Consider the following 136,401-nt stretch of genomic DNA (forward strand, 5'->3'; position numbering starts at 1 on the left):
ACTGAGGTTGAAGCTAATATGTTAAGCGTAATGATCCCAGCCCTCAATCAGTAAATTATGTTGACACGACATCACAGCGTTTTCTTTTTCTTTTTTTGTCCAACACGGTAAGAAAAACGAACGTGAATAGAGACAGATGCATGAGACAAAAAAATAAAAAAACTCAATAGACACCCCCCCATACCTCGCAGCAGGGTTTAGCAGCACCATCAGTGTACTGCAGGAGGATTATTGTGTTCTTTTCTTCCTGTCAAACAGAGCAACCTGCTGTCTGCCGTCCTGTTTTTGTGTTAAGTGGCTAAATCAGCACACTTGCATCCCCGTGGTGGTTCAAAGCAGCTCTCATAAATCAATTACATCTCAGCTGATAAGAGAAGAACCTGAAGCCCCACCAGCCAGCCATCAATCCAGACTGCTTGTATTCACGTCCTTTTCAAAGCCTAAGGACCTGGAACAATGTGAAGAGGCCCATCAATCCCCACCGGGCCAGAGTTTAAGGATACGTATTTAGATTCAGAGAGAATTGAGTTTTGTTTTTGTTTTTGTCTTTGTGCTTTGCTCTTTATTGATAGATTTTAATTATCACACACATAAACTGGATATTGCAGTGTAATGTGTGCTGTTATTATCCATTCAGGGTGTCCACCACGTTTCAGAATAGGCTTCAGCCTCCCATTATCCTTGTGGGCATAGAAAATGAATGTTTATGCAGGGGGGGCGGAATTAATGCAGATTAAGAGAGGTTAGACAAGGCCAGCCTTTGTCTCCTGAAGTGTGGCTACGATTGTGTTTTTCAAGTACTTATAATATTAAGTCTGGAACATGCAGGGAAAGACTGGATGTTGAATTGCAAAAGTTCACATTCTTGCTTATGTATGCTTAATGTATTTGTTGCATTATTAATATCATTGTGACATTTTATAGAAGCATTTATCTGGGATAATATGGTTTGTTTTGTATTTTATAGCTCTATCCACAGACATTAATATTTAATTCTAACAAAATCACAAAGTCTCCTTCATTGCATGTGGTGATGTTGAGGAATTCAGAGCTTAAAGAAATCAACAACGAAAAAACAACATTATAAACAACAAATATGACAGACTTGCATGTGCATTTTACACAATCTGCCAGTTCTGCAAGCAACAACAAAAACTGCAAAGCTTGTAAAAATCAAGCTGCTATTAGACTTAGAGTGGGAGGTCTTTTAGCAGGAAGCTGCAGCTGTGTTTTGACAAGGATATGAGAAAAATGACAGACAAGGACACTGCTTCTAGAGGAAGATGGAAAAGTTGCTTGACAGAATGACGATTTAGACAAACCTGTTGTCAGGTGACCAAAGAATGAATTCCTGAAGACACGACGCCCATTCTTTTTTTGGTGAGAGGTTTGATCGTGGAAACAATCTGCATTTTCTATCTCTGACTGGGTTTAATGCTTTTGGACAACAGAAACTAATGAGAACAAAACGCTAATTTTCAAATGCATCAGAATGGATTTCAATTTTGTTTGTGATATTTGAGAGAGGGGTTCAAAAACAAATGATTTAGAATAAAGATGTTCAACTCTTTATGTCTTTGTATGTTTCTTTTCTATGTCTTACTACATTAAAGAAGGAAATATATTTTAAAAAACACACACACATATATATATATATATATATAAAAGGGTGATTAATGGTCATGCAGCCGTCCACCACTTGTCGGGGCTACAGAGATGTCAGGTATCAGTCCCACTTCAGATCGTCAGGACTTTCATCTTGAAAATAAGAACAAGGTAGCATTTAGGCTTAGCCAGAAAACAATAATGATTTATTATCACTCCACTGCAGCGACACCCAACCACATTCAACTCAAACATTTGGCTCTTAACCTGCAAGAAGTGGTGCCAGCTCGCCAGTCTCACACCAGTTTGACATCATTTTAACTCCTTATCCAGCCATATGTTTGAAGATAATGTGGCTCATTATCACTATGAACCCTCAGAATATGCTCCCACTTAACGTTATTGAAGGTAATGGCTTCATTCAGTTAATAGAATGTGTTGAGCTGAGATGCAAATTGATAACCTCCAGAGTAACGCAGGTCGTAAAGTGTTCAGCAAAATTCAAGACATGGTTGTCCAAATTTATGATTAGAGATTCAAATAGCTCTTAAAGGGGACATATCATGCTAAATCCACTTTTTTAGCCCTTAAATGCATGTTGTTGTATATTTAGAGTGTTTAGAAGTACAGAAAAGTTCAAAGTAGTCTCTTCAGGTGCTCCGTTGATATCTTTATATTCTGTTTTGGTCATATTTTGCGATCCGTTTCGATTTTTCTATTCTCTATTACGTTTTTTGAACTATTACGTCACAGTATTCCCGGCGGAACTGCCAAATTAGGACATCGACACTTCGAGCAATCCACCATTTTTGTTTCTCACTGCGATTTTGTAGTCCAACCTAAGGGTGCCGAAGTTACGAGAGGATAAGTCGAAATGTTCGGTTGTTGGATGTAGTAACCCACAAGCTTCGTTACACCGTCTCCCAGCATCAGAACCTTTTCGAAGTGCCTGGTTGAGTTTTATTTTTCACAGAAATGTACCCACATCTGTGGGTAAGGTCATTTTTGTGTGCGCGAAGCACTTTAAGGATGACTGCTTCAGCAACCTCCGCCAGTATAAAGAAGGATTTGCCGAAAGACTTCGTCTGATTGAGCGGTCAGTTCCTTCTATTTATGGAGACGACGAACAGAGCACTTCGGTAAGCTGTATATAACGCTAAAAAGTGTGATGATAAGACGTCCCTGTCATTGTTTTGTTAGCATTAGCAGTTGCACCGTCTTCATATGTTAGCGCTGTGTGCTCGTTTTAGATTATAATGTAACTTCTGTGTTAAATAGTCGTTGTAATACAGGCAGTATTGTAGTAGTGGGCATGGATGGAGAAGTTAGTGTAAATATAGTAACACACCATTGCGTTACATCCATATGAAGACGTTGTTCTGAAGGTGCATCATCGTCATTTTCATCTCGCTCCGCCGGGTCCGACTCTGGCTCCAACATGTATGGCTGGATGGACAAATCTTCCGTTGTTGACATTTTGTAAATAATGTGTGAATATAAAGTTTCTGCGCCGCTAGATAAGTGTATCTGTTCTATCAAACTACAAAGATGGCCGAACAGGGTGGAGTTGAACCGAGTGTCACCTCTGCAACCTGGAGAGGAGGCAGGGTATGAAGTGTCTCATTTGCATTTGAAGAGACCGCCCCAAAACGAGTTGCTCTCAGAAGCGCATCAGAAAAGGGGTAGAAAAGGGGCCTGTGGAGCTATAATAATGAGGAATTCAGACCCAAGCATTGCAGTTCCGCTTTATATAGACCACAACTGTATGATTTATATGTAAAAAGGAAGGATTTAAAAGCATGATATGTCTCCTTTAATACACTATATTTTCCAGAATAAATAGCTTAATGATAAATGACAAAATTGTGATTGTTTTTGTTTTATTAGACTACTTCACTATCCAACAGAGAAATCCATTGCCAGAAACACCCATAATATCAATGATGATTATTGATAGTGCTGCAAGGATATTTACAAGCAAGTCAACCATTGTAACCTTGGGTCTTGTCATACTTCGTTGTGCCGCAAGATACCTGGAGTTTCCACTTGGTCAATAAAAGAATAACTGCCGAACAATTAATTGCAGGCCAATCAAGATTTGACAGCCATCTTTACATAGCGCACACATTAACCTCATGGAACTACGTATATTCTTCCACTGGGATATTCAGTTTTTCACAAACAAGACTGAAACTAATTGCAATTTATCTTACAGATGGGCAACCTCTGCTTTGGAGCAGCTCCGGGACAAGAGAGCGAGAGATGAGTGGCATCTTCAGTATATCCAATTAGCGACATTACAGCTTGCAAAGATGTTGATCAAGATTCATTAATTGAATCTTATTAGTTTTGCAACAATTAATTGGAAAAATGCTTCTTTATGAATAGATTATAGAACCGATTCTCAATAATGTCCCTATTACAGCACATAATATTACAATACCCCAATCACATCATGTTTTGACTGCCAATAGATATACTACAGGACATAACCTTGGAGGTCCCTAATCTACAGGATGCCGCCACCTTACCGGAATTGATATATAATCATCGCAAGCTAGTCATGAAGTTAGTTTCCATGTAAAATCAAATATGGCACAGCTGTGTTTATGTATTTTAAGATCATCTTTGTGTCTGACAGACAATGTATGACCATGTGTATTAGTGAAAAAAAGAGAACAGAGAATTAATTTCATGAAGCAGAGGTACTAAATAGCAACAGCAAATACTGGATGCCTGCAGAACCCTCTGGTTTCCACAGTAACTAAGACCAAAAATAGAAACCCACACCAGAGGCCATTCAACACTGAATTCCCAGTGATAATACACAATTCTATTTATACGCTCTAATGGTGAAACAGTCCCCTTGATAAATGCATCTGTCCAATTACTGTCAAAAGATGGATATCATGGTCCAATTATACGCTCTCACCTTTGAATCTTTTTCGGTGCTGCCGGCCTTCATAAAGGGAAACTTATGATACAGACCCGCTGAAGAAACCATGAGCCGTTCCTGATGAAAACTCAGACAAGATCAATAAAGCTGTGCTTGGACATTTGTGTATATTGGATGTGCAGAAGAAACCGTGTGTTTTTGCTGCATTGCTTATGTGGCTCATTTGATAATAGCATGAGGTCAAACGGTTTTGAGAATACGCTTTTTATGTAACAGTGTTATCTATTATAATCCGTCAAGTAATCTTCTATTCATGCAAGCTGGGGTCACAGAGAGCTGGAGCTGAGCGCTGCAAACAATGGAAGGGGGAGGAAAGGCATTTTTAGGGCCACCAGTTCACCTCATGTACCAGTATGTGGAGAAAAACTGTGGAGAAAAGCGGAGTGCCTGGAGAAAACCCATGCATGCACAGGGAGAACATGCAAAGGAGAAAGGCCTGGCGAGAGCGCTACAGCACATCAAATGTGCATTTTTCATAGCAGTAACTGGCAAACAGAGCAAGAAGTTGGAAGACCACAGTTTAGATCATTCACAATCTTTTCTAGAAACTGTTATAATGACTAATCAGTTAACCACGTTCACCATAAGTCACACAGAGAAGAATTTCCATTTGATGTGTTGTTGCTTCCACAACATTTGTGGGCATTAGCCAGCACAATCAAATACATTCATATATTCGATCATTTCAAATTGCATGTTTTCTGCACAGGCTTCGAGATGTGCATCCACGTCATAATAATCTGTCACATCAGAGTGTTTACACTCCTATCATTTAAATTTAAACAAAAGTAGTCCAAACTGATATTCAAATACTGTGATTAAACTACAGAATGTCCACACATAGACAAATATATTATTATTTGATAGTCACTTTTATTATTACTGTATATCCTATTCTGCTATCAGACACATATTAACATCACCTAGCAGTTAGATCAAGGATGCTTAAACCTATTTTCACCCAGAGGCCTCATACGGCAAACTTTATCTTGAGTGGCCGGACTGGTGATATAGTGCCAAAGTAACAGTTAAATCTAAACTTTGAAGTTTTCATTTGTTGTGGCGCAGAGTATACGTGAGGAAAATGTCTATATTTTTGCAAAACCAAACTATTACTATGGAAAATAGCTACAATCTAAACTTCAGGTGAACCTTAATGATACTTTCTGGTGCAAAACGCAGTGAAATGTCCAAAAAAATTCCTTCTTGTATAGCTGTTGTATTATAGATGTATAGAGTAATGAGGTAAACTGCCTTCATGCTGATATCTCAGCTTGGGTTTCAGTGTTGTGTTGTGTCCACTACTATTAAGAAATGTTTAAAAAAAAAAAAAAAATCTATGTTTTGTTTAAAATTTGTACAATTTGCTTGGTGGTGGCCCACCAAACCACCGCGCAAGAGGATTGGAGCCGACTGGCCTTATGTGCAACACCCCTGTGTTAGAACCTAATGAATGTGTGATTTTTGTAGAAGTATGATCAAGTATTTCATTGTCCTTTATCTCATTCTGTATCATTTTAATTTCATCGGTTGCATTTGTAGATGTAATTGCTCCCTTGCCTCTTCATGTGATGCATTGTGTGAGTTGATTGAGTTATCATGGTGTTACAGTTGTTTTAGTGTTGCATAACAGCAGAGTGAGGTGTTTTTCTTTCTGTACTTTAGATGAGCTGTCTGACTCAGCTGGTTTGCAGTTTTTGACACCATCGACACAACTCAGTAATCGTGCTGCGTTCTCGGTACGTAGGAAAAACCAATTCAGGCAGTATTAGAAAAACAGTAATAAAGTGCGAACTTTCATTGTTGTGATGATTGGCAAGATGATGCTTTTAATTAAGAAAAAAAATAACTGGAATTTTATCAAGGATTATGTGTTTGTTTGTTTGTTTGTTTTTAATCTCTGTGTTGGCAGCTTTCTGTGTAACTCGGTGTGAAACTGTTCGGTGTTCCGAGGGTGCCTGAAGGCAGCGGCAGTGCTGCACCGCGAGCCGAGCCGTTGCTGTCTGACGATGGTTCACCGTGAAGACGGATGGTCAGGGCCGTCCCCGTCCAACCTGAACATGCAAGTGTAACCAGACTCATCCTCCGGTTATAGTGCTGCTCCAGGTTACACGTCTCAGCGGGTCACAACCCCTCCCGTTTTCTCCCCCACCCCCCCTTTTTTTTTTCTTTTTTTTTTTTTTCTTTTTTAATAATGGAGGACGAATGTTTTTGTGATTACGACTCGACCTGGGACACCGAGAGTGATGGAGACGACCCGGCCGGAGAGAGCCAGACCCGGCGCTCCAGTCAGGACAAAAACAAATCCAGCTGGGGTCTAGTACGTACTTTCCTTATCGCTTACACACACTCACACTCACACCAAAACGCACTAGTTTACCCCCCATGTTTGCCGTGAAGTGAATTCCTCTGTCGCCGGTCAGTCGTCTGCTTCCACTGCAAAGCTAATGTTAGCTTTTCGTCGATGCAGTGCTGCTAACTAGCCTAGCCTGCCGCTCGCCTCAGATCCGCTTTTTTTTTTTTTTTTTTTTTTTCTTGTTAAAACTCGCTGGTTTTGCCTCTAAAAATCCACCCGCGACTGCTTAGTTAACACGCTGCTCGTTGATTGTGAGATCAAACGTGAATCTTGAGTTGTTACTGAATCGATCAGGCGGTAGTTGTGGGGGCGAGATTAGCCTGGCCTTACATGTTAACTTGTTCTAGCAGCTTTCCACAGTCACCACCGGCCCTGGCACCACTGCTAACACACCAACTACACCTGCATCTGTTTGTTTTTTTAAGCCAGGATGCTTTTATTGTCTTTATCTCCACTTGGAATCTTAACGCCAGGTGGTTATCTCTTGTGTTTGCAGTGGCATCACACGCCCAGAAACATGCGGGCAGCGAAGGACATGCAGAACTACAGGAGAGGATACCCAGTGAGTAAAAACCTCAACATCTACATCTTATTCTCCTCCTAGTGCTGTCGTTTAGTCTCATCCATTTTGGGTTTGACCTTAATGCTGTGTGTGTATATATACATACCTACATATACAGTCAAGGAACAGTCTCTTCAATAGAGGCGCTGGTATTCTTGAACAACAATGCAAATTGAATGAATTAGATAAATCAGAGTCACATGTGGCCTCAATTAAGCATCATTTCTTCCAGGTAAAGTTACAGAAGGGTTTTCTGAAACACATCAGGGGTGTCAAACATAAGGCCTGTGGGCCAAAATGGGCACACAAGAGGCTTGAATCCAGCCCACCAAACCAACAAGCAAATAAAACGTTTTGTTTTTTTTCTCTCAACACAACACTGAGACCTGTTTGTTCAAATACAAACATAGCATCAGCCTCAAATCCATGAATAGATGTGAATAAAGTAAATTTGCTACCAGAGGAATGTTTCGTTATTAGGTATGGTGTAATACAATAATAGCATCTCTATTAAACATTTGTACAGTCTTATCTTTGGAAACAATTTAAACGTCTTTTATTTTCTCAAACAGGCGAATGAGTTCTGATTTTGGAAATCATTTTTCAACAAACTTCATAGTCATAGAACATCGGTTTATGCGTCTTCCTTCCACCTGTGATCACGTTTCTTTCCCGTGTTCGTTTTCACAGAACCTCACAGATGACGAGTGCTCGGAGGACAAAATGAACAATTTGCAGTTTTATCTCAATAAATTTCCCTCGGCTCCTGATGGTGAGACCTTCACACATCGTCCTCAAATGTTACACCGGAGTTTGTTGTGCCGGTGTCTGATGTCGTCTCTCTTGTTCTGCACAGATGTCTACATTGAGTCATTTCTGAAAGAGTGGAAGAACGACTACAAAAGACTTGAGAGGGTTCACTCTTACATTCAGTGGTGCGTACCGTCTGACGTCTTCGGGTTTTTATCTCTCGGCCTCGTCTGATCTGAAACAACAGAAGTCGGTGGCCTCAGCGGGGACTGTGCTCGAGTTATCGCACAGCAGCGCTGAGTCATTCATCCATGATAAATATAAGACTGAATAAACAGAGGTGGAGGTGCAGACAAAGTGCTTTTTTTTTTATAAAAGTTTGTTCTTACTGTATGCCTTTTTCTTTTACTAGAATGCGCACAGTTGAAGGAGCCTCTCATTTCTATATATTAGAAAACTAATCATGACACCACCTAAAAAGACTAAACACAAGCTTTTAATATTTTATGTTTTTGTGAAGGATTGTCACGAATTTGAGCGATTTAGTGCAAAAAAGCATGTCATTTAATGTTAGTGTAGTATTTTAAAAGTATGTAAACATCTTGTATGTTAAGGTTATAAATACTGTATATAGTTGATATAAAGTGATGAAGTCTGTTGAGTATGTGCTTTCTATTAATGCGTCTCTTTGCCGTATAAAAGGTTTAAATTTGCTCCTTCCATGTGTGACGGTTATTTCTTAGGCTGTTTGATTTAAGTTAGATAAATGAAACATTTCTATTGAAGAAATATCTTTTTGATTTTTAAATTAACCTTTAAACATTAAAGCTGCCGGATTCTTCTAATCTAAGCCATCGGTTACAAGATTACCAAAAAGACTCGGAGCATCAACATTAACGCATATTTCCAGTGAGGTTTTTCTTTATGTGATGCTGAATTTAAAAAAAAAAGAAGAGAGATTTAGAATTCAAAGCTTCAGCACGCTGTGCTGTTTTGACTGAAAACGCCCGCAAAATGTTTAGTCATACACCTGACATCATCTCCATTGAATTGAAGAGTCGTGTCATTAGATGTTAATTAGTTTCCCTCTTTTCTTTTTTTCTCTCTCTCCCTCTCCTGAATCATCTTGTCACTGGAAGGCTTTTTCCTCTGCGAGAGCCCGGGGTTAATTACATGGCTTCGGAACTCACCAGGAAGGAAATTGAGGTACGTGTAGAATCAAAAAAAACGGCGTGTGATGCAACGCCGCCAGACGTTCATACCATGACATCGATTTCTGCCACAACGCAAACCAACACACACACCCGTTCACGGTGTTGTCACAAAGAGGAACTTTGTGTTACTGAGACTTTGGCTGGCGATTAGTCGTCTTTCAAACATGAATCAACCAGCAAGATTTCGGTCATTGATTGTTCGAGAACTTCCTTGTATATTTCTGTAAACAAGACACTGACCGTTTACTCTGGTCATAATTGTTAGGACACTTTAGCTGTTTGTTTCTCCTTTTCTCTATCTCTTATCCTCTTACCCTCCAGTATGAAGGTGAAGATGTGATTGGGTCGTGTCAGGGCAGCAGGGTGGTTTGGTTTCTCCAGATATTCAAACTTAAACAATCCAGACAAGCTTGTTGGGTGAAATGGTGACGCATCGCAACGCAGCTTGTAACGCTCGACAAAACACCCAGCATGCACCACGCCGGGTTTCACATAGACAATGAATGGAAAGCTGGAAAGTGACAGATCCTGTGGACACGTACCATAAGGCGCCCACTCAGCAAAGAGTGGTCCAAATCCCGTCTTTAAGACGTCATTTTCATCCCATTCATGAAATGTTTTTTTTATACGTCTTTCCTGGCTGTCCTGTCTGGACGTCATATAAACGTCCAAACAAGACCTCTCGATGACGTGACGCAATGGGGGGAAAAAAGTTATAATTGTGACCACACTTGGACTCAAACCCAAACCTCTTTCATGACAGGCAAGACTCCTATCCACTAGACCAACAGCACACTCCTGAGTTTATTAATTCTAACAATTGTGTAAGCATGTCACTTAGATATGACAAGCTTAAAGTATTGGACTAGACCAACAGTGTGCTCTAGATAACATTGATTCATACAATACCTTTTAAGTTTGTCATATACAAGTGACATGCTTTCAAAATTATTGTAAGAATCAATGTAATCTATAGTGTGTTGTCGGTCATAAAAGAGGTTTGGATTCACGTCCAGGTGTGGTCACAATTTTATTAAATTTTTTCCATTGCGTCACTTCATCCAGAGGTCTTGTTTGGACGGAACATCCATACAATGTCCAGGAAAGACGTACAAAAACTTTCATTCTCGCTTCCTTGAAGACGTCTTCTCTTCAGAACATGATTTACAATCTGTCTTACGTTTGTCATTCTCATTTATATTAAAGAGTCTCCGTACCGGACCCGATACCGATACACTCTCAGGCTGTCCTTGTAGCATAAACCTGCAGAATCCCACCACATCACAATATTTTCCCAATTGAAAATCTTTTGTCTGGAACTGAGGACCATTTGCAGATAGAACCATGATTTCTTGAATCCTTCCTATTGACAGATTCTTTCAGAACAGGAGGTCATTAAAGTCAGTCGTCTATAAAGCTCGAAGAGTCAAAAAGAGCACATCGGTTCTCACGCGTCACCTTCCCTTCACTTTGTAACTATCGATTGAGAAAGTCCCCACTTTTATAATGACATTTCTATCCATCTTTCCATTTTCTTTACCCGTTTCATCCAAGTTGGGGTCATGGGGCTGGAGCCGACCCTGGACAGGTTGCCAGCAGAGGCAGACACACGCACAGAGTCATCTATGGAAATTAGTCATTGATTAATTTAGAAGGCATGTCAGCACTGTGGGAGGGAGCCGGAGGAAACCCAAAAGATTAATAATAAGAGTGATTAACATTTTTCTTACCGATTTTTTTTTTTTGTTAATGTCTGTTTAGAGAAAAATTTTATTTAACGTTCATAAATACTTTTGCTCGAGTTGTGCCAAGACGTCTGTCTGTATTAAAGAGATTTTCTTTTAAATTGATTGTTTCTATCTGCGTCTCTTGTTTTTTATTCCTCTGCCTCTCCTCATTAGGCCTTCAAGAAGAATGAAGATGCCAAAAAGAGGCTTGTGGAGTCCTATGAGCTCATGTTGGGTTTCTATGGCATCCGTTTAGTCAACAAGGAGAAGGGCGAGGTGAAACGTGCGGAAAATTGGAAGGAGCGTTTCGGAAACCTCGAGCGGTAAATACTCTCAGCAGGTTTTCTTCCAGAGGTGTGTTATTATTATTATTTTTGCAAATGCAGCTCAAGACAATTGCAATTATCTCTTTCCTCACAGGAATATGCACAACAACCTGCGGATTACTCGCATCCTGAAGAGCCTGGGAGAGCTGGGCTTCGAGCACTATCAGGCCCCGCTCGTGCGCTTCTTTCTGGAGGAGACTCTGGTCAAGAAGAACCTGAGCAGCGTGAAGCGAAGCGTGCTCGACTACTTCCTGTTTGCCGTTCGGAACAAGCAGGAGCGGCAGGAGCTCGTGCGCTTCGCCTACCTTCACTTCGAGCCAAAGGATAAGTTCGTATGGTGTCCAAAAAAGATTCAGAAACAATTCAAAAAGGCGGAGAAGAAATCGGATGCTGTTGGGAATGGGGAGGGAAAGGATGAAATCAGTTCAAAGGGTAAAAGCAAAGACGGCGCACATCAGAAGGAGGATGGACTTGATAATGCTGCAAAGACTCAGAAAAGGACTGATAAGACGCCAACTAAGGACAAAAAACTGTCTGGGACGTCCCCTGAGCCGAAGCCAGACGCTGAGGCTGTCGAAAATGGGATCGTGGAGGTTGAGTCTAGCGATGAGATTCTAGAGAACGGAAACAACTCTACGGATGACGTTCATGAAATGGATCAGTCGGCAGATCTGGACAAAAGCGAGCCGTGCGCGGACGGCGAGCAGCAGAAGCCCAACGACAACTTGAAGGACTCGGCACGCGAAGCCGACAACAATATGCAAACAGATGGGGACGGGGAAATCGAAAAACCACCGAAGAAGAAGAGAGAGGATACCGAGGCGCTGCCTAGCAACGGCTCCGCCGGGGACTCGGCCAGCGGGCAGATGGAGGAAAAAGCTTTTGTTAATAAAGCCGCCGGTCAAACGAGCCCGTCGGCACACACTCCTCTTAAGACTTCCAAACACTCCCCCTCGCTGTCGTCAGAGAGGGAGGAGAAAATCCCAAGGACTGATTTCAATCAAGTGCCAGAGAAAAAGGAAGAGGAAGAAACGTCAGTGGAAAATCCTCCCGCGGTAAATGGGCCACTGGTGAAAAGTGAGAAGGGCGCAGAGGAACAGACAAACGGGAGCGGGTCGGCAGATATAGATATGGAATCGAACGGTTTGAGCTCAAACCAACCTGTGGAAGGTTCTTCAACGAACTGAATTCTTATAGGGGACAATACATTTGAACTTCAACTCAGTGTAATATAGGGAAAGAGTTAAAGACTTTCTAGGCCTTATTTCTACTATATTTGATGTTGAGATAATTATTTTTACGTTGGGGCACCGTACAGTTGAAACTGAACAATTCATTTTAATGGGGGGGCTGTATTACTTTTTGGCCATTGAACAAAATTAAGCAGTAAAACTTGTGCTATTCTAGATTTCTTTTGTTTTCTTTAAGAAATCCAGAAGTGTTTAGAAGAAGCAGTTTTATTAGTGCCGATCTTTTTTTTTTTTTTCAACGTTCCAGGTCCGCGGTTATGGGCTCTGAAGGTCTTCTCTAGCTACGGAGTTGATTGTAAAAAATGAACAAGCCACTTTGCAAACCTAGTTTATACAAGATTGGATCGATGTAGTTTGGAAAAGGGTGTTAAACTAGTACCCCCCCCCCCCAAAAAAAAAGGCAAAGGAAGGGAAATGTAGTGACACTGGATAACTTTTTCATTTGTTTTAACAACTTTTTAGGGCATTATGTCTTTAATACATGACAACAGAATAAACATTTAAATTTCCCATTTGAAAGGACTTTTTAAATCCACACTGTGGAGATAGTACCCCCCCCCCCCCCACACACACACACCCAACCGATACGGAAATACTGTAGGTTGCACTGATTACGTGTGATTGGTTGAATGCATGAATGAAGCATGCGCAACTGCTGTGTCCCACGTAAACTGGAGGGAAAACTGATACAACTTCTCCACTGACAATTTACTTTAAAGGTCAAAAAACGCATTCTGGTAGATAATATGTGACTTCTGTTCAATCAGCATAAAAGCCTTGATATGTTTTAAACGCATACTTTACATAAGCTATACAAACCCTTTGTATTCAAAGGGTTGTCTGTGGGAAGTCGTTCTCCTTCAGAAAATACCAAGAACTGTCCCCACACTAGACGCAGTGATTGGCTGAGCTCGTGATTGAAGTGACCGATCATATAAACAGCCCAGAAGCATAGGTACAGTATAGGCTTTTCTCGTTGGTACAGTGTGAAGAAAAACCAACGTCCAAACTGCACATGAACACAGCTGGAAAACTACAGCAGCTACAGACTAAACTCGAGGTTTTACTATATTAATTATATTCAGTGCCACTTAAATGTCTTGATATCGGAAAACCGTTCCCAACAAGTAAATCCCCTTGAAGTGTCAGATCATAAAGCTGCTTACTGGTGTGTTTACGTAAATTTCTGAACAACTAAACCTTGAGGTATTAATGCAGATTGTCAATCGGAGCTACTTAATAAAGTACATAGAAGGCGTCTGTCAATAAGATGAAGGATTTAGCATTTTTAACTCCTTAATACTTTGACATTTGAGTATTTTTGCACTGAAAGAATTGGAAGAGCCTTTTCTCCCTCCGAGCCACTCTTGCGAGTTCAAAAAAGCTGGTTATAGCGTTTTGTTTTTTTTGTTGGACCCTGCTGTTCAAAAGGAGTTAAGACTGAATGTCGTTGACTGTTTATCAGATGTTTTTATTCTACGCAGCGTTTGGCTGAGAGTTCATATTACACCGTTTTTAAGTTATTTTTCCTGATGTTGCACAGTCTGTGTGTGTTCTCATGCAGATTTGAAAAGAAGTCGACTTTTGAACAGCTTTGCCAAAAAAGAAAGAAAAAAAATAAGAAAAAAAAATGTGATAAGACTGGATGATTGTACAATGTGTTTGTCTTCTAGGGAGAATCGATGAAGCTTTGGCTGTATTTAAAAAAATTCTCTGTGTTAAATTGAAATGATTGCAGTCCATGAAAATCCACAAGCCAGGGTGATTATATCGATACATTGTTGTTATTTTTGCACTTGATTTTCACTATTACTTGTTAAAGTTACTGTATTTACCTAATGAAATGGTAATAACTTTCTATGACTTTTCTCCCCCCCCCCCCCCCCCCCCCCCCCCAACTGAATACCTGGCTGATAACAAAGCAGAATAAAGTTATACTATTTTCTGAACCCCGTCGAGTCCTGTGATAGCTGTTTAAATCGCATCTCTTTAAAATAACAACGTGATCGATGTCAGCTCTCGCTTCTCTTCCCTGGTTTTTGGCAGTGCGGCGCTACATTGTCAGAAATATCAGTCTATTTTCTATTTTTTTGGCCAGTGAGCAGACTCGAGTCTCGATGAAGTGTATGACTCAGAGCGCAGGAAAGAAAAAATAGAGATATTGATGCAACACTACTTGTTCTGGCCTCGAGATCAGTGGGGAGTTGAAGGCGTGAGGAAACTCGGTTTAAAAAAAAAAAAAAATACACACTGCTGAGAGGCTCAGCTTGGTGTGTGTTGTTGAACTGCTCATACGAGACTCTAAATCTTACCGTTCTCTTTTAAAAACTAATAAAGTCTGTGGGGTTTTATCAGATTGTCTTCAGTTTAGAGTCAATTTCAGTTTTTTTAGATGTGATTGCATGTTTTTGTCAATACAGTCCTCTCAGGGCGACCGAGGTAGAAAAACACTGAATCCACTGTGAGCGAGATTCAATAAGTCCACAATGGAACGGTTTGTTTTTAACAGGAAAAGACCCACAACAGCACCACACTCTGACAACACTATATCAAGGAGTGATTCACCATCAACCACTAATAAACTCGAGGTGAACGTGTACAAAGAGAAGCAGGGACTACAAAGTGTTTGCATCCTATAATAACATGTGCTTGGGCAGTGGGGGAGAGGTGGGGAAGAACAAACTTGTGTTCGGAGATTTACAGGCTCAAACCTTTTAAACACAAAACTTTTCTGAAATGAAAATGCAAAAACGATGCCCTTTCCCCTGAAATGTTGTCGGGTAAACAGAGGCATCGCGACTGCCTGAACAATGGCCTCGATCCCAGAGCCCCTGGAGCCCAGCATGTGCAGTCCAGGTCGACTATGAATAGGATGTGCTAAATGCAGAGAGGTCATTTCCTCAAGGGGATCAATAAAGTCTGGTTCTTCTCGTCAAACGACAAATCAAGCAGCAAACGTTTCAGTTAAATCCATTGAGCCTCGTTACCTGCTTCATTTAAGTCGGAGCGTCTCTCGGTGAGGGAGGGTGAAGCTTCGTCGCAGGACTGATGGAGACAAATCACCTGAGAAGATATTAACAATTCAGCGCCAGTTATCTTCTCAACAGGAAGTCTAAACATTAAATATGATCATATTTAAGTAACAGCTTTGAGGACTTGTTGACTTTCTTTTGTTCATCTAATGTTGGTTTTGGCTCCAAACTGTGATGTGGAGCAAACTTTTATCAATCCTGACAAAATAAATGGAAGTTTTATCACTGTTTTATATGTTTTTGCCTTTTTGGGAGCATAGACAGAATAAACAGAAACAATGAGTCACAGCTTTCCTCTGTCCTGCTCTACTCTGCTGCAGGCGGACAATTACGGTTCATTGTTCTCAAATTACACCAAATCACACAAAGTTGATCATGAAAGGTCTTTAGCTGATCAGGATGTTTGTCAAACCGCTCTGTTATGTCCCGTCTCCAAAAAATAACAGTTGAGCTCTGTGCTGTTGTTGTGCTTTGCCACATTTTTCCTTGTTCTCATACCAAATACAGAAAGACGATTTTAAGTGATTATCAGTAAACTCTTCACTCGACACTGTTTACAATTAAAACATTCCCACATATTTTTACATACTATCATTTGAGTTTAATGAGGAAAATCCAACTATTAGGGGGGGAAAAGGAAATATTGCAACTCCTGTCATGTTTTATTTGATGGAGATAATTGACACATTCTTGTTTAAAAATTTCATATACACGTTTTCATATGTATAAATCCATACTTTTCTCATGCTATATGTTTTTTAACTTTTAAAGGGCAATCTATAATGCTGAGTAGCTGCAAAACTGGAAGGTAAAATAATAGTCAACGACCCCATATTTGGATTAGTCACACTAAAATGGCAACACTACTGTAACGGACTCCACCTTCAAAGTGTTTCGATGCTCCGAGTCCTCTTCTCTCATTCCGGTCGAAATGACTTCCTCATCCTCTTCCAAACTGAAGATTGAGTCTGAAGAGCTTTCCGGACAGTCTCTTGCCACTCATCTCTCTCGTCCTCCCCTGGCAAAAGAAATGAGCTCAAAACGATGCCTTGAAAGAAAAAAATAAAATAACAATGAATGCAGTTTTAATAAATATGTCAAAAACAAAACTTAGATTGCGACATAATCAGGATTCTATCCTTAGTCTGGCAAAGTATCCAAAAAAGTGGTTTGATAACAACAACAATCATGGAATCATGACAGCATCCATCACAGGTTTTATAATGTTATATTAGCGTCAAAGTAAGAATAACAATGAGAAAAATGTTTATGTTCATAAAATAAACTAAATGATGCAACATTAACTCACATCAGACAAAACGTCTGATGAACTGAAACTTGATTGTAGAAAAACCTGTCATCACATCATTCCAGCATCTGCCTTCTTCACAGCCTCTATTAAAAAATAATGACGTGAAAAAGGAGGTCAGTAACCCCATATCAATTGCAAACATCCCATGCATATTGTAAAACTAAATCCATTTACCTGAAATGCCTCGTCAGTGAGTTGCATTATGGGAAATGTAGTCTCTTGTAATTGCTTTCTAACTGCATTATATCCTCTCTTAAAACCACTCCAGAAGTTATCAAACGACTAAAGTACTTTAATTTATTAAACTTTAACTTGACAATGTTGAGCTTTTTCTACAGAATAAGAACTTTTTTGTTTGTTTGTTTGTTTGTTTGTTTGTTTGTTTGTTTGTTTTGAATTGGCTGGCTGGTTATTTTTCAACACTTTTAGCTCAACCCCTTTTTGGGAGTCCGAAATTGATTCCCTTTTCCTCCACACTGCTCTCTTCAGCACTCCTCGCCCCCCTCACCCCCGTGCGCAGTGTGCCAGAGAGAGTTCAGCCCCTTCGGCTGGAGGCTCGGGTTTATCTGGAACCAAAGAGGAAGCCATTCAGGAGCTGCGCGCCGCGCCGTCAAGAAAGGCTCCGTCACGGACGCTGCTGGGGGGGAACGAGAGAGGACCGGGAGCCGGGGATTTGACCTTTTTTTTTTTCTCCGTATAAACTCGGGTGTGTGACGGCGAGTGGGGAGATATGGCGGTGTTCTCTGCTCTTTGGGTGCTCTTACTGTGCCAGCTATTGTCATCATCCTCAGCCCAGGTAAGACGCATCACAGGCTGCATCCCTGCAGCCGCCTGCATCACAACTAATGGAGATGAGATTTCAGCTGCGATGCCTGATTCATAGAGTTAATGCAAGACTTTTATATAATGGGATTCATCTATTTTTAAATTACATCTGCGGTGTTGCTCAACTTCAGGCCTGCCATGCGCTCTGCTTATAATAAATTCCGATGCGCTTATGAATATTTGGTCTCAGGTGTACGTTCGCACATTGACAGAGGAATCAAAGAAGACACACGTGGTATTTTTCTCATATATTTTCCTCAATCCTCACAGTGAGTGTTTTAATTGTGTGCAGGTGGCTGTGTCTTTGCGCACAAGTAGCCAGAATCCGGGTAATGTTTTCTTTTCTTTTTTTTTCGCCTGAACTTGTGGAATGTGCGGATTGGAGATCAGTGCCGCACAATGCCGACACTGTTCACTCGGCCCCTGACTGAGCTGAACTCTGTATAATATTTGGAAACGGTTTAAGGCGTTTATTTAGTCAGGAGAACAACAAGAGACTCTTTTTATCGCGTTTTTGTGAAAATGCAGCCAAGTTTGCGTGCGTAATCGGAGATGTAAAGCGTTTTTACGCACGTTGTGTTCCTGTTATCCGAGGGTTTGCAGGTGTATTATCTCTATTAAATTCCATCCACAGAAGCTATTATTTATTATTACTATAAACTGCTTTACAACTATTTAGATGACAAAGTGTCATTTATGTGACAAAAAATCCTTGACAGTTTACTTTTTTTTTTATTCAGAGCGCATCCTGCATATATTTGCTGCAACGCGTTAATCACCAGGGTTTCAAATAATTTAGGTAGAAATGGATGATTTGGTTTTTTGTTGCAGAGGCCAGGTCCCAGAGGATCTGCTGGGCCACCAGGAACCCCAGGAGCACTTGGAAAGGATGGCACAGATGTGAGTTGTCCACTCTGAGGTCGTGCACCTAACACTAATGTACTACTGCCATTAGATATTATCACTTGATCAACAGATTGGAGTACAATAAACAGGCTCAAGACTTTCTTTTTGTTACTATCCATATTTTGATTTCTTTAACGAACAACGAGAAACATTAAAAACATACCAGTTTTAAATTTGTGCCACCAAATCTGGAGTGGCTGATAATTTTTTTCTTTCTTGATGTTCCACTTAGTTAAACATGAATACAGTATTCACTTGCTTGTAAATGTGGCTGAATGTGTGTAAATGTTACATTTCATTGCACTGACTCCTCCCACAGCCCCCCCTACAACTGTGTAAATAATTATTGATTGATGTCAGGTAGGCAGGGTTTACATATGTCATTCATAAAGTGTTCATTCACTGAAGAACTACTGGAGAAACTGGCTTCCTTTCACCTTGATTATACTGTATTTACCTTGTGGAGAGCTCTTATATATGACCCAGTTATTTTGTTGGTCAGGAAAGGTTGCAATTGCCAGAAAAATCAGAAGATAAACTGATGATAATGTGTTGGATATGACATTGATTCAAAAACAAATAAAAATTATGAGATGAGACTTTATTTGTGCAGCATATAAGGGGAAATTGGATTACTGGGAAGCTAAGTCGAAAGAACAACCTTTCTAATGTGGCAACATGATTTGTTAACCTTTATTTTTACACGTCTGTGAGCTTCTCTCAAAATGTCTCTTTGACTACAACGCACAGAAAGCTTTTGGTATACGTCTCAGAAGACCTTCAAACTATTTTATTTGTAGCTATTTTTGGGAGTCCAGTGAAGTTTGGGCACACAGTGGGCCTATTCATACATTCCCCAACCCGGTGAGACCATCTAGAGTTTCACCTCGCACCTCCTCCCCGCACCTTCAGCCCCTCTCCTATCCAAACCACACTGACTCGCATCATGTGACCACTCAGCTCCATTTAGTGATGTTTGTTCTTCTCCACTCAACCCAGAGAGCTGAACATTAAAGCTCTCTTCAGTCCCTTAATGCACCAAGTATACAATGAAATACTGTAATCACTGGAAAATCTCTTATAAAGCCCAATTTGTGAGAACTTGGATGTTTGTAACAGTTCCCAAACAAAACATTATGAAAGGAGATGACAGGAAATCATTTTTAAATATATATATTTTTTCTCATCAACAGGGCAAACCTGGACCTGCAGGACTTCCAGGTAAACAAGTAAGTATTTCAGTGAAGTGAAGAAAGTCAGTTGTATTCACAGAAAACACTCGAAGGTTTTCGGTTTTGGCTGTGAACCTTTATATTGCAGTACAATGGTTACAATGGACACATTATGGCAACAAACAGACAAAACTCTTGTCTTGTGAAATGAGGACAAGCTGCATGTAAATGTTAATGTAACGATTACACATTTTGATATACAAGTTTAAAACAAAACTACAACTTTGTAAGATAAAAGACCCACCCTGACTTACCTTTAAAAAAAAAAAGTCAAGTTGTCATACAAAAGTCATCCATCTTCTGTAATCGGTTTCTCCGACTCGGGGTGACGGGTGCTGGTGCCGGTCTTAGCTGAATCTGAGTGAAGGCAGCCTGGACAGGCCGTACAGGGAAAACACAGAGAGACAATCACACACTGACGTCATTTTTTGAGTTGCAAGAACATGTAAACTGCACAGAAATGTCCCCAAACCAGGAATATTATGGCTGCAGGCCAGAACGCTAACCATTACACGACTATAGTATCGCCGTCATTTTCTTCATCTATCCATCATCTTCTACACTGGTTAATCTTGTGCAGGGTCGCCGGCCTCATTTTCTTTCACTCGTGAATTTATCTGAATGCCATCATATTTGACGACGGTATCAGTAGGATACACACCAGCTTGAATTTGTTCCGTCCTTGCAGGGTCCCAAAGGGAAAGCGGGAACACCAGGCACATCGGGACAGCCAGGCCTGCCAGGACTCCCAGGAGTGGATGTGAGTTGTCCATTAAACACAAATAGCCAATCCTCACACTCACGTCTACACACCACCTGTGTTTGTATCTGTTTTGGGACATTAGGTTTTAGTGCCTGAGCGGGGTTTAGGAGCTCTAAAACTGAAATGATGGGCAGAGGTAATGATGCGCGACACTTTCTCTTCAGGGTTTGACAGGTCCCGATGGTCCTGCTGGCAAGGACGGACCCCCGGGGGAAGCGGTAAGTGTGTCTTGGTCTTGTGAGCTTTATGGGATGCTGAGGATACATTTAAAGACACAGCGCTGAGTTTCCTGACCTCCGACCTACTTTCCACTGCCTTTCACTAGCGAACTGAAGTCAACCGCTCTAACAAGCAGCCCTATTGAACGTATATATGCGTAACTTTGCATGCTGATCAGGTCCTGTTGTCTACAGATCTTTTGTAGGGTCTAATAGGCAGAAGGTCTATGCTTTATCTGCCAGTCTGAATTTGTCAAACAGGCTCAGCCTCTTGGTGGGAATATTTTTAATGAGGGATCAGAATCGGATTTATTTCTGCTGCTTCCCTAATCCGACCTGGAATGCACCGTGTTTCTCACCAATCTGCGAGACTGTAAGAGATGATGATTTCTCGACACTGAGAATAAAAGGTATTATCCAGTGACAGACGCACGAGAGGAGTGAATTACAGCACGTGTGACATCAAACGACTGAGCGTGTTAAATTTGAACAGGGAAAGGAAACAAACACACACGGAATGAATATGATGTATGAAATAATAAAAATTGAACGTCTGCTGTGAGGCAGCAAACTGTCAAAGTAGATAAACCCCCCGCAGTAACTCAACTAATTAGCCAGCTTAATGAGGAAGTTAGTGTCAACCCATGTCCTTAATTACTCCAATAACTACTCTGTTAGGGATGGATCGCAGTGCGAAAGACAAACAGGATGAGACTGTCTGAGTCTGAGACTAAACATGAGATAATGTACAGCTCAGCAGATGTATGAAACACGACGATAAGTCTATCCACTTCACGTGTCTTTGTCTGTGCTGTGCACCAGTTTGCTCAGCTCTAGAGTTTACACACTTCTGTGTCAGGCCTGTTTGTTTGGAGTCTTTTCACCCTCTCACTTTGTAGACAACACAAACACAGCTGGGAGGTGGTAAACAGAGGCTGACAGGAGGAGGACAGAGGATCTGTATGGAAGCTGATTTTTCTCCTATAAAAAAAGGAAAACTAAATATCATTACAGTGTGCAAAGTGAAAGTTGATTGAATGGAATGGCCGTACAGATAATAGTTCCATGCATCCAAAATATAACCAGAATAATGTTTCCTGGATGCATTTTTAACCAGTTACATTAGCCATGCTCTACATTGTTATGACATATTACCACTGATCTGTTTTAATATTCTTAATAATAATAGCAGATTTCACAGTATGGTGCTCAATACCATGAAGGAAACAATTAGAAATCCTTATTTTCTTTGAAACAGTAGTCTCCATGGTGCCGATTCATTCATCAGGTTCACACAAACTCAAAAACAAAAAGGCTTCATCGATGAAGAAGGCCTTGCTATCCTGAACAGTGTGTGACACAAACATAAACTCAAACAGCTTAAAACAAACAAAATAAAAACAAGATTATCTTATAATTGTTAACTGCATCTTAGGAACAAGAATGAGTCAAAGAAATATCAATAATTATCTGAAAGTGGCAACTTCTTGCATTTGTTTATAAGTAGTGGCTCTCCTTCAAAAGAACCCAGAGCAAGTATCTATTGCTACTTCTTTTTTGTTTGTTTGTTTAGATTAAAATGACATGAAAGTTTTAATAGTGACTTTGCTCTTCTATCTACAGGGTGAAGCTGGACCTGCTGGCCCACCCGGATCTCCTGTAAGTAACCACACACACACACACACACACACACACACACACACACACACACACTACTTTACAAGCACAGACACACACCCGTTTGTCCTCCGGTCCTCTGATGCGGAGCCACTTCACAGTTACAGCGACTGAATATCCACATTAATCATCAAACTGGAGGCAGGTTCTCTTTTTTTTTTTTCCCAGACTGCACTAATGTCATGCTGGGAGACACAATTTCTACTATTCTGCTGAAGCGAGGCGATAATCAGCCCAAGTCAGACTTTAGTAACCGTCTATTAGCATGGAGATGAAGACGACAGTGTCTCCTTGCAAAGTGAAAAGTGAATTCCCACCTTATAGCAGCAACCTGTGACAAAACCTTTCAAGCACACTAGACACTTGACCACCTAGTTGATAATGTCGTGAGTAAATCTGTTCATTCATTTGGTGTTTGTGACTTAATTTGCCTTCCTGTGTCTTCCGTAGGGCAGAGGGAGACCAGGAGCTGCAGTGAGTGCACAGCTGCTTCTTTTCATATTATTGATGGATTGATGACTGTGGTGTATCTGTATCATTTCGAAAGGCCATTATTGCAAATTCCGATGCTGTGAGTATGTGTTTTTCAAACGTTATACCCAGATTTGATGTATTTTGTTTGCAGGGACTACCTGGAACCAACGGGTTGCCAGGCGGCAGCGGCCCTCAGGGTCCAGCGGTGAGTATGCCTGATCTCTCCAGTTATGATGCCCTGCCATCAATAAGGCTGTTAATCCATTGATGTTAAATAAAAGTGTTCATCTGTTCATAATATGCCGATTATTTATTAGTGTAAAAGAGAATACCAGCAGTTTCCAGTTACGATTAACATTACACTGTACTGTATATACTGTATTTTATTTATCTCACATAAAAATTCAGCAATTTTTGAAGGCCTTTTCTTTGATCTGAGTAAGAATCAGTGAACTCTATTTGATGTCCAACAAATTTTGAGTCATTATTGAAAATTGAAACTGGAATTACAAGTTTATAGGAGAAAAAGCTCTTTTGATAAAACAGGTACCTTGATTTCTAGTTGCCTCAAGTGAATTTAATATTTAAAGTTTGATCCTGGATTAGAATTGTTTCTTTTAGGACTTTTCAGTCTGCTCAAACACAACAAGTGATTACTATTGAGGACTTATGGTTTATGACCTTTAAGGTTTTAGATTAAATACCTAAACACACCCATTAATTATTATTATGTAAATTACTAAGAATGATATCTAAATATTAATGAGTCCAATAAAGGTTTTCCAACTACATTTGTCTAAATCTTGAAATAAACCCAGAGCGGATGATTATGTGAACTTTTGATCAATAAAAAATAAGTATGTTTCTCCAATTTTTGAGTGTTACATGTAGGCTATCTTCATCAACACAGTGGAGATCATTACTGATAAAGTTGTTTTTAAACTCAGAAGCGTTTTATAATCGTTTTCTCATCATATGTTTCTTAGGGTGCTGAGGGTCTTCCAGGACTTCCTGGACCTTCTGGCCCTGACGGACCCCCAGTGAGTGCGATTATTTTTTCTTAAATGTTGCTTATTGGTACAATAGAGTCAATGATTTCTTCAACTGCCAACCAATGGAGCTCTTGTTGATTGTTAAGAAAAACATTTCTCTTCCTCAGGGTCTTCCTGGTACTCTTCAAGATCTTAGCGGTGACCTTCTGGTAAGATTCCAGCCGTTAAATAAGCGTAATCACACCTATTTTTCTTTGAGGATAGAGGGGCCGTAGGCGCCTCAATGGTTTCATCTCCTACCTTTGCAGTGTCCTGCGATCTGCCCTCCTGGTCCTTCTGGTCCTCCCGGGATGCCAGGATTCAAGGTCGGGTTTCACTCACGTGCATGTCTTGATTTGCATGCTGCCAGTTGTACATGTAGAAAAACACATCTCTCTGCACTTGGAGACTGTATTGATTACTTTGTGGTTTTACTGTCACAGGGTCACACGGGCCACAAAGGAGACAAGGGGGAGCCTGGAAAAAATGGAGAGAAGGCGAGTTCATTGTGTGACAAGAAGTGGTTTTTATCACGTTATTGTTTGAGTTTGGGGTTAGGATACAGTGCCTCATCTTTCTGTGATCTAATAGTGTACTCGGTGTCCCGTCCTGTCTCTAGGGTGATGCTGGTCCACCGGGTCCAGCAGGTATTCCAGGCACCGTGGGCCTGCAGGTGAGAAACAGAAAGAGGATCAAGCAAAATCCTTCAGCGCTTCAGTCAATTTCCCTTTTATGTGCGACTAGATAGCAATGTATTGCAGTATATTCTGGGGGGATTAATGTTCTCATCTTGTGTTTCAGGGCCCACGTGGTCTCCGAGGTCTACCTGGTCCAATGGGAGGAGTAGGGGACAGAGTAAGAAACTTTCATCACTCAGACCCGTTTTATCTTCACATCACTTCGCAGTGCATTTGAACAAGTGCCTGTAAATCTATTTTGACCTCATCCTCTGTTTGTCTCCAGGGATTCCCAGGCTTCAGAGGCAAACCTGGCATCACTGGCATCATTGGAAAGACAGTGAGTCTCTCCTTGTTCGTGGCATAATTAGCTCTTTTTTTTTTTCATTTTTAAAGCAAGATTTGGAAACAGCTCACAGTTAGAATAGATGGCTGCTCCCATCAATGAATAGCTGTGTGTGTTTCATCTGATGCCTCCAGGGTGATGCTGGAGAAAAGGGGCCGCAGGGATTCAGAGGACCCAAAGGAGAAATTGTAAGTGGTAGACTAAAAGTTGTGACTGTGGGATTACGGAACATAAAATGCCAAATTTACACCTTCATGTGTCGTCTGCCAGGGTAAAATTGGTCCTAAAGGAGCTCTCGGGGGAGCAGGGCCCAAAGGAGAACCTGTAAGTGTGTACACATGCAAAAATTGACATATATAATGTACAATACATTTTCTCTCAGAGCAATGACGATGTTATTTGGTATCTTTGACAGGGTATTCCTGGCAGAGATGGAAAAGATGGAACTCCAGGGTTGGATGGCGAGAAGGTGGGTGACTCCTGCCGCTCCTGAATGATCGTTTACTTAAATTACTTGTGACTTCATTGCTTCAAGTGAAACAGTTTCACAGTCCCCGTTGTGTCTGACAATAGGGCGACGCTGGGCGCTACGGAGTAGTTGGAGAGAAAGGACCAAATGGCCTTCCTGTAAGTATTCTCCAATAGACTCCGCTTTTATGTCTAAGTGATCGTTTTTTGTTATTTTCTATGCTGATACTACGGTGTATCTCCAGTCTTAGCAGCAGTCCAGCCATTAAGTTGCTCACTGTGGTGAGATAAATGTGAAAATGCTTTTTTTCCCCTATTCGAGGGTCTGCAAGGAAAGGCTGGAGCAAATGGATCGAAAGGAGGAGTTGTGAGTATCATAACAAAATACGCATCGACTTAAACTCTAAATTGGTGAAAAACCACAGGGTACGAACCTCCGAGCTTTCTCTTTTACACTAGGGTGATCCAGGAAAAGCTGGGGAGACGGGACCCTCTGGAGAGCCAGGTATTCCTGTATGTATCTGATGGGATTTTGAGGGGCAGGATCACAACGCTTTGATATGCCAGTTAACTCACTGATCCGTAAACTTCACCCACCTCTCTTTAACGCCTTACCTTCAGGGTGAAATCGGCGTCCCGGGAGAGCGAGGCATCGCAGGACCCAGAGGAGTGGCAGTGAGTCCAGGATCACACTACAAATGAATAGACCACACATACATTTACAATCCAAGCCGTTGGATTTCTTGCATGTTACATTTCATTGATTTAGAAAATTTGAAATTGATTTTCGTCTCGTTATTTTGTAAACTGCTTTAGTAACTTGTGTGCACATTTGAATACGCAATGACTGAAGAACGAAAGGGGAAACCGCGTCAAAAGAGCAGAAAAATTCACCGCAGCGTACAGTGTGAATGTGAAATTAAGTCAGAGTTACAGAATAACAAGCGACTGGCCTTCAAAGTTAATGATATTCTACAAACGTGCAGGAGACTGTTGCTTCCGCTTCAGTGGTTTAGTGAGGTGGAGGTGGTTAGTAATGGAGGAATACCTGCAGGGATGAGAGCAGGTACGGATGGAGGAGGAATTCATAAACGGAGGAATCTTTGTTGTGTTTTTTTTTTTTTTTTTACAGCAAGCCCTGCGGCAAGGAGGAAAAAAAAAAAAGATAAAACAGCTTAGGAATTAACACACTAGGATCAGACACTGCAGTGCATAACAAATTGTACCTCACAACAAGCATCACATACATTTGTTCCGTTGTTTTTCCACTCAGATCAAACTGAAGTGAAAGTCATTGATATTCAGTGTCTCACTCTTTTTAGCCCGATTGTTTGACTGTATGCGTCTTTTCTCATCAGGGAGGCATTGGACCAGTGGGGAACGCAGGGCCTCTGGGAGTGAAAGGCTTCCAGGTCAGACAAAACCACTGGTGATTACAAGTATTATAGTGTTTTGGTTGGAGTTAATTTACATACTCTCTTCATCATATGCTACAGGGAGTCAGAGGATCCTTGGGGGATCCAGGTCTTCCAGGACCAACGGGAATCCGTGGAGAGTTTGGTGAAAGGGTGAGTTTTCCTCAGTACATGAAACACTGAGTCAACTGATTTACTTGAAATGTTGATTAAAGTACCAGCTAATATATCAACGACTTAGTTCACAGAGTATCTCTGTAATATCTGAAAATGTGTTTTGTCCGATATTTCCAAATACTGTATTTATCCTCACCAGCTCATCACTACAGATTAGAGATTTGCAGCCACACAGCTGTTTTCATGGGAGGCCACCGAGTGTCAATACCCAGGCCATCCCTCCTCTTATTGGTATGAAGTCAAACTGCCGCCGGGAGACACAAAGTGGCCTCCTGTTCAGAAGCGCAGGACAGAACAAAGCCGGCATTTATAGCAGCGCTGGTTCCCCCCAAACAGCCCACCATACTTCCCTTCACCCCCCCCCCCCCCCTTCTTTCTCCCACTAGTCAACCTTCCATAAATGTTTCTACATGGCTCTTATTTATCCCCGCTCTCCCCCCCGCCCCCCCCCCCACCCCAATCCTGTAGGGCCCAGTCGGAGCTTCTGGAGCTAAAGGAGACATGGTGAGTGAAACTTTCAATGTGAACATGCGTGCTGTTGAATGTCAGTTTTGACACCGTAAATGTGAAACGGGTTCGGCCAGTCACAAGCTGTGTGAGAAAGAATGGAATAATTCAGATCTTACTTGGCTCCTTTAGGGTGTCGCAGGAAGTGATGGTTTACCTGGAGAGAATGGAGAACCTGTAAGTAACGCACACTTTCTTAGTAAGATTCCTGTATTTGTGTTATTTGCAATAATCACCACCCGTGTTGTTAACTTTTAAAATTGTCCATCTGTTTGAAAATCACTTTGTTGTCTTCTGGGAGCTCAGGATCTCGCATGAGTTATTGGTGCAGGGATTTTCATGCTCTGAGATATGTTTGCCTTTTTAAATGATGTGTACTTGAATGAAATCTGCTTTAACTGATAATACATGTCCGGCCACATAGATAGAATACTCATCTTGAAAAATATCCTCCTTTCAGGGTCCCTTTGGGCCGGTTGGACAAAAAGGACAGGTAAGCTACGATTGCAGCATTTCATATCTCCCTGTGAATCCACAACCCAGATCAAGTTGTCTAAATGCAGTCCATCTACGAGCACCAAACATAGATCAGATGCTGTGTGTGGGTGTAATCGGCAGCACAAGTTTTTGTTCCAAACTCCTTCGCTGTCTGCTCTCTCCCTGAACGTTGAAAACAAGCGCCCAGCTCCGAGCCGGTGCCCACTCGTCAGAGTCACTGCACATGATTCAGCCTCGCATTCCAGGTTTAATAGGATTAATTAGAGATAGGTATTGCTGCTAAAGTTTTATTGGCCTGTTTGCCGCTTTCGCCACAAGGGAGAGAGAGACGAGGCACATTATGCTCCGGCAAAATTTATGCAATTAGAGATACAGCAGTGATGAGCTTCGCGCGCTCAGACTCATTTACTGTTTGCCGTGTTCGCTGAAGTAATTATCAAGCACAAAGACACCACATGAAACCGCCCACGCACTGTCTCAACTGACTCAGTTTGCTCCTCGGTTGGCATTTAGTCAGCGATCAAATCTTTTTTTGGGGGATGATTTCAGCTTCGGTTTCTAAAGAAATTGATTTGTTTTTGCAAAGCGGCAAGAGTTTCTTAACTGACGATTGTTGCCGATTGCAGTCTGGGAAGCGGGGTGAACTGGGGCCAAAGGGGGTGCTAGGTCCACAGGGAGAGTTCGGGCCAAGAGGGCCTCCAGGAAAGGAAGGACTGATGGGTTTTCAAGGTGAACAAGGTCAACCTGGAATCGCAGGAAAAACGGGTGTACCTGTAAGTGCTTGTTAAATTTCTTGAAAGCTATAAATATCTCTGATTGGTTGATGCATTTCAATGCTCACACACACTCGTGGTTTTCAGGGTAAACTTGCAAGTGAACAGCACATCAGAGAGCTGTGTGGCTCGATGATTGATGGTGAGAGGACTCAAATTATTCCTTATGCGCCACTCTTTGGTTGAATTTGAGAAAGGTTGTGATTTAACTCCCTGACTGTTTCTCATGGTGCAGATCAGATCGCACAGCTGGCTGCCAACCTGAGGAGACCCCTGGCACCTGGAATGGTGGGGCGCCCCGGCCCCGCTGGAACTCCAGGAAAACCGGGAGTCTCGGGCTCCATTGGGCATCCGGGCACTCGCGGACCACCAGGGTACAGAGGCCTGCCAGGAGAACTCGGGGATCCAGGTCCCAGAGGTACGATGGATGGAGTCAACGGAGACTTTTGATCAATTGACAAATGCACAGAGGCGCAATTACTAATTCGGTATAACTTTGCTTCAGGAATTAAAAGAAAAACACTAATTCAAGATATGAAGATTGGGCAGATATAGATAACACAAGCTTTAGAAATCTTATATATGATGATTTAAAGATTCTTGGCCTCAGAAAGGGCTACAAGGTTGAAAGATAAGTAAGAAATCATCTTCTACACATACTGGTGTTGCATTTCTCTTCATTACTATACTTCTTGAAAAAAAATTACACTAAATACAGGACTTGGGTGCAATGACGTATTCTATCCATCATTGGTGAATGTTTTGTGTTTTGACTTCAGGTAATGTTGGGGAGGCAGGTGATAAGGGCTCCACTGGTAAAGCTATTGATGGACCAACTGGAGACCAGGGTTACCAAGGTATGTGTCCTCAGTGTTCATTGTCACTGTACTTACGCCGAGCGCGTGACGATTATGGATGCATTCTTCAACTTCTGATCAAACCACCTTCCCGCAGGTCTTCCAGGGGTGCCTGGTGTTGTTAAAGATGGCCGTGATGGGTCTCCTGGAGATCCGGGTGAGCCTGGAGAGCCCGGCAGGGCAGGTAGGACTGGGCACCAGGGACCGCCTGGGATCTGCGACACGTCAGCCTGCCAGGGAGCGTCAGTCGCTGGGAAGTCCTCCAACCCCAAAAACCATTAAACAAGACTTCCTTCGATCTGATGACATCCACTTTGAAGGAGGAAAGAGTGAGCACAACTACAGTCCTCTTTATTTAAATCCATCACAAGACGGGAAGAATAACATCAACAGCTGTGATATATTTGGAGAAGAACAGAGGAACATCCCAGGAGTGACATGAACGCCAGCAAAACAGACATAAAGTGGACAGAGGCACGGAGAAACGCAAGAGAACAGCTGCATTGATCCGAGTACTAGAACAAGACTTGACTTACAAACAACTGGAAAACCAATGACGAGTCCTTTGTGTATAAAAACTTTGTACATGCTCCCCTTACTTTGCTTAACATCCTTCTGGCAGAAAACAACCGTGACCGTCTCTGAATCGAATGTGCATTTATCATGCTCCGTTATGTAAATCACAGGTGTTACCTCAACAATCAAGTTTGCAGTGTAAATTATGGAAATAAGTGCCCGAGGCTAAAAGAAGCCTCTGTCGAGGAGCTGTGTATTTTATAAAAAGGAATTAAAAAAACCAAAAAACAATTATCCAGGTGCCCAACCATTGTGTAGACGAATGCAAAAAAAACAAAAAAACTTTTGATAGTCTTTTTTTTTTTTACAGCCTGTTTTTGTTTTTAACTACATGTGAAATTGACTCTAGATTTTGAGAATCAATAATAAAGTGCGTGGATGCATAAATGAGACCATGTAAAACACCCAGAGTGTGAGAACGAGAGCAATGTTTATAAAAAAAAAAAAATTTAATGGATTTCTTTTTTTTTCTCCCCTTCTCAAATTTGCAATACATCCACTTTGTACTACCGGTGCTGTAACTATTAAATATACATGACTTTAAATACTATTTATTATTTGTGGGTGACTGTTGTATGTACAGTAAAATGCTACAGCGACATGTTGTAAGAAAGAATAAATAAAGCCACTTTTCAGTAAAAACATTACTCTCCTTTACATATCAAAATGAACAGTCTGCAAAATAAAAACCACTCTGAACACACGTGAGCACAACAGCTACGAAAATACCTATTCAAGAGATTAAATCCATCAAGAGAGAATGAGTGTTGCTACATAGAAAGCTGGAAATAAAAGTACATCAAATATGTGAATGAAATGAAATGACAAGCAGGAATCTGTATTCCAAAGGTGAATGGCGCCATCTATGGGTGGAAAACGTTTTGCTATCCTATTTAAAAAGTGCTGGGAGAGCCGACCCACTGTTTCACTTGCCACCTCGCCGCAAACCTTCAAAACGAGACATTTGTGACTTGAAGAAAATAACAGCTTTACCCCAGGGTCAGACCTCGGCGGACAACTCAAGCTCATCTAAAGGTGAAATGTCCTGATGCGTTTGGCCTTCGACCGACGAGCTCACTGCTCAACTCCGAGAGGAACGCTGTGCGTGTCGTCCACCTCCCTGAGGATCGGGCTCAGACCGGACGAAGAGCTCGACTTCAGAAAGAGTCCCTTCTTGTGGGAAAACGTCACAAACTCCTGCAAGGAAACAAAACGGAACGTTATTGCAGTTTAAGACACAAAAACTGTCAGTACTACATTAAGATTCTTTGTTTGATCAAAACTGAGCTGATGGTTATCTGCTGCTGGAATTTGATTGTTACAATCTGCACCAACATAAAATTCGGTTTTTGAAAACAGCAGGTCGCATGTGGAGTAAATGACAGTAAATGTCAGCACTTGGACGGGTGTCGGATATTGAAGTGTCAGATATGTGTCACTGCTCGGTTTAAAGTGATAAATACAGAGGCAGAAGTAGAAACCCTGACAACTTCCTTATCAGCCATCTCATTTTGACGGAATTCAGCCATCTTATTTTTGTATCGTCAACTTTTAGTCACAACGCGCAAAAATTCACAGTGAAATGACCTGAATTCAGGACAGTCGCATATCGTTTCCTGACATCAATGATGCAATTAGAAACATATGATTTGCTTCTCTAACAAGGCAGGCAGCAAGAGTTTAGTCCTCTGATCATAATCTCAAATATTACATTTGATGCAGTAAAAAGTCTGATGCACCTCTTTCAAGCTGTCCCCATACGCTTCACTGACGTATCTCAGGAAGGCCACGGCCCGCTGCAGGGTGGTCAGTTTGTCTGTGCTTGATTTGCAGAACGGCACCAACGTGTTCAGCTCATTGCAGCAAAGACGGATTTTTCTCCTGTGTGACAGACGGGAACAGTTTTCTTTCATAAGTAACAAACCATTTGGAGAAACTTGTTTCATTACTGAAAAAAAAAATAATTTAATCTGTGAATTAGGGCTGGGCGAATACATATATATGATTTTTTAAAGAAAAATTTGAGTTTTGATTTTTTTCTCTCTCAATGCACTTAAAAATGACTACAGACATCAGATATAATGTTAAAAGTGCAACGTTATTGCTGGGATTGTCCTCAGTTATTATCCTCAAAGTTAAAATGCATATAAACTAAATAGTAAATGAGGCTCTGTCGTTCAATAAATTCAAGCTTTTACCCAGGTATAAGCAAAAGCGCAACAGCAACTAGGGAAAACCACAAGGATTGGTGGAACGAAACGCGGACAAATGACAAACAAATGTGTGTGTGTGTGTGTGTGTGTGTGTGTGTGGGGGGGGGGGGGGGGGGGGGGGGCTCAAATTTGTTAAATAAAAATCGTTTTCAGCTACATATTTGATAAATTGATTAAATCGACATTTGAATGAATCACTTGAATTCCAGAATACCAGTTTTATATTAAAACTGAATCATTTTGCCACCTTCAAACAAACAGAAATCAATTTATTTGAGCACAATAGCAACAGCGTCACTAATCTAAGTCACGGAGCAACAAGATCAGAGCAGGGAAACAGATTTCAAAAAGAAAGTGTTTTTTGTTGTTGTTGACAGATGCGCAGTACTACACCTGCAGCCTGTAGTAATGTGTGGTGTTCTCACCAGGCTTAAAAATGGTCATCTCAGGATAATATACAAGAGTGTCATTAAATAAAACTAAGAGGAATAAATATGCAAATTAGTTTCTATTTCTCTATATATCATGGAGGATGGGAAACACATCCTGCCGCTCACCTGCGTTCCCTCTCCAGGCTGTTGTGCCTTTCCTTGCGCTGGCCGATTGACAGTCTATGCGTTTCCTTCGCGACGCGGCTCTGGGCCCACCTGGCTGAACTGGGGCCGACTTTTGCAGCTTTAGCGGTTTCAGAGCAGTCGGGGACGAAATAACACCTGGAGGCGGCAAGTGTGGCCGCGTCCTCTGAGGGAAAGTACGGCCAAGGTAGGAACAATTCTCCCCGCATTTCCTCCAACGACGACTTTCAATACTTACCTTGTGCTGCATCGACGCTGCTTGGCGTTTTTGCAACCACCCTCTCTGGTTGGAAATTAAATGTGAAATTCTTGGGGAGGATGAATTTCTGGTGCTGGCCCTGTTCAACCAGGGCAACAACCTGGAGGCACAAGACAAGATAAATAAATAAACAAGAATAAAAAGATATGAATGTTTATGAAATAAAGGTGGGTTTTGTTTTTTTTTTGCCTACCTGACTACAAATATTTTGGTCTGGGTCATAAACACTCATCACATGCGAGTTAGAAACAGAGAAGGCCTCGACCATGTCAGTCTTCTGATTTTCAGGATGTAAAACTGCATTCTGGGGCTCTGCTATTTGCTGAAGTCTTGATAAAAAGCTAAAAGATGACATTTTAAGAAAAATCAGCACGTCTCACGACAAAATCTTGTAACAGTCCAGTTGATGACTGAGGCCCACCTGCTGAGAACTGCTGACTGGACGTCTTGTGTTGTGGTGTCGAATCTCTTCTCCAGGCAGACTCGAGCAGATGAGGTGGATTTTTTCCGGTTGGATGCACTACCGGGCGGCATGCAGGAGTTTTCTTCATTTGTGACTTTGGCCATCACAAAGTCTGGGACCAAGCCATGGGACAGCGGGGTGTCCCCAGGCCGCACCGGACAGTGGTCCTCACCTGAGGTGGACAGATCAATGGCCTGAGCTGATGTGAGAGGAGACGCACCGTGCGGTCCACCCGCACACCCAGCATGGGCCTCTGGCTGTACTTGGATTATATGCTGGAGGTGTGAATAATCCCCCTCGGTTATCTCCAGCAGAGCCAGCGGGATGCTCGTCATCTGCTCCGGGGGAAGCTCACTGGAAGGCGGCTTTCGTGAAGACATGGCTCCCTCTGGACAAAGCAGACACACCGGGACATATATTCACGTTCCAGCCAACAGTGGAGCTCGCCAATAGTTTTCAGACTGACACAATTTGGGTTTATAGAGACTTTACATATGAAATGTCAACAACGCGTCTTGGGTTTTAAGCTCGAGCAGCGAGCGCGCTAACGGCTGGCGCCATCTTGAAAATCATGAAAAACGAAACATTTTAGATTCTACATTTTCAACTACAGATTCGTCCATATAATGGAAAAACATTGTTATTGAGTTGGCATTGGGTGATTTTGAGTCGTCGACCTTGAATGGTGACGTCTTTCTGGAGCAGTAGGTGGCGTGTCACGGGTTCCGCCCACACAGAAGCGGCGGCTCGAGTCCTCTGCACGCGGCGGGGTGAAATGGCGGATCGCGGACCCCTGGCGTAGCGCGAGGGGATCGCGCCACGGTCCAAGTCTTCCATCAGGCGAAACTTTTCAGAAATTATTTAAATGTCTATACTTTGCAATTCTTAAAAATTTGTTGCCAATGTTTATTTAAAAAAAAAAATGTAATTACAATTTGTTTACATGTTTGCTTTTTACTGAATAGACATGCAAAATCACTTAAGGGTTGAGATGTCCCTGAATGTTTTCATAAGTCACAGTGGCAGATACACACACAAAACAAATCTGTACAAGTGTAAGATGTAACTTATGTTTAAAATAAACAGATATAATATAATACATTTTCTCTTGCTAAATGTGAAACCCAAATACAGCAGTGTGGCCCACAGTCAGATCAGACTGAGAGTCAGTCAGTCGACTTTAGGCATTACGACTGTAACACCTGAGCCTCCACACAAAGATGCTGTCTAATCTAGCAGATTCTCACCTGTTGGACTGTGCAGCACTAACTGAGACTAAGATGATTTAAATCTTACTTGCAAGTTCGCAACTATTCAATGTCATCAGCTAATTAGAAATTTGAGCAAATGAAAATCACTTGTGGGGTTCCTCAAGGCTCCGTCCTTGGGCCCTTCTATTTAACATCTACATGCTCCCACTGGCTCAGATCATGGAACATTGCAACATCTCTTATCGTAATTACGCAGGCGTCACACAGCTCTATAGATCAGTGTCAGTGAATGATCACACCCCTTTATACCGGCTGAGTAAGTAACTCAACCCAGAGAAAACTGCAGGTCTTTGTTTTTCACCCCAAAGAAGAAAGGTTAGTGCTCATCTGGACTCCATGTAACTCAGGACATCAAATCAGGCCAGAAATCTGGGTGTAGTTCTGGACTCAGTCCTGAAATTCAACAGCCACATTAAGACAATAACAAAATCAGCTAACTACCATCTGAAAAATATTGAAAGAATGAAGGGATTTCTGACCCAATAAGACTTGTTCATGTATTTATTTTCAGTTGGTTGGATCATTGTAACAGTGTGTTTACAGGCCTCAGTAAAAAAAACATCTGTCAGACAACTGCAGCTCATCCAGAATGCTGCAGCCAGAGTCCTCACCAACACAAAGAGCTCCCCTGCTCCAATCCCTGCACTGGCTGCCTGTGTGTCAAAGGATTGACTTCAAAATCTTACTTCTGGTCTAAAAAGCTCTGAATGGTCTCGGGCCAAAATACATCTCAGATTTACTTGTAGTATATAAAACATCCAGACCACTGAGGTCCTCAGGAAGAGGTTTGCTCAGTGTTCCTAGAGTCAGAAACAAACAAGGTGAAGCAGCTTTTAGTTCCTACACCCCTCACCTGTGGAACGAACGTCCTGAGCACCTGAAAACTGCTGACAGCCTCACTTCTTTTAAATCAGAACATTTTTATTTGCACTGGCTTTCAAATAAACAATAGATTTTGCTTAATTTATTAAATCTATCTTAATAACGCTCTTACCTTATTTATTCTGCTTTTATGCTGTTTTTAAATCACCACAACCACTGACTGGCTATGGCAAGAGAGTTTATCCCAAATTTGACAAAATAAACTAAATTCCAAGTATTAATTACAGGGTTTTATTTTCCTTGTGCCCCTAAGAAGGAATGGGAGCAAAGACGACGATATGTGCTACTGGTAAAGCTTCATTATTTGTTTTAATGTATTTCTTTCATTTCTTTTAAAGCTTGAATGTATCTTTAATGTAGTGTGTTTCTTCAATTTCTTTTATTTACTTATATTCTATTCGTTACAAGCTCGCCTCTCCAGCCCACCACTGCCCCAAAACAGTTCATGTGGCTGCCATGTAAGTTGCTCAATCCACCCGATGGGAGCAGTGTGGGGCATCTTCACTTCGGTTCATCAGATCAGGAATTGAACCACGCTTTCAGTTCATGTGTGATCAGTCTAATTTGTATGGACATTTCATAGTTTGAATTAACTGCTCCATAATATTCGGATATGTTTAGATGCTCCATTGATATGAAAAGGAAAGTACAGCCGCATCAAACAAAGTGGCTGAGTCGATTACATGCATACCCCTAAAAACAGTACCAAATAATCATTTAAAAGTAATTTGAGTAAACCTTTACCGACAAAACTAATTGCAGTGATAGGTTTTGTCAGGACATTAAATATATACAATAGCCCAGAGTTAGTGGGATATGTATACCATGAAAATTCAGGAAAAATATCTTAAAACAAAGGCGCAGACATTGGTACTAAATAACAATAATGGTAGTTGGAAGTTACTTTTATTCACTACGTTTAGCAAAGCCTCTGTCGCCCTCCTTTGGTATAACAAGAGATCTGCAGGTAAATGAATTTTATCATCATCATCATCATCATCATCATCTTTATTGCAGACATAGGAGTCCATAAAATAACATTTGCAAATACATAAAACATCTGAATGGTCTATTAAGCTATCCAGATGAGTTTCAGAAATCATAAGTATTTCCATTTTGTTTAATTGCAACAATAGAGCAAGGTCGTGAATTTTATTCCTCAGACTACATATATTAATATGTGCAAGGATTAAACCTTTAGGTAGTTTATTTATACTGGTCATCTTAGTTGATGGTTAATAAGTCAGATATTACAATAAAATGTCAAATCTATTTGAATATCTTGTACCATAAGTTGTTTTGTCATCATCAAGTAGGCTACATCAGACTTGTTTGTCCAGCACACAGACACACATGTATATCCATAAATACTACACTCACAAAAAGATTAAAAAAAAAAAAAAAACAGAACAGTGACTGATTTTTTTCATTTTTTGTAGATTTTTATTGAGCCTTTTTTTATTCAGGAGAAAACACATTGAGATCAACAATCTCTTGTGCAAGATTGTCCTTGTAGCAATGCATTAAATAAATTTACAGTGTCAATAATAAATTTTGTGTCAATTTTGTCCAGCTCTGTGGATGATGATCAGTTTATCACACTTCAAGCTCACTTTATCGCCTCTCTCTCTCTGGCAGCTTTCAACTACGGCCACAGCTCTTTCCTCCTCTGTTGCACAGCTTCAGAGAAATCTTTGTTAATGTAGATCTTGGTGTCATTTAATTTCTTGGCAGAAGAAAGAATCAGCTTGACTACATTTCTTCTTGGCCTTCCGCTCCCCTGGTACTGAGCAAGTCTCTGGGCACGCTCAATGTCCATATTTGTTCCATCGAAGCCCAAGTCTTTAGAAAGCATTTGACGCACCTTTTTCTCTGATTCACTCCAGTTCTCTCCTTTCTCGTCAGCAATGCCATCGATGAAAATGTTTGATCACCTGCTCTGGCTTTCAATGTAGTCCAGCTTAGTGAACATTGCATCCAATTCCTGCTTGGAAGTAGTTCTGGTCATAGATATAAACACGAGCTGCCTCACGGCACCGCCTATGGCGTGCCTACAGAGCCGCCATCTTGGGGCGGTCTCCCGCTTGTGCTAAACATATAGATGCCAGGCTAGAAAACCTACAAAGCTCGCTTGCTCGTCCACGTAGCAACACAAATAATCCCTCATTTTAAATCTGAGGCCGTGCCTGGGTTTCAAACGCCTTTATCTTTGCCTCAATCTCAGTGCATCCTATCATATTCTCATCAAACTTTGCTTGGGTGAATTCCAAGCTGGTCTTCAGCTCTTGTACACCTCTTTTTTTTTTTTTTTTGCACACACACACACACACACCCATATATCAGGCCCTGGAGGTCACTCTCAGTCAACCGTCCCCCGCTCCCCCCAATCCGGGAACGAGGCAGACCCGGAGCGCGGCAGCAGGGGCCAACCCGCCCCACCGGGGGAGGGGGCCAGAGGGAGGACCCACCCCCAGCGCCACAGCGGGCACCCCCACCGGAAAGGGGGAGGCCCCGCACCCCCAGGGCCCGGACGCCCCGCCCCCAACCCCCTCCAGCCGACAGCCTTGTACACCTCTGAGAGTAATAGAACCCACCTTTAATCATCAAATTTGACAGATCTAGGTCAACCGGAAGTCCCGCCTCTTTTATCTGGGTCAGCCGGAAGTCCCCCGCTACCTCCAGCCCACCCCCATCAGAAGGGGGTTTCTGATTGACCTTGATCTGTAAAATTTGATGATTAAAGTTAGGTTCTATTACTCTCTCACCTCTGATAACGCCATCCAATCTTTTGTTAGAACCATCCATGATCAGCTGAATAAAACAAAAGTATGTGCATCAGACTAGGTTGTGGAATCAGATGATTTGCGGCGAAACAAAAGATTTACGAGGTACTGGAGTGATTCCTTTCCCTTGGCTGTTGTGGGGCTGTCAGATTGGCTACTTGATGTTGGCTGTGTAGCAACGACACTGGCTGAGGTGGAAACAGGAGGAGTTGTTTTAGTGGAAGTCGAAAGAGACGGGATTGTAACTGAGCCAGAGAAAGAAGACGCTGATCGTGACCCCGGGCAAGACGGTGATCTAAGAGGAGGGGTAGTACTAGTAGGATGATCGGGCTGGAACGTTTCCCGTTTGTGTGAACCATGAAGGACGGGTGGTTTTGGGATGCGCACAGGGTCTTTGGCCATTTGAACTTTGGTTCTCTTCTCTCTATTTCCCTGGAGCAAGCTTCCTGGACGCTTTGTCCGTTGAACAACGGCTACACCCAAAAGAAGTTTGGGATGGTTTGGTTCTATCCCTGAGAAAGAAAAGTGGGATAAATGAAATATAAAAAAAAAAAAAAAATCTAAATGATTCTATACGTATTTGTGTATTTCTTTGAAAATGCATAACTAAAATTTGTGGTAAGAAAGCGGAAATACACAAGATTCACAATATAGAGAGAGACTGTTACATATTGATTTGCTATTACTTTGGTTCACGTGAAAAAAGTTACTGCCCTGTTGCATTGTCAAACAAGCTCACATTTTCCAATTTAGAAATTCATGAAAAAGTCTTGATTTGAACACCTTCAACAAAGCACATTATATTATATATTTTATCTCAAAATCCATAGAGTAAATAGAATGTTGAAGAGATTCTTGCAAAGTAATACAATTTTGAGTAATTTCTGAGTGTAAATAGAAGTGAAAGATAATTAAAAATAAAGTTGGGATTCTTTTTAAATTGATAGAGCAGCTTCCCTTGCTCCTATTTTAAACATGTGACACTGAAACTGAAATACCAGTTTTCCGATTTGGTCACGTTTTGAAGTATAAATACAAGTGATTCATGTTGAGCCTGGAAAATATTTAGGCGGTGATACAAGAGCGACGCAAACATTTAAAGTGAAAGCATTGTCACACCTGGTCCTTCAAGAGGTTGAAGTATAGATGGGAGCGGTTCTTTAGCACCGAGTGGGACAAGGTAGAAATCTTTGACAGATTGGCTACAATTGGTAACGACACCAAAACGACCTCTGCTACTGAAATAGGAAAACAGGGAATCATGGGCCACTGCTTCCTCCTCTGTTGCAGGTTGAAACCGGATCACACACAGCTCCTGATGATCGAAACACAAACAAAGTCAAGTAAAGTACTGACACTTTCCCCCCCAATTTTACAAGATTGAGAAGGAAAGATAGTCTTGCCTTTGTCGGTGAGGTCTTTAGTTTTGCCAGATACTCCCAGACTGTTTGGGGCAATATTCGCCCTCCAATTTGTATGGTGTCAGGTAGATCCTACACAACACAAAAGTTCAATGTGTTTAACATCTACTGTATGTCCTTTGACAGTCATAAATCTTAAAATTTTATAAAACTCAGTTTATAGTTATAATGTATTGATGTACCACTTTTTCAGCTGATCCTGAAACCATATATCCTTTGGTGACACTCTTGGCTACAGTGGTCAAGTTCAGACAACCTTTCCACAAATTCTTTTGCTGAGCCAGGAACTGAACCGTCTCCTCTGCTGGGGATTGAGAGACCAAGGTCCTACAACACAAGACACAATTATGCAATAACAATTATTACATTGATACTCTATTGCAGACATACTGATTTCAATGTAAATCAAAGAAAATGGTTGTGCCACTGATGTATATTTTCTGTTCTTAAAATACCTTGACGTTGTAGCAGAAATCCTGGGCTCTGCATTGAAAGATGGCTTCACCAATATGGATTTAGGAAATGTTTTCATCGGTGGTTGAGAGGGTGCTGGTGCTGCCTGAGAAGCAATGTTATCTTCTTTAAGAACATGAGGGATTGCTTGACGAGGGGCTGGATCACTGGACCTAGACGTAATGCAAGGTGTTTTTGGTGTCACTTGATGACTTTGGGAATGTGAAGGAGAACGTTGTCGCGACTGTCTTGAAGGACTTCTATGGCGGTCCCTGTCATGACAACTTTGTTTCGTTGGTGAGGACATGTGCTTTCTGCTGTGGTATGAATTTGGAGATGTACCTCTGTGACTGCCACTATACCCTGCTCTAGATTGGGAATCACTTCCTTTAGATACATCCTTTTGATTTTCAGCAGAAAATGGTCCATCCTGTGGATCATGAGCCATATCAGAATTCTCAACTTCTCCAGCAGATTTGTTGGAGTCCTCTGCTTTTTCCTGCATTTCATCTTCATCCGAAGAGTGAACCATGAACATGCCCCGAGCTTCTCTTCGTTGGCATAGTCTTTCCTTTTCCTCTTTTATCCGCCGTTCCTCCTTTTCGATTTGCTTATTGAGCTCTCCGAGAGTGTGCTGTAGTTCACTCAGTGTTGCAGCTGAGGCTGGAGGCTGCAATAAAGGAGGAGTAGGCGATTCTACTCTGGTCAATAAAGGGAAGCCAATGGCCAGGTTGGAAGGAGGCTCCATTAAGGAAGATGCTGAAGAAGTCATGTCACGTGAGTCAGGTGGTGCCCGCAGGGTGGAGTCAATCCGGGCAGAACTTGTCCCATATGAGTCACGCTCATGTAATGATACAGACAACTTCGCTTTTTTCTTTTTGGGCTCCTCTTTGTCCAGATCTCGCATCTTGCCTTTGAGAGAAGAAAAACAAAGTACATTAACCTCTTGGGGCTTAGTGTCCACATATGTGGACAGCACTTTTTAACTGCTATGTCCACAATCGTGTCGACAGCTTAACTGGGGGTGTTATAAATTTGTTTGTCAGTACCGTCACTACCATCTGGTGGTGGTAGAAGAGTATTACACACCATCAACAAATTTGAAAATGGCAGCCAGTACACCACAAGAGGCTGCTGGCAGCTCCAAGCACAAACATCGTCCAGGTAAGAAGTCCTGAAATTTTTTTTGGTTGATTTTGATTTAGAGAGTAATAAAAGTGTTGTACCTTTGTTACGAAATGCAAATTTGATGAAAGAAACGTGAATAAAATAAGTTATTATGATGCTAAACATGAAGTACACGTACGTGTACATGGGGACTGAAGCTCCTCGAAACAGCTAATATTCTAGAAAGTATGCACACATGTAGAATAAGAAAAACTCTATTTCTGGTCTCAACATTGACCCAATCAGATAAATATTAAATAAATAGCCAGATTTATACATATATTAGTTGGACTAAACATGTTATTAAAAATGTAATATGCTAGTAAATTCATGTATGTGTGTTAGCTTACAGCTAACTCTGATGTAGCTAAAAGGCTGTTGGCTACATTGTCCTATTGAATTAGATTATAAATAAATAATACACAGATGCATTCTAACTCCATAGAAATATTTCAGTGATTTTTATTTTATTTTGTTTCCATCTTTTATTTCCAGAGCGTTTGTCTGTGCAAAAAGCATTGGAGCTATTTTGGTCAATGGATGGAGAAAAGTCAGATTTGGACTTGTCTGAAAACGATGATCCAATCCTGGATGACAACTACCAACCATCACCACAGGAGCAAGGCAGCAGTGAGGATGAGGGCGACAGTAGTAATGAGGAGGAGGACCCCATTATTTATGAGTCCAATGAGCACAGCAGAAGACGTAAATGTCTCCTTGCTACAGATAATGGTTAGCCAAGATCCAATAGATTAACTTTTTCATTTATTTTATTTTATTTTTTCATATGGAGTAAGGGTGTCAGGGGTATGTGAAGGATTAGGAGTAAAATGTTTCTTTACAACACTTGTTGACAGGTTCATTGACAGGGACCGGTACAGGTTTAGCCCACACTCCCAGATTTCGCCGTCGACCTCAGGAGATTGAGGCTGATGCTTCAGGAGAAGATGACTTAGAAGAGCCAACGCACGGACAAAGCCAAACCAAGGATAAGGGAGACTCTAAACATGGTAGGTATAATTGCTATTTTTGAGGGTAAAACTTTCATATAAACATCCATGTATATTCAAGTATTTTATGCACTAACACACCTCAATTGCTTACATGGGTAACATTTTACTTACTGCAATAAATACTATTTTTATTCTTATTCTGATTGTGCAGGACGTGGAATACGCTGGAAGGCTACTCCATTGGTGCCAAACCTAGCAGAGTATCATCATCAAGACGAAACTGATCTAGACAGACATGGCTGGACACCACTTGAGTATTTTGAGCAGTATATAGATAGAGATTTGATGACTATGATTTCAGAATGCTCTAATGTTATGTCTCTGTCAAGGAGTTGGGACCCACTTAACATGACAATTGATGAAATTTACCACTTTTTTGGAGCCTGTATTTTGATGTCCTGCATCCGATACCCAACTATTAGGATGTACTGGTCCAAAGCCTTGAAAATCACTGGCATCATTGACAAACTTACTTATGTTCACTAAGATCGTTACAGTAGTAGGCTGATTCAACAGTGACAGTTAAAAATGCTTCTAAGTTTTGTGTTAAATTTTGTTACAGGCATACAGTGTCATCCTGCAAAAGGCCTGGTTGTTGTAACTGTTCAAAACGGGCAAAAATGCAATATTTCTTATGTTGTTTTTACTCTTTGATAATCATAACTTGTCAAAGTATTTGTATATGTGTTATTAATACATGCTAAAGCAGTCAGGAAAAAAACTGCTGTGTTCAAAGTGGAAATAAAGAGTTTTTTCACAGCGATTTCTTAAGTTGTCTTAAATGTGTTTTATGGAAATTCGGACCATGCGTCCACATATGTGGACGTCATTTTTCTCTAAAAGTACATAACTTCAAAATATGATGCTTTATTTTTATTCTAATTGGGTTCAAACAAGCCCAATTAGCAAAGAGAAATAACATATGCATGTAAAAAAACTAAAACAAAAAATGCACACAATTGTTAATTTGTTGCTTGACAGTGAACCTGCTGAACTTGATTTTAAATTTACCTGTGCATATTGTGCAGTTGAGGTCCCAGACGTGAGCTTTGTGGTCGGAGGTGGCGTCCTTGATTATGCAGCCAAAAACATCTGGCACAGCAGCAGTCTGACTTGGCCGTTTTCTTTTGGTCTTGAGAGTAGGACAAAAATACCAAAATTATCAAAATGAAATACTGTGACAGAGCTGATGAAATATGACATTAAAACCGAGCTTAAATGAATTTAACATCAAAAAGACAGGTACGCACCATCTTTTCAGGCTTCGGCAAACCTCCTTCTTTAGCAGTTGAAGCCTAAACAGAGACAGAGAGAAGCAATTAATAATATTTCAAAGTAAAAAAGAAAAAATTATTATCATTATATTTATTTTCTGTTGTTGTGTTTCACTTGGGCTCTTGTTTACCTTTGCCGTTTCTTTAGAACTGGTTGTCCGTCTAAACACCCGAGGACTTTGTAACCTGTGACAGTGCCGACACACAAATTAGATGTACCTGGGTTATCGTAAGCATCATCATTATCAATGACATTATTAATATTATTATACTCCCTGTGGGTTTCTGATGAATTTAAACAACTAGTTTCACAACACACAGTTATAGCACAGGTTTAGAGCTGTTAAAAAAATTCAATAAAAATTTGGCAAGCTACAACATAGACTTGGATAAGTCACCCTGACTCTTTATCCAAACCCCAAGAAAAGATGAAAATGAGAAATAAAGATTAGCTCTAAAGGTCTCATAAGGCTATTTATTTTCTATCAATACCCACATGGATATTTTACAATTGATTATGTTGAAATTCGTATAATTTACCGAAGCTGTTGTGTGCATCTTTAAATGATGTGATGTAAATGTAGTTGTGTAATTATGTGTTGAGTAAACAAGGGATTCTTGAGCTTTTGTTTGCTATGAGAGCGTACTTTCAAGGTAACGTGTTATTTTCCCAGTTAAGGTATTATACGCTTAGCCACTCAGGTAAGCCTTCTATTTTCTTTACCTTGCTGATGTGTAGTCTCGTGAGAGGTAGCTTGAAAGTTGCGAAGTCAGGTTATCTGGGTTGATGGGACTTGGAGTCTTATGTTATTTACACAAGAAAGAGTTATTTCGTAAATTATGATGTGCCAACGCGTAGACAATAAATGCATGGGTAGGTCAAGTAACTTTGTCACTGTGTGATACATTGAGCCGGGACATCTCTTTTTATTTCCTCCTTCGATCTCCTTTTATCTCCCTTTTCGATTCTGTTGCGTCCCCTGAACTGGCCTGTGATTGGCTGAGTGGAGAAGGGGGTGGGTCAAGTCAGACTTCATGCAAATCGCGTAAATTTGAAGCTTAAAGGAGCAGCCTGGTTCCGTTTAATAATAAAAAGGCTTTACTGACAAGAGACTTGCCTAGCAAGACACTACAATAGTAATGCACAGTGACTTGTAGTGATGTGCGAGTTTGAACGAATCATTCAAAACCTGCGAGTGACTTTATTGAACGGTGACGTCACGAGACAGCGCTTTCGTTCACTCGTTCACCGAGTCATCCTTGCTACAGCCGTCCAGCTGCAGAGAGAACAGAAAATGTCCCTATTGTGCAGCTGCTACTCTAACTGCACCTGAATAAATATATCACATTACCCACTTTAGTCGCCCTGTGATAAAAGCAGTCGTGCTGCTACGGCTAATAGCTGCTAAACGCAGCGACGAGCGCCAGTAGCCGCGCCGCCAGTGCTAATAGCTGCTAATAGCTGCTACCGGCTTAAGCTCATATGAGGCCTTCAGCTCGCTCGAGTACGGAGAGTGAGCGGCTCCATACACCAAATATTTAAGCCCTCCGCCCCTCCCTTACCTGGAAGTCTGCGCTCAAACATCTTCAGAGTGACGGCGGAGTAAAAAACACATTGTTTGTTTCGCAAAGCTTGTAGAATAAATACATGAATAAAAACAAGAATGAATACATAATAAATAATGTTAAAATAAGACTCGAGCGTGTATTGTGTTGCGTTTAACGCTGTCCCCTATAATTAGTTCCACTGCTCTTTCAACGTCAAGTTATTTATTAATACTAGTAAAACAATTTTTGAAATTTGTAAGAAGAAAATCGGAATTTTTCAAGGCCTGAGACACAGAACCTGGCAACCCCATCTTGGAGACTGAGGAACTCTTGATTCTGCAAATGTGTCAGGCAGGCCTTTATTTTATAGTTGACTCGGTTATTTATCAACAAAGTTGTCAGGAGAACTTCCTAGCATAAACCTCAGGGAGACAGAATACACAGGAAGTTTAAGACAATTATATTACATTATTCTTGCAAGAAGAGACAATATATCAGTACATCCTTGGCAAGAAACAACACAAGTCATGCATACACAACAATTACATTTTGTTGGAGCTCAATTTAATTCCAATTTTAGTTGAACAAACTGAATGGCTCACAGTAAGAAATACATACAAACCTCCACCCAAATCCTTTCAATGCCATGGTTCTGAAGGTAAAGAAAAAAACAGATTTGCATATCACAAATAACTTCTGAGTCCGTGTAAACAACAATAAAATATTGAAACGAGTGATAAAGTAAAATATTAAAACTTTTAATATCATTCCTGCAAAGCAACATCGACATTTAATCATCAGAAGTTTAATTATCACAGCATGTCAATTTCACAATGTTCCTTTCAGAAAAACCACAGCAACAAAGAAAACCTACCGATGTTGATGGCGTCTGCAGAAATGCTGGCCGTTCTGTTTTGGGGTGTTGAGGGAGAATTGCTTGTAAAGCTGCTCCTCTCCTTTCACTGGCATGTCTTCCTTTAGAAGACAGAAATCCTGTCATCATTTGAACCTATCAATTAAAGCAACACATAAATCAGTAAGATGATGAAAATGACACACAACTGCATACAGAGCTGCAGAGCTGCTAATAGTAATACTATCAAGAAGAACATCAATAATACATGTTTGTATTATATTATGAATCATTAACCAATATACAAAACGATATCATTTGTCTTTTAGAATGTGTAAACATTAAAGTGTAATTACAAATTAACCCTACTGAATCTAAGTACATTTGTAGCCGCACATTTGTAATTATTATTTAGTTTTTAATGTGTCTTTTTCTCTCCTGAAAAATGTTTATTTTAATGTGATGAATAAGGTCTGAGGACAATCTGCAAGTCCACTGCTTCTGACAGTAGGGGGCGCTGTGAGACTGCGGTAAAATAAATGAAACTAATGTATATCTTAAATTAATCTCGTAAAACGCCACGGCCGTTTCGGGTCGTTTCCCGTTTTCTGTTATGCGTTTGTTCAAAAAAGATAGGGAAATAAAATACGACCGTAATTCTTTACTTCAAGTTTGATTTGCCGGAAAACCCGGAAGTCGAGTCTCTTCTTCGTTTGATGGGAGAGTAAACAACGGCGCATCACGTTGCTGCCCCCTTCAGTCTTACCTGACTTTCGAACTCGTCCACCATCTTCGCTTCTGACCCTCGTCTGCCTGACCCGAATGGTGATACTCTCGTCTAAATTTAATCATTAAAACTTGTAAAAATGTCCTTTGACGGTTGCGCCAATGGCATGACTGCAGGTGAAATCTCTGCACACCTGTTGCAGGCAGTTTGGCCCCATCAGAGGTTTTTTGGAGAGAAATGTCCCTGGATGTCCAGCAGAGCGAGGCCTCCCCACCTCGGTGGAGGACGATCAACTCCAAGCCGAAGTTGCTTCAGCCACTGCTGAGGTGAGTAGTGTTGTACGAGATTCATTTATGATGTACATGATAAAAAATTCGCGACTTTTCATTAAGTTTTGTTCATTTGGGGGGAAAAAATGTGAAAAAATATTTTGAAATTGAATGTATAAGGTTTGATCTTCAATTTTGAAAAAAAAAATTATGAACACCGTATTTAAAATAAAAATAAGTGTATGAAAAGTTTTTTCACCTTACATATAGTTTTGATTCAGCTCTGGCTAAAACCCTTTATTTTCATTTTCCACACTTAAATGTGTATTTTTTTTAAACGTAGGTGTTATTTTTATTAGATGCAGATTTAATGTTTTCAGATTAGGATCTCAGTTTTTCACATCTGGAAGTCATATGAACTGACTTTTTCTTAGAAATGTATCAAGTTTCCCTGTTTGAAATTGAGCGGCTGTATGATTTAAAGTGACGTTTATGACCTCAGGTCCTCAGTACGCAGGATGGGCATGTCAGGTCGCCAGCGTTGGCATCAAGCCGGTCTGTCGACTCCTGGAATGCCCACCGAGTGCCAGGTAGTTTCTTTTTCATGATTCTTGGATTGACTCATCTATCTTTATTCATGATGGTTTAAGGCAAAAACGAGCGATCAGGCACTGCAAATCCTGACCATGATGTCCTGCAAATGGGCCATTTCAGTTCCTAATATGCTGCTCTTGTCTCTTGTGCCCACACACTTGTGCCCCATAACCTACTGCAGGAAGAGGGATCCCCAATGTTCTGGCCTCGGGCGGCTGTCCAGTCAAGATTCCAGGGACCCTGCTGCCTTGCTCCTCTGTGGCAGCAGACTTGGTACAGAGAAATATTCATCCCAGGGTCTCAGGTTTTGGCGTCCACCCTTTCATGACCGATGAGGCGAGACAACAGGCTGGAAGACGATTTTCAGAGGCGTTTGGGGACATCACTCCTCCGTTGGATGGCATCGCCAACGACAACCCAACGCCCTTTCTGGAGGCTCTGCAACACCTCGTTCGTGTCAGTGAATGAAAAAGCAAAGGAAAAAAAGGGCAAAATCTGATTTGAACTGAACGTTCATTGTCAATGAGAGAATTTGTTCTGCCAATAAAAGGATTTCTATTTCATCTTTAAACCTTTTCTTTTTTTTGCAGCACAAGGTTTGTTCATGAATTTAGAAAGGAATCAAAATCAACATATTCAACCAATGCCTGGATATATGAAATAAATATGAATTTATTCATACTATTTTCAAAAAATATTGAATTTATTTATTGAAAATGGATTTAACAGTAAACGGCAACAGCAGGATCAAAGTGTGTGTAAAAGTAACTTTGAAATTTGAGCAAAAAAACTGCAACAGCAGGGAAAATAATGATGTACAGGAGAAACATTAAATCACCTGCAACAGCAGGATTAACAAAATGCAGGAAAAAAAAGAAACATTAAAAAATACAAAATATAATCAAATTAGTTTAGAGAGTTCATTAAAAGTTCTGCAAACTAAGTTCACTGAAAGGTTATATCTTATACTTATTAAATATCTTCTACATTCCTTTACACACCAGGCATGTGAAAGCCTCCTTGGTCGGCTGGACATCCGCCTCCGTGACCTTCTGCCTGAATAAACACGGTTGTCGAAACGAATGTCCGTGTACTCACTATTGTTAATGTTTATGGCACATTGTTTACAACCCTTTCTGTTCAGGTAAAGGGCAGCATGAGGTTGGTCTGGGATGAGGGTGTGTATGAAGCCCATATAAACTAATAATATAATCCTTTCTGTTCACTATCCACGGACAAAAGTACCAGTGTTGATACAAAGGTAATACAAGGTAATAATACAGAGGTTTGCGCGTTTGTACCAAATTCTTAATGAAATACATAACATAAACATAACACATACGATTAGATAAATACGCTACCTACATATAAAGTACAAGTTGTAAGTATGAAGTTTGTTTGCAAATAATTTACATGTAGTCTATATGATAATAAACTTGCATTTCACTGTAGGTAAATATAACTCTTGAGAGGAGCCAGAATTTTACTTAAATTTTTTCAAAATGACCCACTGCATGTTCAAGTAGAAATATCAGTTTGAAATAGTATAAAGGTAGTCAACAGTGTAATGATCTTTTGACCGCCTTATTTGTTCTTTACGTTTCAGTCAGAACAATATAGATTTCTATAACTGTGTTAAGTGTCACAGATATTTCACAAAAATGCAGTTTTTACATGTTAAATTTCTTAATTTTGTATTCTAAAGTTATTCTAAGTGTCAAATTAAATTGTCCAAAGTCCTAAATAATTCATAGTCAAACTATGTAAACCTGAATATCATAAAGAAAAAAATTACTTTCCGGTCAAGGGCCTTGCTCAAGTGGCTGAGTAGATTACATACATACACCTAAAAACAGTACCAACTAATCATTTTAAAATAATATGAGTAAATTGAATGGTTTTTCTCACTATGCCAAATGAATTTAATCACTCATCTTCAAACGTGTGCATTTTTCTTGCAGTTAAATGAGAATAAATGAAATCAACTTTGAGACAGAGCTGAATTAACTCGAACAAAGGCAGTAATACAGACAGCTTTAATGTAAGATTGGTTTCAGTCCAAATGTTCAATCTTCTATCTTCTCTATCGTTTATCCCGTTTAAAGTCACAGAGCGCTGGAGCTGATTCCAGCACCTCATATTGAAATCACTGAATAAAAACATTCCAAGACGGGGGCGTGGCTGGACCGCGATGGAGTAAGCCGTGTTTAGCTTAAGCTCCCGTTGAACCTCTACTAAAAGCAATATTTAATGAGTATTTTTATGTATACAGCAACTACAACTTTATTGATATAACTCCAAAGAAGGCTTCTTCACTGAGGACGGACAAATGGCGACTAATTTGCGGAAATACAAGTATTCTGGCCCAGCCAGCACGAGGCCAAGCAACTCCTCGGACCAGAGTGTTTCCAAGAGTCCAGGTGAGAAGACCCCACCCCCAGCGGATACCGGAGAGATGGAAATAGCGAGCTTAAAGTCGGAAATCCTTCTTTCACTTAAAGCGGATATTTCAGCGGTGATAAAGTCCGAACTGAAAAATGCCCTTGCTGAAGATTTTGATTTTCTTAAGAGCGAGCTGAAAGCAGTGAAATCGGAGATAATTAACAACACCGCTGCGCTGAAATCCGATATCGACCAAATGACGGCGAACATCAGAGAGGTTGAGGGGGGGCTTTCAACATGGTCGGACGAAGTAGCCACTCTCCAGAATACAGTCAGTGATATGAAGATAGAGATGGCAAAACTTCAAGATAAGTGTGAGGATATGGAAGGGAGAATGAGGAGATCCAATATAAGAATCATCGGCATCCCGGAAACACCTGACTCCTGCGCCACAGCGACGGTGTCGAAGATGCTAACGGAGGTGCTGCAGCTGGACAAAGAGCCGCTCGTCGACCGCTCACACCGGACCCCGGGCCCGCGGAGGTCGGCTGGAAAACCGCGCGCCATCGTTGCTAAACTCCACTACTACCAAGACTGCGCCGAGGTCCTGCGTCGCGCTCGCACGCGCGGGCCATTGCGTTTTAAAGGAGAACTGCTCACCATCTTCCCTGACTACACTCCGGGGGTGGCCAAGGCTCGGGCCGCGTTCACGGAGGTGAGAAAGCTCCTCCGCGACCGACAGGGAGTCCGTTACGGAATAATGTTTCCAGCCCGCCTCAGAATCACTTACAAAGGAGAGGCCGCGGAGTTTACGGAGACGAGCAAGGCTATGACGTATGTGAAGGCGAGCATAATTCCAGGTATGGAGGCTGGACAGTGCCTCTGAGATTGAAAATGTTTGAATGCCTGTTCTGACTTGCTTGTTCTGTGACGCCGAGTGAATCTCAAATCCTGAAACGTTATTTCACGCATGCATAACTTCTCATTTTTTATTTTTCTCCTACAAGAAAACTTGAGTTCATATTTACATTGGTATATTAATGTTTCTATGTAATTACAAGCTAGGGAACATCCTGATTCGCACGTCCATAAATATCTCTAGTTTATTTCATGTTTATTATGGGTTGTAACAACTATGTTTGCTTAGTTGCTCAGTATTCTCTTTCATAATTATGACTGTGATACACTGTACAATATAGTACTACAGACTTTGTCATGTTGAATCTTGCTGTTCAAATCCTACTTGGAAGGCAGGGGACAGTACTCGGCTTCTTAGAGGATGGGCTGGTCCGGTGTACCAATCCAATTTCCACTCAAAGATTCGAGGTGTTGCTATTTTTATTAATACAACTACTCAATTCACAGTATCAGATGTACAGAAAGATAGCTCTGGGCGATACATCATTGTTGTGGGAAAACTATACACACTTCCAGTTATTTTAGTATGCATCTATGCCCCAAACTGGGATGATCCCAAATTCTTTACAAACCTTTTCTCTCGTTTACCAGATATGACAACACACTACCTCATACTTGGTGGTGACACCAACTGTACACTTTCTTCCAATATGGATCGGAGTGTTTCTAGGAGGGCATCCCTGTCAAAATCGGCTCACTCTATTCAGCACTTCCTAAAAAACTATGGCGTGGCAGATGTCTGGCGATTTCGCATGGATGAGGCATTTGACATTTGGTCAAGAAGAGGAATAAGAGCATTATCTAACCTCTACATTGAGAACAGGTTTGCTTCATTTGAACAACTATCACAGAAATTTAATCTCCCCAAGTTCCATTTCTTCAGGTACCTACAAACCAGAGATTTTGTGGCCTCTAACTTTGCTCAATTTCCATTACGTCCACCTGAAACTCTACTAGAAGCAATTCTCAAATGTAATGTCAACACAAAACAAATAATAAGTAGAATGTATATATTACTAAATACATCTAATGTGGATAATCTGGACTCTCTCCAACACAGATGGGAAAAAGATTTAAATGAAAAAATTCCAGAAGCAAAGTGGCAACAAATAATACAAAGATTTTACTCCTCCTCAATATGCCTTAGACATGCTGTGGTTCAATTTAAAATAGTCCACCATCTTCACTGGACCAAAGAAAGACTAACTAGGTTTAATAAAGATATTGATCCTACATGCGACCGTTGCAAACAAGCTTCAGCCACATTACTACACATGTTCTGGCTATGCCCAAAGATGTACAGTTTTTGGCGGTCTATTTTTGAGACACTCTCTATAATATGTGGAACAACAGTAGATCCCTCTCCAATGATCTCACTATTTGGTGTGGCCCCGGGGGCCACTCCTCTCCCCGGGAACTTTAGAAATACGATGGCCTTTTGCACCCTGCTAGCCAGGAGACTTATTCTATTTAAATGGAAGGATGCCCGGCCTCCAACATATGGCCAATGGATAAGGGAAGTCATGCGCCATATTCATTTAGAAAAAATTAGATATACCATTAGGGGGTCCACCAGAAAATTCTATATTACCTGGCAGCCATTTATCTCTTTTGTAGAAAACATGGCAGCTGCCAATATTGAAACATAACCCAAGTGACTATGTACCTGTTATTTTTAATTTTCCTTTTTGTTGTCAATATGTTTACAAATGTGCTTAGTAAGCTTGCAGATGGTCCAGTAACTGTGGGTGGGTGAGTGGGTGGGTGGGGTGGGGTTATTGAGAAATTGATGTAAAAGTTCTGTGATTATATTGTTTATTGGGTGTATTTGAAAATAAAAGGACGTTGTTCAAAAAAACATTCCAAGACAAAATGTAACGTAAAACTCATACACAAAAGTATGCAACTTTATTTACATTGGTACTCTGAAAGAAAATTAGACAAGCCAACTTTTACACTCTAAACATAAAACTCATAGTAAGTATGGTACAGTCACATTTGATACACTTCCAAAATATACACATAATCTTTTATTATGACAATACAAACAAAAATCATGGTAAAGGCGAAAATCTCTGTCTTGGTTTTACATAATTGGAACGGTTGTCCAAGTTGTCTGTGTTTAATTCGACCTGCACAGTTTTTAGTTAGACGACCATTCATACTTTTAAGTGGTGTTAATTTTAACACTTGCATCATTTCCATCACCCTGTTCCATTTTTTGTTCTCCTGCTGTCTTTTCACCTGCAGGTGCGTTTATTTTTACAGAAGGACTTCCTAATCCTTGCGTTGTGTTCTGTCCTCCTTGTTTAGTCACTGATTTACTCTTTTGCCCGTCGATTGGGTGACCCTTGATTATTGGTTTCAAGCTGGAGACATCAGCATTCTTGATCATATGATTTGGGAAACGAATGAGGCCTCCTGTTGGTGTTGGTAGTAAGGCACCTCGGTGCCTGGGAGGTTGTCCAGGAAACATTTTTCTTCCACTGCTAGGATCAGGACCAACAGGTCTATTCACCAAACGCAGTTTACTGGGGCCTGGGTATCTTGCGCCCCGATGCGGACCTCTCTGTTCTGGTTCTCTGTGCATTGCATCTGGACCCCTGCTGCCATGCACTGGGCCCACCACATCTGATCCCATTGTGTCTGAACATCTATCAAACTCATTACATTCATTTGACAATGGCCCACTCATATCGCTTCTATTTGAGCCATACTGTCTTATATCGTGTTCAAATCTTTGTGGAGCTGGTCCTGAATTTTCCATTTGTAATCCTTCATTTGTAACAGGATCTTCAAGACTAAAATTTCTATTTCCAGGTCCTGGACGTCCTCGACCTCCAGGGCCTCTTCTATCACAGCTTTCCATGTTAAATTCTCTCCTACTATAATATGGATCAGTTGATCCTCGACCTCTCATGAAAGACCCAGGTCTTCTACCTCGTGGTGCTCTAAATCTCCCTCTTATGTCTGGCTGTCGTTCATAATTTTCCACATGTGAATTATCTTGAATGCTCAATCCCGGCTCACTACCTTCGCCATGTCCTTCATTGTCTGGATAAAATGGCCTAGAATTCCCATGAGCAGGCTCTCTCCATTTACCAAGATGTCCCCTTCCGGGGCCTGAGGGCAGCATATGCGGATCGTTCTGCTCTGGTCCTGAAACCAAATCACCATGATCATTCCACTCATCCGGTGCAGCCATTCTTGGTCTTGGAAATGGCCTTATTGGCTTTTCAAACCTAGAGTTCAGCCCTCTACTTCCACGACCTCTCGTCTCACTGAAAGGACCTTGCCATCTATGTTCTTGGTCCTGCTCATTGAAAGGTCTATTGCTATGTCTTCTATTTGAACCGTCATCAGTAGGTTCTGATCCTTCCCAGTCATCTCTTTTATCATGTCTTAAAACTTCAGTGTGTGGAGGTCTTGGCCTGATGCCTGGCTTCCTAAAGTCTGGACCATGTGATCTTCTATAGTCAGGTTCTGGGCCCTCAAGGTGTGGACCACTCATTTCAAGCCCAGTTTCCCTTAAGCTGTAATCTTCTGCTTGTTGTCTATTGGAGTGTAGATCCTCACATTCAGGTTCTTCTCTTCCACAGCCTGATTCCCTTAGATTTGGGACACCTGGACGTTTTCCCATAAATGGGGGCCGCATTCCTCTCCTGAATGTAAATTCTGGTCTTTCTAAGGGTCCCATTGAGTCCGGTTTTGTTGTCTCAGACTGCCCATGGTAATTTTGTTCTGCTGGTGCGCTTCTGTCAGGCTGCGATCCATCAAAGGGTGGTGGTCTGTTTCCGAAACCTGGTCCTCTAAAATCTGGATCTATTGGTCCTTGTTCATGTTCTGAACAACTGAAATTTAATCCTCCCGATACTCTCCTTTCAGGCCTTGGACCACCCATAGCAGGATTGCTACCATGTGGCCCTCGCTTACTAAAGTCAGGACAACCATGCCCTCTCCTACCAGGCCTAGAACGCTCGATGAATGAGCCTCTTCCACCAGGTCCTTGAGCTCTAAATTTAGGATCTCTGCATCCTAACGAGTCAGTTCCAGGACCTTCCATAATAGGATCTCTCCATTCAGGTGGACCTCCAGGCCTTATCCTATCAGGGACGGAATCAGCAATGGGAAAGTCTCTGTTCTCGGGACATGGTCCTCTGAAATGTGGGCCTCCAGATCCTCTCTCATCAGGCCCAGGACCATCCATGGATAAGCCTCTGTTTTCAGGCCGTGGTCCTCTGAAATCTGGAGGGCCTCTGAAATCTGGACCTCTTGGTCCTCGGTGATCATCCCCAGGACCATCAAAGGGTGGCCTTCTGTTGTCAGGACATGGATTTCCGATATCTGGTCCTCCATGACCTCTTCTATCAGGCCCAGAACCTTCCATTGATACATCTCTGTTTTCATGCTGTGGTCCCATATATCCTGTACCTCCAGGTCCTCTCCTCTCAGGTCCAGGACCATCCATGGATAAGCCTCTGTTTTCTGGACATGGTCCCCTGAACTCTGGATCTCTAGGTCCTCTCCTGTCAGGCCTAGGACTCTCCATGCGTAAGACTCTATTCTCGGGTCCTGGTCTTCTGAACTCTGGACCCCCAGCTCCTCTCCTCTCAGGTCCAGGACCATCCATGGATAAGCCTCTGTTATCTGGATCTCCAGGTCCTCTCCTGTCAGACCTGGGACTCTCCATACATAAGCCTCTGTTCTCAGGACCTGGTCTTCTGAACTCTGGACCACCAGATCCTCTCCTCTCAGGCCCAGGACCATGCATGGATAAGCCTCTGTTCTCTGGACATGTTCCCATGAACTCTGGATCTCCAGGTCCTCTCCTGTCAGTCCTGGGACTCTCCATGCATAAGGCTCTGTTCTCAGGTCCTGGTCTTCTGAACTCTGGACCACCAGGTCCTCTCTTCTCAGGCCCAGGACCATCCATGGATAAGCTTCTGTTCTCTGGACATGATCCCCTGAACTCCGGATCTCCAGGTCCTCTCCTGTCAGGCCTGGGACTCTCCATGCATAAGCTTCTGTTTTCAGGACCGGGTCTTCTGAACTCTGGACCCCCAGGTCCTCTCCTATCAGGCCTAGGACCATCCACAGATAAGCTTCTGTTGTCAGGACATGAGCCTTTGAAATCTGGTTCCCCAGGTTCTCTGAGTTCAGGCTGAGAACATTCTCTTGACAATCCTCTGTTTTCAGGTAGCGGTCTCCTGAATTGTGGACCTCCAGGTCCTCTCCTATCAAGGACAGGACTATCCCTGAATAAGCCTCTGTTATCAGGACCTGTTGATCTGAACTCCAGACCTCCAGGCCCTCTCCTATCAGGCCCAATACCCTCAGTGAATAAGCCTCTGTTTTCAGGTCGTGGTTCTCTGAACTCTGGACCTCCAGGTCCTCTCCTGTTAGGCTCAGGACCATCTGTAGATAAGCCACTGTTTTCAGGTTGAGGTAATCGTGACTCTGGTCCTCCAGGTCCTCTCCTGTTAGGCCAACGGCCATCCATGAATAAATCTCTGTCAGGCTGCTGTCCCCTGAAATCTGGACCACCAGGCCCTCTCTGATCAGGTCCAGCACCTTCCATGTACAAGCCGCTGTTCTGAGGACCTGATAGACTCAACTCTGGACAACCAAGTCCTACCCCTCCAGGCCCAACTGGCTTAATGGTCTGGCACCTCCTTTCAGGTCTGGGTCTTATAAAATCTGGAGCCCCAAATACTTCAAGCCTTTGAACACCAATTTCGGGACTTCTTCCAACCGATTCACTTAAATCTGGTCCTGCAGGTCTTGGTCCTTCAGGCCCACAACCCTCTAAACATGGATTTTTGCTTTCAGGACCGGGTATCTTGAATTCTGGAGCTTCTATGTTTTGCCTGTCAGACCACCGACCATTTATATTTGGCCCTGTATCATCAGGTCTCTGACCCCATGGTCCATGCTGCAATGGCCCTGGACCAACAAAACCTGGACTTCTTCTTTCAGGCCATGGTCCCCTTATATCTGACCCTCTCATGTCAGGTATCTGACTGTCATGTGCTGATCTTCTAAACTGTGGACCTAGACATCCTCTCACATCAGGCCCAGGACCCTTCATTGCTAAACCTGTTCTTTCAGGTTCTGGTCTTAAAAAGTCTTGAGGACCTTTTACTAACAGACCTGGTCTTTGAACGTCCATAGTTGGAGCTGTACCTTCAGGACCTGTGAAAGTTGGCACTGGTCCTCCTCTGTCATGCATTGGAACGTTATTGTCAGGTTGAATACTTTCAGGTCTTGGCCCCAAAAAAGAAACAGTCCCTAGTCCTCTAGCATGACTTGAAGGCTGCATATTTGCATCTCTCATCGCAGGCCCTGATTGTCCAAATTTTTGGCATTCGCCAATTACACCAGACGTTTGTATCTGCATGTTTGCTCCCTGTCTATCGGCCTGATGGATTCTCCAATTATCTTGTATAGAAGGCCCTTCTCTGCCTGGATCTGGTCTACTATGACCAAGCCCTCTCCAGTCATTTCTTATGTCTGATTCTGACCCATTCCTATTTAGATCCTTTGAAAGTGGACTCAAACCTTGATTCTGACTTTTTGTATCAGGACTGGCAACTGCTATTCTTGAACCTCTGCAATCAGAATATGCATTCCTAGCATCTATATTTGGATGCAAAACCTCTTGTCTATTGCAAGACATGTCAGGGCCACCAGTTTTACAATGCAAATTTGGCCCTGTGTCTTTCCTTTCTGCATGCTTTTCTTCATGTGAGCTCTCTTCTTTTCGTACTTGTTGCTTTTCCTCATCAAATTGACTGGACTGCCTTGCATCTGGATTTAGATGGTCCACTTTATCAGAACAATCTGTCAAAACACCCTTCATAGATGGATATTCCCTCTCATTTTTTAAGATTGATTCTGCTCTGAGTGTATTAGAGGTAGCTGTTACAAACTTCTGTTGTATTTCAGGGCCTGAACCAGGACAAATTATTTCTGAATCCCTCAAACTATGACTTTCTGTGTTTTGTGTACCTGTTGCAATCACTCCTTGATCTCTGACACTAGGAGTTTGTAGATTTAGGACAAATCCAAAATCCAATGTTTTATCATTTGTCTGATCTTCAACTTCTTGACCAGAAGGAATACATTGTTGTACGTCTGTTGTGTAGCCATCATTAGAAAGAATGGAATCATCAACAAGATCCTGTTTTTCTTCTTTTACAGTGTAGCTGGGTTTCAAAAACTGTGGCTCTGGATCAGGGCTCTCAGGAGAATCTCTAATGGGTGGATCAAGTTCTCTTAAAGGAATTGTTGTTACAATTTTGCTGTTGAACTGAGCATCTTGTAAACAGGATTTTTCAACTTTCAATAAAGTATTAGCGGCACCATCAGCTCTTGCAGGGTCAGATGTCACTAATTGTTTTTGAGGTGATGGAGATTTTTGTGGTTCTGAAATTTCAAGCTTGATATTATGAAGCTGTTTCTGTGAACAGGGAGAGGAAGTTCTGTCTTTAACAAGGTTACATTCTAACTTAGATTGACCAAGATCGTTTTTGATAAAACCCGAAAAGGATGATGATGTGCTCGTCTCTACGGCAACAGAGTCTTGACCATGACCTGGAACACTTGCAGGTTGTGATGTTTCAAGGACTTCTGGGAAGGGTCCGCTGCATTGTTTGGGGGAAGGGGACATAGAAAGTCTCTTTCTAGAAGAAGATGATGACCTACCCTGTCCATGAGAATGCCGGCGTGTAGTGTGGCCTTTGCGATGGTGCCTTTCAGAATGATCTCGAGCTCTGTGCCTTGACCTGTCTCTTTCACTTTTTCTGTGTCTATCTCTTTCTCGATGTCTTCGGGAATGTGAAGGAGAACGTTGTTGTGACTGTCTTGAAGGACTTCTATGGCGGTCCTTATCATGGCGACTTCGTTTCTTTGGTGAGGACATGTGCTTTCTGCTGTGGTATGAATTTGGAGATATACCTTGGTGAGTGCCACTATACCCTGCTCTAGATTGGGAATCACTTCCTTTAAATACATCCTCTTGAATTTCATCAAAAAGTGACTCATCCTCTGGATCATAAGCAACATCCGAATCCTCAATTTCTCCAGCAGATTTGTTGGAGTCCTCTGCATTTTCCTGCATTTCATCTTGCGCTACAATGGCATTTGTCTCAATTTTCACATTATGATCATCTGTTGCACTTTCTATGTTACAACTGCCTGCGGTCTCTTTTAGCTGGCCAGCGTTGTCTGTCGATTCTGAGGGCTTTGACCCCATCTGCTTGATGCTGCTGCTCTGCAAAGATGGCAGTTTGTTCAAGGGCAAAGGTTTTCCTGGAGGAGACTTGACGGCATCAGAAACCGAAAACTGAGCCATGAACATGCCCACAGCTTCTCTTTGTTGGCGTAGTGCTTCCTCTTGCTCTTTCAACTGCCGTTTCTGCTCTTCTATTTGCTTATTGAGCTCTTCAAGCATGCGCTGTTGTTCACTCAGTGTTGCAGCTGAGACGACCACAGTACCTGTTGGAAGGTTTGATGGAATTGTAGTCGGAACAGACGTTTGCACTGGGGTTGAGGTAGAAAGTGGTGCTGGGCATGATAGAGAAACTAACGTATCAGCTGGCACTGGTGGCTTTGTGGCAGGAGCGTCACTTTGAATATCTTGAAAGATTGTCTCATCCTCTGGATCATAGGCCACATCGTCTTCCACAGAGTCTGATAATATTGCATCCTCTGCCTCAACTTTGTCTGAGGTCTGTTGAGCAACCATTTTATATCCCATTACGGGGTTATACTCTTCCTCTGGGTCATATGGACGATCATATTCATTTTCTTCTTCCTCCATCTTTTTAACTTTGGACTTCTGTCCATACTGTTGGACAATTGGGTCCATCATTGACCTGGACACGTCAGAGGAGGCAGAGATCTTTTTAGCACTCACTGGTTTGGCAGTATGTGCATCAGAGGAGGTTGTGGAATCAGATGATTTACGGCTGTACAAACTATTTAGGATGGACTGCAATGCTTTCTTGTCCTTGGATGTTGTGGGGTTATTGTCAGATTTGCTACTTGATGTTGGCTGTGTAGCAACGACACTGGCTGAGGTGTAAACAGGAGGAGTTGTTTTCGTGGAAGTCAAAAGAGACGGGATTGTAACTGAGCCAGAGGAAGAAGAGTCTGATGGTGACCCCGGGCAAGACGGTGATCCAAGAGGAGGGGTAGTACTAGTAGGAGTCTCTGGATCATAGGGCTGGAATATTTCCAATTTGTCTGAACCATAAAGGACGGGTGGTTTTGGGATCCACGCAGGGTCTTTGGCCATATGAACATTGGGTCTCTTCTCTTCAATTTCCTGGAGCAAGCTTCCTGGACGCTTTGTCCTTTGAACAACGGCTAGACCCAAAAGAAGATTGGGATGGTTTGGTTCGAGCCCTGAGGGAAAAAAAAAAAGAAATGGATAAATGAAATATTAAAAAAAAAAAAAAAATAAATGATTCTACACATATTCTATTATTTCTTTGAAAATACATAACTAACAATTGTGGGAAGAAAACTGAAATTCGCAAGTTTCACAATAAAAAAATTTTTCCACAGATGTTATGTGAACAACATTCCCACATTGTGATATACTGACATTCAAAATTAGTTTTTTTTATGGCACTGCTACATATACTGTTAGAAAACATTGCATGAGTGTCCCCTTAAACAGATGCACTGCTGGCTTGACCAGTGTGCATGAGAGAGCGAGCGTGCTTATGCAGAGCGGGTCTAGCATGAAGCTGTACATAAAATCAACTGGCAAATAAATACAAGTGTTCATCTCAGAAACTGAGTTCCATGTCCTGCTTTAAGGTGAGGCAAGGGAGTTAACCGCTAAGTTGAGCTTTTTATTTATGTACACACCGAACATACACGGAGGAGCTGCGGTCCGCTGCAGGATAACTCAACACAAACACTACAATACCCACAATGCCTTGCGTCCGTCTCAACTACGGCAGCCGTAGTAGGTCAAAATACACGACACGCACGCTACCGTAAAGCGGTATTGGGTGTCGTGGTATCGGTAGCAGTTTTATGAGTACGAGTACGAGTACTCATGCCTGGTATCGACCCGATACCCGATACTGGTATCAGTATCGGGACATCCCTTATTTGAGTGGATGTGAAAAAAATCCGCAACTAAAATGATCAAAACCAATATTTTTGTTGCAATTGCAACTGGAAAAGTTACTGCCCTGTTGCATTGTCAAACATGTTCAAATATTCCAATTTAGGAACTCAAAGAAAAGAAAAAGAAATCAAAGTAATGCAATGCAATACAATTTTGAGTAATTTCTGAGTGTAAATAGAAGTGAAAAATAATTAAAAATAAAGTTGGGATTCTTTTTAAATTGATAGAGCAGCTTCCCTTGCTCCTATTATAAACATGTGACACTGAAACTGAAATACAAGTTTTCCGATTTGGTCACGTTTTGAAGTATAAATACAAGTGATTCATGTTGAGCCTGGAAAATATTTAGGCGGTGATACAAGAGATACGCAAACATTTAAAGTGAAAGCATTGTCACACCTGGTCCTTCAAGAGGTTGAAGTATAGATGGGAGCGGTTCTTTAGCACTGAGTGGGACAAGGTAGACATCTTTGACGGAACGGCTACCATTAGCAACGACACCAAAACGACCTCTGCTACTGAAATAGGAAAACAGGGAGACATAGGCCACTTCTTCCTCCTCTGTTGCAGGTTGAAACCGGATCACACACAGCTCCTAATGATCGAAACACAAAGTCAAGTAAAGTACTGACACTTTCCCCCCCAATTTTACAAGATTAAGAAGGAAAGATAGTCTTGCCTTTGTCAATGAGGTCTTCAGTTTTGCCACATACTCCCAGACTGTTTGGGGCAATATTCGCCCTCCAATTTGTATGGTGTCAGGTAGATCCTACACAACACAAAAGTTCAATGTGTTTAACATCTACTGTATGTCCTTTGACAGTCCTAAATCTTAAAATTCTTTAAAACTCAGTCAATGAAATAATGTACCACTTTAAGATTTTCAGCGGATCCTGAAACCAGATATCCCTTGGTGACAAACTTGGCTACAGTAATCATGTTCAGAAAACCTTTCCACAATATATCTTGCTTAGCCAGGAACTGAACCGTCTCCTCTGCTGGGGATTGAGAGACCATGGTCCTACAACACAAGCCACAATTAAACAAAAACAATTATTACATTGATATTGTATTGCAGACATACTGATTTCAGTGTAACATATACTACATAAAACAAAGAAAATGGGTGCTTATAATGATATTTTCTGTTCTTTAAATACCTTGACGTTGTGCCAAAAATCCTGGGATCTGCTTTGGAAGTTGGCTTCATCAGTATAGATTTAGGCAATGTTTTCGTCGGTGGTCGAGAGGGTGCTGGTGCTGCATGAGAAGCAATGTTATCTTTTTTAAGACCGTGAGAGATAGCTTGTTGAGGGGCTGGATCACTGAACCTAGACGTAATGCTCGGTGACGCTGAAAATCTATTTGCTGCAGTACGGGGGTCTCGGCGTGTGATCGATACTGTGGAAACAGTTGGTATCACAACTGGTGCATATCCTCTTTTCAGTGCAGTAGTGTTGACACTGTCTTCAGTTGGTGATGCAGGCGAGTCCATGACTGGAGAAGCAGGAGAATCCAAAGTCGGCGAGGCCGGAGACTCCATTAAAGGAGAGGCAGGCGATTCTACTATGGTCAATACAGGGGAGTCAATGACGAGGTTGGAAGGAGACTCCATTAAGAAGGACGATGAAGAAGTCATGTCAGGTGAGTCAGGTGGTGCCCGCAGGGGGGAGTCAATCCCCGAAGAACTTCTCCAAGATGATTCACGCTTCTCTCGTGATACAGAGACCTTTTGTGTTTTCTTTTTCGGCTGCTCTTCTTCCACAGCTAGCATCTGGCCTGTGAGAGAAGAAAAACAAAGTACATCAAATAATGAAAAATGTAAACAATTGTTAATTTGTTGCTTGAAAGTGAACCTGCTGAACTTGGGTTTAAATTTACCTGTGCATATTTTGCATTTCAGGTCAAAGAGGTGAGCTTTGTGCTCGGAGGTCGTGTCCTTAAGCATGCAGGCAAAAACATCTGGCACAGCAGCAGTCTGACTTGGCTGTTTTATTTTGGTCTTCACAGTTGGCGGGGGAACGCTTTTCTTCTGTTCCTGTGAAGCAACAAGACAAAAATACCAAAATGATCAAATTAAATAGTGTGACATAGAGCTGATGAAATATGCTAAAATGAACTTCACATAAAAAAAGACAGGTACGCACCATCTTTTCAGGTTTCTTAATAGGCCGAATGGGATTTAAAGCAGGTAGATCAATCTTAACTGCTTCAGGCTTTGGCAAACCTCCTTCTTTAGTAGTTGAAGCCTAAACAGAGACAGGGAGAAGCACTTAATGATATTTCACAGAAAAAAAAATTATAAATCATCAGCTTTATTTTAGGTTGTTTTGTTTCACTTGGGTTCCTGTTTACCTCTGCCGTTTCTTTTGGACTTGGCTCAGGGGCTTTGACAGCCTGCATATCCTTCTGGCTCATCCTGACCAGTCTGAAGGGCCCAATTTCTCCACGTACCACCCTGTAGAGCAAGCCCTGGTAAAAACGAGAAATTCAAACGTTAATTAGTCAAGTACAAACCAAAACTACTTACAAGCACAAAACTCATCTTCCATATCGTGAGTCAAGCTCAACTGTAGAGTGGAGATTCTAAAATTGAAAGGGCTTCGATCAACTAACCTTATTTCTTGGGTCTTTGATGTTGAACATTATCGTTCTGTACTTGTTCATGTATTTGCTGTCAGTGTTTCGAAAAATGTCGAACATCTCCATCTCAATGCTGGCGACAAGTTTGGCAGCTTCACTCTCTGACATCTTCAAGTCCTCACAATCACACACCCTTAAATGGAAAGAGTTAGTCAACAAATAGTGCATCACTACTCAACCTTTGATTGCTGGTCACATTTAACTGCCAAGATTCTCATGTGACTATTGTAAAACAAATAATGGTGAAAGTCAAATATTTTCCAAATGTGGGTCAGGATACTCCAATTATCATACATATAATGAAATTATGACTTAAATTTGACTGGTGACTGGAATCGAGGGTATTGAATGTGGAATTGAATTTCAAATGCATCTCACGTCCTGTTGCATAATATGACTTGATTGGAAAATGACAGTGTGTGTGTGTGTGTGTGTGTGTGTGTGTGTGTGTGTGTGTGTGTGTGTGTGTGTGTGTGTGTGTGTGTGTGTGTGTGTGTGTGTGTGTGTGTGTGTGTGTGTATACCAATATCTTTTTGGAAGAAACACTTTAAATTACACTAAGTAGATAATCAAATGGTAACAGGCTGTAGGTTTCATACAAGTGTGTAAAGTCATTCTCACCTTTTAAACAGGATGCCTGTGAGGGAGCGTTGGATGCTCTGCCTGACCAGGTTATTAGGCTGAGAGGGCCTGGAGGAGGGCGCGCTGGGTGCTGGTGATACAGGCAGGTTCCGAGTTTCATTCGGTGTTGATGCTGAGGGAGGCTTCTGGGACGATGTTGAGGCTGCTGGATGACTAGACAGAGACTGTGATCCGCATGGTTTCTTTGGGATGACGTATGCAGTCTTAGTGACCATAAGGGCTCCAGTCTCATGATGTCTGGTAGCAGCAGTGGTGGCTGGAGATGAATCAGCGTCGGTGGGGGCGGGTGGGGCTGAACGATCCAATTCTGCAGGTTGCTGCTTTGCCATGTCCCCATCTACTGTCTGCTCTGTGTTTTTTTGAGAGGGACTTTGTGGTTGTACTGCCTCTGCTGCAGGCTGGGAAACCATAGCAACGTCTGTGGACGGATCCTCTGGACATTGCTCTGAAGTCAGAACAGCCTCATTGTCAGTCTCAGTAGTCTCACTGTCCAAATTAGCTGTTGAAAGAAAGAACAGAGATTTGGTGAATATATAATAAAGTAGGTATGCACCAATACCACTTTTTTAAAGAGTACGGGTACTAACCATAAGCTATTCGCCTATTAATGAATACCCACATGAGTACATATTTAATACCATTAAGCCTTAATTTACTTAAGGCTATGCTTTGCTGCAAACTGCCTCTGCACAGCCTCTGTGTTGACGTTATGTGCACCTCCACCAGCCGTACAGCCGACAGTACATATAGGGCCGATCGTAACATCTGACTACACACTGCTCTGTGTACTGTAGCCCGTACACCGAGGCACGACTGAGCTTGCTGTGTGCAAGTCCAGCTTGCTCTTAACTAATGTACGAGTCACACTTTAGTGAAGTGTAGCATGTAGCTTTGCTCGGAACAAAATCCTTCTGGAACCTTCCCATTAATATTAGATAATCTCTAAACTTCTAGCATCGCTCGTGCTCTCCTGTGTTTCGTCGACAATGGTGAGACATGACGTCACACAATGGTAGAAGGGCTGTATCAGGGTGCCTGTTCCGAGTACGATTACTAAGTGCAGTATTGGACCTGATACTGGTATTAGTATTGGCATCAGTGCATCCCTAAAATGAAAGCGCAGTGATTGTCACATAAACCAATGTGGAACTTTAGATACGTACATGAGAAGTTTTGTAATCTTAAACAAATCAGACTTAATTACATATGAAGCTTGTTATACATGAAATAAACAAATTTGGCTTTCCCATCAGACACAACACGACACGACACGACACGACACAACACGACACATAGAATCATGGCATTGGAAGGGTTAAAAATAAATATACAAAATATTTTATATTTATGAATAGGAGTGATCTTCTTTGATAAACAAACAAACACCAAATAACTAACTAACCAGCTAAATAAATAAATAGAATAGAATAGTAGAAAAGAATAGTGAAACTAAATAGTACATGCTATAAAATATGAGTATTTGTATTTGGGATAACATTTTATTATTTCATTTTAAAAAGAAGGTATGGTGGTAGAACATGTTTTACATTACCTTAACATTCTCAAGCACATATGATGTGTTTGGTGAGGTTAAGAGCCTCTGGGCAAGATACTGGGGGGTTAATACCTGTGGCGCTAACAATCTAAATATTAAGTATTACACATATGGATCACAGCTGAGCATGAAGAAAATGTTTCTCTGGTGCCCATCCAACATAAAGAAAAGATGAACAGGAATTTGGGGAAAATGACCATTTTTCTTTGTGAGGCCGAAATACAAATCCATTGATGCATCATTTCATATCAAGCTACAGTTCATAAAGGCTGTTCTTTTGTTGAACGCATGTGTCATGTGAAATTATAGTCTGATTAAAATGCACAGGATGTTATCTAAAACAACAGAGAAATAGCATCAGATTAAATTTAGTCTCACAAATGAGAATAAAATGCAGATATAGTCATAAACGCAGCTCTTTCTTGTAGTTTCTGTTGATAGCAGACAATGGTGGGATTTCTCAACATGTCTTTTTTAGAGTTATAAGATGAAAAATAATTATAAATAAAGAATATGTGGGGTATTAAACTAACATATATTTAATTAATGTAAGACACATAACTAAATGCCTATATGGAGCATGTAAGCTCAATAGCTCCAGCAGAAATAGTGTCATAAAAATTGACATCCTGACCAATAACATGTCTTTTTTTTTTAATTTATGGTCACTTCATGAAAGCTGGAGAAAAGTTACCTTAGGACTCTAGCATATAAACTCACATATATAAGCTGTACAGTCTATTCGTGCCTTTTGATTTCTCACAAGTGTTTAGGTGAATGTCAAATGTTTAGACATTTTTATTAATTTATTTCAAGAGACATAAATAGTAGTGACTTAACAAATTGATAAAATAGGGATGAGCCGGTGAGATGAGAATAGGATTTCATCTCACTGCTCGTAATAATTAACTTTGGCTTTGGACACTTATTTGCACTTGTGTTTACTGAAATAACACTGATAACAAAATTAGAAAGTTTAATATTTCATTTGTTTTCATTAGAAAATCAGACACAAAGGGCGGCTTTGTTATAAAGTATTCCCACGCTTATTTAAATGGTATATTAATGGTATCTCAAACGCAAAGCAGACAAAACACCTCGAATAATTGTTTTTTTAAATGAGAGCAAACACAAAAAAAGTCTCCTACTCATTGAAAGTGAATATAAAATCCAGTGCATGTGCCTCAAACTAAACAGGACATTTTCTTTTACTTTTGGTTTCAACATTTTTTTTTTTTCAGTAGTGGATCAGCTGCTTGCTTATCTTTGTTGTCGTTTTTTTTTTTCAAATGTGAAATGTACACAGTTTGACTACAAAAAAAGCCTAAGAGACATTATGATGAAAGGTTAAATTAAATTTAGTCTGGGCGGTCTTCAAACTAACAGTATCAACAAAATAAACCCCTATTTACTGATATATAACTTGGTGGAAAAATATAGTGATCCTAATTTTTTTTTTGCCATATTGTCCAAAACTACATGCAACCGATCTGCACTGAAGTCAATCAGTGCCAAAATGTCACTTCTCAAATCATGAAACCAGAAGACTGATAACATCTCCTACTTTCTGACTGGATTGCATCTTCTCTCCTGTCGTCACATGGCTGTCTCTCAACTTGCAAAATAAGTGCACCTGCAGATCTAAACCTAAATCCACAAACTGTACAGAAGTGAGAGGGAAAAAAAGTGGCAGAAAGAAAACAGAAAGCAGCTGAGGAAGCAGTATGTGGATTTGTAGAGAAGGAAGAAACAGTGAGTGAGGCAGAAGCGGCTCCGCAGCATCCCCATCGAATACGGAGACGCTATAAAGAATCACAAAGCACCTATTACCAGAGGTGGAGGGCTTTTCACCACCTGACAGCATCAGGGCGGTGAGACGGCAGAGGAGTTTTCAGTAAGAGTCGGAGAATCTGAGTCATCCGTCATCATTTATACCCACTTTTAGTCAAAGGAGGGTGACGGTGGCTGGAGCCTGGTTACCCAATAATGAGTGATTGTGAAAATACATTGAGTAGGACTGACATGTGGTATGGAAAGGAGAAGCGATAGTCTTCACATTTTCTGATGCTTTTTTCTTTTTTTCTTCTTCTTTCCCATTCGGCATTACAGACCAGCTCTTATACATTCATCAGTGCTTTTATTCCCCCACCCATTCATCCTCTATATCTGCTTCATCCAAGGTAAAAGACATGGTACACTTTGTTCATCACGGCTCCTATTGTTTCATTAATTGCAATTTATCAACAAGAAGTGGTGTTTTTTTAAGCAATTATAAAACTAATGATTTGAATTTCTTATTTTTTGGGGGGTATATTTCATGTTGGTGTTGCTTGTAAAACCAGCATTCATGTTTATTGGACTTTCTATTTTATATTGCAACTCAGTCATATAATTAAACTTACAGATTAGAAATCATGTAGTTTTCAGCGGGTCTGATTAAAAAATCTTCATATCTGATTTCGTTTACTTTCTGTTAAGGTGATACTGGGACAAAAACCTTACAAGATTTGATAAATCTGTCCTAAAATGAACCTCTTTTGTCACAGAGTCATGACGCTCTCAACAGAGGTACAAAATGTTGATCAAGTACATCCCATTCACTGACGGACATATGAGAAACTTCGATTTTCTGATTCATCTTCTGTGCTGGTCTGCAGCACACAGAGAAGCAGAAGTGACAAAAGTAAAAAAAAAAAAGGAAATACAACTAAAAGAGTGACCTTTCTAAAAGACCTACTTATTTTATCTTAGAACCTGATCAGCAGCCTGTTAGGCATCTGTGTATGGTCGACTTTCAGGTGAAGTTTTCTTCTGCAGCAGCAGTGGAAGACTTCACCTCACTCGGTATTTGGTTTATTCTCGGCCTTTCTTTCTTTGTCCAGGGGGTTTATTTTCCCTCCACGTCTTTTCTGTTCTGTTTTAAACGATAACATTTGGTGAAGAAGGAATAAGTGGAGTTTGAAAGTATCATTAAATTCAGTAAGATGCATATTCTTCCAATATGTACACATGACAAACTAAAATGGCAAAATATTAGATGGTAAGATATAGCAGCTCTGCTTGAATTTTAAAAGTAGTTTTCTGATGCGTGTGCATGTGTGGTGAAGCGGCTTTAATCACATCGGCCAAAACAAAGATTTTACCGCCCGTCTGTGATCAAAGATCATTGTGCTTTGCTGAGGTGATTTGTAACATTATGCACTTCCAGAATAAAGCAAATTTCACAAAACAGACAGCAAAATGCCTGCGTGCCATCACAACACAACTTCCCTGATAGTAAACAAGATCCACAATGTTTCCACGGGGCTCCACTGACAGAGACGTGTGTGCAAACAGAGGTGCAGAACGTTTCTGAACTGAAATCCCATAAATCTAGGCTTTATGGTTGAAGTCAAAACTATTTGACACCTGCCGGCCAGTGAAAGCTAATCTCATTTTTGAAAATCAATTTACTGCTTTTGGGCCAGTGAATCTTCTGTGTGTCTGGAGAACACTGCCGTCAGAGCTGATGCTTGAGGTGAAAGTAGTCTGAAGTTCTTCAAATACACATATATCCAAGGATATGATGTAAATGTGAGGAGTCATAGTAATTAGAAAGGACAGAAAACACGGGCTCTGGCAAAATTCCTCAACGTAAAACTAAAATATAGCCAAAAAGTATGAAGTAGCATCAAACAGAAACGCTGCATATTTTTGCAGTTCTGCCAAAATGCATAAAAAGATCACAATTGCAAACAGCCAGATAAACTGAAATGGTACTCAGATGATCATTTTCAAGCCTCTATATAGTTAACCCCTTTCTCCAAATTTAATAAGAATGACCAGTTACAGACTTTTTTTTTTTCACTTTTTCTTCTGAAGAAAACAAGACTATGTGCAACAACTTTGAGCAGGTTCCATTGTTGTTTGCATCAAGGTCTTTTTAAACCACATTTGTGAACATAACTGGTACTTCTGTTCTCATCAGACAACCATGTAGCTCCGCGTCTGTCCTATTTTCTGTCAAACCATCCTCTGACCTAAGCCAGTGCCTCAGAATGTCACAAATTCTGAGTCTTGTTCTGTTTTCAGTTTGTTTCAGTTGAAGGGGATTTTGTCTCCTTTCCATCGACACCTGTGCTTGTTCATGTGGGGTTGTTAGATTTGAGATGGCTATCTTGTTATTGCCGCAACATACAACTGTCCCGAACAGAAATGGGTCTTACAGGCCCTGGCGGTCCTACATGAGAGTAGAGGGCAAATAAAATGAAGCCGACGTCAGTGACACTCTGAAAGTTCACCTTGAAAGACTGTTTCTAAAATAGATTTTGGCAAAACTCATTTCTATAGTAGTTATTACAGGTGAAAATGAGTCATTTTCTGTTCCAGATGCATTGGGTTGAGTGAGTTGTGCATATCGGTCCAGTTCTGTGGATTTGTCAGGAGAGGACATGCAATCAGCTTCTATGCTAGTTTGTCAAGCCTGCCGTTTCCAGATGATTGCCTCACTTCATATTTTTAATATTGGGTTTTAATTAACAATGCAATGCTGCTGAAGTTTTGTTGGATGTTTGGGAAGGCAGACTGTTTCCATTGTCTAATTTGGTTTAGGATTTTATTTTTTTCTGATACTCAAAGGCGATGGGGTATAGGCAAGGTAGGTTGTTGCCTTGGGCCTCAAGCTGGAAATGGAACCCCATAGAGGGCTAACACTGGACCATACGGAAGGAAGTTTAATGGAAGCCCTTTACTTCCAACACTGTCTGCAACAACGCCACCATGTCGGAAACCCCCCCTGACATGCCCCCCCCCGAATTGTTAGTGTAGTGGCGAGGACACCCCCGCAAGCCGCTTGCTGCTTTTTGCAGCCCCTGGTATGAACACTCCCCCCCCCCCCCCATACTTTAATGACCAGCTGAATGACATAAAGTTAAAAACTAAAAAAAAAAAACAGCATCTGTGCTTCAAACACTGCACTGCTTCTTCTCTTTACTCTTGTCTCCGTGTGAAGAGCCAATAAAAACTTATGAGGTCAAACATGTGCTCGAAGAGGCTCATGAGTGTGACGTTGGAAGGTCATTTCCATATATATATATATAAAAATAAATAAAAAAGCTTGCACTCGGACAGAATCAAAGTTTCCTTTTTGTGTGGTACATATCTGTTTTTGTTATATTGAAACTTTAAGTGTGGTTTTGATATTTATATTGTGTTGTTTGCATTTGCCATTGAAAACATTGTTGGGAGAACTTTTTATTGAGCCATCATCATGACAACTGGTTACTGTGTGAAACTGTTTGTGGTATGTGGGAGGAGTGAGTGAGGACAGCGGGTTGGGGGGAGGACTGCCGGGGCCCTCAAGGTGCCTCGAGTCCCCAGGGTGTCCAGAAACACTCCACACTGTTAAAATTAGTAATACACAGTTCCTCTTTTGCCTGTTTTGACCTGTACTGAGTTAAATAGTTTTTTCAGCTTCACGTGGCTCTATAAATATCAGACCTCGAAAGGCAATTTTAACTATTCAGGGACCAAACTTTTCTAAAGACGTCGAGACTAACAACAGAATCTATTATGTGATTTACATTTCATTTTACAGGGGAAACATAAGGACAGATCTCACTGTGATAGGTCACAGAAGTGTGTGTGTGTGTGTGTGTGTGTGTGTGTGTGTGTGTGTGTGTGTGTGTGTGTGTGTGTGTGTGTGTGTGTGTGTGTGTGTGTGTGTGTGTGTGTGTGTGTGTGTGTGTGTGTGTGTGTGTGTGTGTGTGTGTGTGTGTGTTTGCTAGATAGAGCTGAATATGTATGAAAAAAACTTTGTTGTTTTGTGGTAAATAATGTACTGTTGGCATTTACCATTTAAGCCTATAAATCACTGGTGGGTCCATTTAAGGGGATTTATTATTTCAGCAGAGGGAATATGGCTGTTTTGCCAAATAACTTTCACCTGATTGGAATTATTTGACGTTATAGCATTGAAGAGTGCACTGGGTGTTTCTGGACTATACTCGGCACACTAATTTGTGATCAATAATTCATTCTTGGGCTTTCTGCAGCGTTTTGAGGAAAGTGTTTCCTCTCTTTCCTTCAAGATGTGCTGAAGTTGGAAGATTGTGGCCCTTCCACAGAAGTGCCCACCTCTATACTAGTAGTACAGCATGGGGATTATTAGCAGTGCTTTTTGTCGATGCATGTCCTTTAATTGACCACTAGAGGGGGCCCGTGTTCTGCAGTAAAAAGGCTTGAAAAACTGAAAAGGTTAAAAAAAAAAAAAAAAAACTGCTGCTGGGGGGGGGGGGGGAGAGAGAGACATGCTGACTAATAACCTTCAACAGCACCTCACAAAGAAAACTGAGGAAAATTAAGATGAAACAAAATGTTGACAAAGATAAAGAATGAAGTCAAAGTGTGACATTGCTCACTGCCCTTGTGATACCATAGTAGCTTTCTTGTTATATTCTATAACAAGAAAGCTCAACTCACTACTCCACCTCTTAAAGGGGATTCTAGCAAACCTTAGTAAATGTAAACTCAACAACGGTCCCTGTGTTCTCAGAAGCTGTCCCGGATAGACCTCTGGCAATCAGTCTCAGTGTTTCCAGCAGACAGTCACTTGTCTTTCTCATTCAAGCCACACGAACCCATGTGATCACCTCACACTGGACATGTAAACAGCCCCAGGTCAAAGGCTTGTGGAAGGGGGGAAGGGGAAAAAAAAAAAAAAAAAAAAAAAGCATTCCACTAAAAGAAAATGTTAGAAGGATTCAACACCTGAAACATTTTGTGTTTCACTCTGTTCAAGTTGTGATTTAACATTGTGTTTGGGTGCATGTTATCCCAAAGAAAGGACTTCACTCTGAGGTGTTTCACCACCATATTGCATACGGTGTCTTTAGTCTGTGAGTGTTTCCTAAGATGTAATGAGAAGAAAAAAAGGCCAAAGAAAAAGTGAATTTCTTCAAAATAACGGATGGATTTATCTGCTACACTGTGTGCAGGCGGACAGTAATAAAACTATTTCGAATTCAGTCATAACAACTGGAATTATATAAAGACCAGAGACTGTAGAGTCACAGCTCAACAGATGCTTTATGTTCAGCCACATTATAAGAGTCACCATGAGGCAACAAAGAACCGAGATTTCTCCCAAGACGTGGAGGATAGTTCAGCAGAAAAAAAGTCAATCTTTGCATCCGCAATTTCATCTTTAGACAACAAAAAAAAAATGAAGCCGGAACGTGAATGTTGTTGTCATACATCATAAAAAGCAAGTTTGGCAGGTATGGTTCACCATCCATTCTATTTTTTCCAGGAATAATGTTATTTTGACTCTGAACTGATGAATCTTCCATAAGCCAGAAATAACTTGTCTATGTGTTTATGAATGTAAAGAATCCTGTATTGTTAACATCAAATAGTATTATTAGAAGAATCAGACTGTTGGACTGACAGTCTGTTCAAATCAAGCCCCCTTTTTTTTTTTTGTGGAGTTTATACCGTTTTCTTCACATCGTCTATTGAGTGTTTACTTTCTCCGTTGTATAGTTTGTGTGAGTGGCCCAGAGTAGCAGAGGGCTCCTGTCAGAAAGGTGGCAAGTGTACTGATAAATGACACAAGATGGATTTTGGTGTTTGGTACTTCGGCTGGTCTCGCGGTTGTGTTTGAGGCTTTTCGACTTTCTTTCACATCTCTGTATGTTTACATGAGTAGTGTATTGTTTAAGTCCAATTTGTTTTATGCAGTTCGTGGAGGAGCTTCCAGTTTGCTCCATCAATGGGGTCACTGGTTTTTAAAGTGTTAAGATGCAGCGATGACACAGCTGGTTGTATCATCCATTGTATTTGTGGTACTATTCATCTGAATAAAGTTTAAGTTTCGTAAAAGTATTTCTGTAACCTTCGGGACATTACAACATCTGCAGTAAAAGAGCATGAGTAAACCTTTTGGACAACTTTGTGATATCGAGTGCTGACGCTGCTGACCCATGAACTTCGACATGGTTGTGAGACGTATTAACCAGTTGTGTGTGATGCTTCATTTGTCATGGTATTGAAACCGGCCAGTATTTGAACACACACCGATTGTACATCCATTTCCAAAAAAGCCTTTTATATTATTTTTGTTTCATTGGGGGAAAAAAAAAAATCATATTTTGATGCTCTGCCCTTTTAACACGTTTTGACTAAAGAGCAAAGCCCTACTGAAAACAGCTTGAATTTAATATGCTTCCTGAGTTTACTAAAGCATCCTAAATTGATTTGATTAAATTTGGATTTACTGGTTTCTTGCTTGATAGTAGCTTACCGAGATTTGATTCCAGGTACAGTACTTAAAACGCTTATTTTGCCATCTTTACATGCACTATCTTCGATGATTAAGAAGATATGTTGTCTCTTTCAAAGTTGGACATTTTAAAAGGTAATTTACAAAGTTTAACAATAACCCAGAAGCCACCCAATTTATCCGGCAAACTTTCAACAGCAAACTTCTGGCTCTATCAAGGGTAAGCTCAACGATGAAAACTAGATTAGAAAATACTATCTACCTCAGAAACCTATCATTATTACTCATATAGCCTCCCTACAGAAAAAAGCCACGTGTATTGTGTTGTTCTTTAAGTTATTGAATAGGTGGTTCCAAAAACAAATGTTTAGTTGACACAAAAGATCAAGATCAACTATATGTCAAACCCATTTGTATAAGCTGGAATATTATTTTGCTGTACATACACCGATTTCTTTTTTTTTTCCTTTTTTTGAAGGCGGAAGCTCTACCCATCGCTCAAGACGTTCAACGTCAGGTCTTTTTTCTCTGAATGAAGGCAGGAAAAAAAAATAGATCAACTGAATTGCTTGGATGCCCATTAATGTCTGCAGTGGTCGGCCATCTTTCTATACACTCCTGATCCTGTTCAGGTCACTCCTGGACAACGAACGCACTTAGTTATACAAGGCAAGTCAAGAGATGAAACTACGGAGAATAATTGTTCCACACAGTGACGCCACAGTTCCTCAGGACACACACTGCTGCTGCGGTCACAACTGCCCAGAGGAAACGCTGGCGTGGCGATGCAGCGTCGGCCTACATCATGTCGTGACCTCGACCCCATTGAGAGGCTGTGAGACGCCGGCAGGACAACAGCTGGACTTGAGACAAGAATACGCATCTTAGTCAGAGCTTCACTGGAAATGTGTTTGTGTGAAACCCACTGCCTTCATGAGGTCTCCTACAACTAGGAGACCTCTACAAAACGACCCTATTCATTTTCCCTGCTGCCATTTTGTTTCGCGAGGTTTGATTTTCATTTTGCCATCAGTGTAGATTACTATTATTTCAAGTGCCTGTGAATCTGGTATTTTAGACATATGATTGCGGATTTGCTTAAGGCGATAACGAAGTGAAATATATTGTGAAGAGTAATGTCTCAACTTGTGAGACCAGTCAACCCTGGTCTCACAAGGCAAAACGCTAATAACAATTTTGTCAAATGTGGACATTTCCTTTCTATGTGTGGAGAAAACATCATTCCTCTTTATCTAAATGGGACTTTAGATGTTTTTGGACTCATTTTCCAAAGATTGCACAAGCACAGCTGCTGCAAATTATTTCAGTTTCCACAATAAAAACAAATGCAGCTAATCCTGTTCCTTTCAAATTGACCTCATCTGAGGCGTGTACAGTTATACGGGCTAAAACAAACCCTGGCGTCACTGTCGTGTTTGAGCGATTTGTGAGGGTGTGAATGCTGCCATAAATACAGAAAAAAGTTGACCGAGTCGGTTTGAATAGCGGGTGTATCCATTTGCAAACTGACTCTGGTGTTGAATTGAAACTCGATAGAAATCTTAACGCAACCCAGAACAAAGTGCTCTAAAAGGATCAAACACAGGACGTCATCGACCACTGATCTTTCCAGCATATCATGATTGATCTGGACAACTGGGGCAAAACCACTATTGTGAGGCTTTTACAGATTTCAAAATCTGTTTTTGTTGAAAGTCTCCCCTGCACTGCACACTGCTTTTTGTCATATATATATGCCACAGAGTATACGTGACTGGAACTGTCCAGACTCCATTTGATATATATCTTTAGGTCTTCATTTCAAAATGCCTGCGTGAGCTCAAAGCAAACCAAAGTGCAAACTGTTCAGCACAACAAGTGTCTTTGCTGTGACAGTCTGGATAAGTTCTTGGTGCCAGTTTTTAGCCAAAGGTTTGGAGAAAGATAAGACGTACTGACCCCTGGTCAGTAAACGAACACACCCACCAAATGTGGTATAGAAATCAATGTCAACGTGTGTGTGTGTGAAAGTGAGAGGAAACTTGGAAGAACAGGAAAGTATGTGTGTGCGTAAACACTGAAGATTCGGAATAGCACCACCATGACTGTATATTCATGTTAGTTTTGAGTGAACGTGACCTATATTTATGCTAATGAAGGTATTATCCAGGCTGAGGACGGAAGAAATAAAGTCCAGCTCAATTCTACTTTTCTACATACAAGACTTGGGAACTGCAGTGTGTTTTTCACGTGAAGCACGGTGATCCACTTTCCCACGGGCTCGCTGGAGTGCAGCGGTTTACAGATGGCAGTCGGCTGGCACTTGAAAATCCTCTCCATGAAAAATGTGACAACAGATCTGTTTTCGCCGTCCATAGAACTCAAGGTGCAACCTCATTATACCATCTGCACAGGTGAATCCGTCCGTCCCGTCTGAAGCTCTGCAGCCAAGGGAAGTCACTTCTTCCACTTCCTTTTTTGTACCAGCTGTTCCGCCACGTTCAGCCAGGGTCCTGTCCAACTTAATTCAGGTATGTCTTGTATGCAAACTGGTCAAGGTGTGTGTTTTTAGTGTAAGGTAAGACACAGGAAACTGCATCAACATGAGACTTCTTGTTCTCCAAAAGCTCTGCCAGACATTTGGAAGGTGGTATAGCATGCCATAGAGGTGAGGGAAGGTGAAAATTATTTATGGAATGTGGTGCATTTCATAGATTTGGTGCAAAGCTCAGTAGAAACTGCTTCCTTGACTTGGAATCCAGTTTCCAATAAAAGTTGCGAGTTGCTGCGGATTCTTGGGATCACATGGAGTGATGCCTGCCCATTGGGGCGCTACGTTGAAAAGATGAGCGTTGACGTGAAAGCAGTATGGTCTGAGCACTCGCACCATTGTGCTCGATGGCACTGAGGAGCAACGTGGGTTTGATGATTTGATGGGCAAAGAAACTCGCTGTGTTACTTGAGGGGAACGTGCGGTGAACAGCAGCACTACAAGCAGGTCCAGGCTCTGCTTAAAAAGGTTTACTGAAAATATACACAAGAGTGGATGAAACGTGTGCTGTTGTATTGTTAAGACGAGTTAATTGTACTTGAAAAATGATAAGTAGGAAGCAACTGTGGCTGATTCAAGATTGCACATAGTCCGTAATGAATAAATGTGTATATTTATAAATTCCTTTTTCTATTGTCGATCGGCAAAAAACAAAAAAGCTGAAAGACGGTTAAGGATTGATGCTTGGACAGAGCTGTAGTTTGCAACAAAAAATACTTCTCTTTGTGCGAGAATGGACCTTTTTTCATGTAGGAATAGATTACAAAAAGAAATTTAGTTAAAGAATAAATGTTTATGAGTGAAACTATGAGAATTTTATTTTATATCAGTGAAATGTGAATATTAGAAAAAAATGTGCAAGATAAAATCCTTAAAATGAGCAACATAATGTGAGCGCCTTCACGTAGTACTGTTTCATGGACTGTTTAGAATGTATAGATCCTGAACCTTGACTTCAAACTCCTCCTGAACATTTTCGTATTCTTACAGGCCAGCCATCGAGTTCACCAATCCTACCGAGTCAAAGTTCCTACGTGCGTTCACCATTCAACCCTCCAAAGACTGAGGTACGTTTCTCACTGAAAACCTCTGTAAGTTTCAAAACCTGGATACAGAAACCATTGGAACGAAATCCGTTCAGCAAAAACCGACGCAGGCTCGTATGCCGACTCGCTTTATGTTACACGTGTATAAAAAAAAAGACAAACAAAAAAAAAAGTTCCAGTTACGAGATGTATGTGGGCGTTCAGTTGTTCTTGGAATTGTGAATCATCAGATTTTGACAGACATGCTCGAAAGAGGAGTTTAAAAAAAAAAAAAAAAAAAAGTTAAATACTTACCCACTGCTGACCCCTGTTACTTATGAGTCATTCCATCAAGAACTTTCACGTACATTCCAGAGTGTGTGTGTGTGTGTGTGTGTTTCACTGTGCTTATGTATAACTGAACTGCATGGTTTAATGGTCAAGGGGAAATCCACTAAAAGTGCGATGCAATGAGCGGCACTTTTGTGCATTGTGTATAAATGGCTGAATGTGTACGAGTATTGAACGATACATACACGCTGTGTGCAACTTAGGTGGTGGAATGGAAGGAGCCTGAACTTCTGTCAGACTGGGGTCGCAGGCTTTAGGTGAACCAGCTGCCTCCTGTGCTTCATCGTCACTCTGCTGCTCCTCTTCACGTTTCTGCTCAGCTTTTGCCGCTAATCGCTTAGATGTCCGGCCAGACCTCTGAGCCTGTGGTGGGTGACATTTTCACATGATTATTGATGTTACATCAGAGAAGACAAAATAAGATATTTTATAGCACAACCTCAACACACTGGTCAGCGTGCACAGAGAAGATGCTTACCTTTGCTGTGGGTCTGGTCGTTTCCGTCCGTCTCTGTGCCCGTCCTCGGGAGATGGTAACTTTGGGGACAGAGATCGTCTTCATAGTGACAGCAGCATGCTGAAGAATGCAGCCAGGCCCACAGTAAACTGAATCTGGGAGAGCCTGCTTGGAACAGCCGGGGCCAGTACACAGGGGGACAGAACTGTCCGTCTCCATCTCAGCTTCAGGTTCGGACTGTCTACATAACACAGGAACTTCTTTCCTCTCGTCTTCCATTGTTGCAGCCTCCTAAAGACAGATTTTTATTTATTTTTTTAACCCAGAGAACTGAACCCCTTTCATGCAAATGACACAGAAATTAGTGAAATGTATGGACATACATAAGGTTTAAAGATTTCCTGTAAAGCCATTAGAAAATATGCGACACTCCAAATCAAATTCAAACCTTAAGGTCCTGCAGCTGCTGTTCTTGCTCCATCCCTTCTTCACCGTAAGGACTTAGACTCAAACATTCAGGAATGCAAAGTTCAGGGAACAGCAAAGGGTCAGACTCGGACTGAAGCAGGCTCTGCTTCTTTGTAGTGCACGTGGGGCAGATGTAGTCTTGTCCCGTGCTCTTCATTGTAGCCCCGGCAGTTCCACTGATACCGACACAGTCGCCATGGTACGACCTCTGGCAACTGTCACAGCACATCATGAACCTGAAAGAAGCAGTGAACAGTAACCGTGAGGAAGTGAAAATGAAACATGGTTCAGCGATGCAAATTCAGTAAAACCAGTTGAGACAACGAAAAACCATAACGCACCTGTTGTCGTGTTTTTGTTGACAGATGCCGCACAGAGACCTGGAAGTGTCTGATATGCTTGGAAACTCTCTCCTGGTATGTTGTTCTCCCTCTTCTGCTGCTGCATCATCATACTGGCCAGGAATTGCAACGCTTATATTGTCAGAATCATCATCTATGATCATGCAGTCCAAGTCTGAGCTCTGAGTAGGCGTCACACCAAAACCAAAGTGAACAGGTGACGTCGGCTTCTCAGCCGGTCTGTGTGTGTCATTTTCTTTCATCACTACAACTGAATGCTGCTGTTCAACTGTACCAAGAAACATCGTCTCATCACCATCAACTTCATCATCCTCTGTGCTCAAGTCAATGATGGCTGCCCGGGCCCTACCTCTTGCCCTCCCTCTTCCTCTGCCCCTGCCCCTACCTCTTCCTCTGGCTCTTCCCCTTCCTCGAGCCCGTCCTCTCCCACCTTTCCCTCCTCTTCCCCTTGAACTTCCCTGCCTGACATCAGAAGCCATCTGCTCCTTAATTTGTATCAGAGTCATGTCATCGCTGTCTTCTTGACGAAATATTGGAATCTCGTCTTCCGCCCCATTATTAGGTGTGACTGGTTCCACTATCTCCACGTCATCCATATTATCAGGCGTCTCAGGTTCTTCTATAACAGGTGGATTGGAGGCATCAACAACATCTGTGGCTTCTAAAATGTCAGGGACTCCGAGAGCATCTGACATTGTCATGGACAGACCTTCCTCCCCTCCTAACAGTGAGAAGGCAGTGTGAAAGGCAGACCCAACATCCTGCCACAAGTTGGGATCAAGGCCGGCTCCTGCAGAAGCTTCTGAGGCTGGCTTGCTATCCTCTGAGGCAGGTGAAGATGGGGCGGACCACTGTAACTCATCTATAACACTCTTTGCTGTACGAGAAGTGTTCTGTGTGGGGGGAGTGTCTCTCGCGGTCGCAGGTGTCCGAGTGCTTTTCCGGCCTCTCCCTCTTCGAACAAGTGGAGGACTCGCACTTAGATCTCTGACTTCCTCTATGAACTCTCGTCTCGCGATGGTTGTCCGTCTAAACCCCCAGGACTTTGTAACCTGTGACAGAGTCGGCCTGACAGTCAACTCTGCCTCTTCTGATTGCCTTTGCTGTTCCTCTAAAGAAAGAAGAAGAAAAAAATACTCAGAATGACGAAAGAATCATATTGTTTCCCCCCCAATAGCCAATTTACGAAACACACAAATTAGATATACCTTCATTATCATGACCATCATCATCAATCACATGACTTTCCAGTGGGTCCATATTGACGTTCACAGGTGAAGTTTTCCACACCTAGAACATAATTTCAATTAGTGAGCAATCCAATGAAGAACATTCACTACAGTGATTGTTTAAAGGGTGAATACACAAAAACAAATACCTCTGCAAAAGATATTCAGACTGACCCCAAAGTCACAGGTTTTTAGAATGTGTAAAGCAGGGGTGTCCAAGCTTGGTCCTGCATGGTTTAGCGCTGTCCCAGTTGCAGCACACCTGATTGCAATGAAGGACTTGTCATTGGGCTTTTTCGCAACCTTGGTGATGACATCATCATTATATTCAGGTAGGCAGAAGCAGGGATAGAACCAAAACATGCAGGACACCGTCCCTCCGGGACCTAGTTTGGACACCCCTGGTGTACAGTTTGCATTATATTCCCAGTCGGTTTTCTGACGAATTTAGATCCAGGGGTGTCAAACTCAGATCCCCGAGGGCCTGGTTTTCCATGTCTCCCTTCTTTAACACACCTGAATGTCCTGGTGGTTCACCACCACATTCAGCACAAAGCCAGATAACGAGCTGCTCATAAATCAGCCTTATTGAAGCAGGGAGACATGGAAAACATGCAGGGCCGTGGCCCTCCAGGATCTGAGTTTGACAAATAGTTTCACAACACATAAAGGATTATAGCCCTCGGGCGTTTAGAGTTGTTGAAAGGCAATACATTTGGCAAGCCACAACATAGACTTTGATAAGTCACCCTAACTCTTTACCCAAACCCCGAGAAAAGATGAAAATGAGAAATAAAGTTAAAGATTAGCTCTAAAGGTTTCATAAGGCTATTTATTTTCGAACAATACCCACATTGATATTTTACAAACAAATAAGATTGATCCCAGTGGATTATTTGTTAGGTTAAAGGTTTTCTCATTTACCTGAGCTGTTTTATTCATCTTTAAGTCGTGTGATGTAAGTTTAGTTGCGTAATTATGTGTTGATAAGTAAACAAGCGATTCTTGAGCTTTTGTTTGCTTGTTTTTTATTTCTGCCTTGTGAGTTACGTACCAATCGCCAGATTTCCAGTAATATTGTTAATGCTAACCAACATTAGCCAGCACTTGATTAAAGCCCTACATTTGTACCGAAAGTAAAACGCTATGCAAATCCTTGTCCACACCAGACATTAGTGAGTGCGGAGTTAACATTACATTTCAGTAGACATAAGACGGCAGCTTTGACTAATTTCACCATCAAGCATGTGGAATGACACACACGAAATGTCTTTCATGAGCTACGCCACAAACACTCACTGATAGTCCCGTTAAGTCTCTAGAGGAGTCTTGTTACTGCTGGCGGACATTGTTGTCTACAGCTCGCTCAGCTCACTGCTAACTGTAATGACCGCCGCGCCAGGCAGTAAAAACGTCGCTAAAGCTACCGGTCTTCAATAGTACCGGTTTGAGAATGAAAAGGTTGCATGCCTGTGCTCCAGTGTAGAGAGCGTACCTTCAATGTAACATGTTATTTTCCAGTTACGGTATTATTCGCTTAGCCACTCAGCTAAGCCTTCCATTTTCTCTACCGTGCGGATGTGTAGTCTCGCGAGAGGTGGCTCGAGAGTTGCCAAGTCTCGTGATCTTCTTCTTCTTCTTCTTCTTCTTATGCGTTTTGGGCAGGCTGGGCGCCACCTGGCGCATTGCTGCCTTACCACTTGTAGTCCTTTGCAGTAACCACCATGTAGGAGCTAAGAGCGTCCCAGAGTCTGAGGTGCAGATTAGTATTGCATATAAATTCAAGCAGCGCCGCCGTTACTTCACTCCTTTACAATTCAGGACCAAGTATTTAAAAGTCTTTAGTGAAAAAGTTGTAAAATCATTTTTTCCAAAGTCTTTTGAAGAGACGAATTCTCTCATGTTTGTACACATCACAGTTCATTAAAATGTGCTGAACAGTCTCTCCTCTTCCACATTCACAAAGACCATTGGTTCTTAGCCCAGTTAAAGCCAAATCCGGGTGTCCTAATCTCAACCTGGAGAGAATGACCTGTTGAAATCTACCCTTTCTCCTACTGGAGTCCCCACTTTCAATACTTTGTTGAATCAAATAGTAATGTCTCCCCCCCTTGTTTCTGTGTCCCACTCTCTCTGCCAGATTAGATCTTCTGTTCAACAATACTATAATACTCTGCATCTGCCACCTCAATGCATGAGATTCCAGTGATCGGAGTTGATGGGATTTGTAGTCTTTTGTCATTTACACAAGGCAGAGTTCTTTCATACATTATGGTGTGTCAACACTTAGAAAATAAATGTTTTGGTAAGTCAGGTAGCCACATCACTGTGTGAAACATTGAGTCGGGAGCATCTCGCTGATCTCCTTTGAATGCCTCAATGAGGTGCCTTTCCTATTAGTGCTACAATTGCTTGAAAATTTCAACGGAAATTTAGATGAATGGGACATTTCTTTCGCAGTATTTTGTGATTTATTCGGAAACGGTTAGCTGTTACCGTCCCAAAATCTAATCGATTAGTCTTTGCAGGATGACAAATCATCCCTGTGAATTTCATGTAATTCAGGGGAGTAGTTTTTGTGAAACCTTGGTCTTTCTCACACACACACACACACGCACACACACACACACACACACACACACACACACACACACACACACACACACACACACACACACACACACACACACACACACACACACACACACACACACACACACACACACACACACACACACACACACACACACACACACACACACACACACACACACACACACCTCAGCCAACTTTGTTGGTCAGCCAGTGTCGTTGTCCGCCCAACTTTCATTGGCGAAGGTAACCACGTACTCCAGCAGCTTAATAAGTGCATTTTTATTTTTTTTCATCTTCACGGTTCCATTTACTTTATGTACAATATGTAAACAAGAACAAGACACAAGTTCAAAACAGACATGCGCACAGGAAATAATATCCAGCCAAAATGCAGTTTCTATTCATGTCCACCCAGTTCTTAAGACACAGTCTGACCAGGATTTACATCAGCTTTGGATAACCGGTTAAACAAAGTCTTTGCTCAGAGCTGACATTCAAGAAAAGTACTTACCTTTTCAAATAACTTTTTCTTTTAGACACATAGAAATGTGATTTCAATAAACATACTATAAAAACATATAACACTATAAATATTGTTCAGGTATTTTTCTTTAAAAAAAACTGTACAGTTTAAATTTTTTAGTTATATTTTTTATAAATCCGATATTTTTAATTTTTTTTTAATGTAGGCCTATACAATGTGAAGCTGCAATACAAAACTGGTATGAGGGGGGGAAAAAAAGCCCACCACTGACAGAAAGAGGACAATGTTGAAATGTAATCTTTAAACTTGCATTACTAAAAAAAAAATGCCTCAACTGTGGTGACACGGACGCGGTTGAGATGATAGATAAAACTTGCATAACTCAATATATCTCTGATGGCACCATGACAAACGTGTATCTGCTGTTGAAGGCTGTTAAAAAATGTTTTGTCTCGCAATATGGAGAACAAGCCACACAATAAAACAGCCATTAGGTCTGTATAGCAGTGCTGAAAGTGAAAATGTAGAAAATATCCCGTGGGTCGATACAATCATGCTCACAGCTGGAAGAGTGGTAACAGAGCTCAAAACATAAAGTTTACAGTTTGAAAACATACAAACTCACATTTACTTCTCGAGACAAACTACTTTCACATGGTGAATCCACCTCAACTTACACATGGGAGCTGTGAACCAAATTAAAAAAAAAAAAAAAAAAAAACCAATGTCCACCAAGCAGATGCACAAATGGGAATGAGAAAAATATAAGTGATTTGTCACTGAGGTGCAGGCCTTTGAGCACCGGGTTTAAAAAAAAAAAAAAAAAAAGCCTGCAGTGTTGTAGTTAAGTCACAGTAACACCAGCACTGTCCTTGCTTTTGTCCACATATGTGGGAGAGTTGCTTTTGTCTGTTATGGATGCGGTGCCCGAGGGCAGGGTCGGTGCGGCGGGAGAGTGGCCTGGTGGTTTCGCTGACGGCTCCGAGCTGGGTTCTGCCTCTGGCTCCTGCTGCGAGGCCGTGGCTGGAAGGGAAACGCAAATAAGTTGAACGCATGCTCACGGTATCCACCTGGGTTGATACGACAACAAGACGAGCCCTGTCCATAAAGTCACACTATAGTTTAGAGTGTTAAATGATCCTGAGCAAAGATTTATTTATTTATTTTTAAAATACAGACACGGCAGGAAAGAAAGTATTTCAAGGAGAAATGTAGAAAGAAGAAAGGAATGTTGTCATATTTACAAATAATTCATAATAATCATTCTCAATAAGCATTTGTGCTCCATGTGCATTACACTGACCTACAAGTTCTGGTAGTTATTTAAGTAAGAGAAAATGATGAATCTCTATACAGAAAATGTTTTTTTTATAAATTGACAATAATTTGGCATATATTAAGCCTATCAATGATAAAAGCTAAGAAAATATACTTTATTTTTAATTTGGGAGGTTTGAAGAAATAAATTCGGCTCATCTTAAAAGTCAATGAGAATCCCTCTTTTGTCAACATTTTTTAAATTAGAAAATTCAAACACTTTATATCGAAATAAGGCGAACCATTAGGTAAGACTTCACGGATCCACATTACCGCAACAAAGTGAATGAAAATACAGGTAATTGTTGATTTCATAAACACTTACACAATGTCTTAGTCAGCTTAATACAAGTTCATTCTGTTGGGAGTTCTTAAAATCAGGTCAGCAGTCACTTTAATATTCACCCCAACGTATTCATGCTCTGAACCAATTAGAGTCCTTTATGTGACATCTTTCTACATCCCAGGTCCAATCATGAATTAAAAAAAACAACAACAAAAAAAACAGATGTTGTGACTTCATTACAACTGGCTGCCGATGCCAATTGGATCTGTTGGAGACATTAGCGCACCGCGAGAGTACGTTTGGTTTGAGTTACCCGACTGCGTGCAGGACTTCATGTGCTCTGGCCAGTGGGCCTGCTGGCAGGGGTAGTCACAGTAGCTCGTATTCCAGCAGCAGTAGAAGATGGCCTCCTTCCTGCAGTTGGCGCACCACTGTTTCTTTTTTGTCTCGTCCACCGCCTGCTGCTTCTCCAACTCCATCTGCTTTTTCACCTCTGCCACCAGACGCTCCCTCTCCTGCTCCAGGCTCTGCCTCATCTCCGCCATCGTCAGCTCTGCAATCAACAGAGACAAATCACTCCAGTTTCAAGTCGGACATGTGAAAAAAAAAAAAAGTCTGGGGGGGGGGGGGGGGGGGGGGGGGGGGGGGGTATTGTGCTGAAAATCAAACAGCAGGATAATAAAGCAAGAGTAAAAACTCTTGAAATGTTTCCATAAAAGTAACTGCCGTTTGTAATGTATCTAGTGGGGATTGCAGCGGAGAAGAGATAATACGAGTTCGCCAACATATTTCTGAAGTAGCAATAGCATCAAAGCTATACTCTGAAGGAGAATTATGATTTTTTTTAATAAAGGATGATGAATGCTGCAACTGAAAGACTTGTCATTGTATTTTGAAGCAGGAGTCCTAATTAATTATGGCACCATATAGAAACTGCACCTATTTTTCTATAAAATGTCAAACTTGTGATGATTTGTGAAAGGATAACCGAATGCAGACTTTTTCAACAATTATTTAATCACTTTACCAAAAAGGGAAACAATATGAGTGATCTAAGAAATGCGTGTCTTAACGTTCTTGACTTTCAGTTCTACAGATCTGGCCCACTCAGTTTTAGTTCAGCCACATACAGCCCACTTTGGCTCTATGTGGCTGAACTAAAACTAAGTTTCCAACCGGTGCTGTTAAAACATAATAACCGAGAGAAAACTGAATATAAAAAAGCTACAGATGTGTAATTATGGAATCATAACTCACCCAGGTTGTGCTTCATCTCCGACAGCTCCTGCTGATGCAGCCACTGAAGCTTTTCAATTTCTATCCTTAACCGTCGAATCTGTAGCCAGGGACACAATAATCCTATCTTAGAAATCGTGTTATGGCACAATCAGAAGCACATCGTCTAATGATATTTCACCTCTGCGATTGTGTTCCCCGACGTGCTTTTGGAAAGGTCATTGTAGATTTCAGTCATTGTCCCCTTTATTGAGTCCATGATCTGCAACATTAACAAAAAAAAAAAAAGACATGTTTAATTAAAGTACTGTTTCATCTCCCTTCCTCCTGCGAAAGTGTGTTTTTTTCTTCTTTTAAAAAGAAATAATTATCACTATCTGACATACAATACATATAAGTATGCCACGGTGTGGGATTCTAACTCACTTTGTTTGTGTACTTGGCGATGTCTGCAGCTACATCGGCCGAGACCGTGGGGATCTGCAGGTCTCCCGATATCAAGGAAGAGCCAGATGTGACCAGGCCAGCTGTTGACGAGGACGCACTCTGAGGCGGGTCTTTTTGTTGCACTGTGGAGGACGACAGCATGAAAACAACCAGGATGAGATTACACATTTGTTTTACACACACACACACACACACACACACACACACGCTTCCATGTGGATTTCCAGCCAGAGGTTGGACTGTATATACCCTTGACTGCTTGTCTGGTCTGATAGCGAGTGCTGGAGGAATTGTTCTGCTGCTGTGGCTGCTGCGGCTGCTGCGGCTGCTGGGGCTGCTGGGGCTGCTGGGGCTGCTGGGGGCTGCGGGTCGGCCCCTGACTCGGCGCTGGCGTCTGCGCAGTCGTCTGCTCGCCATGTTGCTGGTGCTGCCTCTGCACCTTCTGCATGTGCCACTTCTGGGAGGACGTCTGGAACTTGGTGGGATTCCAGACCACGGCCCGCTGCACGGCCTGAGCCGTCTCTTTGGGCAGCAGGGGGCGCTGTTTCTTCACAGTTGCAGGTGCTGGAGACGTGGTAGTGGCAGGAGTGGGGGCACTGGCAGACCCGCTGGCAGTCGTGGTGGTGGTGGCGGCGGCGCTGGGCTGACCAGAAGCTGCAGTAGAAACAAGGTTGAGTGCTGCTGTGATAGAAGGTTGTAACGAGTCTTTGACGCTGGAAGTGGCATCACGTGCCGGCGCAACGGATGCAGCCGATGAAGGCCGTTTACCTGAGCAGGAAAAATCATATTGAGGTGCTTTGGACTTCTAAATCTAGCAATTTCAACCCAAGAGATCCACAGAAAAATGAAAATACAAATATCACACTGGGAACAATCGACAAATCTACTAAATCATATTTGTCCCCATGCAGTGGAGGAAAACATTTAAGCTTTGAAAAATAATTGTAAATTGTGAATTATGAATACAGATAAAAGCTTGAGTGAAAGTTTCAGAAAATGTGGGTCTAGATGTAAATGTCTGCCTCTTTAACTTGGTTTCACTTTCAGTCGCCTGTTTTCCGATAAATCAACATTTCCCACCTGGTGCCGACTGTGTGAATTGAAATATTGTCTTTTTAGGTTATTTGACACTCACTGGCTCATGACCAAAAGGGGAAAACTTTCACCACAGATGTGACACAACTCGCACTTATCCAGATGACGAAATGCAGACTTTACATGTAAAGTTTCATAATGACCAGAGTTGAATATTGCACCGTCCATCGCGTCGTTTAAACTTTCTCACAAAATTGCAGGCTTAAAGTATAGTTAGTCTACGTGTAGTAAAACAGCTCTTTTTTGATTGACATTAGTCGACCAAAACGGCTTGAGAAGTTTGAGAATTAACTGAACACAGTTCAGAGCAACCGACTAATGAATCCTGCTGGCAGTTTTTGACCTGCGTTCCCGAGTCTGAAGACCTCCATTCAGGCATTAAATAATTAATGAAGCTCTGAAACGTTCCAAGTTAGAGGTCAAAACTAAATCTAAGGTCATATGCTGCAGGGGGCGTATTGGCTTGTTTTCACTTAAAAGAAAAATCGAGAAAACATTTAGTTTTTCTAAGAAGTGAATGGGGAACCACAAAAACGGTCTAAGAAATTATTCTTAAAACAACACGGCTGAGAATGTGTTGGTGAATAATTCATGTTGTAATGGAGATGAGAGACGCTCTCAGTAGTTTGAGCCTCACTTTGCGTGCGCGAGCGTGAGCATTATTGTCAATGTTTTCAAACAATTGTTCCCATCAGATAAGAGACGTGACACCCAGTTCAACTTAATCCTCACCTTCCGACTTGACAACGTTAGATTCTTTGGGAGCTTTGGCGCCGGAGGACCCGGGGTCTCGCTTCGCTCTCTTCGAGTCGCGGACTCCGTGTTCATCTCCCAGGTCAATCACCAGCTCTCTTTCAGAGTCCGAGTCCTGCTCAGCCGCTGACGCGGCAGCGGCGGCAACCCTGACCTCCTCTGGGGCTTTGGCCTTTTCAGTGAGGGGTTGAGATTGGGGTGTTCTGGGTTTGTCCTGGTGGTCTCGATCTGTACCACCGCCGCTGAGCTTCTCTTTGAGCAGGGGTTCAGGGGTGCCTTTATCCCCTGTCTGTGCAACTCCTTCTTTATTCTCCCTCTCCGTGCCCCCTTTGGGCCTTTTCTTCTCGGCTTTGTCCTTTTCGTCTGGGGTGGCGCTCTTTGGCTTATGTTCCTCGTCACTGAGAAACTCGCTGTCGCTCGTGTCTGATTTTTCTGAATCCTCTGAGTCACTGTGATCCACGTCCTTGTACACGTCTTCAGAAATTTCATCAATCCCTGTGGGGGATAACATGAAATTGTTATTGCAGGCTTCATAATTTACTCTTTAGTTTGAGCTTTAAACTTATTTTTCCCTGTAGTTTTTTATCATTCCTGCCAAACTGCACACAACATTCATCTCTGTTGACCACGGTTAATGTAACGTAACATTTTAAACTCATTAAGAACCTTCTAAATAAAATTATTCTTGCAAGCAGCCGCTGGAATACGCAACCACGTGCATACAAAAACTTAACAACACAACAGAAAAGTGACTGTATGTACCGAGCTGTGCCTTGCAGCTTTCAATAGTCTTGTCCAGACTTCTGATGGGTCTCTTTGGGTTTGCCACTGCAGTCGACACTGCTTGTTGCTGGTGTTGTTGTTGTTGTTGTTGCTGCACGGTCTCGCTGAGCTCTTTGAGGTCCATTTCAGCCTTCACGCGATCTAAATGGAGCCCGTAAATGATCAAACAAACAAACAAACTCAGGAGCTTCTAATAATGATATGTTGAATATCGCACATTGCAAGTACAGTTCAGTGTATCTGTGCGGTTTGGACTCACCGAGGTTGAGATTGAGGATGCTCCCTGTGCCTGCAGTCCGCTCCTGTTTGGGTACCAGTCCAGGGTTTGGCGGCTTTGGGCTACCAGTCACTGCTTTCCCCGAGACAGGAGACGCTGGAATAATAAATAACAGAGACATAAATATGGATGCTTCATTTTGTTTTGGGGAAGGGGGTGTGAAAGTATCGGAAAAGTTTGGAAGTCGACAAAAGGATTTACCACTACAGTCCATTGATTCTTCACCGGTGCTGTAGTGGAAGGCAGGATTCCTGCTGGCCTTTTCCATATCTTGCTCCCCATCAGACCCTGTGTGAACCGAGGAGTTGGTGCTCATGGGAGACCGCGGCATGTCCGTCATCGAGACCCGCCGACTCATCCCGCTGGGCGTGGAGCTCTTGCCGAGGACCATCTTGGGAGAAGCGGTTATGTCGAAGTTGAAGCGGAGTTTGTCCGGTTTCTCCGTCTTCACTGCCCCGGCACCGGGGTTGGAGGGGTCCAGCAGCATCTGCAGCTGGTTGTTGGGTGTGTACGGAGTGCGAAAGGGCGCGTAGTTGAAGACCCCAAACTTCTTGCGAATGTTTTCCACGTAGACCTCCATCTCCTGCATGGCGCTGTTGAAAATGCTCTTTGTTTTCTTCACAGAGAAGGGGATCTCTTTGGACATGAGGTAGCAGTTGTTGATGGGAACCCAGGCCCTTTGTAGAAGGAGCGCACAAAGGACAACAAATAATTTGACTTACAATGAGAAGGAAATCTTTGTTAAAACTATTTTTTTTTTGACAAGAACCAACTTTCCTTCACGGTACCAAAGGTTAATCTCACCTGTCGTGTTGCCCGAAGAAGCGTGCGTCAACCTGTCCGTCCTTTTCACGAAGAGCTTTTGCCGGCCAGAAAGGAAAGCCCTTCAGCTTAGCCCACACTAAAGGGTGTGGTTGACTCTATAAGGCAAAATGTAAAATGAGTGCATGCTTCACAGATTTGAAATACAAGCAAAATGTATGAATTTGGTTTAAATGTGTCAAATCGGAAAAAAGGAACCTACACATGGCTCACAGAACCAGTTCTCCCTTTTCTGGCATGAAAACAAGTAGCACTCTGGACACACCTCAATCTCATTCATCTACAAGTGCAAAGAAAATGCAAATTACTGAAATAATCCAAACATTAAAAACATCTTGACAAATAAAGGTTGTTTTTTTTACCTCATGTTCACAGATCTTGACAATGACTTTTGCAGTTGCTGTTAGTTTGTGATTACCTGGAAAAAAATTGAAGCTTAGATCACACTTTGTTCTGTAAATAAGCACAAGTGGATGAATTAATACGGTTAATATCGACGTGTCCTACCTCCGTTATAGATGATGCAGTTGTGCAAGATCCATTTCATATCAGCGAGAAACGCTTCAGTGCAGCCGTACATTTTCTTTTTGACATTCTGTTGAAAAATTATTCAGTCCAGTAGAGCAACATTCACCCATTCCATTTGTAACTACATCACATGGTAACAGGTGAAATGGGCACTCAAGTATCATAAACAAAGCACAGGCTGGTACCTTTTCTAAAGTAGAAAGGTCCATAGGGTGGAAAATGTACTCTGCATAGTCTGGGTGCTGTTCCAGAGACACAGGCTTCTGAAAAGGCTCAGTCTGTTCGGTTGAGGCCAAAACCAAAACAGACAAGCAGTTGCATTGAACAAAATGTAAACCATCATGTAATTGATCAATGTGCAGGGGTTATTTTCTTTGTAAGAATGTGAAACACATTCTTGGACACGGAAATGACTCTAAAACAATCCTTACCCCAGGCTGTTTAATCTTTTGGAGTGCAAATTTCAGCAAGTAGGAAAGCTGGTCTGTCGTCAGCATTGTCATTGCTTTGCTCTGAGTTTCAATGCATTCCGCGACTGTTATTTTCTGCAAAATGAATGAAATAATTCTTTAAAGAACAGTCGGCCGGCACAAAGAAAAGGAAACAAACACGACTCCGATCCTATTATTTGGTGAATTTATCTTATCGGCAATCTTCTCATTTGATAAAGTCAAAAATGCTCCTCTCCAAATGATTTCGTCACACATTTTAATCAGATTAATTGTATAGATCTAAACAAGAATCTTCCGATATCTCTCTTGCAATTTAAACAATCGATAAAAACCTGCACAAACCTGTCACAAAAGGTCAGGAGTCTGCAGGTTTCCTGGATCAAACGCAACCTGAAGCTTTGCTTACATAGTTTGACACCCCGTGGTGTGAACTACCTGTGAGCTTGTGTGACACTACGTTTTTTTTTTTTTTTGTTTGTTTGTTTTGTGTCCACCAACACACGAACACATCTTCAGCGAGATACCTCACACTCTGGACAGAACCAGTCGCCCTCGGGCTCGGCTGGTAGTTTGAGGCACTTGGCGTGGTACACCCTGGGGCAGAGCTCACAGCAGAGCACCTGGCCCTCGCGGTGGCACAGCCAGCAGTAGAAGTCATTCCTGCCGTCCTGCGGTACAACATCAACAGGGTCTGTGGTGAGTGCTGGCTGCTTCATATAGTAAAAGGGACCATGTCTTAGCTCTGACTGAAATGCAGGCAAGAGAAACAGGGGGGCAGGTTTCAAAAAACACGCAGGAACACAAAAAAAAGGTGCAGTGCAACAGAAACAAGGCAGCAGTGAGGTGGGATAAGCAGGGTAAGCAACACAAACAATACACCCAACACAAGATTGGGGTTTTATTTTTTCCCCCCAACATGTGTATTATCTCAACATCTAGACAGGTTTAGCTGTAACCAAAACTAACCCAGCAGGTTTTAGAGTGTGACCTTTAGCACAGTTCTACTTTTCCTTAAACAGGAAACATAACACATGATATGGTTCTCCGGTGGCTGCCAAACTTTGTGTCTTTAGATATAAAACCTAAATGAATACATCCAGTTTCACAGTTCGAATTGCAATGGGCTTTCACCACTGTGCTTGGTAGTGGTAAGACGCAACCTTCCCCAGAGAACCAGACCATTCTAATAAAATCATGAAGCACACACTATGCTTGTGGCAAATAATGATCGAATATTAAACCAACATGGCTAAAATTACTTTTTACTATCATGCATGAACATTCATTAATCACCACATTAATACTATAGTACCAAAACACATGTCATTAAAATTCAAAAAACTGAACAGACTTTGAATTGGTGGTTAAAGTCATATTTTAGTAGTGATCAAAAACAGATAAGTACATCTGAGTTGACCATGCATTTGACACAGCTTCTTCACAAAATACATGAATGTGGGGGGTTTCCAATCAAAACAAGTCTTAGGATGTGTTTGTGTCTGTTTTCGGGGTCTTTAATTATGAAGTTTAGCTGTAGATTACTTTTTGGCCGAAGAGAGTATGTCCGATTTTGAGAGGAACATACTTGCTCGTGTTGGCCTTACCTGGTCTTTGCTGTTGCTGTTCACGGCCCCGGGCTTCTTTTTTTTCTTGACGGGGCTGGGGGAGGTGTCTGCGGGAGAGTGTCCATTGGAGGAATGGGTGGGACTTGACACCTTTCGTTTCTGTGGTGCCACAGTCCGTTCTGCTGACCCCGGTGGATCTGGAACTGGAATAGTAAAGATGGTCAGGGGTCACACACACACACACACACACACACAAAAACAAGTTACATAATACTCAAATGCTTAAGAAAACTAAAAGAAATGTGCTATGACACAAATTGAATGAGTCCTGGAATTGATATGTAAATTTTGAGGCATTATTTTGATCATCCTCCAGGTTGTTGGGCTTTAAACGTTTTGCAAATATGATAAGATTCCTTTTGACAAAAAGGAAATTACTAGCCCATAGCAGCAAACAGCCTCGAGGCTTTTTCTAAACTAACTACGCGTTTTGTTGATTTTTCACACAAACAAACAGGCAGTCAGGCATAATAGATCATCTTTACAATCCTAGGAGACCAACTGAATCCTTAATACTCTTGCAACTTGTAAACAATGTGACTAACCTCCGTATTGCCCCATAACTCGACTGTCCGGGATGCCTGACACTCAATACACGGCCTGGGAGGCTTACCTTTGGTGCGCACAGATGCATCCATCCCCTCTACCACATCAGACTCTGTCTTTATCTCCTCCTCAGCCAGACTGCAGAGCGCCGAACGGGAGTGCACAAGAAGCAGAAAGAGAGGCAAACACATAGTCAGAATGGGTGTTGAGAAACCACATCGGCATAGTAGTAAACAAGTGGAACACCACCTAAGGCGCCCACGTCCCAGAGGATCCGTCAATAGGGACGCTGCTGGTTGCCATTGTTTTTTGTTGTCATTTGATTTTACCACATCTCTGACTTTACGCTAGCAAGTTCAAATCATTTCCATATCTATGACAATCGAGTCTGAGAACGTTCCCCTATGTTCCACGAGCGAGAACGGTAACAATCACCATGGCAACGCTCCTCTTGTCTGAGCGCAAGTTGATATTCACAACATCGCGTAAGGCCTTTTTTTTTTCTTTTCCTTTTTTGAAATGCATTTTACTGCATCACAGTCCTTAAGGAGATGCAGTGATTGTAGGATTTTAGCCCAACCCGGTGCTGATCAGTGCGGTGCGTTGTTTATGTCAAAGCTATAGTAACAAGAAACCACTGCGGGGATGGCTTCTCATGGTGATTAACTTAGAATATAGGTTTCTGATACGGCTCAAGCCCCTTAAGTGACAACAGAGGAGCCCCAAAGGATTTGAGCCCATTCTTAGAGACCAGTACCTAGAGATACATCTAATAAGCTTTAAAACAATAGGCGGCCTGAATATTTTGAGCCAAAAACATCTGAAATTTCAAGTCCAAACATGTTTCTGAAATCATAAACAGAAAGATCAGCTTTTTTTTTTTTTTTTTAACCTAATCACAAACTTGATTTAATCATTACATCACTGCAAAAGAAAATGACATACGTCAGGTACTGGGAAGAAAACAAATCTTATTAGGTTTCTGCTCTGTGAGACATCTCACTACATCTGAAAGAAAAAGGAAGGATGAGCATGAAAGGTCTGGAAATAAATGAAGGTCTTTGAAAGTTTGGCTCCTCCTTTGTCAGAGCAGCAGAGGCCCCCCATTCCAAAGACGTAGCCTTTATTCATGACCGCGGAGAAGAAAACCCGGACCCGAGACCCCTGACGGGTCACACACTTGTCCAGTTCACAGCTTTGGCTGCAGCTCTGGTTTCCAGCGATGGTTATGATGGGTTTGCAGGCTTCACCTCAAAAGGTCAACTACATTTGTGGGAAAAGTTGTTCTGCTTTTTTTTTTTTTTTTTTTCCTTTTCCCCTGCAGAAACTGAAAGAATGTTCTTTGTGTCCCCTACCCTGTCCTGAAGGAGACATTCCACAAAAAAACTGATCAAATGTCAGTTCACTGATGAGGACGAGAGCAGTATATAGCCTCTCCTAAAAGCTTTGAAAAAAGATGAGCAAAGGATTGCATCAGCCCATATCCTTTAGATTTCGAATATCCTTCCACAACCCAGACATTTAACAATTATTTAAAGGTGTTCGTCTCAACAAACAGTAAATTCAAAACTGCTACAAACACTGAAACTCATGATCAGAACTTTGCAAATCACAAATGGCTCAAAAGAATGAAACTGAAGAGAAGAAGTGCATCAAAGCTTGCACTGTTTTCAAAAAAATGACAAGCATGAGTTGAGCTGAGATTCCTTGCAAAAAATGGCATTTGGGTATCTTGTTTCAGCCTGCCAACAGCCCCACACACACACACACACACACACACACACACACACACAGACAGACACATACACACACACACCCGAGCCCTCCAGGGCCTTCCTGTTCCGGACTGAGTGAACAAACGAGGCCCACATGAAAATTAAAAAAAAAAAGAAAAAGAAACGGTGGCCAAGTCCCTCCACAAGCCTTGAAAATCTGAAAAAGAGAGAACCTTCGCCACCACAAGGCAACTCAAAGCTTCTCAACAATGCTCAATGTGTGCGTACATAAATGCACACACACGCACCAATAAACCAGCTCTGCTGCAACTACCAGGAAGACAAGACGGCCAGCAGTAAAAATGTATGATGATCCAAAGGGCTTGCTCAGATCAGGAGCAGTGATCCTCCACCACACAGGAAGAGTTAGGCAAATTAATCCTCAGCAGAGTCTGAGATGTATTCCAGAGAGACACCAGGTTCAAGAAAACACTGACCGCATTCCCCCTCTCTGCGTGTACTGTAGTACCTGATGGGCAAAAAGGAAACACAATGAGTCAATGCCTTTGGATTCCACTCCTGTGAGAGACGAGCAGGGTTCTCCCGTCACAGAAAATGGAGGCCACAGCTTGCTCCCCTCCCCCCTCTCCCCCATCCCCCACTCCAAGGCTCAGACTCAGGCACTGGCACATCCATGCAGGAGGACCAGAGAGATCTGTGCAGATTACAGTCCCAACATTTTTATTTATTTTTTTCCTCCAGAAAGAAAGAAACATGTAATATGTCAGAGTGAAACCTTTGCAGCCACTGACATGGAGGAGAGACACAGCAGAGGAAATCACGGGGAAATCCAGTAAAGTGAGACACACTCATCTGCTTCTTCTTCTTTTTTTTTTTTTTTTAAATGACTTCGATCCAGGCTTCCCTCCATTCCTGTGAATACTGCTGCCATCAAGTAATTAGATTTCATTTTTCAAGAACGAGTGCTGCACACTGCAAAAACCACAGTGAGACCCTGGCAGAGCTGCTCTCTGTATGTACATGAACAATCAGGGTTTGTTTTTTTTTGTTTTTTTTACACACCGAACAGCCAAATATCTGGCATACGGCTCTGATTGAGCATCCGGGAACGCTATTCAAAGCACACATGACACTGTAGTCGTCATATTGCACTGGAAATGCCACTGAAAAACTGCAATACTCACTCTGCCTGACAAAAAAAAAAAAGAAAAAGCCTCTGGGATTATTCAACCTCGCAACGTGACGAGAGACGTCAAGCTTTCACAACACCAAACAATGGCATGCAGAAACACACGGTTCACATTCGCTCGCCCCTCGGAGCAAAATTGTAAAGAGCAGAAGATGGCAACGTTTTCATTAATTAATTATTTAGCGGCTTCAGAACGTCTCTCCGAGCACGACTCTTCCGCATGGAATCAGCAGATAAAGTACATTGCTAGTCTGCACATTGTAATGTGTATAAAAGAAAAAGATTTGACCTGGATTTTACACAAGGCTGTACAGGGTGAATCAAAGATGGCTGTGGAATTTTCCAGAAGGCCCTTGCTCTCCCTGCTGCTCTCCTTCCGATTGTCAATCTTTAACCTCGACTGCAGCTGCAATTGGCTGAAGGGCCAACGGGGTGGAACATTATTGGTCGGCTGTGCTATGCCACACAGATCACAGTGTGCCGGCTCCCCTCTTCCTCTTAAAAAGCATTTTTGCTGCAATGCAGACATCCCCCCCCCCCCCCTTTTCTGCATTAGAGGGTTTATTTTCCTTCACTTTAGCTCGTCCGTCCTGATTATGACAGTATCAACCAGAGGAGATTTTTAAAAAGGCCTTTTTGAGAGATTACATTAATGGCTGCCGGTTCCAACTCGACGGCTTGAACTATCTAACCTCTGGTGCCCTGTTTACAGCCTGGAACTGAGGCCCTGCACAGTTTGTTCAAAGCGTCAGAGCGGTTGCACACTTTGAAAACGTTCGCATCAACATGGTTCCACAGGCTCTTAGGTGGAGCACAACTTGACTTTGGATTCGGTTTGAATAAATTAGAGAGAGGAAACACTGATTGTTGCGCTCCTCTACTTTTGGCTTGTGCTTAGTTGAAGAATGCCTTGTGTCACGCCACAGGAGAGAAAATACATTCTTTGTTTCCCCCCACGCAGATGAAACTGCTAAAACAGTGCTGCACGAGGCAACATTCTCTGTCAACAGTCTATGAGTATATTCAAGCCTCCTGCAGTTGTTTTATCCTTCTTTAGTTTCATTTTTGATTCTGCTCACACGCATTTCAGTCTTACGAAAAGCCCTTTGAATTGTAAACTAAAAAAAAAAAACCAACAAAAAAACTATTTTTTGTGGGTACTTTTATAAGATCCTGCGCTAATATTTACACAACATATGTGTCTTGAATCTCGGTCACTGGAATTCCCATTTTGTTTGAGGACACAAAAAATAATAAAAAATAAAAATGTAGCAACTCTAAAAAGCCCAAAACAAAGCGATCAAACATACGAGGGGGGGGGGGAGATAACCACACAGTTCACAATAAAACCACGCAAAGTCTCTGGTTTGTTTGTCCTGATCTGTGAGGAGAGAGGCTAAAGTTCTCCCAGGGAGAGTTTCCTTGACACAAAATGGCCCCTGCCCGACAGAGAGTGGAGGAAGCAGTTTCACAACACGACAGGGGCAAGGCAACTCTGGGTCCTGTGACTCCAAACAGAAGTAACCAGAGCGTTCTCGTTTTATTTCTGAGGCTTCGACTGGAAAAACAGGAAGAGGATTGGCCCTGTGAATCGTATAGTAACTCATTAATATACTTCACAGAGGTACAGTAGGCAGATATATCATACTGAACATGTCCTGCCCACCCAACAAGCACATCTGTTGCCCCTGCCTGTATTTCAGCGGCCTGGCATGACACAAGAAAAACCACAGAGAACCAATCCACTTACAAAGGGTACATAATACCCCCCCTTCGTCCTCTTAGTCCACTGCCCATCCCCCATTCTTTCTCTGCCAGGCTACAACACAGGACTGCCACCACAGAAAAAGAGATGTGGGTGCCATTTATAAATCCAGCTCCCCTTTGCATTGTAAAAAAAAAAAAAGGGGGGGGGGGGGGATTTGCCATGGTCCACTCTGCCTCCTGTATGGCAGCGTGGTTGTTGAGGGCACGCATGTGACCCTGAGACATAAGAGAGAGAGCAAGGGTGAGAGTCGTTACCCAACCCCCCACCCTCACAGTCCTGTGCAGCGCGGAGGCCTGACGAGGCCTTCCAATCCACCCCAGCTCCTCCTCCTCCTCCTCCTGCTGCTGCTGCTGCTGCACACCAAACTGATTTTCAAAGGTGTGAATATTAATCATTAGAAACCAACAGTCACCACAACAACAACGAGGAAGCCATGTTGTTATCAGAAGGCTGAGATAAAAAAGACAGAGCTTACCTCTGTGGATGCATGGCTGCCTGACACACTGTTATGTCAACACTTATAAAACATGGAGGACACTCTCAGCCCTCAGCCGGGGAAGGCTCCGCTCTTCAAGCAAGGCGATCAGGCCCCGGCGATGTTAACCAGATCCTGACTGGCTGGTCCGCTCGCAGGCAGGATGCAAGGCCGCGCCTGATTGGCCCAAATGTTTCCTGAGTAATTATCTTTGTTCAGTGCAGGCAGGGGCAGCACTGTGAGAGTCAGAGACAGGGGAAGAAAAATAAGCACAGAGCTAGGTCTAAAACCACCAAACAACGTGATTAATACAAGTATTTTTGACATACAAACCACATTTGACAATGCCTTGAAGCTTCCAGGAGGAGGACTTGCCGGTAGCTGCCTCAGATGAAGGTTTTAGAAGCAGAAAGGACAGCATGTAGAGGGCTGGGAGCAGGACACCATGGCGTCTCAGCACAAGCCTCCATTTTTATGTGGAGAGGGCCTTTGTTTAAACTCCTCCCTCAATGCTGGCTGTTTGTACAGAAAGGAGAGGCTACAGCTCTTGACTTATTTTGGCAATACAGTCTGAAAACAATAAGATTACACTGCTAAAATAAAAAAAAATAAAACATGTCATTATACATGCCTCCACAGTGGGTTGCGAAGAAAATGTGAGAAAACCTCACGTATGAGCTAACAGTTTCTCCTCACGTGACCCTGGGAGTGTTGGTGCTGTACAGCCTCGCCATATAGAGCAATAAGCCAAAAAGACCAAACCAACCAAATAAATCTATAATCAGCAATATGAGCACAATAGTGTAGTACAATATAATTAGATGAAGAATACATGTCCATATGTCATCTTTGAAAAATCTAATACTAAATGCTGAAGGAGTGCTCTAAGTATAATTAAAAATTTGACACTTTTGTTTATTTCCATGACATTTGTCAACGTGGCTTTACATGCATTGATATGATGCAAATTTCTCCACATGCGAGATAAATAAAGGGATATCTTATGTATTGATTAAGGAAGTGCAATAACTGCTGTAATGCCAGGTAATAATCCATCCAGTAAAGACAAAAACATGTAAATGCACAAAAACAAAATTATTTGTGAAGTCAAATTTAGTGAAGACAGTTTTTTTTTTTAATTGTGAGGTTGTAATTTAGTGTCTTGATCCCAGTGTGTATATCATACATGTATGTATGTATAAATATGGGAACTATTATCTTATTACCTATCTAACTATTATACATCTGGCTCTGCTAACAACAGCAATGATAATGACGTTTAATTTGCTCAAGAGGTATGACTTAACTACATCTTTATTGTTGCGAATGCAAATTGTAGTGAAAGTTAGCTGGAGATCAGCATAGAGAGTGGTGCTTCCGTTATTTTGGACACCCAAATACTGTACACTATTCAAACCGGATGCTTTTAAAGATGTGGTAGAGAGGTGGACAATGAACAAACCATTATTAATCATGTATGACCCCCACCACCCTCTCCATCAAAATCTGGAAAGACAGCTGAGTATACCTTTTCAAACCGACAGCTTCACTGTCATAAGGACCCCCGCAGGAGATCTCTTGCTTTGAAATCCATTTACTCTGTATAAAACGTTCTTCACTGTCAACATGATCGAAACATTGACAATAATGACTTACAGATTTGCACTGTATGGACATTGTTTTGATGAATATCCATTTTTTTATAGTTGTTGATATTGTTGGAGCATATTCCACTTCTCTATATACTGTATAAGTTTTCTAAGTTTTCTTTCTTTAAATTTCCAAATTTCTATCTATCTATCTATCTATCTATCTATCTATCTATCTATCTATCTATCTATCTATCTATCTATCTAAAAGTGTAGTAAAATTACACCACACTGACTGTAGTTTGGACTTGCGTATGTCCTTACTGGTAATAATTGCTTTACACTCAGATCATAGAAAACATTCCACTCAGTAATATGTGCCCAATGTAAAAAAAAAAAATCCAATAAAGCTAAGGGGGGGGGGGGGGGGTCACAAAGAAAACTCTTAAAGTCATAAAAGAAGTAGTAAACATACAACAGCAGTTGCAGATACAAACATGTTCACAACGTGTATTAATTGTCACAGAAAAAAAAGAAACTTAACGCCCAACGTGGGGCTCGAACCCATGACCATGAGGATATGAGCCTCATGCTCTACCGACCGAGCTAGCCTGGCGGCAGCGACATCGCGTCTGAGGGTGAGTTAAGAAAATCACAGTACACATGGAGAGTTTTCGGGTTTATCTTATACTGCTCTCTAGTGGTCAACGTTTACCTATTCATTCGAAAAGAAAGTGCCCTTCTGCGTTGCTAGCAGTAGACACGTTTTCTCTGAAATTTCTCGCGTCCACAACAAAGCAAAACGGAGTTACTTCTGAAGTATCATCGTTTAGTTTAAGCATTTAGTGACATATTTCTATATCAATTTAAACCAGAAAACGGGTTTTACCTCTGACAGCACGATGAGTCTCACCACGTTGATCATTACGTGCTTCTCTCGAATAAGAAACTAATTGCGCATGTCAGAATCCTCAATTCTCATTCATGCAAAATTATCTAAAAGGTAAAGTGTAAAATTATGTGTGAACTAAATTGAGTTTTTCAGAGTTAGACTTGTGTTTTACTTTTTAATTAGTACATCACTGTCAAAGCAGGTAAAATCGAACACAAAATCACAAAGAAACCTTCACTTCACTATTATTTAAAAGTAACTTAAAAAGAATTTCCCCCAGAATTAATAAAGTATTTCTTTTCTCTTCTATAACTGCTAATTCTGCATTATATATTGGTTGCAGATAAGAAGAGAAGTCATATTTCTTTTTTGTTTGTTTGTTTTTTTTACTTACTCTCTTGTTGCTCCAGAGGTAGCACATTGTGAATCACATACCCAAAATAGCTGTACTGTTGCAGAGAATATTTTTTGTTTTGTTTTATGATTTGCATACACAAATTCAACACAACACCAAATCTGATCTCATTTTTAGTTGCAATAAAGAAAAACAGCGGAAGCACAAGAAAGCCACCACGCTTTTAATTTCCACCATCTCCCATGTATGGTCATGTGGAATATTTAGTTGGTAGTTTTTTTGTTGTTGTTTGTTTAAGTGCCCTGAAATTGCGTGTTTTATTTATCACTGTATTCATAAAATTGAATTGAATTGAATTGAATTGAATTGAGTTAAACATAAAATTGTAAGAGGAAACATGCACTGCAAAAGGAGAATGTGTTTTTTGCGACATTTCACGGCATTTTTTTTGCGCCAGGAAGTATCTTTACAACTGAATCGTCCTAAAAATTTTATAAATTTTACGTACTAAATTTGAACTTTTTCAGCGCTTGGTAAAAGTGTTTCTACTTATTTGCACTAAAATGAAGGAACATTTTGAAGTCGTGGCAGTTTGTACATTATTGTGCTGTTATTTCTCATTCCAGATGGAATTTGGGCTGAAAAGGAGTTGATTTTGACCTCCCTGCTGGAGAAAAGAACTAGTGTGACGTCAGTTGTTGTGTGCGGGCCGAGTGCGTTGCGCGCGTGGGGTCCGTGAACGCAGCACGGCCCCGGGTTCTCCTCCTACGTCAATGACACTGGGCGGTTCATGAACGGGGGCTTGAAGTGGGAGGGCCCGTCATCTGACTTCACCAGGCAGGAGAAGAGAGAGAGAGAAGAAGAAGAAGAAGAAAAAGTGGGTGTTGTGCTGTGGCGTTCCTCTTCATGACTGTTTTTAAACACACGGGCAGCGGGTTCACCGTGTTTCCGGACGGCAGAGGAGGGAGCAGAGCCCCGGGCGAAGCGCTCGCGTCGTTCGGCTGAGACGTGCAGGCCACCTCGGCGGAGCGAGCTCCTGCAAAACCCCGCAGCACCGGAGCAGCAGCAGCAGCAGCAGCAGCGTCCCGTCAGCCATGGGCTTCCGCAAGAAGAATAAGAGCCCGCCGGTGCTGAGCCATGAGTTTGTGATCCAGAATCACGCCGACATGGTGTCGTGCTTGGCCATGATAATCCTCCTGGGCCTGATGTTTGAGGTACTGTGTGGCTGAGTGAACCGCTAGCCCGATGCTAACTGCCGTTAGCCGACATGACAGCAGCGCTCCTGGTGTGTCTTTCTCCTTCCCGTCTCATGTGTCTCACTGCTTGCCAAAGATGATGATGATGGTGGTAGTAGTGGTGGTGGTGGTGGTGGTGATGATGAGGCGCAGCCGACAGGTCATCTTACCAGCAGGCTGAATCCACTGCCTCCCAGAGCTAAAGCTCCACTCGTTTCTGGCCTTATGAGCAGAGTCGTCAGGCTTCATGCTACAACACATCTGGTCACCAAGTCCAGCTGCTGCTGTCTGACCAGGTTTCAATCAAACACCCCACCCAAAGCCATCCTCACACCTCCCCAGACCCCCCTCCGCCCCTCTAAAACTCGGTGTGTCTTCTTCAGCATCAGTGTATGAAGGCTTGAAAACCTGGTGCAGAAATGAAACTCCCTGTCCTTCAGGCCCATGATGCATTCTGATGATGCTCAAGCAGTGATGGTGAACACCTTCACTCTGCAGGAGAGAGTGTGTGAGGTTGGAGTAGATTTGACTTTGACTGACACACACACACACACACACACACACACACACACACACACACACACACACACACACACACACCCCCCACTGATGCACACGATGGTGCAGAGGACAGACAAAGATGCAGGGCAGGTTTGTGGTGTTTGGAAGCTTGAGTTTATTGAGTTAAAGCCAGGAGGGGGGGAAAAAACAGATATTGGTAAGATGTGTCCCATTTTGAAAGCGTGTTAGTATTTGGTGGCTCATCAGGTTGAATGTTGACCTTGAATGTGGAGACCGGGGGTTTGAATCCCTGTTGTGGTGAGAAGAGCATCCAATCTATTAAGTAGTCAAGTACAAGGTACAGCCAAATTCGAATGACTTGATAAAATGACACTTGCCCCCACTCTAATCAAACACAACTTTACTCCCCTCCAAAGACAAGATATCTAATCAATGGTCACATTTCCATGTGTATAAATAAGTACGACTCCTCAGAGAGTTACAAGGTGACGTGGAATTGCAAACTGAACTGGCGAGAAGCTGCTTGTTATGTTATATTGTTCTGTTGCTGGTTTGTGTAATCCGTTCAATTTAATATTGTAAAATACAAGAACAACATTTATACATTTAAAATAAATGTCACCTTGAGTACTGCTATTAATCCACACTAGAGTTAATGTTTCTCTTTTTTCTTTTTTTTTTCAGGTCACAGCAAAGTTTGCCATCATGTTCATCACAGTCCAGTACAACGTCACTCAAGTTCTTGGTGAGCCGATATTAACGGGTCCATTATCTGTCCGTTATTATTCCGTCTATTCAACCTCAGGTCAGCTTTTGAGGTTTTTAACCATGTATTTTTTTTTTGTTTTGTCGTCCTCTTCAATTCTTATTGCAGATGAGAAAAGTGAACCGGTGAACCTCTACCAGTACGGCCCCAAAGATGTGGCCACGGTGTTTTTCTACCTGCTTATCGCAGTCATTCTTCATGCCTTGATACAAGAATACATTCTGGATGTGAGTACGTCGGCGTCAAATCACACTGACCCACAGTGTTCCTACCTTTAAAACACAACAGCTTTTTTTAAATTTTTTTTTATTTATATTTTAATTCACATGTGTAAATCTGTCTCTAACCCAGGAGCTCACGCATGAGATTTCTTTTTTTTAAGTGAATCATAATGCCTGATTCAACCTCCCCACAAAAGTCTGAAGTGTTTCATTTCAAAGGGATCAGAAGTGTCTCTGTTGCCGTACGTGTCGACTGTGTTGGGCGTCTTTTTGGGGATCCGTTTGAAAGTGATCAAATTCCATCCCCATCCCCGCGCTAAAGCACAGTGACAGAAATGATGCTCGTGTTTCTCCTGACACCGTTTGCCTTTGATGACTATTCCCACAAGGGTGTCATTAGCAGAAGAATATTTTGTGTTTAATGTCTTGTTTTACACCTAAAAATATAGTTGGGCGACGCTGAAAGAGGTTTGGCTGTAAACGCATCCCTGTAATGTCGAAATAAGAGTTATTCCTTCTCCACTTTCAAGTCCCGCCTCGACTCGAGGCTGGTTTCAAATATGGCGAGGCAAAAAAAAAAAAAAATAAAAAAAATTGTGCATGATGTGGGGAAATGATTCCTCCATGTGAGAGCTGGCATGGCTTGTTTGGGATATTTAAACCTCTTATTTTTGCCCGGTTGCAAAATGGTTAGATTGAATAAATCTCTCTATCCAGACTAAACTCACTGGGGGTTTTAGTTTAATCCAGTGTCAAGGGCGGTCGTCAGTCAACGTAGGGTTAATACACAAAGACAATGCAGCACATACATTTGTACCCAATTTAGAGCTTTTAATTAACCTGGTCAAACAGTTGCACGGGGAGAACATACACAAGTAGTAATATAACCAGAAAGTATTTTGTTAAGCAACAGCGATCACCACTGAATCACCTTAACAAGGCGTCAGTCAAACATTAGAAACGGGTGAACCCCCATATGCTGGTTTTCCCGAAATGGTCGTCCTTAAATCGGGTAAAACTAGAATAATTTTAAGCATCATTCTGATTTAATGAACTTCATATACAGACAATCCATCTGTTTTGTAAAATTAGAGTTTCCAGCTAAAAGAAGTTTATTTACAGGTTTTAAAATTGAAAGCGTGATCTGGGAGAAGCGTTTTAACGTTTAGAAGTCAGTAAATTGAAACAGACCGTCTCCTATGAAGGGCGGCAGGTACGAGCACTCCGCCGTCCCTAAAGTCATTTCCCTTCTGAATCCAGGACAGGGTAGGAGGTGTCGTCCCTAATTTGATATAATGTGGCTTCTCACAGGTCGGCAGGGACTTCTAATATGCAGCGATGACACTGAACCGATTTTATATAGCTGATGTAGTTTCAGCACACCGTCTTGTCCTGTTGGGTTGTTTTATAATGTTGTATGTATCCACGTGTGTTCTTTATGTTTTATACTTTGCTTCAAAACTCGGGGCCCACGAAATGCAATTGAGCCGAATCGTGTGACGCAGTCAATTGATTTCTTCTGTTCAATTTCAGAAAATGAACAGGAGGCTGCACCTGTCGAAAACCAAACACAGCAAGTTCAATGAGTCCGGGCAGCTCGCAGCCTTCTACCTGTTCTCCTTCATCTGGGGCTGCAGCATCCTGACAGCGGTACGTTGCTCCGACGCGGCAGGATTTCACACACACACACACACACACATGCGAGATAACGTCTTCTGAATGCAGCATGTCTTTTCGTCCGACAGGAGGACTTTGCAACTAACCCTACTTTCTTATGGGAGGGTTACCCACACACTCACATGGTGTAAGTGTCTCTTTCACGGTTCATGTTTCACAGTTTAGTGCCGAAATAAATACTTGATTGAGTTAAAACACAGGTGGGATTTCTAATGGGGAGTTTCAGTGACACTTTTTATCTGTTTGGAGGGTTTTATTTTTCTAATCACAACAAAGTTAATATCATTCAGGCATGTGTGTGTGCTACACCCTCGGGAAAATAGTTTGGTTTTTTGCCAACATTTGAATTACTAACTTTTTAAGTCTTAAGTTAAAGCAGTGGCCTTTACTAAAGGTGGCAGGTTTGGATTATTTTCACATTCTTTTATTTCATCAAACTTAAGTTCCACAAACATTCTAATCAAAGCTTCCAGATTAGGTACAAATTACGTGTTTTCTCACTGCACCACCTAAAAAAAAGAAAAAGCGCTCAAAGTTTCAGATGAAAATTTGTGCCTGTGTTTTTCCACCAGATTTAAGAATAATACATCAACAACTTCATAAATATAGCACTTTTGGAACCACACTTCCAAAGAGCTTTACAAGAGAAATGATTTTAAAACGAAAAAAACATAGAATCATATAAAACACAGGCTAAATGTTCATAAATATTTTTTAAAAATCTGATAAATGAGGAAAACTGGGTCGCCCTTCACTAGTCATCATTCCACCATCAGACTGCTGAGTATTCCGGACCCGGCTGATAATTGCTGTGTGCTGTACTTATTTGAGCATTTTCAAAGAACGGCATGAAAAAGAGTTCCTGTTTCCAAACATTGATATTTTTCTGTATATAAAAAGAAAAAAGGATTGAATATCGCAGCATGCAGGACGCTGTCTAAAGTTGGCTGTTTTGATGTGACGCAAAGGTTCACTTGTTCTCTCTCTAGATTTCAGGTCAAGTTCTTCTACATTTGCCAAATTGCCTACTGGCTCCATGCGCTTCCCGAGCTGTATTTTCAGAAAGTACGGAAGGTAAGAGTCACTTCATCAACGATGCACCTCAGACACAAAAGTCTGAGTCAAACTATTTAGGCGTTACTCGTTTTTGTGAACGAGTGAATCACCTGTGCACTTTCATGCAAATGTAGGTCTCAAATGCTGAGGCAGGCAACAACAGAAATCTGAGGCTCGGGGGGGAATGCCCTTCAAACAGGATTATTATTGTTATTATTATAAAAAAAAATTATTTTTGAGAGAAAATCCTGAAGGAAAAATAAATGGGTTTAGGGTAAAACTAATAACCATTTTGATTAGAATAAATTTAGTCCTGAAATTTTCAATTCTCAGTGTTATTGAGAAGATTTAAAATCAAAAGCACGAGAAGAGTTATGTTTTGTTTTTGTAACACCGGTTATCCATTGATATATTCCAACATCTGGAAATTTATCAATGAACTACAACTTGACCTAAGTCCGTTTCTAAGTCGCCACAAAGGGATTCTCACATACAGATGAGTGTACATTAGGAGAATATGGAACATCACAAATGTTCACAACAATATGTATCGCCTTGTTTTTGTTAATATTTTAAAGTAGATTTTATTGTGTTTTAAGTTTCCTCAGATTATCAGCCATTTCTTTTCTTTTTTTTGTATTAATTTTTATAAACGTGTAAAATAGGAGGGTAAACGTTGCATTGCAGCATAAAATGAATCAAACAGGGAAGTAGCATCACACTGCTTCAGTTACTTTTTCTTATTTTCTACCAATGAAGCAGGATTTCTGCGTAAATCAAGCTCGGTACCACATAACTCCACTCAAAGTGTTCAGGGATCATCTGAAAGCTCCGATTTACACGTGCGGTGTGAAGTACCTATATGCAGCAAAAACCTCAATTCTACTTGTGTTCCACCACTTAAATACAAGTGAGAAGAACTTAAGAAGTATTAGCTCAGTTAGGATGAGGAAGATAAGATTTATTAATGCCCCTTTCTCTTTGAAAAACGACATTGATTTGAGGTTTGTGGAATAATTCATGCGAGCGGCGATCTTCAGCTGTTTAGTCTATCAATTCTCCACACGCGTTATTTCAGACTGAATTCAAGCCAAGTCGATGTCACGGCTTCATTTGCATAGAACGTGCATCGTGTTTCCAACGCCGAGGTGGTTAATGAGTCGGGGCTTTGGAAACCCGAGACGTTAAATGTTAAGTTTCTTACACACACACAAAAAAACCGACTTATTTCAACACAACAAAACTTCAATTTACTGTAAACAAGTGACGAAACCAACAACGTTTCAATAATCGATCAAAAGAAGGCCTCCTCTTGATACTGAGTCTGAGGACATCATTTACAAATATTTACAAACATAGAAGACACAATTTGAACCAGGTTTCTTAGTGATTATTTGTATTAAATATAATCAAATGTGTTCTAATGTAAATATTATGTATATTTTAATTCTTATTCGCTAAACAATGTAGTTAATATTTAGTTTATCAGTTGGGGAAAAAAAATTATAATCAATTGTGTTCTAAAAGTTTTGACCCGTAGTGTGTTTGTTAATTTTTTTTCTTTAGTGTGTGTGTGTGTGTGTGTGTGTCACATAAAACACTCTGTATTCTTGTTGCTGACACAAACCTTTCCACTTTGTTCTGCCGTTGCAGGAAGACATCCCCCGCCAGCTTTATTACATTTGCCTTTACGTTGTCCACATCACTGGTGCCTACGTCTTAAAGTGAGTCGCATAATTACAATTTTTTTTATATATATATATATATATATCTCCACGGGAAGCTTCTCTGATCTAAATCTGATTCGCTCCCTTGACTGTTTCAAACCAGTTCCTAATAAAAGAAATGTAACTTTAGAATGTGAATTGCACTCGGGTGTATAACAGTGAAATGAGTAGGTCATTATGTAATTAACAGCTGTGACCTCATGCTTGACATTATTCTACTTTCGAAGCCTTGTTGCTTATCCTTTTGTTTTATTATTATTATTATTATTATTATTATTATAGTGTTTGACTGTGAGTAGATGTCGGTCTTCGTTCTTCCTCACGAGAACCAATTTTCTTTTAACTCTTTAAAGAAATTCATTGACATTCACCGACTCTGCCGGAGATCAAGGTTTTGTTTAGTTTTTTTGGGGTTTTTTTTAACCAATGAGGCGTCTCTGTTTTTCTTGTTTCCGTTTGTTTCTCCTTCAAAACGACTGAAACCCCAGTATATAATCTCCTGGTTCCCTCAGGGAGCTTGATGTGGTTCAACCAGCTCACTGCCCTCCTGTCATGTACTTTGCTTCCTCCGCTTTCGTCTCTCCCGTTCAGCCTCCACCGACTGGGCCTGGTGCTGCTGGTTCCTCATTACCTGGTGGAGCTCCTGTTCCACGCGTCGCGCCTCTTCTACTTCAGTGACGAGAACAAGCAGAAAGGGTATCGTTTTTACTCTTTTTCTTTTCTTTGTCCAATAAGAGTTCATGGACTGAATCGTTCCCACGTCAGGGAAACTCTGTCTCAACAATAGGCTCCGAATTCCAACGGAAACATTGATTTTTATTTTATTTTTTTCTTTAGCGGAGATAGTAGTGATGCGGCCATTAAAGCCATCTACCTCGTTGCTATCATACTAACCTCTGTTTCTCTGTCAGGGTGAGTTTGTAAAAAACACCCATAATGCAACAGCTCGAGGAGAAGTTTATTTATTTATTTATTTTAAATATCTTTCACCAGAATGTTTCATTAAAATTGGTTTTGTGTTGAGCTTGCAGTAATTGTTTCGGAGCAGTTGTTTGGGTTTGTGAAAATATCGACATTTTCATCGCGTCTATTCCGCACCACAACAAAGAGAAACTAGAGTTCCGAGGTTAACCCGAGATGAAATGGGGCCGTACGAGGCCCCTGAACTACAATGTGTTTGACACTCCTGCTCATTTTGAGGCTCCGGAGCCTGAACAGGTATTGATTGATACCTGCATTAGATAAACACGCGGCACGCATCAGTTTTAGCTAAGATCCTCTCTGTGTTTTTGCTTTTTTTCAGTTTTACTTTGTGGGCGCTTCTCTTCGTCATCGCCCGCCTCCTCACCCTCACACTCTCGGTCCTGACGTTCGGCTTCGGCCTGCCCCGCACGGGGAACCAGGGCTTCTCCCTCGCAGAGGGCAACTTTAATGTGCTCACCGTGAGGTAGGACCCGCGATCAACGTGAACGTCTTTCAGAGTGTGTTTTTAAAAACATGCATTAAATCAGATCATTTGATCATTTGATGGACGTCCTCTGTTTATCTTTTGATCCACTGTCCAAAATCAGGAACCAAACCACAAGTGTAAACTCCCCCTTAATGAGCAAAATTACAATTAGTAACTTTAAAAAAAAATAAAACTAATAAATCTTCCCCCCTCAGGATGACATGTCTGGCAGCTATCTGCCTGACACAGGCCTGGATGATGTGGAAGTTCATTAATTTCCAGTTGAAAAAGTGGCGAGAGCACAGCCAGAACCAAGCCTCAAAGAAGAAGACAGTCAGCCCAAAGAGCAAGCCGCACAAAAGGGAACCCACGAGGGGTGAGGAGTCACAACCTCACAGTCTTTATCGCTCCGTGGCAACGCGTGTCTTTAACGTGGATGTCTGAAGTGTTTGTTTTCCCCTTCCGTTCCCGTGTCTTTTCCAGGAGGTGCAGCCAATGGAGTTGTCAAGTCGGAGGATAAAACGTCACCGCGAGCAAGAAAAGCCAAAGCTTCATAGAGACACGGGAGTTGGTGGTGGAAGAAGAAAGGGAAAAAAAAACAAACAAACCAACAACCACACACAACAAGTGAGGGACTTCTGACAATGTGACAATTTGTCTTTGCTCAAAATTTGTCTACTGCTCTCCAAAACAAATGTTCAAGCGCACTAAGAAACCTTACGTAACGGCCCTCTCGGGGTTAAAACTCCCTTTTTTTGAAAAAGTGCAGCGTGACGGTGCGCTCCAAGTGTTTGTTTGCCCGTTGGGATTTGCCGCAGACGGGCCCGTTGGCAGGGCAGCGCCGGTTGCAATGCTTTAAGGGGGATGGATTTAGCTCCTCAAAGTGTCCTTTCTGTGTGAAACTACGATCACTCGTCGGGTTACTTTTAAGTTGCTCTTCAGCAATTTGACATTGAATCCGGCTAAATTCACAGTACCTTAAAAAAGCCAATTGAGACTTCAGGGCAACTTAATATGAAATGTTAGCGTACAGATCAACTGTACAGGGTGTCATTTTAAGTTTGAGCCTTATTGAGGGAGACTCGTCCAAACCGGGCCAGTGGGCCCGGGTCCTAAAATAAAGCCTTTCTCACTCTGCAGGACAGCATGTCAGGAAAGCATCCTAAATTAATGACTCCGGAGGAAACGTCTCTGCTGCTTCGGTATTCGGCTAAAGCTGCAGCCAGAAAAGGGAAGATTGTGCTCAACTGCCATTATTTGACTGCCTCTGCCATTGAAATCCATCATGTTACTGGATTGAGGCACTTTTTAGGTTGTGTTCATCTCCTGGTGGTCGGCCTGTTACGGGGGTTGGGTGGGGGGGGGGGGGGGGCGAGTGTAACCTGCGACGCCGTACCGTTCGCGCACAGCTAAAGCGTCACAAATGGCATGAGTGGAAATTTCAAGCAAGAAACCTCGTGCGAGGCTGCACTTACAGTCATATATATGGTAATGCTAATGCATGATGGTTTCAGGCTAAAGACTCTCTGGCGAGTTCCTACCTGCGCTGTTCAGTTTCTCTCTCACATGCATACTACTGCACACACACACACACACACGCACACACATTCAGTGGCCTTTTTACAACTGCTGCAAGAGCTTTCAGTTATTTATTTTTGTCATTTACTACAGATAGTTATTGTTTTATATTCTTTGAAAAGCTATAACCAGCAAACACGGCGGTACATAGCAACTGCATTGAGTTAATCCAAACAATACAATCTTTCTTCAAGTGTCCTTATAATGTTGGTGGTTTATATCACTGGTTCTGCCCGTGTCGTGTTGTGTTCTCCTCTTGTCGCAGGTTTTTTTTTTTGTTTGTTTGTCTGTTTGTTTATTTCTTGGGTATCAGGGGACACGTTATTCAACCATTTAACACCATGAATTACATCCCGGGGTGCAACGGGAGGCGCGTCTGCCAGGGACTGCGTTTGTATGCCGGCACACTTACTCTTTGTGTGTACAATATTGTTTTGCCTTTCATGTATGTTTGTGAATTAACTGGGCCTGGATGATGATGATGATGATGAGGATGATGACAACAATGTTTACTGCTTGTCTCGTAAAAAAAAAAAAAAAGAAGTTATTGCCTGCGAGCAGAGCATGAAATGTGACAATCTGTTCATTGACTCCTGCCCGTCGGTTGGATTTTGACGATCCTCTTTAGTGGTCGGGGCCCCGACTCCTCGGCTCCCAGCGGGCCCCTGTGTGTAATACACCCAGTTGTGGATAGGTGTGTTTGTTCTATAGGTTACTAAATGCTTCTGTGTTCGGTGTCTCTGCCTCTCCGCTGCTGAGGGAGGGAGGGAGGGAGGGAGAGAGAGAGAGAGCGAGAGAGAGACGTGCTTGTTTGCCAAACGCGGCATGTTTCGTCCTTCCTGCTTCACCTTTTCAATGATTCTGACATTGCTCTGAGCACGCGGGTGCTACTGTGGGTGGTGCTCCTTCCTCTTCTGGACCAAGTCTTTCGCTACTCCTAACAGCACTGTGCATGTAAAGCGTTGCACAGAAGAGACCGTACCACCTGTTGGCATACGGTTGTAGTCTAAAGTCGGGAGGAGACAAGAAACCTTTTCTTTAGTTTTTTTTTTTTTTTTTAAACACTCCCTTTAGCACTCCTTAGCGGGAGTTTGGTGGTCTTTAAAGCCACACGTCCGTGTACAGCAGTGTCATAGGAGGGAAGGAAGAGCAGAGGACTTATGTACCAGCCTGTTATTAAACCGTCTCAGATGTTAAAGAGATATAAAACAAAACAAAAAAAACTGACTTAACCCTACACTGTACTAAATTATGTGTCAGATTTTTAAGCTATTTTTATAGAGGGAAAACTGTTAAAACTGTTGTTCAGTACACACGTGTGAATATTTGTTTTGCATCCATGTTATAAATTGTTTTTGTTTTTTTTGTTGTTTTGTTTTTTTTTAATATAAGAATGAAGCTTGCTGAATTGTTGGTGTGCATTGTGGTCTGAGTGTCACTTTTACTTCGCCTGATGGTTTCTTTAACTTCATGGCCTTAATCAGAGCAAAGTGAACTCAAGTCGTATTACGGTTGACACTCGGCGGCTTTCACGAATACTCCTTTTTCGCACCGTCCTACCGGCACCAGTCGTCCACACTTTTTAAATATGCGATCAGTCGAGTAAAAATGGTCAGTATTGTGTTTTCCGTGTTCCAAAGTCGGGCAGGTGACTGGCCCACGAAGTAAAGATGTGGATCTTTTTTTTTTTTTTCTTTTCTTTGCAGAGTGAAAACATCTGTAGGCTTTTCTTGCTCATCAGATGTCACGCTGCGCAACAATCAGGCTGCGAAACATGAACCTCCCCTCGCTTGGAGACACAATAGCCTGTATAATCCCACAGGAATGCACTTTTTTTTTTTCTTCTTTTTTTTGCATTGTATGCATTATGCACCATAACACTGCTCACTTTCGGGCTTTTCCTGCATCGATTCTATTCAATGAAGTGCAAATTGGAGTTGCTGTGTGCATTTTTGTCTTGTTGAAAACTTTTATGTATAAAGAGACTGCAGTGAATTAACTGTGTGAGCAACCTCTAGGTGGCAACAGTCGATGATGCATTTAAACATGAGACTGCCTAAAAAAAAAAAAAAACAGACCTGCATAGAAGAGACACACAATGTTTATTGTATTCTTTTATTTCCTTCTGCATTGTCCTTGGATTTTTTTATTTTGCGGCTTGTTTATAGATGTTGCGAGATATTTTCCTTTTTTTTAAAATACGTTGTCTCTGAACTGCTCCGATGGTATATATTTATGCAAATTATTGTGAATTCTGATCTTTTTTCTTTGTCACTATAGTTTATTTTTTTTTATTATTATTTCATGTTTTAAATAAAGCTTTTTGTTCATTACAAGCAACTTGTTGAACATATTTATTTATTTTTTTACATGTTGCCTGCAGGTTGAATCATCTGTCTCCATGGAAACCCCAGGGGAAAAAAAAAAAAGAAGCATGCGAACACACGGTGGTTTCAAAGTGCACAGTAAATTATGAGCGCTCCAGATAATTATCCACTCTTGAGGTGAACCAGCAAGGAAAGTGTCCTTCAGAAAGCACCGCCACACACAAGTTATTGGTTTTGGATATTTTTTTTCTTTTCCTCACTGCACCTTTTCACAGATTTACCTCCAGGTTATATTGGGAAAATCTTAATTTATAGCACTTTTAATGTACATCAATCACTAGGGGTTGTGGCAAGAGGCATGAGGGAATATGGTCCAATTGGTAATTCCGGGATAATTGCCACCAGGGGGCAACAGTGAGCTATTTTGCCTGAGGGACCGGAGCAGTCTGCTGGGGCAAAGCTGCATACAGACCTGCATTAATAAATCACCAGTCAGAGTGGGAACGACAGAAACATTGTCTTATCACACAGTATGAGGCACAGCACCGTTACACAAGATCCAAGTGGTTATGCATCTGCACAATTAAACTTGTTTCATCCACATATAGGCGTTTGGATTCAGATGTGTTCGACGTGCGTTGTGGATGAAGCCCTACAGGAAAAACGGACACCTGCAGCTCACTGCTAATGTGTGATGTTGTTTCAGACTAATGGCTTCTCTCTGGGCAATCAGACAGCTTGATGGATCAGTGGGATCCAGGGAGGCAAGGCTGGAGCTCTGCAGGGTCATCGCAAGGACAGGGGTTCACGCACACGCTCTCCATCAAACACATGCATCCCCAACATGAACGACGTACATGGCCTTCAACCCTGTGAGGGCTGTGCTTTAAAAGCAAACTTACAGAAAGCATCCAAGGAGGGGGGAGTTAAAAAAAAAAAAAAAAAAAAAAATCACTATCCCACTCTTTTTTTTTTTTCTTTTATTTCCTCCCCTTCATCCAATGAGGATAAATCTCTGGCTGAATCGTCAGTATTATGTGTAATTTCCATATAAATTAGCTTCATTAAAATGAGAGTACTTTCTTATTTAACGAAGCTCATTTGAAATTCTGTATTTAATAAGACATGTAATCCCAGACTTGCAGACTAATAGCCAACAATTAGCAGGACAGGGGTATGTGTGTGTGTGTGTGTGTGTGGGTGTGTGTGTGTGTGTGTAATCTCTTGGAAGCATTGTAGTCCTTCAGTCCTATTTTCATTGATTGTCTCGAATGAGCAAATTGGGCAGCAGCTGCTCTCCCAGTCAGGTCTGCTCGCAGTGATCCATGAAGCTTGGTGGAGATCTAAGACGCCGGTGACCTTGTGGTTATTTGTGGGTGAGCAGAAAAGAGTGGAGTGTGTGAGGTGAGCGGCAGAGCAGGTGTAGGCCGATGAAGGACCGAGCGTGGAGATGGGTGCAAACATCTGGAAGGATCTGACGGGCGGGAATGAGAAGCAGACGGGAGGGAAGGCAAAATAATGAAGGAACAGGAACAGACACAGCAAAGTCGAGGACAGCCGTGATGATTTACAGTAAAACTAAGCAGCAGAAAAGAGAGGTGGGTTTGTTTTTTTTGGGGGGGGGGGGGGTCATTCACACTGCTTCTCTTCTACCTTCTGCAGGGTTGAACTTTGTGCTGTTTAATGTGGCACCATGATAATGTGTGTTAGTCTCTGTTGTCGCTCTTAATCAGGCAAAAACTCTTTCGAAGAAATCACTGAGAAACATTGACGTAAAGGAGAGGGAAGCACAGAAAGTCAAACAATAGCAGATGAAGAAATGTAAAAAATATGATGTGTGTGTGTGGAAGGTCAATAATGGCACAACGGTTGAAAAATTAAATGCAAATGAGTTTTCCAGTCATATTTTGTGTTTAGAAACAGGTTACAGCCTGCTGCAGGGGATGTTGACTGATACAAGAGGAAGATAAAATGTTTGTTTCCTTACCTAGTTTACCAACAGAGGACAACCAAGGAGTCAAATAACTTTTCGTAACATCTAAATTAAACAGAAAGCAGTGAAACACCTGCTGCACATGCTAATTCAGAGGTTCTGGCTGAATACAGGAACTATTTTTGCAATATGTCAATGGATGATATAATAAAGGAGGCTATAAAGCCTGTATAAAGTCAGATATCCTCAAACACAAATCTGGTTTTGCTCGACAGGTTTGTCATTTACATACAACTGTTATTTATCTTTCACCCGAAATCATCAACTTCTGAAATATGGATTTAAATTTTCAACAATCACACAATTTAAAAAAAACAAAACTGAAATTCTAACTAGAATCGTGACAAACATTCCGCTCCGCGGCGGCATGCCTCCAGCCTCAGCACCATGAGAGCGTTAGTGTGACCTCAGACTCTATAAACGGGCAAACTTACAAGTCAGGAATGATTTAAAAGAGCTTGCTGGATCACAAGTAGAGGCATAATGAGGCAAGCCTGTCAGTGTTTTATATGATGGCGTAATGTCCTGACAGCGTCGGCTGTTTCATCTCCGATCACGTCAGCAACCGATATATATATATAAAATATTTTACAGACGTATTTTATGCAAGAGGATAAAGCAGATCTTTTAAAGTCAGGTGGCATGCTGGTACGGCGGTTAGTTCAGCCGCACCGCGGCTACGGCGCCCAGACTTTACGAGTTTTTTCCGTTGGGTTTGCATGTTCTGACTTCCTGCCACAACTTAAAGTCACGTTTCTTAAGGCCATCGGTGATGATGCGTGTCGGCTAAAGTCTCTCTCTCTCAGTCACTTGCCACATTAACTTGAATAAAGTAGTTATAGAGAATAAATGGGACAATTTGTTGAGCATGACTTAAATACGGGTTATGCCATTATATGCAAGGTCAATTCTGCTAGTGGGACTTGCAAGAGTAGACTTCCTCCTTTGGTATTCATAGAAAATATTCCCTCACCTGTTCTCTTCATCACTTTGAATCAGCGATTTGCTGATTTAACCTCCCCTGTTGGAGTTTACACTGAGGTGGTATCATCCAGACTGTCTTGTCTATTTGCTTAATTGAGCCTCGATCATTTCTCGCTGGTCTCACTTCCTGTAGCTTCCATACGTTACGTTTGGAGCCACTCCATTTGAAGCGTGCTATCCTAAAATCTTCTGCCTCTCCTGAACTTCCAAATTATGCTCGAAGACATTTTCCACATTTCCCCTGTGCGCTCCTCGCGCTGCACAGCTTGAATCCTGTCTCCGTCTCATCAATAGTTTTGTAACTAATTAACACCTCTACATTTGGATTTTTTTTCTTTTCTTTTTTTAATTATTCTGAGGAAATTCTTATTGCATCTGGTCATCGCCGCCTGTGGCGGGTTTGCGCCACCACCACATGACACTGTGGCCTTTGTGAGATTATAAAGCCAAAGAAGATCTCTGTTATGGAGTCGGCATGTGGAGGTTTTGCCTGAAGCGCGCACATCGAGCAACACCGAAGTCAACCAAAACACAGGAGCAATATAAACATGATTTATGCATGTCTTGCAAACTGTGTGGATTTATTCTTTTATTTTTTTTTGCACGCATGCAGCTGTGGAGAAACGCGCTGCGCGTCTGGAGCATGACGCTTAGTGAACGTACACACGTGTGCGCACACTCACACATGTGCCCGGGCGGCAAATGGGACAGCTGACAGCATATGTGGGGGGGTCACGTGTTGTCACACAGCCTCCTCTGTCGCTCCGACGCCTGAACTGTAGTGGTAAATCCCGGTTTTGTGCCGTGTGACAGTAAACACACAATCCTGGGCTCCATCATTCCCCCCCCCCCCCCCCCACTTCACCTCGGTGGGTTTTAGTTTTTCAAAACAGCAACTTTATCGTCCCTTGAGGCCGTCAGCCCGTCAAGCCAGCGATTCCACAACTGCCCCCCATTTTTTGCTTTATCTGTTCAATCATGTTGTATTGATTTTTGCATTGTATGATGCTGAGGCAGATTTCACCAACAGAAATGGAGGCAGAGGGTAAATGGCGACGCTGGACTCGACCACATGATGCGACAAGCTAATGACTCAACGCAGCCAGACCTTTACGGTCCGTCCTGTATTTGTGGACAGATCTCTCTCTCTCTCTCTCTCTCTCTCTCTCTCGCTCAGTGACCTTCAAGGGAATTCCTTCCCTTCAGATAATATTCTAATACATTCTATATGTAACGCATCTGTTTGAGTGGCTGTAAGCCCACTTCAGCTGTGTCTATGCCGGCAAGGTCACCCCTTCACCTTCCTGTGTCTTCATGCTCGGCACAGGCGCCTCTGAATGTGGGGCAGAAAGACGGCGGCTTCCTGTCTCCGAGAGGCGTCTCAAGGTGCCGACGCGCCTTCACCAGCCGATTAGATGCGCCAGGAATTATTTACCAGTGCAGATACTTGAAATACTGAATATTTTCCAAGTCAATTTGTAGGATTGTACAAAAAAAAAAGCTTGTTGGCTGCCAACGGTTATGTGTAATTCTCAATTAATTTATCAGTTATGATCTTGATTAATTGCTTACAAGCCTCCTCAAATATCTAGAACCTGGTGGAAAAAGGGCATTTAAAATGTTTCAGAGCAAAGTTATCATTTTTAAACAGCTTAACACAATTGAATATATATATAACATATTTGTGAAATTCTTCAAAAGGACCTTTAAGCTCCACGTACTAATGAAACTGTGTTTTCTTGCACACGGGTTGACGCTTTCCTTTTCTCCCTGCGTGTGCATCTGAGTGTGTGTGTGTTTGTGTGCACGTGTTTGTTGTATGTTCATGTGTGTGTGCATATATGATGCATGTGCTTTTTTCGTGTGCAAGCATGCGTGTGTGTGTGTGTGTGTGTGTGAGCTGGGAGCTGTTCCACTACCCTCCCGAAGCCTCATCTCTACCTGTTTGGAATTTTAAACAGCTCCGCTGTTCGGCTCACCTTCCCACAACTCTCTCTGCAGTCCCTTAAATTCTCACTGAGAAAATGCCTCCGTAATAAACTGTGTGCCAGCAAATAAAGCTCTCCCGTCTCCGGCCTGTGCTGCAACCGCCTAATGGATTGGCGTCAGGTAGTGCGTGTGCCTTATTCTATCTCTGAGGATTATGGGCAAGTCGCACTGTAAAGGCTCAGGTCAGGGTCGAGGTGTTACTACTGTCAATACTGTCAAAACGACTGATGCTGCCTGTTTGTGTGTGTGTGTGTGTGTGTGTGTGTGTGTGTGTGTGTGTGTGTGTGTGTGTGTGTGTGTGTGTGTGTGTGTGTGTGTGTGTGTGTGTGTGTGTGTGTGTGTGTGTGTGTGTTTACTCATATCACATTTCATTTGCTCCTGCTTCCGTTCCCTTTCAGCCTCAGGCAACCTTATAAATTTTTCTCAATGATGGACAGTAAGCACCGCAATAATGTGGCTTTAAAAATCGTAGAAGCACAACCTGAAGCCAGCTGGCTATTGAAAAACAATTCCCCACTGGTTCTCTCTGTGAGCGACTGACCTAATGAAGTAAAATGTTTCACACCAAAATGCGATCGAGAAATATCCATTTAAGCAAGCCCGGCAGATATTCTCAAAGAGCTGCTCAAATAAATACTTTTTTTTGTGTGTGTGTGAAATTCTTGGTACGTCAAAGTCGGAGAGCATTTCCAATAATAATCCTGTTCGCGTCATTATCATTTTGTCAAAGTATTTCAGTTTTGGAGCGTGAGACACCGGATATGTGATTATACAAGTGCATTAATCTACCTTGTACCATTTGTTGTAAGTCTTTTTAATGACATTGCCAAGCATTAATTAAGGGTATAAAATGGGTCTTTATATGTCTTTTCATATGTTGGGTATATGTTTTTCAACCATCATCAATCACAAATTTATTGACTAAATCCTAAAGCACTGTGACGGTCAACGTGACAAAAATACCTTTTCTTGTCTCAGAAGCATGATAGTTTAAGTCTTCAATCAAACTTACAGTACTTTAGTTCATCGATGCGAAAGGAAAGCTTCACAAATCCGTTTTTAAAGCGAGGGAGCACACTGTAACAGCTCTGTGAGCCAAAGTTCAGGCACAGTGATGCTTTCGGTTCAACATCAGCGTGTTCATTTGTTCATATTGAAAGTGTACTGATTTTTAGGAGCTACATTTAAAAATTTTATAAAAATCATTTAGATAATGTATGGCTGATTATTGCTCAATTCAATATACAGGCAAGGTTGAAGACAGAAAGAAGTGACCCATAAGAAAGGCAACATTAGTGTGTTTCTATGTGAAGTTCCACTCTTGCAGGTGAAGTTCTGTATTTTAATTGTTTTCCTGTATTTATGGTCACAGCAGCGATTATAAATCACCTCATCACATCCACAGTTCAATCATTGTATTCGGTCGCTGTGTTTTTTAATGGGACTCTTTAACTTTTCTCCATGTCTTTTATCGTTTGTCTCAACGAAGTTAGTTAAAAACATGCTTCATTAATAAATGCCTTTTATTGACTGAGTGGCCCGTGAAATGTCATTTCACGCAAACACAACTAAAATCAATCATTACTGGTGGGAAAAAGTCAAGCGTCACCAGAACAGAAGTACACATAGTTTAACCAGGATTGTCTTGTGTTTTGTTTTTCTGTTTTTCAGAAGTGTCCTTGTTCTCCATGTGTCAGTGAAGTTGTGCTGGAAATTTTTTCCCTCTTGTTTCAATGGAAACTATTCGCAGGTAAAGCAAGTAACCAATTAGCCACTTCACAGATCTCATAGGAAAAACAATGGAAACCCAAACAGAAAGCCAGCAATTAAACCGGGACGTTCTCCCTGTGAGGCGGGAGCGCGAACCGCTACATCGTTCTCTGGCACTTCTTCAAAAGTTTCTCATTGAAAATTTATGTCATACTTTGTCCAAAGCGAGATACAGTCTGTTTATCTCCAGCAAGACACCATAAACAGACCAGGACACCATTATTTATTCATGTTTCCCCGGTTCCCCGGTTCCCCGGTTCCCCACGTTCTCTTTCTCTCCTCTCTCTTTCAACCCCTCGAAGCTTTAACTCTTGAAGTTGTTGCCTCGCCGCAGCCTACAGTGGACCTCAAATGTGCTCCAAGACTAATTTCTTTTAAAGGAGGCTTAAATGTTTTCAAATCCTTTGGCCGGGACTTATCCCAGTGTGAGTCTGTGAGTTGCTGCGAGTGTGTGTGTGTGTGTGTGTGTGTGTGTGTGTGTGTGTGTGTGTGTGTGTGTGTGTGTGTGTGTGTGTGTGTGTGTGTGTGTGTGTAGGAGAGGATGAAGCAAACTTAAAGCACACATGTGTTCGACTGGCTTGTTCTTTTTTGTCGCAGAATGAACAGCTGCTGTTAACACACAAAAAGTCTGAGTCTTTCTTCATGAAAATCTACATTTCTGCATCTCTCCCCGAGTTATATTCTTATCACATTTTCTCCTCCTCGGTGGCTCTTTTGGTTTTTTTGCGTGATGAATTATGCCTAACCCGTGAGGATAGCTGCTTTAAATATTCTCAACAAGTCCGTTACGACAGCTTTTTAGTTTCTCCTTCTTGTACTCTCGTCCTCGATCACTCTTTGAGCCAAACCCGTGTAGTTTTACCGTATTTTCACTCGCGCTTTGCTATTTCCGAGCCACAACACTTCCTTTTTCTCCTCCTCCGTCACACCCACCACCCCGCCCTTCTCGCCGCTGCTCGTCTTCTTCTACTTTGTGAGTCTTTTAACACCCATAGGTTTTCCCCAGGTATTCCGCACTTCCAGCAAAGAAAGGTGCCATTTATCATTATCTGCGATCTTGTCTCTGCACCTTTTTAAAACGGCCTCAAACTAAACTCTGCTATCTCATCATCTTGTCTCACTTCTCTCTCACCTTCTTCTTTCATCCCCACTGTCATTGACACAACAGGATCCTCACACTCAGTGTGCGCGCGCGCGTGTGTTTGGATGTGTATCTATCCGTCTGTCTGCGCGCCTGTCTGCCTGGTATCACCATGGTGACGGATTTTGGTGCTATCTGTCCCCCGCCTTGTATATCTTGGCAGCGGGTCGGGTGAGTTTGTGTTGACGCGTCCCAGTTCATAGGGCCACCCGGCTCCTACGTCACTGCCGCGCAGTGACCCTGCCAGCTCGCATATGGAGCCTGCATATGGGCCTCATCCATAAGAGATAGGTGGCCTGGAGGAGCTGCCGGCCCCTCCAGCGACAGTACCCCGGTTCACAAGAGCGCCGGAGCTGCGTAAAAGGCTGCGGGATGTGATGTGACATTTCAGCGTTTGTCCGCAACAAAAAAACTGACTGGAACAATCTGTCACGGACGCCGCCACACGCTACAGATAGCAAAAGAAAGGAAAACTTTTGTTACGCGTCAAAGTGGATGTTTCATGTTTTCATTGCGGGATGAGGAGTTTTACTAATGTTTCAAAAGAAAGAGAGACTCACCTTTGACACACTGTGAACATCTGAGAGCCGCCGCACAATCTGCAACACGATGCGTGACATTAAGTTGCACATAATGCTGCTTATCACAGATTATGGTTACGCATATTCACCCACATCATTCTCAAGTGTGGTTCGTAATACCAGAAGAAAATGACTATATTAGGAGCAGGGCAGACAATAGTGGAGCGGTTTACACTCTGGCCTCACTGTGAAATGTCCCGTTTGAAGGACCCGGCCTTTCGGTGCCAGTTAAGAAAAAAAACATGCATTTGAGATTATTAAGAGTAGATTGGACCGAACCCTGCCTTCGCGTTGGATCTGTTCCAGTGCCCTGCAACATTAAGCTACATAAAGATTAAGCATCAAATCTATCCTTCAACCCCCAAAGGAGTCATGCTCTTCCGGTTAGGACCTACTTTTTATATAATTTGTTTGTACTTTCTAATATTTTGCACGAGGTTACGTTTTCAGCAATGCCCGATTTAAAAGAGATTATTTTCTCTCTCAGCTTGTAAAAACTTGCCATACCTCCAAGAACACCCCTTAGATGAAGCCTTTCAGATGAGAGGCGACACATCTTCAAAACGTCAAGCTTGACCAGTCGCCCTTACAACAAGAATTGAGCCGGAAAACCACAAGACTGAAAGAATTTTATGACAAAATTCAAACTATTTCTAAAGCTGATTTAAATAAGAATATTACTTTTGATGGTTGTTCAACTGTCTGAAACACTTTTTTTGAAGTGCTATGTCATCATGGTACAGCTGAGATAATCTGTGACTGATGGGAGAAGATGATAATGGATGAGATGCCTGTTCTAAATCAGGATCACTTTGTTAAAGGAAGTTTTAAAATGTTTGTCATTAAAAAAATCAGTGAGAAAACAAAAAAGGTTAATAACAAAACAATATAGCATGTTTAAATATGTCCCTGGAGTCATCAGTTATGGAAAGACGTGTATTAAGGTTTGGGATTGCTTTGAACTTTCTCTGCAAAAAATAAGATAAAAAAATCGGCACATAAAGATATATCATAAATAAACCAGTTATGGGTAAAAGTATCTTGGCTACAACACTTTAATAAAGTCAATCTGTCAATCTGGATGCTTCTTGCTTCCCTTCAATTAAACCTTAAGACTTGATTATATGTTCTAAGGGTTGCTCGTTTTAGGACTTGGGGTGTTCTTGTTGTTGTGATTCTCCCTTTGCCCAAACAATCTCAACCAGGTCTCACTGGCTTTGTAAACCCTGAGTTTGAGCGGTCTCTCTGAATAATGTGATAAAATAAGTGAAAACTTGACATTCACTGTTACGTCCTATTACAGGAACAAATTAATGCGTTTGAATCCTTTATTTCTGGTTGATTTTGGTAACAGCGATTTCATGAAAACAACAAAAATTCATATTACAAAGACTGATTGCATTTATTAGAATAATATGAACAATATAGATGAATATATCATAAACTAATATGGAGGATAGCACAATAAAGAAGTGAAAACGTTTATTTCCGTAGAGGTTCAGTTTTATAACACATTCAAGACCTGTTTCACATCTAAGATTTGTTCATCGGAAATATTTTAATGTAAACTTGCCAAAGCATGCAACCGGGAAGACATTTTTAAGTTGTGAGAATTAACCACAGCTTTCAACGACAAGCACAGAAACGAGGCTTTAATTCTTCATGCATTGAACTGCACCAACTCATCTTCATCAGATAAGGATAAAACCGCTGTGCCCTAATTCTCTCTTAAGTTTGGGCGCTCTTCTTTATCCAAGCATCCTCTTTTGGTTTAAAAAAAAAAAAAAGAAAAGAAAAAAGTCTGGTGATAAGTGTTTTTTTTTCTTCTTTTTTCTCCCTGCCTTCCACCCCGCCCATCAAAACAAGCAAGTCAGCGTTTGCTTTTGCGTGGCGTGCGGGGGTTAACTGGAGAGCCGCACCGTGGCATCGTCTCTCCTCCGTCTGTAGGCAGAAGAGACAGACAGTGGCTGCTCCCCCACCTCCACCTCCACCTCCACCTACCTCCTCTCCACTCCCCCTGCGGTGGTGGAGTCCGCCTGTAGTCCGCATCCGGGGTGGGACGCAGTGGCCCGACGCGCTCGGCTCAGCCGCTCCGGACTCAGTTTCCCACAAGCCACCGCGGCGCCTCAACTTACAGAACTGGCTTCTTGGGCTCCGAGAGTGTTTCCCATTTAAACAAACAGTGCTGAAGATGGCGGAGAGTTAATGGTGTAAAGAAGAAATTATCGATCCCGGGGAGAGATACGTCCACAAGGTAAGCCCCGGCTTGCGTGTTTTCGCTGCCATTCCGCTGATTTTTATTTATTTATTTATTTTTTCACCCCAGTTTACGTTTGGTTTGCATGTCGATGTGCGGACGGAAATGTACTGACTTGGGCTTCCAGCGGCGGTGCACACACACAGTATTGGCACCTTCGCGGTGCGGAGGGCACAGTGCACACGCTCCGAGAATGTACATGACAGGCGAGATTGAACCCTGGTCGTGATGAAGTGCACGCAAGGTGTCACGTCTGTTTGAGACTGTGCTGCAAAAAACCGGAAATTTATTCAACTTAGCCCCCGGATCGCGCAGGCTGGCCAGCTTTACGCACAGGCTGCTGGATCCAGCACATATGTTACAGTACATCTGGAAGTTTTGTGGAGAGCGCACACTTTACACACAGCACATGGAAGAGTCTTTTCTTTTTTTTTTTTTAACAGTTCCATCGATAATAAAACTGTACAGCGGCTGTCGCGACAATGAGGGAATTTAGACCCGGAATGTTTGTAAACGCGAAGCGTGCAGACGCGCTCCTCATCGCGCTTCAAAGAAACCGCTGCTGCATTTACACCGGTACTGTTGGTACAGGCGTGCGGTGCAGGACGGATTCAGACGATGCTCACTGACTGGAAGTCAAGCAGCCTCCACAGCAGCCAGCCAGCCTGCAGGAGCGACGCGGGATAAAGTGCCCCGGCTCGGCCGTGCGTCTCTGCGCACGGACTCGATCATGCATTGGCTGTAAACGTGTTAGTGAAGTGGTGGTTGGTGCCGGCGTCTTTCCCCGTGTAAGGTCTCTTTCATAACCCCCTGCTGTCACCGGCTTCATCCTCTGTAATGTGTTTCACTGTATATCTGCAGGGGGCAGCAGCGTGGCCCTGTGCGGACATGCTGCCCCGCAACTCTTGACGGTCCACGGTTTGATCCCTGGAACAGCCAGCCATTGCGGTGCGTGTGTGATTGTGTGCGTGCCCGCTCTTTAAAAAAAGAAAAAAAACACAGTGTCCTTGAGCATGACACCAGAGCCCAACTACAGCACCGGATCACACTGGATAATAGCAGTTTACTCTTCAGGGTGTGTAAACATAAGTTGAATGGAAGTGTGTGTGTGTGTGTGTGTGTGTGTGTGTGTGTGTGTGTGTGTGTGTGTGTGTGTGTGTGTGTGTGTGTGTGTGTGTGTGTGTGTGTGTGTGTGTGTGTGTGTGTGTGTGTACACACTGCAGGTGAGCGATGTGAGGCTGAGTTAATTACACTGAAGGTAGCGTCTAAAATTAGATTTGTGCTAGATTTGCTTGCTTCTGCAACTCTCTTAGTTTCCATTACATATTACAGTATTTGCCTAAAATGAATGTGAAAAGAAACTAAAATTATCTCCAGGGTCTCACTTTTTCAAACAGTAACACATTAAAAAAATAAATTCTTAAGAGGTAAAATCCAAACAATGTCAGTTTCCGTGATATAAATCAGTAGTAGGTTGCTTTTGAAATGCAGCAGGAGGTGAATAGCGGATTTGTTTTGGTTGATAAATGACTTTAAAAAGACCCTTTGTTCATAAAACTGAAATTTGTACAAGTTTTATTATATTTTTATCCAGATCTTTCTTTCAGGCTCATGCTGCAAATATGAAGTCATTGCAAACTGATTTAACTTTCATACTGAAAAAGCAAAACTGCAATAATTACACAATCAAATATTTGATGGATGATCACTTTGACAGTCAGCTGCACATTAAGGCATCTTAAAAGCGATTTCTTTGCTGTTTTATAATCTTGATTTGTGTTTTTGAGTCCGGGGAATCTTTTGGTTCACGTGTTACAGCCAAAACATGCTTTTTTAATTTAGAGGATAAAAGGGATGAAATATTACAGAAGTTGAATTAATGGCGCTCCCCTTTTGCCTGTTTTTGCTTTTTCAACAAGGGCTGTTTTGTATGCAATCAGTTTCTGTGGCATTAAGTCATTTGACTGCAGAAAGCCCGGCCGTCCCGTCGGCTTTAATTGACGTATAGTTTGTCATCTGCCTCATGTCTGAATTTCCTGCCGCTTGTTAAGGGGTTTTAAACGATGAATTGATTATCAGCGCCACCGGTGATTCATCTTCTGTTGATCGACTAATCGTCTCAGCTCTCTGCCCTGAAATGTGTCTGTCGGCCAAGTGGAGGGGTGTGGCAGGCGAGGAGCCCCTCTCCCGTTCCGCGGCACCTTCCTCCCTGGGCAGATTTACGGTCAACTCCAGAAGACACGTGCGGTCGCTCGCACGCCTGCAACCTGCTCGCATGCTGGAGTCGCGGGGAACGTGGAGACGGAGCGGCGGAACAAACTGCACGCTTCTCGTGCCTTTTGTGTGAAGCGGATGACGGGATGAATGCATAGATGAGGAGGAGGAGGAGGAGGGTGACAGTGATGCATTATGTTTGCTGAATGGGAGAAAAAAAAAAAAGAAGGGGGACAGAGGTTAGCAGGGGATGCTGGTGACTGGGTCAGGCGCTGGGGGCAGGGCTCACGAGGCTGAGCGGGAGGAGAGCAGGACCTCACGCACCAGTTAAGGGGGAGATCTGTGTGTGTGTGTGTGTGTGTGTGTGTGTGTGTGTGTGTGTGTGTGTGTGTGTGTGTGTGTGTGTGTGTGTGTGTGTGTGTGTGTGTGTGTGTGTGTGTGTGTGTGTGTGTGTGTGTGTGTGTGTGTGTGTGTGTGTGTGTGTGTGTGTGTGTGTGTGTCGGATGTAAGGGGAGGGGCTCAGGTGGAGCCTCCTGCAGGAATCCCACCTGACTTTTTTTTTTTTTTTTCTTCTTCTTTTGTGTCCATACTGCTCTATTGTTTCTGCCCTCCTCCACTGTTCTCACTCTTTTCGGTTCTACTTTCACCTCGTCTGTGGAATCAGGAAGTTTTCGGACTCGAATGGTTCACATTCTTCGCTGCACTCTCGCTCCTCGCTGTGGTATGCCGTCTCGCCGTCCCCAGCCTCCCCCAGCTGCAGCGCAGTGAGCTGAACTGTTGTCCTGTTGTTGTTGGGGCCCCTCTCCAATGTGTCAGGATGTGTTAAACAGGAATTAATCTTCTCCAGCCCTCATTGATTTCACTCTATAAAGGGGGGAGTCCCTACTCGAACAAAAACATGTCACTCATCTTGGTCCTCGTGTCCTTTACTCATCCCCAGTCCAGCGGTGGATTCCCACATGCCTCATCTGATCCGGTCTTATGAGGCTCACATTTTTGGATGTTATTGACAATCAAGTGTTTGGTTTTCGCTCCTCTTACCCAAACAGGACATTCATTTGAGGCATGTAAGCGTGTTTCTCTTGGACACTTGTAACAAAGCTTCATTCAGTTAAACAAGAAAGCGAGAGTTGATAGAGTGCAAAGGGTGTTTTAAATGAAAGTGAATTACGAGTCTGTTTTTGTCATTCAGCAGTCTGAAAGGCCGCTGTGTGTTTTAATATTCTCATGGATGTAGAGTACAATGACCCGACTGAGCCCACTGGAGCCTGAAGGTGAAGGCCACTCCTGACGGCTCTCGTTGTGACATGAGTTGTAGGTTGAGGTGAATCATGTGACTCAGAGCAGGCCCCATCACCTGTGACTGAGTCCAAGAAGAAACCCACGGAAAACTCAGATTTTTACTGTGGCATACATATTTGAAATAACGGGATGCTTGTAATGGCCTTGTTATGAGAGCCAAGACTCTTAACGGCTCCTCGAATAACGAGGTACTGATGGAGCCCGAAGCAAACCGAAAACTGTGAATCATTACAATTGGGTTTCTACATTTTTGGTACAACTAGTAAATAACTTCAGTTAAGTCTTGAGCGGGATCTTCTTCCCAATTCTAGTGGTTAAGTAGATAAATTAATTAGGGCTGTCAATCATAAAAAGTTTTTAATAAGTTAATCCCACAGTGTTTTCAGTTAAAAACAATCATTGAAACTTTTCTTATTTAAAATTCTCCCATCTGCAGAGTGGATTGAAGCGGGGACGTTTTGGCGATATGTTTATTGAGCAAGTTGATATGATGATAATGAGGTTTGCGATTTACTGTGCTGCCCTTGTCTTAGCATCCAAATAATTGTCTTTTCCTAAATGCAGTGCAGTGGTTTTACTGCCCATAACTAACTAAAGACAAGTCGTTCATAATGTCGTTATTGTTAGTGTGTGTGTGTGTTGTTTCCACTTAGCTGTTTAATAAGGCTCTGCATTGAAGAGCTTCCCACAATGTGATACAGATTATACTATTGAAGTTCTGATCTCCTAAAACTATTTTGTAGGGGCTAAAACGTAATAAAAAAAATAAAAAAAGATAATTTTAGGAGTCAATTGAATAAAATACATATTTTCAATCATAAATAGTGAGAGCTGTTTTTTTTTTTTATCATCCAAAGTTGCCATAAAGCATTCAGCAGTATCGGCTACTTCAAAGAAAAGTAAAAGTACTTCTCTCTTTGACCACTAGGTGGGAGTGTTGCGATCTCGCCGAAGCTGTTTTTTCCAGAGAAGAAGTGTAAAGCTTAGCCAAACAGCAGATGGATAAAAGCTACTGGTAAAATGTATTCTGTCACCAATGTAATGTCGAGATTTATTGAATTCATTTTACAACGTGTTTTTTCACATCTTCACTATGTATATATATATGCATCTGGATTTTTAAATGGGTTAGTTATATTGCTGTTGTTATGTGACAGAAGTGCTTTAGGACGATGATAAACCTGCTGCCCCAAGTGTCAAACATTTAAGTACCATCAAACGATGTGCTGCTTCAGATTTGAAGTCGTTATAATTCAACTTGTATATTAGAGTGAATGAAAGACGGAATTTACAGAACTCACAAAACCTTTGAATGCACAATGTTTCAGTACAGTTTGCTGTTCTCCGACAAGGAGCTTCACGGCAAAATTCACAACATTCGCTTGATCCATGAATCAACCAATGAATTTCCTGTTTCAATTAGAATTGGTATTTAAATAGTCCTCCTTCATCACGTGGTTCACATTTTGACATCATGAGACCAAGACGACACCAACAGTGGTCAGCAGTACCTCACCGTTGCCGGGATTCAAACTGATGGAAGTGTCCACTCAGCCTCCAGTGTCACAGAGCGTCATCAACAAGTTGAACGGCGACACAGAGACACTGGAAGAGTCAGAGAAAGATACAGAAGTGGACCTTGAGCAGAAGTAATGGCAGCCAACCATGTTGGCGATGTCGAGGCGAGCACTATGCTTCAGCGACTCGTGTCACCAGACGAGCCTTTGGTGACGGTGGTACAGTGTGGGCAGGTGTGTCTGGTCGGTCCAGCCCGACAATTTGGGAATGACACAGTGACAAGCCCGCATCGCCTAAATAACATCCTTCACCCAGTCATTGAGGCCTAATTTTATCTTCATGGACCACAATGCTTCAGCTGGAGGTCGCATTGCTAGTGAACGGCTGCTGGCGACTGAGGCACGCCAAATGGAGAGACCTGCACTTTCTCCACACCTGAATCTCATAGAAACCTTCTGGAATCAGCTGAGTCACCATGTAGTGGCTCATTACTCTGTATCCCAGAACCTCAATGACCTGAGAACCGCCCTTCAAGAAGAGTTTGACGCCAGCAGTCAGAAAGTGGACTTGTGAACAGCGCGAGACGTCCTTGTCAAGCTTTAATAGATGAGAAGTTATTGAGACATTTGTGGTCGTGGTACACCTTCCACCGTTGGCTTTTGTTTCAATAAATTGTTTGAGATGAGGATATTCCCATTGCATGCTTCTACTTAAATTCCCTACTTTCACGATATAATAAAACCGTAGCATGAACTTTTTACGTTTTCCATAAATTACACCTGAGAGCCAAATATCCCTCGCAATTCTTTTTTTTTTTTTTTACACTTTTGCTTTTGTGTTTTTACTCATGGAAAAGTAAAACGAAAATAAAAAAAAGTCACCATCCTGCTCACATTTTTATGGCCAAATATCGATTTCACTACAGTCCCATGAGCAACCTTTTGCCCCGCCGAGAAACCCAACACCCAGGTCAGGGGTTTGCCGTCGTTCTCCAGGTGTCATATTTTTGATTTGTTGCGCTGAAGCCACTTTTTTTGGCTCGGCGCTTAAAAAATACTGGGCAAAATTTTGAAATACGCCCGTTCATGGGAGGCATTTGCATCCCTCAGTCAGCCGTTTAGACGCTTGAAGGGGATTTGTAAATCAAAAAAAAAAAAAAAACGAATTCGGAGGTGTCCCACCTATGATTTAGTTCCATCAAGCCGACATTTGCTAACATTTATGGCTCTCCTCCTGAGCTGGAAAGCAAAGAGCCGGCATTCCCGCCTGTGAAGTTATCAAGAGACACATTTTGCAGCCACTCTTCTGATAATGAATTGGAGATAGACGGGGGATTTATCTGTTGGCTTTAGCTTTGACACCCAAATGAGCTCTTATTTTATTGTACGTCGAACAGTGTTAAAGGAGAAATACCGCCTTCAGCCTGTTGAAAACAAAGAATAACATCGCAGCTGCTTTCGAGGCGCTCTCCACTTAACCGTCATAGAAAAGGACGCCAGTGTGTCTTTGAAAGCCTTGAGTTTCAATTATTCAATGATTGAGACGTAAATGTCTCCTCAAGCATTATAGATTATAATAATTGTACATAATTTGGTTATAGATAGTCTCCCTCTTTGTCTAACCCCCACATTAGTTTATTTATATTTCAGATCTCTTACATCCATTGTTTGTGTCTTTTTAACTAACTGTTGATGATTGTTTGAACAGTCGTGATGTTTGTCTTGGAGTCGATGCTCGACTGGTTTTACAGGAAGCTCATGAATCAGAAAGATACATAAAGAAGTTATATAATGAGCCAGAGTCATGTTTTCTCTGTGTTTAGGATCTGCAATATCAGAGATAATTGTTTTTATAAGAGGCAATGGAACTAAGGTCAAAACACACAAAACAAAACCCCAACCTGAAATAGTAGTTATCTAAGAATTAGGTTCTTTAACAGTGTTAAAAGGAGAGATATGACAGTTTTTCCTTTCCCCAAATACACCAGTTTTAAAAGGATTCATTTGCACAAGTGACCAAATTAAACCAAAAATATTCCTCTTTTTTAACTTTAGGCTTTAACTCACACATGTTAAAAAAAACTACAAAAAAACAGTTTTCCCGGCCAATTTCTTAAAGTCAATAAACTGGTTGATGTCCTCCCTGGTGGTGTATCGGGTGAAGTCTTTATCTTGACTGTGGGGGACCCATGTTTGAATCCGTGTTACAGTTTGAACAGAATCCTGCATAAAATCCCCCAAAAATAAGCCAGATATGCAAATAGCAATTCGAGGATTACTGAATTTATTCCATGCAGTGAGGAGTTTGCGGCCGTCTCAAACCAGCCCGTCTTCTAACCAGATGGACGTCACACTGATATCGATCCTCGGGAGTTGGTGTAGATTCTTGTCTGTATTCTTTTCTAATAATAAAATTGCATTGGATTTTCTAACCGAGGCCCTCGGAGCTCATTGTGTCAGGCCCGTTGTTTCTCTCAGGAGAGAGCGAAAATCAAAGATCGGCGACCGTGTGCGAGATTTATCAATGGCTGTCTGTTTATCTTCAGACTAGTGTGTGAAGACGAGTTAATGAGATGACTTAAAGGCGGGGATGGATCAAAGTAGGTCGCACAGAGTTAAAGGAGTCTTATGCATGCATGTAAAAGTAAAAGAGTTTTGGAGTTGATGGTGGCGGAGTATTGACTGAGGTTGAGGCATTTGGACTAATGTGTTTAAACATTTGTTGCCGCTCTAACTTTTTATGATAGTCGGTATCTGCAGAGTTATTTAGTCTGAACAAAAGTGTGACACCTGAATGTGGGAATGATCTTGAATAAACACTGGCCAATCAAGCCAGACGGAGCAGAAGAAAACCACTTATACTAGAAAAACATCACCTATTTCAGGCATTGTTGCTGTAGTTTTTCATTTTTTTCCCATCATTGATTGAAAGTGTTGACATATTATTGGCTTTTTAAAGCAGAAATTATGATAATTCTTACTTATAGGTTCATACTTTTATAAGTGTCCCTTACTAGAGTTGGTGACATTAATGTGGGTGGCATATCTGTCTACATTATGAGATTTATTGTGTTTTACCAGCTGCTATTAATACTATTTTATTTGACTTTTTAATACTGAGTATTTTATGTTATAGCTTTGAAAAGTGTTTCCTTATTAAGGATGGTGATGGTGGTGCTTATACATGCTGATGTATGTATTAGTTGTCTTTTACAATTGTTTTCTTTTTATACAGATTGGTCTTTTTTTTTTTTAAAAAAAAGAAATTTAAAAAAAAAACAACCCAAACAAACAACTAATCCTGTGACTTTGTGAGATTTATGTACTTTACCAAATTTTTGGGGGGTGTATTTTGTGCTCGGATCTCTTGTGGCTGTGGCCCCGACCAAGACGCTACATGAAGACAAAGAACAGCTGAAACACTTTTGTTGTAGAAATCCTGGAAAAGCACCAGTCAATATTCATGTGTGAAAATAAAAACAGACTTTTAAAACATAGAAACGCACACACACACTCACAGTCTGCAGGGGTTTGGCTCATTTCTCATCACTCCGCTGATGGACCAGCACACAGATGACACTTAAGTGCCATGCCAAGCAGTTATTAAAAAATGGAGAACATTGACTAAAAGTGTAAATAAGTGGTTTCTGCGCTGATTTGCATTTTTATTGGTTTATGCAATTTGAAGAAATGTGAAGTGAAACGTTTCATGAAGGGAATGCTGCTAAAAATTCAATTATTGAAGAAAACACTTGTTAAATTGAAGCGGCGTCACTCCACACAATCGCTCTTTAAAGGGGGGGAAATAAAAAAAAGAAAAAAAAAAGTGAAAGGTGGATTTGTGAATGACACAAGCTCTGGTTGTGACGCAGGCGAAATCGACGCGGACTTGACCATGTATGTCACGGGGGGTCAGAAAAAGGTTAGTGTGTTTCTACCCATTAGATAGATTTGTTTAACGGTGACAAAGACGGCATGCTCATGTTGGGAAATAAATGTAATCCTGAAGTAACACATGATAAAAGAAACAAAGGCTCAGGATGTTTAGAAAATAAGAGCATCGGCGCATTGAAAGTGACCCAATTTTAGAGTGAATGAAACTAAAGACATGGGTGAGACGCTGTGGTTTGCCGGGGTAATTGGAGATAAACCTTCCTTGATCTATGTATCCCTCCTCCCGAACTAATTATTATTACAGTAGGGGGGATAAAACGTATCCCCCTCTCTCTGTAATTAAAAGCTCCTTCACCAGCAGACTGGTCAAAACATATTAAATAATTGTTTTTTCCAAATTGAAGTAAAGCAGAGCTGTTTCCCCTCACACATTAGAGTGAGATTAACTCTAAACTCGCAGTAACACCAACTAGTGAATTACGGTTGAATTCTGACTGCAGCGTGTCTTACTTTGAAACATTTTTAAAAAAGTTGTAAAGGCTGCTATCACACCATTGTTGTCACGTGTTCTATTTTGAAATAGGATTTTATTTAATATGAGTTTCCCAAAATACCTTTTTTTTCATCAGTTTTCTATGAAGTTGAAATCAATTCCTCGTAATTCTATAAAATCTGTACTTCACTAAATGTCTCAAATGGTTCAACAGATCACATTCACTACATTTATTCCTGTAGTAAACTACATTTTCCGACTTTATCAGGTAATCTAACACTAATGCAGGAAAGGTGGACTGGTATAGTTCAAGTAACTTTTACCCATGGCCCATTGCATTAGTTAATACCCTCACTATAACCTGCTTCAAACGTAAAGCTGGATAATGAACATTTATTCAATTATTATTATTTTGTCTGTGACTGAAACTGAAGGTTTTTACTCTGCATTTCTTATTACAGGTCACAGACCCGGTGACTGATAATCACTGACATCACAAACATGTTTTATGTAGGAAAAGTTAAGTGTCTCATATGTAACAGTTTTACCTTTTCAATGACATTACAAACGTATTAATTCGGTGTTTCATCACGTCTGCTTGGATTGACGATGGTCTCCTTTTTTCGGCAATTTCTGACAATTTCCCAAATTTCTAAAACGCCCTTTTTCAGGCTGCTAGTTTGTTTCCACGAAGCCGAGCTGGAGGTCATTGTTGGCGCACCTTTGTTCAGTCTCCATGTCGTAGAAACAAAACGGTGTGGAAGCAGTGTGTGTGTGTGTGTGTGTAGACGTCGGATGAGCCGTCACAGCAGGACCACACACACACTAATGAGTTACACGTCGCACCTCGATCGCACCTTTGCTCCGTTCTTTGCGCATCGCTGAAAAGCTGGTGTGGCGTTTGGGTCTTCGCTCCTGTGTTTAAGGGAATAGAGATTTAGTCAGGTAATCAAATTACTTTGCAAAATTAGACTTTGAGGAACATAAATATGTTCAGTGAGTGTGGAAGCGGTTAACACTCTTTTTGTTTTAATCCTAAATAACAGTGCTCTTTCTCTTTCTGGACTCACTGTTAGTGGGATTCAACTGCACCGTGCTTTTTTTTTTTTCTTTCCCCTGATCACATCACGCCGGCTGTTCCCACCTGCTGCATTACCAAAGTGGATTTGTGCAGCCTGAGCTGTGAAACCAG

The 136,401-nt window shown here is 41.8% G+C and overlaps 5 protein-coding genes across 11 annotated transcripts; 3 read left to right on the forward strand and 2 right to left on the reverse strand.

The window, feature by feature from the left end:
* Window positions 1-6,546: 6,546 nt before the first annotated feature.
* Window positions 6,547-14,345, forward strand: ogfr (opioid growth factor receptor). The gene is made up of 7 exons (XM_080469936.1): window positions 6,547-6,881; window positions 7,414-7,479; window positions 8,170-8,251; window positions 8,336-8,414; window positions 9,369-9,435; window positions 11,345-11,493; window positions 11,591-14,345. The coding sequence occupies exons 1-7, from the start codon at window positions 6,756-6,758 to the stop codon at window positions 12,681-12,683; spliced, it is 1,662 nt and encodes a 553-aa protein (XP_080326062.1). The 5' UTR covers window positions 6,547-6,755; the 3' UTR covers window positions 12,684-14,345.
* A 3,257-nt stretch (window positions 14,346-17,602) lies between these two features.
* col9a3 (collagen, type IX, alpha 3) lies at window positions 17,603-31,862 on the forward strand. The gene is made up of 32 exons (XM_080468911.1): window positions 17,603-17,886; window positions 18,747-18,815; window positions 20,015-20,050; window positions 20,742-20,813; window positions 20,981-21,034; window positions 22,658-22,693; window positions 23,162-23,185; window positions 23,337-23,390; window positions 24,172-24,225; window positions 24,345-24,386; window positions 24,486-24,542; window positions 24,660-24,713; window positions 24,836-24,889; window positions 25,018-25,071; window positions 25,180-25,233; window positions 25,374-25,427; window positions 25,510-25,563; window positions 25,655-25,708; window positions 25,813-25,866; window positions 26,030-26,074; window positions 26,167-26,220; window positions 26,329-26,382; window positions 27,066-27,119; window positions 27,204-27,275; window positions 27,768-27,803; window positions 27,939-27,983; window positions 28,267-28,299; window positions 28,931-29,077; window positions 29,165-29,219; window positions 29,313-29,495; window positions 29,857-29,934; window positions 30,032-31,862. The coding sequence occupies exons 1-32, from the start codon at window positions 17,821-17,823 to the stop codon at window positions 30,214-30,216; spliced, it is 2,037 nt and encodes a 678-aa protein (XP_080325037.1). The 5' UTR covers window positions 17,603-17,820; the 3' UTR covers window positions 30,217-31,862.
* A 23,811-nt stretch (window positions 31,863-55,673) lies between these two features.
* LOC308112793 (death-inducer obliterator 1) lies at window positions 55,674-82,855 on the reverse strand (the record flags this gene model as incomplete). The annotated part of the gene is made up of 18 exons (XM_080468556.1): window positions 82,761-82,855; window positions 81,245-81,326; window positions 80,016-81,147; window positions 79,655-79,910; window positions 79,228-79,497; window positions 78,935-79,112; window positions 64,987-65,506; window positions 64,339-64,498; window positions 64,078-64,194; window positions 63,870-63,971; window positions 63,604-63,760; window positions 62,883-63,501; window positions 62,593-62,743; window positions 62,402-62,491; window positions 62,122-62,317; window positions 59,766-60,983; window positions 59,280-59,401; window positions 55,674-57,146 (listed from the first exon to the last, which is right to left on the reverse strand). The coding sequence occupies exons 2-18, from the start codon at window positions 81,294-81,296 to the stop codon at window positions 55,674-55,676; spliced, it is 6,813 nt and encodes a 2,270-aa protein (XP_080324682.1). The 5' UTR covers window positions 81,297-81,326; window positions 82,761-82,855.
* Window positions 82,856-84,120: 1,265 nt separating this feature from the next.
* On the reverse strand, window positions 84,121-100,195 carry LOC308113343 (MYND-type zinc finger-containing chromatin reader ZMYND8-like). Of its 5 annotated transcripts, none has more exons than XM_080469564.1 (21): window positions 100,009-100,195; window positions 99,680-99,915; window positions 94,579-94,649; window positions 93,945-94,108; window positions 92,865-93,086; window positions 92,320-92,433; window positions 92,074-92,166; window positions 91,868-91,955; window positions 91,723-91,778; window positions 91,563-91,640; window positions 91,343-91,458; window positions 90,740-91,215; window positions 90,521-90,634; window positions 90,241-90,402; window positions 89,458-89,973; window positions 87,880-88,284; window positions 87,610-87,752; window positions 87,365-87,445; window positions 87,205-87,283; window positions 86,261-86,500; window positions 84,121-85,367 (listed from the first exon to the last, which is right to left on the reverse strand). In XM_080469564.1, exons 2-21 carry the CDS (start codon window positions 99,691-99,693, stop codon window positions 85,189-85,191), a joined length of 3,411 nt encoding a protein of 1,136 aa, XP_080325690.1. In that variant the 5' UTR covers window positions 99,694-99,915; window positions 100,009-100,195; the 3' UTR covers window positions 84,121-85,188. The 5 variants fall into 5 exon arrangements, with proteins under 5 accessions (XP_080325690.1, XP_080325687.1, XP_080325691.1 ...); XM_080469561.1 differs by having other exon boundaries at window positions 87,880-88,398; XM_080469565.1 differs by lacking the exons at window positions 99,680-99,915; window positions 100,009-100,195 and having other exon boundaries at window positions 87,880-88,398; window positions 94,579-94,846.
* A 3,155-nt stretch (window positions 100,196-103,350) lies between these two features.
* On the forward strand, window positions 103,351-114,874 carry LOC308113496 (translocating chain-associated membrane protein 1-like 1). Of its 3 annotated transcripts, XR_013935563.1 has the most exons (12): window positions 103,351-103,729; window positions 104,957-105,017; window positions 105,147-105,265; window positions 106,793-106,909; window positions 107,005-107,063; window positions 107,926-108,010; window positions 109,646-109,716; window positions 110,311-110,415; window positions 111,023-111,166; window positions 111,385-111,545; window positions 111,653-111,796; window positions 114,454-114,874. XR_013935563.1 is itself a non-coding variant. In XM_080469847.1 (11 exons), the coding sequence occupies exons 1-11, from the start codon at window positions 103,610-103,612 to the stop codon at window positions 111,724-111,726; spliced, it is 1,116 nt and encodes a 371-aa protein (XP_080325973.1). In that variant the 5' UTR covers window positions 103,351-103,609; the 3' UTR covers window positions 111,727-113,272. The 3 variants fall into 3 exon arrangements, 2 of the variants coding, with proteins under 2 accessions (XP_080325973.1, XP_080325974.1); XM_080469847.1 differs by lacking the exon at window positions 114,454-114,874 and having other exon boundaries at window positions 111,653-113,272; XM_080469848.1 differs by lacking the exon at window positions 114,454-114,874 and having other exon boundaries at window positions 103,355-103,800; window positions 111,653-113,272.
* The last annotated feature ends 21,527 nt before the right edge of the window (window positions 114,875-136,401 follow it).

Source organism: Lipophrys pholis, assembly GCF_963383615.2.
Source record: "Lipophrys pholis genome assembly, chromosome: 8".
NCBI lineage: Eukaryota > Metazoa > Chordata > Actinopteri > Blenniiformes > Blenniidae > Lipophrys > Lipophrys pholis.

What these genes read in the sequence shown, in the direction of transcription:
- ogfr (XM_080469936.1), top strand. Translation starts at nt 6,756, where the DNA reads ATGGAGGACGAATGTTTTTGTGATTACGACTCGACCTGGGACACCGAG. An exon ending in ACAAATCCAGCTGGGGTCTA is followed by an intron (nt 6,882 to 7,413) that starts GTACGTACTTTC and finishes TTGTGTTTGCAG; the next exon opens with TGGCATCACACGCCCAGAAA. An exon ending in ATTTCCCTCGGCTCCTGATG is followed by an intron (nt 8,252 to 8,335) that starts GTGAGACCTTCA and finishes TGTTCTGCACAG; the next exon opens with ATGTCTACATTGAGTCATTT.
- col9a3 (XM_080468911.1), top strand. Translation starts at nt 17,821, where the DNA reads ATGGCGGTGTTCTCTGCTCTTTGGGTGCTCTTACTGTGCCAGCTATTG. An exon ending in CTGGAAAAAATGGAGAGAAG is followed by an intron (nt 24,714 to 24,835) that starts GCGAGTTCATTG and finishes TCCTGTCTCTAG; the next exon opens with GGTGATGCTGGTCCACCGGG. An exon ending in TGGGAGTGAAAGGCTTCCAG is followed by an intron (nt 27,120 to 27,203) that starts GTCAGACAAAAC and finishes CATATGCTACAG; the next exon opens with GGAGTCAGAGGATCCTTGGG.
- LOC308113343 (XM_080469565.1), bottom strand. Translation starts at nt 94,702, where the DNA reads ATGTGTTTGCCTCTCTTTCTGCTTCTTGTGCACTCCCGTTCGGCGCTC. An exon ending in TTCTTCGGGCAACACGACAG is followed by an intron (nt 91,216 to 91,342) that starts GTGAGATTAACC and finishes CCTTCTACAAAG; the next exon opens with GGCCTGGGTTCCCATCAACA. An exon ending in CGGGGAACACAATCGCAGAG is followed by an intron (nt 87,284 to 87,364) that starts GTGAAATATCAT and finishes CCCTGGCTACAG; the next exon opens with ATTCGACGGTTAAGGATAGA.
- LOC308113496 (XM_080469847.1), top strand. Translation starts at nt 103,610, where the DNA reads ATGGGCTTCCGCAAGAAGAATAAGAGCCCGCCGGTGCTGAGCCATGAG. An exon ending in TACAAGAATACATTCTGGAT is followed by an intron (nt 105,266 to 106,792) that starts GTGAGTACGTCG and finishes GTTCAATTTCAG; the next exon opens with AAAATGAACAGGAGGCTGCA. An exon ending in GCTGCAGCATCCTGACAGCG is followed by an intron (nt 106,910 to 107,004) that starts GTACGTTGCTCC and finishes TTCGTCCGACAG; the next exon opens with GAGGACTTTGCAACTAACCC.